We start from the raw sequence: 144179 nt of genomic DNA, 5'->3' as shown, positions 1-144179 counted from the left end.
GAAGTGGTTCCCTTTGTTTATTTGGCTTCTATTTGCCATCTCTTTGGTGTGTAATTTCCGCCCTGACACAGGAGGGCGGAGGTTATCTCTTATTTAGGTTCACTAGTTCAGTTCAGTCCTGCTACGGGGAGGGCGGGGCGCTGCAGACAGATACCGCTCTGTGTGGATAGCACTCACCGTGTTCCGGCCACACTGGGTTTGCCCCGCTCACGGGTGTCAGTGCTTTCCCTGTCTACACTGCTCAGGCTCCCGGCTGCTCTATATGGAGCAGGCCCTGCGTTGAGTGCGGTTCCAGTTTTCGGGTACTCCACAAAAGCGCGGATTCGGTTGTGCCTGCGTTTTGTGCCTTCCCCGGCCTGAGCGGTTCAGGCAGCCAGAGGCTTGGGCGCGCTTTTTCCCTCCGCCGGCCCCAGCGCGCGCCGCCAGTCGGGTCTCAGGAAGTCTTTAGATAGGAACCGGGGGCCTGTTTGCAGTGTGGGAGGGGGTGGCTTCTCAGGGGCTGAGTTTGCCCTTTTCCCCTCCCCTCTGCCTCCTACCTCCAGCGGGGATGGGCCGGCTCTTCTCTGGAGTTTCTCAGTCCCTTTGTTTTGTGAACCGCTGGCAGTGTGTTTGGGCCGGTTAATTTTGACCCTTGCTATCCCACAGTTTAAAAAAGCTCCCTCCGATTGCTCTCAGGGTCTTCGGGCCAGTCCTTACCCTAAGCAATGCCGCCCGCTCCTCTCTGTTCCGCCCCCGCTTGTTGCTGGCGGGTACGGGCGTCTGGGGTACTTTTCTGCTGGGAGTTGCTTTTAGGCACGTAATCTGTGGGCCTTGTTTAATTTTTCCTCCCAGTTAGATTGCCGAAAACTTCCCCCAGTCCCGCCAGTGCGAGGGTTTCCTGGTGATTGGAAACTTCCTCTATTAAGACTCCCTTCCCGGGACGGGTCTCCGTCCGTAGCTCTTTTGACTCCCTTTTTATCTTTTATATTTTGTCCTACCTCCCTTCGAAGACAATGGGCTGCTTTTCTGGGTGCCTGATGTCCTCTGCTAGCGATCAGAAGTTGTTTTGTGAAATTTGCTCAGTGTTCAAATGTTCTTTCGATGAATTTGTAGGGGGAGAAAGTGGTCTCCCGGTCCTATTCCTCCGCCATCTTGGCTCCTCCCTCCTGTTTTCTCCCATTCTGAGGGTTGTCTTTTCATTTTGTTTATAGTTTCCTTTGCTGTGCAAAAGCTTTTAAGTTTTACTAAATTGTATTTGTTATTTTTTCTTTTATTTCCATTACTCTAGGAGGTGGGTCCAAGAGAATCTTGCTATGACTTTTGGCATAGAATATTCTGCCTATGTTTTCATTAAAGAGTTTTGTAATTTCTGGCCTTACACTTAAGTCTTTAGTCCATTTTGAGTTTGTTTTTGTATATGGTTTTCCAAAGCTTTGTGTGCCCTGATGACAATGAGTCTTTTTTTTTTTTTTTGGACAATGAGTCTTATCAGGTGAGAGGTAGCAGTGGGCACTAGTTAGATGTGGGGCTCAGCAGCCACCTAGAATCTGTTTGCATCTTAGTCTTATGACTGCTTATCCCTGCCTTCAATGTTCCTCATTTCCCTGATGTTTAAAGTTGGGGAACAGTAGCTGCTCCTCTTAGATTGTGATGAGGGTTTAATGAGAAACTACAGGTTTAGCACTTACAACAGTGTGGGGGACTGAGGGAATCAGCAATAATAATCAACAATTCTTAGAATTATCATGCCTAAATTGGCCATTGGTGATTCTATTCCCATTTTTATGATTACATCGGCCTAATATCATGTCTGACTTTTTGTGACCCCATGGACTGTAGCCCACTAGGCTCTTCTGTCCATGGGATTCTCCAGGCAAGAATACTGAAATGGGTTGCCATGACCTGCTTGAAGGCATCTTCCCGACCCAGGGATCGAGCCCCTGTCTCTGAGCTCTCCTGCACTGGCAGATGGGTTCTTTTACCTTATCACCACCCAGGAAGCCCACATTAGCATTTCTCCAAAGAAAACAATTGTATAAAATGATAAGTAGGCCATCACCTGATTACTGTGTTATAAGATGAACACTTACATTTATATAGCAAAATGTCTCAAAAACAAACATATACTCAAATGTTAAGAATTCTTCTCCATAAATAATATGGTTTTAAGAGGTTTTAATGACTTTTTCCTAAATGCATTTTCACTTTGTTTTACAAATAAAGTGTCTTGGATAAATGTTCTTAAGTGAATAATGCAAAGAAATAAAGGAGAACAATAGGATGGGAAACACTAGAGATATTTTCAAGAAAATTAAAATATCAAGGGAACATTTTATGCAAGAATGGGCACAATGAAAGATGGAAACAGCAAGGACCTAACAAAAGCAAAAGAGATTAAGAAGTGGCTAAAACACATAAGAACTATACAAAAAAGATAGTAGTGACCCAGAAAGCCACGATGGTGTGGCTACTCACCTAGAGCCAGATATCCTGCAGTGTGAAGTCAATTGGGCCTTAGGAAACATGATTATGAAAAGCCAGTGGAAGTGATGGAATTCCAGCTGAGCTATTTAAATCCTAAAAGATGATGCTGTTAAAGTGTTGCACTCAACATGTCAGCAAATTTGGAAAACTCAGCATTGGCCACGGAACTAGAAGTCAGTTTTCATTCCAATCCCAAAGAAGGCCAAGACCAAAGAATGCTCAAACTACCATACAATTGAGATCATTTCACATGCCAGCAAGGTCATGCTCAAAAACCATCAAGTTAGGGTTCATCAGTATGTGAACTGAGAACTTCCAGATGCACAGATGGATTTAGAAAAGGCAGAGGAACCAGACATCAATTGCCAGCCTCCACTGGGTCATAGAAAAAGCAAGGGCATTCCAGAAAAACACCTGTACTAAGTCACTTCAGCTGTGTCTGACGCTTTGCGACACTATGGACCATAGCCTGCCAGGCTCCTCTGTCCAAGGGATTCTCCAGGCAAGAATACTGGAGTGGATTGCCATGCCCTCCTCCAGGGGATCTTCCCAACCCAGGGATTGAACCTGTGTCTCTTATGTCTCCTGCACTGGCAGGTGGGTTCTTTACCACTAACGCTACCTGTTAGCATATGAAGTGAACACAGCTGTACCATAGTTTGTACATTCTTCGGCATTGCGTGTCTTTGGGATTGGAATGAAAACCGACCTTTTCCAGTCCTGTGGTCACTGCTGCACATTCCAAATTTGCTGGCCTATTAAGTGCATCAATTTAACAGCATTCATGTTTTAGGATTTGAAATAGCTCAGCTGGAATTCCATCACCTCCACTAGCTTTGTTCATAGTAATGCTTCCTAAGACCCACTTGACTTCACACTCCAGGATGTCTGGCTCTAGGTTAGTGATCACACCATTGTGGTTATCTGGGTCATTAAGATCTTTTTGTATAGTTCTTCTGTGTATTTTTGCCACCTCTTCTTAATATCTTCTGCTTCTGTTAGGTCCATACCATTTCTGTCCTTTATTGTGCCCATCTTTGCATGAAATGTTCCTTTGGTATCTCCAATTTTCTTAAAGAGATCTCTAGTCTTTCCCACTCTATTGTTTTCCTTTATTTCTTTGCACTGTCACTTAAGAAGGCTTTCTTATCTCTCCTTGCTATTCTTTGAGACTCTGCATTCAGATGGGTATATTTTTCTTTTGCCTTTTGCTTCTCTTTTTTCCTCAGCTATTTGTAATGCTTTCTCAGACAATCATTTTGCCCTTTGACATTTCGTCTTCTTGGGGATGGTTTTGATCACTATCTCCTGTACAATGTTATGAACCTCCATCCACAGTTCTTCAGGCACTCTATCAGATCTAATCCTTGAATCTATTTGTCACTTTCACTGTATAACCATAAGGGATTTGATTTAGGTCATACCTGAATGGCCTAGTGGTTTTCCCTACTTTCTTCAATTTAATCCTGAATTTAACATTAAGCAGCTCCTGATCTGAGCCACAGTCAGCTCCCAGTCTTGTTTTTTCTGAGTGCATAGAAATTCTCTACTTTCAGGTGCAAAGAATATAATCAATCTGATTTTGGTATTGACCATCTAGTGATATCCATGTGTAGAGTCATCTCTTGTGTTGTTGGAAGAGGGTGTTTGCTATGACCAGTGCTTTCTCTTGGCAAAACTCTATTGGGCTTTGCCCAGCTTCATTTTGTACTCCAAGGCCAAAATTGCTTGATAATTCCAGGTTATCTCTTGACTTCCTCCTTTTGCATTCCAATGCCCTATGAAGAAATGGACATCTTTTTCTGGTGTTTGTTCTAGACATTCTCTGGGAATGCTTCAATACCATGCGGACTCACTTCATATAATTTGCAATTACTTACTCCAGACTTAACAAGCAAGATTTAATGATTATTTTGTAATACTGTTTTTTTTAACATTTTCAATATTATAATTTGAAAATAATATGGCTCATTACATTTAAAAAAATTGCTACCTTGAAAAGAGTGAAATATGAGTACTGAAAGAAATTAGGATTCTGACACATTCTGGAGGCTTCAGGACGTAATGGGGAAAACTTTAGTGAAATCTGGGTTACATGACTAAGCACATATTTAAAAGGAGTTTTCCCCTTTTGTCTAGCTTCTCCTAACTTCTAATTATGCTTGTTTTTGTTGTTCAGTCACTATAACAGGTAGACCCTTTGCAACCCCATGGACTTCAGCATACCAGGCCTTCCCTGTCCTTCACCATCTCAAGGAGTTTGCTTAAATTCATGTCCATTGAGTCGGTGATGTCATCCAATCATCTCATCCTCTGCCACCAAATTCTTTTGCCTTCTATCTTTTCCAGCATCAGGATCTTTCCCAGTGATTCAGCTCTTCACAGCAAGTAGCCAAAGTATTGGAGTTTCAGCTTCAGCATCAGTGCTTCCAATAAATATTCAGGGTTGAATTCCCTTCAGATTGACTGGTTTGATTTCCTTGCTCTCCAGGGTTCTCTCAGGAGTCTTCTCTAGCACCACAAATCGAAATCATCTATTCTTTGGGACTATTCAGTTCAGTTGCTCAGTCATGTCTGACTCTTTGTGACCCCATGAACTGCAGCACGCCAGGCCTCCCTGTCCATCACCAACTCCTGGAGTCCACCCAAACCCATGTCCATTGAGTTGGTGATGCCATCCAACCATCTTATCCTCTGTCGTCCCCTTCTCCTCCTGCCCTCAATCTTTCCCAGCATCAGGGTCTTTTCAAATGAGTCAGCTCTTTGCATCAGGTGGCCAAAGTATTGGAGTTTCAGCTTCAACATCAGTCCTACCAATGAACACCCAGGACTGATCTCCTTTAGGATGGACTGGTTGGATCTCCTTGCAGTCCAAGGGACTCTCAAGAGTCTTCTCCAACACCACAGTTCAAAAGCATCAATTCTTTGGTGCTCAGTTTTCATTTGTAGTCCAACTCTCACATCCATACATGACCACTGGAAAAACCATAGCCTTGACTAGACAGACCTTTGTTGACAAAGTAATGTCTCTGCTTTTCAATATGCTATCTAGGTTGGTCATAACTTTCCTTCCAAGGAGTAAGTGTCTTTTAATTTCATGGCTGCAATCACCATCTGCAGTGATTTTGGAGCCCAGAAAAATAAAGTCAGCCACTGTTTCCACTGTTTCCCCATCTATTTGCCATGAAGTGATGGGACCGGATGCCATGATCTTAGTTTTCTGAATGTTGACCTTTAAGCCAATGTTTTCACTCTCCTCTTTCACTTTCATCACCAGGCTTTTTAGTTCTTCTTTACTTTCTGCCATAAGGATGGTATCATCTGCATATCTGAGGTCATTGATATTTCTCTCAGTAATCTTGATTCCAGCTGGTGCTTCCTCAAGCACAGGATTTCTCATGATGTACTCTGCATATAAATTAAATAAGCAGGGTGACAATATGCAGCCTTGATCTAGGTCATACCTGAATTGTCTAGTGGTTTTCCCTACTTTCTTCAATTTAAGTCTGAATATTTGGGACTATCTTCAGACTTAAATGGAAGAAAGTAGGGAAAACCATTAGGCAATTCAGGTATGACCTAAATCAAGTCCCTATGATTATACAATGGAAGTGACAAATAGATTCAAGGGATTAGATATGGTAGACAGAGTACCTGAAAAACTACAGACAGAGGTTAGTAACACTGTACAGAAGGCAGTGATCTAAACAATCCCCAAGGAAAAGAAATGCAAAAGGGCAAAATGGTTGTCTGAGGAGGACTTACAAATAGCTGAGAAAAGAAGAGAAGCAAAAGAGAAAATGAAACATATACCCATCTGAATGCAGAGTTTCAAAGAATAGAAAGGAGAGATAAGCAGACGTTCTTATGTGGACAGTACAAAGAAATAGAGGATAAAAATAGAATGGGCAAGACTAGAGATATCTTCAAGAAAACTAGAGATACCAAGAGAACATTCCATGCAATGATGGGCACAATTAAGGACAGAAACGGTTTGGACCTAACAGAAGCAGAAGGTATTAAGAAGTGCAAGAATACACAAAAGAACTGCACAAAAAAGGCCTTAATGACAGAGATAACCTCGATGGTGTGATCACTCACCTAGAGCCAGATGTCCTGGAATGCGAAGTCAAGTGAGCCTTAGGCAGCGTTACTAAGAACATAGCTCATGGAGGTGATGGAATTCCAGCTAGGATATTTCAAATCGTAAAGGATGCTGCTGTTGCAGTACTGCACTCAATATGTCAGCAAACTTGGAAAACTCAGAAGTGGCCACAGGACAGGAAAAGTTGTTTCCTTCCAATCCCAAAGAAAGGCAATGCCAAAGAATGTTCAAACTACCACACAGTTGTACTCATTTCACATGCTAGCAAGGTAATGCTCAAAATCTTTCAAACTGGGCTTCAAGTATGTGAACTGAAATTTCCAGAGGTCCAAGATGGATTTAGAAAAGGCAGAGGAATGAACCAGACATCAAATTGCCACCATTCTTTGGATCATAGACAAAGCAAGAGAGTTCCAGAAAAACATCTACCTCTGCTTCATTGACTACACTAACGCTTTTAATTGTGTTCAGTTCAGTTCAGTCACTCAGCTATGTCCGAGCCCCATGGACTGCAGCACGCCAGGCTTCCATGTTTTTCCCCAATCCCCAGAGCTTGCTCAAACTCATGTCCATCAAGCCCGTGATGCCATCCAACCATCTTATCCTCTATCGTCCCCTTCTCCTCCCACCTTCAATCTTTCCCAGCATCAGGGTCTTTTCCAATGAGTCAGTTCCTTTGCAATCAGGTGGCCAAAGTATTGGAGCTTCAGCTTCATCATCAGTCCTTCCAATGAATATTCAGGACTGATTTCTTTTAGGATTGACTGGTTTGACCTCCTTGCAGTCCAAGGAACTCTCAAGAGTCTTCTCCAACACCATAATTCAAAAGCATCAATTCTTCAGCACTCTGCTTCTTTATGGTCCAAGTCTCACATCCATATATGACTACTGGAAAAACCATAGCTTTGACTAGATGGACTTTGTCAGTGAAGTAATATCTCTGCTTCTTAATATGCTGTCTAGGTTTGTCACAGCTTTCTTCCAAGAAGCAAGTGTCTTTTAATTTCATGGCTGTAGTCACCATCTGCAGTGATTTTGGAGCCCAAGAAAATAGTCTGTCACTGTTTCCATTGTTTACCCATCTATTTGCTATGAAGTGATGGGACCAGATGCAAGATCTTCATTCTTTGAGTGTTGAGTTTTAAGCCAGCTTTCTCACTCTCCTCTTTCACTTTCTTCAATAGGATCTTTAGTTCTTCTTTGCTTTCTGCCACAAAGGTAGTGTCATCTGCATATCTGAGGTTATTGATATTTCTCCCAGCAATCACTATTCCAGCTCTTCATCCAGCCCAGCATTTCTCATGATGTACTCTGCATATAAGTTAAATAAGCAGGGTGACAATATACAGCCTTGATGTACTCCTTTCCCAATTTGGAACCAGTCTGTTCCATGTCCAGTTCTAACTGTTGCTTCTTGACCTGCACACAGATTTCTCAGGAGGCAGGTCAGGTGGTCTGGTATTCCCATCTCTTTAAGAATTTTCCACAGTTTGTTGTGATCCACACAGTCAAAGGCTTTGGCATAGTCAATAAAGCAAAAGTAGATGATTTTCTGGAATTCTCTTGCTTTTTCTATGATCCAATGGATGTCAGCAATTTGATCTCTGGTTCTCTGCCTTTCCTAAATCCACCTTACTGGATTGCATATAAATGATTCCAGTCCAGTATGAATGGAATCATTTATATGAAATGTTCAAAAAGACTATGTATATAGCTGTACCCAGGGAATTTCCCCTTTACCCAGACTTCTGGAAAGTTTCTATCTGGTGCACTTGGGCTCCAGTGCATGCCTGTTTAGTTGTGTCCCACTCTTTGTGACCCCATGGACTGTAGCCCGCCAGACTCCTCTGTCCGTGGAATTTTCCAGGCAAGAATACTGAAGTGGGTTGCCATTTCCTCCTCCAGGGCATCTTCCTGACCCAGGGATCAAACCCGTGTCTCCTGCCGCTTGCTTGGCACACAGATTCTTTACCACTGTGCCGCCTGTGAAGCCCCCAAAGGTCCCTATATCCTTCCTTCAGGCTACAATTAATGCTTCTGTCACAAGTGGCAGTAGTACACTGCCATTTTCAAATCTCTCTACAAAGATATTTATTTAGAAAGAGTGACAAACAAAACACAATACCCTTTCTTAAAATCCAGCCTATGAATGTAAGCACAGAATGATTCCAATACTTTCTGAAAAAAACCCTGACAATGTAAAAGACTGTGAAAACATATTCTGAGCCTACACGTGATGAAATACCAGGTGGCAGAAATGCACGTAGACAGTGGTGGGTGAAAGGCAGTGCTGGTCCAGGGACATAACTGAGAGGTTGGGGAATGAGATCAGCCTCTGGGCAGCTGTGTCCACTATCCTGGCCAGAAGATGATAGGGGGTGGGAGAAAGACTTGGTAGCAAGTACAGGGGTGGGATAACACAGGGTGAATGTTCTGCTCCCTGCGACAGACCTGCTGTGGTCCACATTGTGCATCATGTGACTCTGATAAGGGATGAATCAATGAACGTGAAGCACACTTGGGGTCAACAGCAAGCAGAAATGATTTAATATACATATCAATATGCTAAACAGAATTGCTATCGTTGTAAACAAACCATTTCACCACATCTTTTTACTCTGAGAATTGTACTGCTTTCCGTTAAAAAAAAGAAAAAAAAAAAGAACAAACAAGGAGACGGTTATGATGCCACATGGGGGCCAAATCCAGTATGGAAGCTCTGAGAGTGCCAGGAGAGAGGGTGCTGAACACGTAGGAGGGAGAGATGGAGTTTGGGAGCTTGGAGTTTGGGAACAGCCAGGGTTTTCTGGATTTTCACATAACTGGAGCAGTCCTCTCTATCCATCACTTTTCTGTGATGTTAAAAAATTTCATTTCCTGAAATATGTAAACCTGAGATTGGAAGTCCACCTCCGGTCAGAACTGAGGGTAAAGATCCAACTGTGAGTGAGTATTTTATGTAGAAGAACCAGAGGGGACAGGGACAGAAACACACACACACACACACACACACACACACACACACACATTCCGTTCAGTTTGAAAAATCAACTTCATTTCCCAATGAAATTGAATACAAGGAATACTTTCAGAAAATAATGAATAGCACACAGTAATTTTTGTCACTTTGTTCACAAGTATTTTCTGCTTTCAAAGTTTTACCCACATACTGGTTTTCCTGAGTAGAGCATTTCAAACACTACATATGAGTATATTTATAAATTGAAATTATCCTACCTCTTTCACCAGTCCTACTCCTACCCCCCAACCCAAAGGGGGCTGTTGTCATAGGATGGTACCTCCTCTCCAGGGACCTGGAGGTGAAAGCACACATGCACACTCTCATGGCCTTTTCCAAGAGATTTCCTATCTTTTCTTTTCCACTTAATATTAATTCATAGGATTAAAAATATAATTTCATGATATTAGTTCTTGTGATTTTGGCATGTTTTAACATGTTCATTGTTTCTCTACATTTTAATCTGAATCTCAGTTGAAATTACTTGCCAGTCTCCTTGATAGTAAGGATGTTGGACAAATCAAAGACACTAACCCAATATCTGAGGTAGAGTTTGCAAATATTCCCCCCAAATTCTTCACAAATTTCTCTGGGCTTTAAAATTCCCTGGAACATACCGGGTATAGGAAGGGAAACCACTTTTGCCAATGCCCTTCACTTTCAACCCAAGATAATATAAATGTCTGTCCTTCCAGATTGGGCATTCCTCTATATTTCTCTTTGCCAGGAAGCACGTCAAGAAAGCCACTCCCACAAGAGAGGAGAGACGAGACAGATACTCCAGTAATTCTTCCAAGCACACTTTACTTGGTGGGGATTCTTGAGAGGCTTCCTGTACAGCATTTTGTCCAATCAGATGTCCCTTGTTCGCATGGCCTCATTTGCATACACTGTATATAAATGGAAAACAGTAGCACCAAGACCGCTTTTCTATTTCAATCCAAGGGCCTTGAAATGTGTTTCCTTGGTGTCTGAATGTTTCCCTAATTCTATTTTTCCCCAGAGGGGTGTCTGGAAAGCCACTTTGAAAACAGACTGATGAATGGAGGGAGATGGCATAGTAGACATCAGCAAGCACAGATAGCTCCCTGGGCTTTTGTGACTCTGTTCCTGTATGGCATTTCATCCAATCAGATGCTGCCTCTACACAGGGCCTCATTTGCATACAATGTATAAAATGAAAAATACATTTGCCACCGCCTTTCTCTGTCAATCTAAATGTCTGTCCTTCCCGGCTGAGCTTCCCCCCTCTCTCTTTCATTGGCCAGGAGCCTGGCAAGGAAGTCACTTCCAATACACACGAGGAATAACAGAAAGAGATAGCCCAGTAACAACTGCAAGCACCTATGACTCCCTGGAACGTTTTGACCAGTGTTTCTTCCATTGCATTTCATAAAATCAGATGTCGCTTTTGTGCAAGGCCTTATTTGCATAGAAAATATATAAATAGACACTATGGCTCCCCATCCACTTAATCTTCATTTCCTGATAGTGTAAATGTTTGTTCCTGTAACTGAGAACTCCTCTAAGTGTCTCTTTGCCTAGAATGGCAGCAAGAAAGCCACTTGGAAAACAGAGCATGGAAAAAGAGAGGATGGAGATAGCGCAGTACATATTGCAAGCACAAACGGCTCTCTGGGGTTTTGTGACACAGTTTCAGGTATTGCATTTCAGCCAATTGGATCCTGGGTCTGTACAAGGCCTCATTTGCATACAGGGTATAGGAAGGGAAAACACTTCTGCCAATGCCATTCACTTTCACTCCAAGGTAATGTAAATGTCTGTCCTTCCTGAGTGGGCATTCCTCTCTCTCTCTCTCTTTCCCAGGAAGGGCGTCAAGAAAGCACCTTCCACACCAGAGAAGGACAGAGACAGATACTCCAGTAATTCTTCTAGGCACACTTTACTTCCTGGGGATTCTCGACAGGGCCTCCTGTAGAGCATTTCATCCAATCAGCTGTTGCCTGTTCTCATGGCCTCATTTGCATACAGTATATAAAAATGGAACACATTAGCACCACCACCGCCGCTTTTGGCTTTCAATCCTAGACCCCGTAAGTATGTGTCCTCGGTGGTTGAACATTTTCCTAATTCTCTCATTGCTCAGAAGCACACCTGAAAAGCCACTTTGAAAACAGATTGTGATGAACAGAGACATAACATAGTAGATACTGCAAGCACAGATAACTCCCTAGGGTTCGGTGATTTAGGTTACTGGATGGCATTTCATCCTATCAGATGCTGCCCCTACCCAGGGCCTCATTTGCATATAGCGAATATACTAACATGGACTGGAATGGGTGAACTTAACTCAGATGGGTTACCATTATATCTACTACTATGGGCAAGAATCCCTTAGAAGAAATGGAGAAGCCATCATAGTCAACAAAAGAGTCTGAAATGCAGTGCTTGGATGCAATCTCAAAAATGACAGAATGATTTCTGTTCATTTCCAAGGCAAACCATTCAATATCACAGTAATCCAAGTCTATGCCCCAACCAGTAATGCTGAAGAAGCTGAAGTTGAATGGTTCTATGAAGACCTACAAGACCTTCTAGAACTAACACCCCAAAAAGATGTCCTTTTCATTACAGGGGACTGGAATGCAAAAGTAGGAAGTCAAGAAACACCTGGAGTAACAGGCAAATTTGGCCTTGGAATACAGAATGAAGCAGGGCAAAGGCTAATAGAGTTTTGCCAAGAGAACGCACTGGTCATAGCAAACACCCTCTTCCAACAACACAAGAGAAGACTCTACACATGGACATCACCAGATGGTCAATACCAAAATCAGATTGATTATATTCTTTGCAGCCAAAGGATGGAGAAGCTCTATATAGTCAGCAAAAACAAGACTGGAAGCTGACTGTGGCTCAGATCATGAACTCCTTATTGCCAAATTCAGATTTAAATTGAAGAAAGCAGGGAAAACCACTAGGCCATTCAGGTATGACCTAAATCAAATCCCTTATGATTATACAGTGGAAGTGAGAAATAGATTTAAGGGACTAGATCTGATAGACAGAGTGCCTGATGAACTATGGATGGAGGTTCGTGACATTGTACAGGAGACAGGAATCAAGACCATCTCCAAGAAAAAGAAATGCAAAAAAGCAAAATGGTTGTCTGAGGAGGCCTTACAAATAGCTGTGAAAAGAAGGGAAGTGAAAAGCAAAGGAGAAAAGGAAAGATATATCCATTTGAAATGCAGAGTTCCAAAGAATAGCAAGGAGAGATAAGAAAGCCTTCCAATGCAAAGAAATAGAGGAAAGCAACAGAATGGGAAAGACTAGAGATCTCTTCAAGAAAATTAGAGATACCAAGGGAACATTTCATGCAAAGATGGGCTAAATAAAGGACAGAAATGGTAGGGACCTGATAGAAGCAGAAGATATTAAGAAGAGGTTGCAAGAATACACAGAAGAACTGTACAAAAAAGATCTTCATAACCCAGATAATCACAGTGGTGTGATCGCTCACCTAGAGCCAGACATCCTGGAATGTGAAGTCAAGTGGGCCTTAGAAAGCATCAGTATGAACAAAGCTAGTGGAGGTGATGGAATTCCAGTTGAGCTATTTCAAATCCTGAAAGATGATGCTGTGAAAGTGCTGCACTCAATATGCCAGCAAATTTGGAAAACTCAGCAGTGGCCATAGGACTGGAAAGGTCAGTTTTCATTCCAATCCCAAAGAAAGGCAATGTCAAAGAATGCTCAAAATACCACACAATTGCACTCATCTCACACAGTAGTAAAGTAATGCTTAAAATTCTCCAAGCCAGGCTTCAGCAATACATGAACTGTGAACTTCCAGATGTTCAAGCTGGTTTTAGAAAAGGCAGAGGAACCAGAGTTCAAATTGCCAACATCCAATGGATCATCAAAAAAGCAAGAGAGTTCCAGAAAAACATCTATTTCTGCTTTATTGACTATGCCAAAGTTTTCGACTGTGTGAATCACAATAAACTGTGGAAAACTCTAAAGGAGATGGGAATACCAGACCACCTGACCTGCCTCCTGAGAAATCTGTATGCAGGTCAGGAAGCAACAGTTAAAACTGGACATGGAACAACAGACTGGTTCCAGAGAGGAAAAGGAGTATGTCAAGGCTGTACCTTGACACCCTACTTATTTAACTTATATGCAGAGTACATCATGAGAAGTGCTGGGCTGGAGGAAGCACAAGCTGGAATCAAGTTTACCGGGAGAAATATCAATAACCTTAGATATGCAGATGAAACCACCATTATGGCAGAAAGTGAAGAACAACTAAAGAGCCTCTTGAGGAGAGTGAAAGAGGAGAGTGAAAAAATTGGCTTAAAGCTCAACATTCAGAAAACTAAGATCATGGCATCTGGTCTCATCACTTCACCGCAAATAGATGGGGAAACTGTGGAAACTGGGGAAACTGACTTTGTTTTTCTGGGCTCCAAAATCACTGTGGATGGTGACTGCAGCCATGAAATTAAAAGACGCTTACTCCTTGGAAGGAAAGTTATGACCAACCTAGATAGCATATTAAAAAAGCAGAGACATTACTTTGCCAACAAAGGTCTATCTAGTCAAGGCTATGGTTTTTCCAGTGGTCATGTATGGATGTGAGAGTTGGACTGTGAAGAAAGCTTAGTGCTGAAGAGTTGATGCTTTTAAACTGTGGTGTTGGAGAAGACTCTTGAGAGTCCCTTGGACTGCAAGGAGATCCAACCAGTCCATCCTGAAGGAGATAAGTCCTGGGTGTTCATTGGAAGGACTGATGCTGAAGCTGAAACTCCAGTACTTTGGCCACCTCATGCGAAGAGTTGACTCATTGGAAAAGACCCTGATGCTGGGAGGGATTGGGGGCAGGAGGAGAAGGGGACAACAGAGGATGAGATGGCTGGATGACATCACCGACTCGATGGGCATGAGTTTGAGTAAACTCCGGGAGTTGGTGATGGACAGGGAGGCCTGGCATGCTGCGATTCATGGGGTTGCAAAGAGTCGGACAAGACTGAGTGACTGAACTGAACTGAATATACTGGGAACACAATATCACCGCTGCTGCTTTTGTCTTCCAACCCAAGACACTGTAAATGTGCTTCCTTGGTGGCTGAACTTTTCACTAGTATGATCATGACCTGGAAGGGCATCTGGAGAGCCACATGGAAGATAGATTGTGATAGCATAGCATAGAATAGGAAGACAGATAGAGATAGCACAGCAGATATGGCAGGCACAGATAACTCCCTAGGGTTTTGTGACTCAGTTTCCTGTATGGCATTTTATCCAATCAGATGCTGCCTCTTCTCAAGGGCTCATTGGCATACAGCCTATACAGTGGAAAACACTTGCCACTGCCTTTCTATTTCAATGTTAGACACATTAAATGTCTGTCTTTCCCTGCTGAGCATTCCTCTTTATCACTGACCAGGAACCTGGCAAGGAAATCACTTCCGATACAGACAAGGAATAACAGATAGAGATAGCCCAGCAACAATTACAAGCACAGAGAACTCCCTGGAACATTCTGTCAAGTTTTTTTTCCATTGCATTTCATAAATTCAGATGTCCTTTGTGTGCATGGCCTCATTTGCATACAGGATTTAGAAATAGACACTCCCGAACCCCATTGCCTTACTCTTTCCTTCCACATACTCTAAAGGTCTGTCTGCATAACTGAGAACTCCTCTAAGTATATCTTTGCCCAGAAGGGTGGCAAGAAAGCCACTTGGAAAACAGAGCAAGATAACGGGATCCAGATATCCCAGTATGTATTGCAAGCACAGATAACTCCCTCCTGTTTTGTGACATAGTTTCCCGGATTGCATTTATCCAATCAGATGCTGCGTCTACAGCCATCCTCATTTGCATACAGAGTATAGGAATGGAAAACACTTTTGCCAGTGCCATTTACTTTCAATCCAAGATAATGTAAATATCTATCTTTCCTGAGTGGGCATTCCTCACTATCTATCTTTCCCAGGAATTCAGATGTGTTAAGGCTTGGACACTCTTGTTGAGCAATATTGTTCAACACAATACAGTGATATAAGCAGATTGAAAAACTTAAATGAGGTCTTACCTTTTGTACAGAGCAAATGAATGCCTCTGTACATGTATGAATACACAAATTCCCATAAGAGAAAGCATTGGGGAACATATTGTCCAGATGAAAACATTAGTAGGGATTATCTTTGAGTGCTATATTTAGGGTATTTTATATAAAAGGTTCATTTCCTTTTATATGTTCCATTTTTTTAACCTATAAACACGTGTTACTCTTGTAAATACAGAAAATAATAAAATCAATGAGAAACACAAGCAATCTCTGCTCTGCCTACAAGAGAGCCATAAATTTAGAACAGGAGGATCCCTGAGATACAGGAAGGGAGAATAAGATGTTGGGGAGCTCATTCCACAGTATAACAGGACACAATTCCCCAAATTGCAAACCATACTACTTACTATCAATATTTTAAATTCCTACCGATTTAACTGGGGCAAAAGTATTGTGCCTCAGTTTGATTAGTTTTACTGTACCCTGATGAACAGTGAGGCTGAGCATCTTATCAGGTGAGAAGCAGTAGTGTACACTGGTTACATGTGGGGCTCAGAGACCACACAGAATCTGTGTACATCTTAGTCTTGTGACCGTCTACCCTGCCCTCACTGTGCCTCACTTCCCTGATGGTTGAAGTCCAGCAACAGGGGCTTCCCTGGTGGTCCAGTGGTTAAGACTCCATACTTTGCAGGTTTGATCCCTGCTCTGGGAACTAAAAATCCTGCATGGCCCATGGTACAGCCAGAAAAAAAGAAAACAAAAACATAAAGTTGGGCAACAGTAGCTCCTCTTCATAGGTGAGGAGGAAAAGACAGTTTAGGTTGAACATGCACAACAGTGTTAGGTAGTAAAGAGGTCAGGAATAAATATGAATGATTCTTATCATTATTATCACACTGAAGTAGATCATTAGAAATTACAGGATCATTTTTATTATTCTGTGAGCTTATACTGATTGGCTTGAATTGACCTACGGTGTTTATCATAAAAAAGTAGCTTGTAAAACCATAAGAAGGATTTTTACATCATTGCTATTCTTAAAAATGCATAATTATACTGGCATAGTACAATTTCTGGAAAAAATATGGAGTCAAATGTGGACACTTCTTTCTTATCCATAGAAATAGACCTTTAAGACTTTTAATGACTTTTCTCCCTTCATGTATTATCTACCCAGTTTTATTTACAACAAAACTGTGTGGTTTTCAAGTGCAAAATATAATAAGAATAAATAGCCCTAGCCCTTCCCTGGTGGCTCAGACGGTAAAGCATCTGTCTACAATGCGGGAGACCTGGGTTCAATCCCTGGGTCGGGAAGATTCCCTGGAGAAGGAAATGGCAACCCACTCCAGTACTCTTGCCTAGAAAATCCCATGGACAGAGGAGCCTGGTGTCCATGGGGTCGCAAAGAGTCAGACATGACTGAGCGACTTCACTTTCTTTCTTTCCCATAGGAAAGTGGGTCAGCGTCAAAATGGGGAATCCCTAAACCACAGGAATTAGGTAACAGGTGGTCTCAGAACTAATTTTTGAATCTACCACATGACATTCCCAGTTGGGCAATGTCAAGAATATTAAACATGCGTAGAGGAGTGGCAGTCATGTCTTTCAAATAAACCTGGCAGTCAGATGACATCTCCACTTCCCAGGATTTCAGTGAAGGTCATGAGATGAAAGTAGTTTCACAAGATGCTTACTTCTGTACTCTCCCAATTAAAGCCCCTTGAGGTATGAGCAAGCCATAGTTTTAACCACCAGTTAGCCAAGGAGTGAATTCCATGGGAAAGGAAAAGGCAAGGGTCTGCATGAGATTGCCCAGCCCCACAGCAACAGGGGAGAATGCTTAAGCAGCAGGATTTGGGCGAAAGTTTAGTCACAGGATCAATCAGACAAAGTCCCCGGGCACAATCAACATGTGAGGATGAAATAAACCTTAAAGTACCTTCCTGGGACTTCCCTGGTGGTCCAGTGGTTAAGAATCCACCTTCCAATGCAAAGGATGCAGGTTTGATCCCTGGTCAGGGAACTAAGATCCCACATGCCGTGGGGGCAATGAAGCCCGCGTGCTGCAAGTAGAGAGAAGCCACAATGAAGAGCCCGTGTGCCACAATAAAGATCCTACATGCCACATCTAAGACCCAACACAGCCAAATAAATAAATAAATACTAAAAAGAAAACTGCAACCTCATCACTAGAAAAAAGGAAAAGAGAAGAAAAGGAAAGGAAAATAAAATAAAGTACCTTCCTTGTGCAACTAAAAATAACATAAGAAAAGGAAAATATACATATGCCCAGCACTTCAAAAAAAATTCAAAATGGGATACATGCCCAAACCAACTGAGGGATCTGAGTGTTACTCTGAACACAGGAGGACTACCTGCGATCATGTCATCTTTCACCAAGATGACCCACGCTAGGTTCTGGCTGCATGGGCCTAGCTGAGCAACAGTGTGAATGAAAGATAGAAAACTAGGCCTGGACAAAGAGAAGAAGTTTCATATTCAGGAGGCACTGAGACACTGTTTAGAGCTAGCTAGACACCCAGCAACTCTAAGACTTTGAAAATGGCAGACTAAAAATAGTATTTGCTGATTCCCTTAGTGCCTCCTACAGCACAGAAACTGAGAAAATTGGTGTGTCCATTTTAGAAGCTATAGAAGCTCTGAAAGAGAATACACATGGCATAACATTCATAACATATACACTTCCTTCCTGCTCCTTCAAATCCAAATGATCTCTATGAGCTCTTATTATTTAAGTCATCTCTTTTCTTGGGGGGAGAACACATGGAGAAACTATTCATATATTTGTTGAAGTTTCACAGTGCTGCAAAACAGATATCTTCTGTTGGTTTGTTCATTATTCCTCACAACAGATCTGTGAGGTAGATAACAATATGCTATTTCCTAGATGTCCCAATCTACAGTCACACACATCTACTTAGAGGCATCTCTCTTCATTTTCCATAGGTTACTTTTTTCCAATTAAAGGAAAACTTTTATAATAGAAACAAAAAATTTCCTTTGAAGAAGATTATAAAATTAACTGTTGTATGATCCCAATGCCCTTTAAAGTATTCATAGTGTGTATGTGAGTGCATCAGTGATAGCTGCTCAGTCGTGTCTGACTCTTTGCGACCCCATGGACTGTAGCCTGCCAGGCTTCTCTGTCCATGGAATTCTTCAGGCAAGAATACTGGAGTGGGTTGCCATTTCCTTCTCCATCACATGTGTGTAAAGAGAATGAAAGGACATATAGTTTTCATTTCTTGCTTACTCCTAAATCTACATCACATTTCTTTATTAAATGTGAGTTAGGGACTTCCCTAGTGGTCCAGTGGTTAAGAATCCACCTTGCAATGTGGGGAGAAATAAATATATGTATTGTAATTGATTATATTTTTTAAATGGAAAGCAAAAACTCAAATTCATAAAAATGATGACAAGAAGAGTAACTCAGGTTGGAAGGGGATATATATTCTCATTAAAAATATAACACATAATTACTGACTCCATGTACTGAAAAGGACAAGAAACAATGACCAACCCAGTAGCAAAGAGCAATTCCACTTGCTCAGGTTGAACTAGACACTTTTCACACTAAAAGGAACTGGGCTTCTTTGGAGAAAAGGCTGATTCCAGGACTAAGTGAGGATTGTAGCAGATGAGTCTGAACCAAACTCTCATATCAGAACACATGTCAAGGAGACAACAGCCACCCTAAAAACTCAGAAACCAACTGAAATGGTCTCACAGTCCAAAAATAGAACAATTTGAACATAAAAAATGTTAATATCTGCAATGGATTAAAACATCAAGTATATAAACATCTAGAGCATATGATGACACTCTAAAAGAAAAAAAAACAGCAACCTCAATTTTCACCTTTGGAGGATCCCACAGAAACAACTCACTATCTTGAAAAGCTTCAACTTCAGCATCAGTCCTTTCAATGAATATTCAGTGTTGATTTCCTTTAGGATTGACTGGTTTTATCTCTTTGCTATCCAAGGGACTGGAGAAGGCAATGGCACCTACTCCAGTACTCTTGCTTGGGAAATCCCATAGACAGAGAAACCTGGTAGGCTGCAGTCCATGGGGTCATGAAGAGTCTGACACGACTGAGTGACTTCACTTTCACTTTTCACTTTCATGCATTGGAAAAGGAAATGGCAACCCACTCCAGTGTTCTTGCCTGGAGAATCCCAGGGACAGAGGAGCCTGGTGGGCTGCCATCTATGGGGTCGCACAGAGTCGGACATGACTGAAGCGAACTTAGCAGCAGCAGCAGCAGCAGCAGCAGCAGCAGCAGCAGCAGCAGCAGCAGCAGCAGTCCTGACCTATACAACTGATGTTAGTGTACTATTAATTTAATGTGTGTCAAAGGTGACACTGGCAAGAGGTGTCTGAGAGCTGGTGTGTCTCTGTTAATGTAATTACTCAAAAATACGCCAGTTCTCCCTTCCCACCTGCAACCACAGAATGCTTTCCCACATGGGTTCACAATTAAGCTCCTTTGGATGTTTTTCTTCTTCTTTTTGGTCATGCCACCACGTGGCTTGTAAGATCTTAGTTCCTTGACCGGGGATTGAATGTAGGCCCTTAACAGTGAAAGTGTGGAGTCCTAACCTCTAGACACCAGGGAATTCCCTCCTTTGCACTTCATCTACAACATCAGCTCCTCATGACTCACCAGCAGACTACCTCCAGACTCCAACTAAAACTCTTTCCTGAGTCTCCAGTTTGCCAGCTTTCCCCATCAGACTCCACAAAGCCTCCACAGATTAATGAGTCACTTTCTTAAAATAAATCTCTCTATATAAACATCCCATTGATTCTCTTTGAGAACTCTGACTGATACAAATATTAAAAATCAAGTATCTTTTCCATCCTAGAGTAACCTGTGCTTTCAACCAGAAAGATTTCCCAGCAATAGTCAGCTACTGACAAGTTTTGAGAAAATATAGTACCTGGAAATTACAGTAAAAAATACTCCCATGACAATAGCATCAAAAAGTATGACCTACATAGAGATAACTTATATTGTATATCTGTGTCCACAAATGTGCAAGGCCTAAACTCTGAACACTGTAAAACACTTCTGGGAAAAAACTAAAGCAGGTCTAAAAAATGAAGGGACATACCCTCCTGGGTCAGAAGACTCAGTACTGTTAAAATGTCTATTCTTCCCAAACTGACCTATAGATTCCTTGAAATCCCCCCTCCCCCAAATCCAAGTGTTCATTTTAAAAAAGAAACTGACAAGATTATTCTAAAAAGTCACTTAAAACGCAAAGGGTTTAGTCTACAAAAAGCTACTTTGAAAAGAAGAAAAAAGTTGGAGGGTAAGCACTATCTTATTTCAAACCTCATAAATCTATAGTAATCAAGGCACTGTGGTATTAGGATGAAAGTAGAAATGTATATCAAAAGAACAAAATTAAAATTCCAGAAATAGACCCACACATATATGGGCATCTGATTCTCCACAAAGTTACAAAGTCAGTTCGGCAGAAAAAGGAGTCATTTCAACGAATGGTACTGGAATAAGTGGATAGCCATATGCATAAACATGAAGTGTGGATCCATGGGGCTTCCCAGGTGGCACTAGTGGCAAAGAATCCGCCTGCCAATTGCAGGAGATGCAAGAGACCCAGCTTCGACCCCTGGGTCAGGAAGATTCCCTGAAGGAGGAAATGGCACCCCACTCCAGTATTCTTGCCTGGGAAATCCCATGGACAGAGGAGCCTGGCAGGCTACAGTCCATGGGGGTTGCAAAGAGTCAGACACGACTGAGCATCTGAGTGCAAACTTTGATTCATATAATGCACCACATACAAAAGTTAACTCAAAAAGAATCACTGACGTAAACATGCAAAACCAACACCATAAATGAACAAATTGATGCATTGAATTTCCACAAAATTGAAACTCATGTTTTTCTGAGAACACTGTTGAGAGAACAACAAGCCATTGAATGAATGAGAGAAAATATTTGTAATTCGCAGATCTGCTATCCAGAATTAAAAATCTCTCAAAGGTCAGTAGAAAACAGACACTTCAATAAATAAGTGGACAAAAGATATGAACAGATACTTCACCTAAGATATACACCTGTCAAACAAGCACATGAAAAGATGCTCATCATCGTCAGTCATTAGGAAAATATAAGTTAAAACTATGAGAAATCACTACACCCCTCTGAGAAAGTTCAAAATTAAAAAGAATGACCATACAAAATATTGGCAAGGTTGTGCAGGATGAAACCCTCATATCTCATACACTGCTGGTGGAAATGAAAAATGCTCAGACTAGTTAGGAAAAAAGTTTACCAGTTTCTTAGATAGTTAATTTTACAACTACCAATTTTATCAACCATTCTGCTTGTAAGTATTTACATAGAAAGAGAAAATATATGTCCCAGGAAAGAATTATATATAAATGTTCATAGAAGGTTTATTTCCAAGAGCCCCAAATTGGAAACAACCCAAATATCCACTAACAGGTAAATGAACAGAACAAACTGTGGTATATCTAAATAATGGGATAGTTCCACATAACAGGAAAAGAAAGCTAATCTATAGCGACAAAAGTCAGTGGATACCTATGAATGAGGTAGGCTGAAGTAGAGAGGCAGAAGAGAATTTGGTGGGCTGATTACCTAAGAGCACAAGGAAGCTTTTTGAGATAACAGATATGTTCATTATCTTGACTGTAGTATTAAATTCACAGGTGCATACATATATCAAAACTTAGAGCATATACTTTAAATATGCACAGTATATTATATGTTGACCATACCTCAATAAAATATTTGAAAATAATTCTCTGATGCAATTAATCAGGTGAAAAATTCTTACAATTATGTTCTTGTAGTAGTAACAGATCCACATTATATCTTATCAAATTGGTCATGCTCCATATAACCAAAGTCATCACATGCAATAAAATACACCCAAATATTTAGGGTAAGTTGATGTTCATTTCTTTCTGAAGTACAGAAATAAAAATATTACATCCCAGGGAAATCATAATGATATTTAACAGGAATTGGTTATTTCAGGGAATGTGGTGAGCATCATTACATTAGGACAGACTCGAAAGTAAAAATGCTTGTTTTTAAATAATAAATTCTATGGCTGACATTTTAAACTAACACTTGGAAATTATCTGTTTTTTTTTTTTTAAACATGTCATTAGAAAAGGGAAGAAACTATTTGTAGCAGGGAACAATCTACATTACAATGACAAATTGTTAGGAAGATCTAACTACCGCGTATTTCCATACCCATCTGAGAGATACAGAGGAATCACTGATTATTATTTATAAGGTACATTTACTTATTTAAGTCTATTTATTACAAATGAATGTTAAAGACCAACTGCCTTCCAAATCGGACAATCCATTGCTTTTCAGCACATAAAAAAAGGAAAAAAAGTCTTCTTTCAGGTGGGCCTCAGTTCAGTTCAGTCACTCAGTCGTGTCCAACTTTTTGCGACCCCATGAATCGCAGCACGCCAGGCCTCCCTGTTCATCACCAACTCCTGGAGTTTACTCAAACTCATGCCCATCGAGTCAGTGATGTCATCCAGCCATCTCATCCTTTTTCGTCCCCTTCTCCTCCTGCCCCCAATCCCTCCCAGCATCAGGGTCTTTTCCAATGAGTCAACCCTTCACATGAGGTGGCCAAAGTACTGGAGTTTCAGCTTCAGCTTCAGTCCTTCCAAAGAACACCCAGGACTTATCCCCTTCAGGACGGACTGGTTGGATCTCCTTGCAGTCCAAGGGACTCTCAAGAGTTTTCTCCATCCATTCGTCTGCTGATGGGCATCTAGGTTGCTTCCATGTCCTGGCTATTATAAACAGTGCTGCGATGAACATTGGGGTGCACGTGTCTCTTTCAGATCTGGTTTCCTCGGTGTTGGGTGCATGAGACAAGTGCTCGGGCCTGGTGCACTGGGAAGACTCAGAGGGATCGGGTGGAGAGGGAGGTGGGAGGGGGGACCGGGATGGGGAATACATGTAAATCCATGGCTAATTCATTTCAATGTATGACAAAAACCACTGCAATGATGTAAAGTAATTAGCCTCCAACTAATAAAAATAAATGGAAAAAAAAAGAGAGTCTTCTCCAACACCACAGTTCAAAAGCATAAATTTTTCAGTGCTCAACTTTCTTCACAGTCCAACTCTCACATCCATACATGACCACTGGAAAAAACCATAGCCTTGACCAGACGGACCTTTGTTGGCAAAGTAATGTCTCTGCTTTTTAATATGCTATCTAGGTTGGTCATAACTTTCCTTCCAAGGAGTAAGCATCTTTTAATTTCATGGCTGCAGTCACCATCTGCAGTGATTTTGGAGCCCCCAAAAATAAAGTCAGCCACTGTTTCCACTGTCTCCCCATCTATTTCCCATGAGGTGATGGGACCAGATGCCATGATCTTAGTTTTCTGAATGTTGAGCTTTAAGCCAACTTTTTCACTCTCCTCTTTCACTTTCAAGAGGCTTTTTAGTTCCTCTTCACTTTCTGCCATAACGGTGGTGTCATCTGCATATCTGAGGTTATTGATATTTCTCCCATCAGTCTTGATTCCAGCTTGTGCTTCTTCCAGCCCAGCATTTCTCATGATGTACTCTGCATATAAGTTAAATAAGTAGGGTGACAAGGTACAGCCTTGACATACTCCTTTTCCTATTTGGAACCAGTCTGTTGTTCCATGTCCAGTTCTAACTATTGCTTCCTGACCTGCATACAGGTTTCTCAAGAGGCAGGTCAGGTGGTCTGTATTCCCATCTCTTTCAGAATTTTCCACAGTTTATTGTGATGATCCATACAGTCAAAGGCTTTGGCGTAGTCAATAAAGCAGAAATAGATGTTTTTCTGGAACTCTCTTGCTTTTTCAATGATCCAGTGGATATTGGCAATTTGATCTGTGGTTCCTCTGCCTTTTCTAAAACCAGCTTGAACATCTGAAGTTCTCGGTTCACGTATTGCTGAAGCCTGACTTGGAGAATTTTGAGCATTACTTTACTAGCATGTGAGATGAGTGCAATTGTGCAGTAGTTTGAGCATTCTTTGGGATTGTCTTTCTTAGGGATTGGAATGAAAATGGACCTTTTCCAGTCCTGTGGCCACTGCTGAGTTTTCCAAATTTGCTGGCATATTGAGTGCAGCACTTTCACAGCATCATCTTTCAGGATTTGAAATAGCTCAACTGGAATTCCATCACCTCCCCTAGCTTTGTTCATAGTGATGCTTTCTAAGGCCCACTTGACTTCACATTCCACGATGTCTGGCTCTAGGTGATTGATCACAGCATTGTGATTATCTGGGTCATGAAGATCTTTTTTGTACAGCTCTCCTGTGTATTCTTGCCACCTCTTCTTAATATCTTCTGCTTCTATTAGGTCCCTACCATTTCTGTCCTTTATTTAGCCCATCTTTGCATGAAACGTTCCCTTGGTATCTCTAATTTTCTTGAAGAGATCTCTAGTCTTTCCCATTCTGTTGTTTTCCTCTATTTCTTTGCATTGATCGCTGAGGAAGGCTTTCTTATCTCTCCTGGCTATTCTTTGGAATCTACATTCAAATGGGAATATCTTTCCTTTTCTCCTTTGCTTTTCGCTTCTCTTCTTTTCACAGCTATTTGTAAGGCCTCCTCAGACAACCATTTTGCCTTTTTGCATTTCTTTTCCATGGGGATGGTCTTGATCCCTGTCTCCTGTACAATGTCATGAACCTCCATCCATAGTTCATCAGGCTCTCTATCAGATCTAGTCCCTTAAATCTATTTCTCACTTCCACTGTATATTCATAAGGGATTTGATTTAGGTCATACCTGAATGGTCTAGTGGTTATCCCTACTCTCTTCAGTTTAAGTCTGAATTTGGCAATAAGGAGTTCATGATCTGAGCCACAGTCAGCTCCAGGTCTTATTTTTGCTGACTGTATAGAGCTTCTCCATCTTTGGCTGCAAAGAATATAATCAATCTGATTTCGGTGTTGGCCATCTGGTGATGTCCATGTGTAGAGTCTTCTCTTGTGTTGTTGGAAGGGTTACTAAAAAGCATGTAGCAGCTGATGGAATGAAATCTCACCTGCCAAACTCTCCCATGATGAGATCAAAAGTACTACTTTTAGGCTAGTTTGTGAACCTTACAGAGATATCCCACAACGTACTTTTGTCAGATCTATGAACTCACTTGAGTCAGGCGTCATATCCAACTTAAGATTTGAAGTGTTGCAGTCTCCTGAGGACTGCTGCCCTTGAACCTGGAGCAGAAGTTCCATCAGTCAACAGGACACGGATCCTCAGAACCTGTCTCCTTCAGACACCTGATCAGAAAGGCCACAGGCATGAAGGCTGCACAGGGAGAGACACATCCAGCAATCACCATGGTTTACCAGTGTAACTGTGTGCCCCGCACTGTGCTAGGCACTGGGTAGTGACAGTGACATTGAAACAACTGGGTAGTGATCATATCAACCAGATGTTACAATGAGCTTCCCATCATGGACTTTTTCTTCTCCTTTTCTCATCTATCCCTTAACAACAAAGTGGAAAAGGAATAAGAAGTGGCCTGAATTCATAGATTTCATGATCCCACAAGAACCACATGGCCATCAGCTTACTCATGTATTATCACTGAATGTTCTTAGCGATCCTTTGGGGAAAGCATTCTTATCCCCATTTTACAGAGGGGAAAGCTGAGGCTCAGAAAGAGTTGCTACCTGTCTCACCTCCTGCATTCCTGTCTTTAGGAGAAAAGTGGCTCCAGGACACCCCTGGAGCAGGACACCGCACTCAATGGGGCCGGGCGGGACCCCCAAAGCTTTACCTATGAGACAGCTGGGGCACCGAGCCCCAAAGTGGGAGAGCGGTGACTTGGACGTGGATCCTTTTGTCTCCCCACACCCCAGGGCAGTCCAGTGCCCATCACAGGAACTCTCCCAACTCAGTTCCAAACAACTGAAGGTGAAATCTGCTCTCCTCACCAGGCGCTTCTGTCTCCATTAAAAAGTCATCAATGTTGCCTTGTTGAAGTCACGTTTCTGTAGTAACTGCCAGGCGCAGGCAGATCCTCCACCACCTTAAATACCAATACCTTCCCATGCTCCTGCACCCCTTGTCTTTAGCTTAGAGTAAAACATCTCAGCTCTTCAGGCTGAAACTGAGAAAACATACTCATTAGAGCCACTAGACTGGGACCTTGGCAAACTAGCAAAAATCTGTCCAGTATGGTGGGACAAATTATGTGCTTGTGGTCAGGAATTGCATTTGCTTTATTTATTTATTTATTTATTTATTTATTTATTTATTTATTTTTCATTTGCTTTAAAGAGACAGAAGGGGGCTTCCCTGGTGGCTCAGAGGGCAAAGAATCTGCCTGCAATGTAGGAGAGGGGGTGAGGGGTGGGGTTTGATCCCTGTGTCAGGAAGATCCCCAGGAGAAGGAAATCCACTCCAATATTCTAACCTGGGAAACCCCATGGAGAGAGGAGCCTGGCAGGCTACAGACAATGGGGTCACAAGAGTGGGACATGAGTTTGCGACTAAATCACCACCAGGTCTGTATTATCAGAACATGAAGACCCAGAAAAACATCCTACTGTTCTGGGGGAAGAGTTAACCCTCCCTCTGAGGGTGAATGTGTAATATCACAGTCCATGCCAAACAGTTAGCCATCTGCAAAGAAATTAATTCTCTGGTCACATGACTGAATGATCTAGAAACATACAGAAAAATGTCAGTGAAAATCTCAGAGTGATTTCAGGGAGGCAAAGCTAAAATATTTAATAGGCAGTAACCTAAGTCATTTGAACCATACATTGGTTTTTCTTGGGGAATTCTTATCCTCCATTCCTGATATTTTCTTCCATGTGGAGGAACAGGCACGACCAAACCCATGTGGCCTCTCTATATACTCACTCCTCTTATCTACAGAATCACTTCCCTGATTAGTGAGGTTGGATGAACATATAGGTTGCCTAGCCCAGGGCCTCTTGCTTCCCAGTTCTTGAAGCAAGCTGCCCTTTTGGAGCACGTTTGCTCTGCTCTCAGGAGTGGGTCTACAAGCAGATCCATAGCTCTTCTCTTTTCTGTCTCACTGGTTCCCAAACTATTCCTATGGTTGTGCTCCAAAATGGTTGTGTTTTTAAGAGGCCCTGAAAATACACTCTTTCATATCTTGACTCTAAACCAGCTAAGAAATATGAAAAATAAAGAGAAAAATACATCAACTTTGTTCCTTATAAATGTGATATTGTAGAATGTGCCTTAGATTTCACGCAAGGCAAGTGGGTTTCCTATTCACGAACCCCGGCACTGCACAGACTTGTCCATCCTGCACTGATGTATCAGGACAGTCAGAAAGGACCAGGACTGCAATGCATATCTCTCTGCATTCTAGTGAAAGCATCCTATGTGCACCCAAGAAAAGTGGCTTCCTTGCAAGTCTATTCTTGTAGTAGTAGAAATTGTCTTAGGACACCTTCTTCAAGAAAATCTCAAAATGGGTAAATACTCCTTGTTCTATGTACTCACCATGACATCTTCTGAGGATATGGCTTTCTATGTGTCTCAGGGAGCAGTTTGTATCAATTCTCTCTTCTTCCTTTCACAGGCATGACTAAATGGAGCCTCGTGTGCAAGGGGATTCAAATAAATTTCTAAATTCCAAGGTTACAATGAAATCATATGTCATTAAATTTTCTCTTGGAAATCCCTTTTAAGAAGGAATTGAGGAAATGTTCAAAAATTATACCTGCACATAAGCCCACACAGAGATTATAGCCAGGCAACTGTAGATAAAACATGAATAAAAATAATAGCATATTTCATATAAGGATATATATGCATGTAATAAAAGTATAAAGATGTGTATTAAGAATCAAAAATCCAGGGTATGGTCCAGTGGTCAAAATTTCACCTACTGATGCACAGGTTATAGGTTTGATCCCTTGTGGCAGGGCTAAGATCCCACATGCCTTGTGGCCAAAAAACCAAAACATAAAACAGAAGCAATACTGTAACAAATTCAATAAAGACTTTTAAAATGGTTTAAATAAAAATAAAAATTTAAAAAATGTGTGTTGTTCGCCAGTCAGGATGGCTGCTATCCAAAAGTCTACAAGCAATAAATGCTGGAGAGGGTGTGGAGCAAAGGGAACCCTCCTACACTGTTGGTGGGAATGCAAACTAGTACAGCCGCTATGGAAAACAGTGTGGAGATTTCTTAAAAAACTGTAAATAGAACTGCCATATGACCCAGCAATACCACTTCTAGGCATACACACCAAGGAAACCAGATCTGAAAGAGACACGTGCACCTCAATGTTCATCGCAGCACTGTTTATAATTGCCAGGACATGGAAGCAACCTAGATGCCCATCAGCAGATGAATGGATGAGGAAGTTGTGGTACATATACACCATGGAATATTACTCAGCCATTAAAAAGAATTCATTTGAATCAGTTCTAATGAGATGGGTGAAACTGGAGCCCATTATTCAGAGCGAAGTAAGCCAGAAAGATAAAGACCATTACAGTATACTAACACATATATACGGAATTTAGAAAGATGGTAACGATAACCCTATATGCAAAAAAAGAAAAAGAGACTCAGATGTATAGAACAGACTTGTGGACTCTATGGGAGAACGCGGGGGTGGGATGTTTCAAGAGAACAGCATCGAAACATGTATATCTAGGGTGAAACAGATCACCAGCCCAGGTTGGATGCATGAGACAAGTGCTCAGGCCTGGTGCACTGGGAAGACCCAGAGGGATGGGGTGGAGAGGGAGGTGGGAGGGGGGACCGGGATGGGGCAATACATGTAAATCCATGGCTAATTCAATGTATGACAAAAACCACTGCAATGCTGTAAAGTAATTAGCCTCCAACTAATAAAAATAAATGGGAAAAAAAATGTGTGTTGTTATGTATAAGAGTTGGGATTAATCTTAGGTAAGGTAGTTGAGTGGCAAAAGACAAAATAGCATGGTTGTTATTGTTAAAGGTTTAAAATTCAGAAGGAAGATATGAAATATTAACACTTATATACCCAATCACACAGCAAAACTATTCACAGAGCCAAAACCACAGTATATGGCAAGGGATATAGGAAGAAATACACTAATAATAGATATTTCTAATATACTTCCCTTAATCCAAAATATTCAAGTAGAGAAATATTTACTCATTGCAGAAAAGACTTAAACAACAGTCTCAAGAGTAGATCTGATAGATGAACATACTGAACTGTGAAGGGTCTTAAACAACACACTTTTTTAGGTGAACATGGAACATTCATGAAAATTGACTCTATTTGAGGCTGGTAGACAAATCTTTGGCCCAGATGGAAATACAGATTAAAAATGGCAGAATTTGATGAGGATAATGTTAACAAAAACACAACATATCAGAATTTAATTAAAGCAGCAATGAGCAACACTAGTGCATGCTCAGTTGCCTAGTCGTGTCTGACTGTTTGCAACCTCACAGTCTATAGCCCGCCAGGCTCCTTTGTCCATGGGATTTCCCAGGCAAGGATACTGGAGTGGGTTGTCATTTCCTCCTCCAGGGGATCTTCCTGACTCAGGGATCAAACCTGTGTCTCCTGCTTGGCAGGTGGATTCTTTACCCTTGAGCCACCAGGGAAGCCCTACAAAGAACCAGGCTTCCTTGGAAAAAATGTCTGATTCCAGGTTTGTGTAGGGATTGTACCAGATGAATCTGGACCAAACTCTCATATAAGAAAACAATTAAGGCACAAAAGTCAACCAGAAGTAGCTCACACAGGTTAAAGACAGAACAATTAGAATGTCAAGTAAAATAATGACTACAATATATTAAAACACATCAGATATAGAAAAATCTAGAGCTCGTAATACCATTCTAATGGGAAAAAAAGTCCACAGAAACCAACTTACTGCTCACCTTTGGAGGAGCCTAAGGAAACAACCTGCTGTTCTGAAGAGTGAAAAAATTGTAAAAGAATTAAACATTCATCCTATCCTTCCATGCAACCTAATAGTTGATTAGGAAATTCCTTTTATAAAGGAATTCCAACTAACAAATGCATACAAAATTTTGCAACCTTAAATGAAATGCAGATTTGGCACTGATATTTGGGGGCCACAAACTTTAGGTGAAAAACACATGGGAAATGTTACAATGGCAGTAGCAGGCTGACAACACATGAAATCAGTAATCAACCTTAGTGTCACACCTGGAGAGACAACTAGACACAATGAGCCTCCTGGAAGAAGCCTATGGAGTAAACACCACCATATCTGAGGTATGCTTGCCAAAAATATGAATTGGATATAGCCTCTGAATCTAATCACCAATCTAAAGGGGGAGGGGACAGAACAACAAACAAAACAGTAGGGATAGAGTCAGCAGACTGATAGTTTAGCGGGTGAAGAACCCAACTGTAATGCAGGAGGCACAGGAGACACGGGTTTGATCCCTGGGTTGGCAAGATCCCCTGGAGGAGGAAATGGCAACCACTTCCAGTATTTTTGCCTGGAAAATTCCACGGACAGAGGAGGCTGGTGGGCTACAGTCCATGGGGTCGCAAAGAGTCAGACATGACTGAGCACAGCAGACTCTAGAATGCAAACTCCACAGAACAAAAGACATAGCTTCTTATGCAAATAAATTGGAGGATGTGATAGTTAATTTCATGTGTCAACCTGATGGGGCCACAGAGTGCATACACATTTGGTTAAACATTATTCTGTGCATCTATGGGGGTTTTTCTGGATGAGATTAACATTTGAACGGGTGCATGAAGTAAAGCATATTGGCAGCTTGTTCCTGCACTCAGACTAAATGAAAAATGGGCTCTTCTGGGGTCTTGAGCCTGTTGGCTTTTGGACTGGAACTTACACCATCGGCTCTCTTGGGCCCAGGGCTTACTTGCTGACCATAGATCGTGGGACTTCTTGGCTTCTATAATGACCTGAGACAATTCCTGAAGTCAGTCTACTCCCCCCTCTATAATAGGCTATTGGTTCTGTTTCTGACTAATACAGATTTTGGTACCAACAGTGGTTTTAAAGGAAGAGAAATTTAAGGTTGAGTTTTCTGAACTGGCCTGGGGACAGGGGGTTTCTGGAATTGGCTCTTGAGTCTGATCAGATTTAAAGGTGCTATGGACTATATTTCCAGTAGTAAAGAGAGCCCTGATAGTCCATGCTGTGATCTGGGAATGGATATAACCTAAATGTCACCACTGCAGACACTTAAAAAAAGAAAGGATATGGATGACTATGTATATGATACTTTCAAACATTTTTGTCAAGCTAACAAATATGAGATTGGTTGATTGCTCCTAATGTTACTAGACAAAATGGAGAAAGAAAATGATGAGCTCAGAAATTGGAATTCCCAGCTCAAGTACCACATAAATAATCTGTAAGCTTTCATTAGTGCCCTAATAGGGACCCTTATTTCCTGTAATCACAAGGTGAGACTGTTTAAAAACAAATGCAAAACCTCATCCTCCACAAAGACAAGCCACTGATTGGAAGAAAATATTCATAAATCATATATCTGATAAAGGACTTCTATACTAAAGAAAGAATCAAAAGTCAATAGGAAGAAAACAAACACACTCATAGATAAACTGACAAAAGATTTCAAGAGCTACTTCATCAAAGAAGACAAAGAAATGGCAAAGAAGCACACGAAACTATGCTTATCATTATCATCACTGTGGAAATATAATTGAAAACTGCAATTAGCTACCAATACAGCTGACGGAATGTTCACAAAGAAAAAGAACTACCAAATCAAGTTTTGGCACTACTGTGGGGCATGGAACTCTCACACACTAATGGTGGTGATGAAAATGGTGTCACCATCTTGGAAAACAGTTTGTTCATATCCTACAATGTTAATCTTACATCTACCATATGATCCAGCTGTTGCACTGCTAAGGATGTATTCTAGAGGAAGAAAGCATATGTCCATGCCAAGACTTACACACCAATGTTCATAGCAGCTTTATTTAGAAGACACCCACTTGGAAATACCTCAAATGTCCCTCAAGCTAAGTCACTTCAGTCGTGTCCGACTCTTGTGAGACCCCATAGACTGCAGCCCATCAGGCTCCTCCATCCCTCGGATTCTCCAGGCAAGAATACTGAAGTGGGTTACCATTTCCTTCAAGAGGTGAATGAATAAAGCAAATTATGGCATACACATATACTGGGTGGGTGGCTCAGACGGTAGAGAATCTGCCTGCAAAGCAGGAGACCCGGGTTTGAATCTCTGGGTCAGGAAGATCACCTGAAGAAGGAAATGGCAACCCACTCCAGTATTCTTGCATTGAAAATCTCATGGAGGAAGGAGCCTGGTGGGCTGCAGTCCAGGGTATTGCAAAGAGTAAGACACAACTGAGTGAATAACCCTTTCATATACTGGATTACTACTCAGCAATAAAAAAAAGAGCTTTTGACACATGCAACAAAATAGATAAATCAAAAAATAAATAGGTGTCCAATTCTAGTCTGACATGTAAGGAGCTTCAAGTTCAGCACTCCATCCTAATAAGTACAAAGCCAAACTAGAAAAAAAAAAAAAAAACTCTTCTCAGATCAGAAAGCTCACCAGTCAAATTTATGTCTCTAAAATTAAAGACACAGGTGAATACAGAGAATACAACTTACCAAAGCAAAACCCATCAGCAGAATCTTCCGTGGGAACCAGTATCAGTGTAGGAAAACCAAAAAATATAAGTGTTGGGGTCTCCCGAGGACTGCTACCCTTGAACCTGGAGTAGAAGCTCCATCAGACATCAGGAATGATCCTCAGAAGCTGTCTCCTTCAGACACCTGATATGAGCAAGGCCACCGGCATGAGGGCGGTGCAGGGAGACACATCCAGCACAGGATATAATGGGCTTCTGCCAAGGCCCTTTTCTTCTTCTTTTTTCATTTGTCCCCAAAGAACAAAGTGGAAAAGGAATAAGAAGTGGCCTGAATTCATGCAGACATTCATGATCCCACAATAACCACAAGACCATGGGTTTATTCATGTGTTATCATTGAATGTTCACAGAGATATTGTAGGTAACGCATTCTTACCCCCATTTTACAGAGGGGAAAGTTGAGGTGCAGAGAGAGTTGCCGCCTGTCTCACCTCCTGTGACCCTGCCTTTAGGAGGAAAGTGGCTCCAGGACACTGCACTCACTGGGGCAAGGTGGGACCCCGATGCTTTACCACCGAGACAGCAGGGCACCGAACCCCAAAGCAGGAAAGAGGTGACTTGGGTGTCCATCCATTTGTCTCCCCACACCCCAGGGTGAGCCAGTGCCCACTGCAGGAACTTACTCTCCCAACTCAGTTCCAAACACCTGAAGGTGAAACCTGCTTTCCTCACCAGGCAGCCTCTGTCTGTATTAAAATGTCACGGTCGCCGCAATGACGTCAGGTTTCTATGGCAACCGCGGTGTGCAGCCCTGTTCTCTATACCTGGAATGTCTCCTATGTTGTAACCATCATTTGCAGTCTTGACAAGCTGCATCCTCGCAGTCATCCAACACCACAGGTTCTGTCATCTGCAGGAAGAGCTCTGCACTGGGGCATAAAAATCCGTGAATACCCAATGCGTGTTTGACACATCCTGCATCCATCCATCTATTCATCCAGTTAACAGGTATTAAGACCAAAGTTTGGTTAAGTTTTAGGCTTCTCTAGAATGGCAACAGGGAATTAAAGTGTAAGAAAGCAGGTGTGGAAAATTCAGTTGTTACCTCTAAGAAGACATGGCTTTAAGATACCAGGCTTCCCAGGTGGCACTAGTGATGAAGAACCCGCCTGCCAAAGTAGGAGACATCAGAGACATGAGTTCGACCCCCGAGTCTGGATGATCCCCTGGAGGAGGGCATGGAAATCCAGTATTCTTGCCTGGAGAATCCCTTGGACAGAGGAGCCTGGTGGGCTACAGTCCATAGTGTCGCAAAGAGCAACCTGAAGCGAATAATTGAGGGCCAATGCACATTAAGATTTCAACCAGCTCAAGTTTCTGTTTGATGATTCTAAAACATGCTTTAAGCCCTAGCTCCCTCTCCACATTTCTAGTTACTGTCCTCTTTCCATAGATTCTCTCTCGCAGCGAAGTTCTACCAAGAATTCTGCACACAATTCACATCTTCCTACACCTCCCTTCCCTCATCTAAAGGGGCTGTGTTCCTCTGTGCTTTCACTGAAATTACATTTGCCAACTCAACAACCACTTGTTTGTCACACTTATACAATAGATCCAGAATGTTGAAAGGATTTTTCAAATACAGGCAAATAAGGTTATTTTCTCAAGAGAAGAGGCTTGCAGGACTTCCCTGGTGGTCCAGTGGCTAAGACTCTGCTCCCAATGCAGGGGGCCAGGGTTCAATCCCTGATCAGGGAACTAGATCCCACATGCTGCAACTAAAAGAGATCCCACATACAGCAAGTAAGACCCCATGTAGCGAAATAAATTTTTTTTTTATAAAAAGAGAGAGAGAAGAGAATTTCCCTTCTGTAGTTCAGAATTCAATTACTTGAGTACAGATGGGGCATCACATTACAGGACGGTCAGTTATCCAAAAGCTCAAGCTGTAAAATACACTCGACGGAGTAAGAGTTAGATAACATGAAGGCTGTGCTTTCAACAACTGGCTTTCAAATGAAGCACATTTTTTCTCAGACATATCTCATAATTTTGCTTCAATGAAATTGATTTTGCAAATATGTTAAGTGCAAGTTAGCAATAATTTTTATAGTCACTTCAATAACCTGTGTTTCATCCATTTATTTCTTTCTCAAGAACTTAGCAAGTAGGGAACAAAATTGCCTGAAATTATATTGTTATTCCAAACTCTTCCATGAAAATATATTGTTTGAAAGAATTGTGCGATATACCATATTTGGACAATATATTGGTAGGGATAGGGACCTCTTTTGCAGTTTCCTGTTAAGTCAAAATTCTTTTACTGGATTGTAGAAATTATGATGTTTGACTTTCTTTTGGGATGTATCCATTAAATAAGAAAAAGAAAACCCAACCTACAAAAAGTATACATGAATCCACATTGATATCAACAAATGTCTGAATTAATAAAGAAATAATGTTGATAATAAATGTCTTTATCAAATAATTCCAAATAATATATGTAAATACCATTGCCTCCATGAAGTGTGCCTGCATGTGTGCTCAGTCATATCCGATTCTTTGCAACCCCATGGACTATAGCCTGCCAGGCTCCTCTGTTCATGGAATTCTCCAAGCAAGAATACTGGAGTGGGTTGCCTTTTCCTCCTCCAGGGGATCTTCCTGAGCCCAGGGATCGAACCCTCATCTCCTGTATTACAGGTGGATTCTTTACTGCTGAGCCACTGGGGAAGCCTGATTGCCTCCATGAAGTAAACCATAATTCTGGCTTCTACCTCTGAGGGCAGAGAGGACTTAGTGACTGACTTCTGAGGGATAGGGAAGGCAAATGGAAAAAGTTACTGTACATCGGAGAAACTGGACAAACAGCACGTTAACCCAGTGAAGCAAGTCATCATATCCAGTGACTCAGTGATGTCATGTGGGTACCATGTCCTCTCAGATATGAGGTGATAAGAGAGGCACTTCAACTCTGTGGTATTTTTCCTTAGAACTGATAACCACAAATAATCTAACAAACTGCCTAATCACAAGGAAACTAAAAAACAGCCTGTATTCAAGACTGTCAGGGTCATGAAAACAGTGTAACAGTTCCTCAAATGGTTACACAGAGAGTTACCATATGATCCATCAATTGCACTCCTAGGTACAAAACCAAGAGAAATGAAGACATATATTTACATAAAAACTTGCACACAAATGTATATAGCATTGCTATTCACAAGAGCCAAAAGTGGAAACAACCCAAATGTCCACCAACTAAAGAATGTGTAAATAAAATATTGTATACTATTTGACGATAAAAAGGAATGAAGATAGATGTCATAACATAGATGAACGTTGAAAACAGTACGCCAAGTGAAAGAAGCCAAATATGCAAAAAACCACATAGCATATGATTCTATCTACATGCAATGTCCAGGAAGATGTCATCAATATAGCTGTATCCAAGGAACCCCCCCCCCCCTTTATACCCAGACTTCCAAAAAGCTCTTTGTTGTGGCTATGCCACAGGCCCTCCCTCCCATCTTTCTGTCTTGAAATGTTCAGGCATCTGACACCAGGTGGCACTAACAAATCGCCACTTTCAATTTTCTTACAAATGAGTTTATTCAAACAACTATCAAAAATTAAAGTTCAGCCTCTGAATATATGTACAGAATGAAACTAATTCTGTTAGAAAACACTGATAGGTGAAAAAGAAGGCTGTAAAAGATATACGCTGAGGCCTGCACAAGATGAAACACCAAGTGGCAGCAGCAGTTGGTGGTCAGGCAAAGGGCAGGAAAGAGGTGACTGATGGAGTATGGGACCTTGGATCCTGGTGTGGGCAGCCTGAGCGGTAATGTTCAGTGTCCCAGCAGGGGATGACAGAGTGTGTGAGAGAAAGAATGGGCAGCATGTGCAGCCTGGAGGGTAATGGGGGTTAACACGTGTTCTCTGGTAGGGACCCTTTGTAGAGTCCACACGATACATTAGCAAACATTAAAAAGAGAAGAGATAAATCAGTGCATGTGATGCAAATTTGGAGTAGTCAACAGCAGATAGAACTGCTTCAACACAAATAAAAATTTCCCAAATAGAATTGCTATCATCATAATCAGTTTCTTAGTTTACTCTTTCCAAATATACTCCTTTTCATTAAAAAATAAAAAAGAACAAAAATAGAGATGGATATGATGCCACCTGGCATGTTATCTTCCTCATCCAGAGGGGTAGGTGAGTGAGTACCGAGGGACCACAACAGGAGGGGTGTATGACCATTTCTCCAGCCCTGGAAGCCCATCTTCTGAAAGGGAGGCCACTCTGCGTCCTCAGGGAGGGTGAGGGATGGGACCTCATCCCATCCTGACACTTACCTGCAGAGGTGACCCAGGCTCTGTCACCATGATCTTGGGCATCTGTGACTGTGACTCATGGTGCCTTTGTCACAAAGCTGCCCTGAGGGGTGAACGAGAAAACCTGCCCAGAGTTTATGGCACGTGGTGGGACTTCAGTTCCATTTAAATAAATGTTGGGGAACAGCAGCCCCAGCAAGGTGGTAGGAGTGGGAAATTCACATTTATTTTTTTTTTTTTTTTATTTGTTGGAGGCTAATTATTTACAACATTGCAGTGGTTTTTGTCATACATTGAAATGAATTAGCCATGGATTTACATGTATTCCCCATCCCGGTCCCCCCTCCCACCTCCCTCTCCACCCCATCCCTCTGGGTCTTCCCAGTGCACCAGGCCTGAGCACTTGTCCCATGCATCCAACCTGGGCTGGTGATCTGTTTCACCCTAGATATACATGTTTTGATGCTGTTCTCTTGAAACATCCCGCCCTCGCCTTCTCCCACAGAGTCCACAAGTCTGTTCTATACATCTGAGTCTCTTTTTTCTTTTTTTTGCATATAAGGTTATCGTTACCATCTTTCTAGATTCCATATATATGTGTTAGTATACTGTAATGGTCTTTATCTTTCTGGCTTACTTCGCTCTGTATAATGGGTTCCAGTTTCACCCATCTCATTAGAACTGATTCAAATGAATTCTTTTTGATGGCTGAGTAATATTCCATGGTGTATATGTACCACAGCTTCCTCATCCATTCGTCTGCTGATGGGCATCTAGGTTGCTTCCATGACCTGGCTATTATAAACAGTGCTGCGATGAACATTGGGGTGCACGTGTCTCTTTCAGATCTGGTTTCCTCAGTGTGTATGCCTAGAAGTGGTATTGCTGGGTCATATGGCAGATCTATTTCCAGCTTTTTAAGGAATCTCCACACTGTTTTCCATAGTGGCTGTACTAATTTGCATTCCCACCAACAGTGTAAGAGGGTTCCCTTTTCTCCACACCCTCTCCAGCATTTATTGCTTGTAGACTTTTGGATAGCAGCCATCCTGACTGGTGTATAATGGTACCTCATTGTGGTTTTGATTTGCATTTCTCTGATAATGAGTGATGTTGAGCATCTTTTCATGTGTTTTTTTGCCATCCGTATGTCTTCCTTGGAGAAATGTCTGTTTAGTTCTTTGGCCCATTTTTTGATTGGGTCATTTATTTTTCTGGAGTTGAGCTGGAGGAGTTGCTTGTATATATTTGAGATTAATCCTTTGTCTGTTGCTTCATTTGCTATTATTTTCTCCCATTCTGAGGGCTGTCTTTTCACCTTGCTTATAGTATCCTTTGTTGTGCAAAAGCTTTTAAGTTTCATTAGGTCCCATTTGTTTATTTTTGCTTTTGTTTCTAAAATTCTGGGGTGTGGGTCATAGAGGATCCTGCTGTGATTTATGTCAGAGAGTGTTTTGCCTATGTTCTCCTCCAGGAGTTTTATAGTTTCTGGTCTTACATTTAGATCTTTAATCCATTTTGAGTTTATTTTTGTGTATGGTGTTAGAAAGTGTTCTAGTCTCATTCTTTTACAGGTGGTTGACCAGTTTTCCCAGCACCACTTGTTAAAGAGGTTGTCTTTTTTCCATTGTATATCCTTGCCTCCTTTGTCGAAGATAAGGTGACCATAGGTTCGCGGATTTATCTCTGGGCTTTCTATTCTGTTCCATTGATCTATATTTCTGTCTTTGTGCCAGTACCATACTGTCTTGATGACTGTGGCTTTGTAGTATAGTCCGAAGTCAGGCAGGTTGATTCCTCCAGTTCCATTCTTCTTTCTCAGGGTTACTTTGGCTATTCGAGGTTTTTTGTATTTCCATACAAACTGTGAAATTATTTGTTCTAGTTCTGTAAAAAATACCTTTGGTAGTTTGATAGGGATTGCATTGAATTTATAGATTGCTTTGGGTAGAATAGCCATTTTGACAATATTGATTCTTCCAATCCATGAACACGGTATATTTCTCCATCTGTTTGTGTCCTCTTTGATTTCTTTCATCAGTGTTTTATAGTTTTCTATGTATAGGTCTTTTGTTTCTTTAGGTAGATATATTCCCAAGTATTTCCCAGGACCAGATGGCTTCACAGCTGAATTCTACCAAAAATTCAGGCAAGAGCTAACACCTATCTTACTCAAACTCTTCCAGAAAATTGCAGAAGAAGGTAAACTTCCAAACTCATTCTATGAGGCCACCATCACCCTAATTCCAAAACCAGACAAAGATGCCACCAAAAAAGAGAACTACAGGCCAATATCACTGATGAACATAGATGCAAAAATCCTTAACAAGAATTCTAGCAAACAGAATCCAACAACATATTAAAAAAATCATACACCATGACCAAGTGGGCTTTATCCCAGGAATGCAAGGATTCTTTAATATCCACAAATCAATCAATGTAATACACCACATTAACAAATTGAAAGATAAAAACCATATGATTATCTCAATAGATGCAGAAAAAGCCTTTGACAAAATTCAACATCCATTTATGATTAAAACTCTCCAGAAAGCAGGAATAGAAGGAACATACCTCAACATAATAAAAGCTATATACGACAAACCCACAGCAAGCATCACCCTCAATGGTGAAAAATTGAAAGCATTTCCCCTGAAATCAGGAACAAGACAAGGGTGCCCACTCTCACCACTACTATTCAACATAGTTTTGGAAGTGCTGGCCACAGCAATCAGGGCAGAAGAAGAAGTAAAAGGAATCCAGATAGGAAAAGAAGAAGTGAAACTCTCGCTGTTTGCAGATGACATGATCCTCTACATAGAAAACCCTAAAGACTCCACCAGAAAATTACTAGAGCTAATCAACGAATACAGTAAAGTTGCAGGATATAAAATTAACACACAGAAATCTCTTGCATTCCTATACACTAACAATGAGAAAACAGAAAGAGAAATTAAGGAATCGATACCATTCACCATTGCAACCAAAAGAATAAAATACTTGGGAAATTCACATTTAGAATCAAACCCCATTCCCGCCAGAGATGCTCAGAGGGCTCAAACAAACCTTGTGTGCACCAGGACCCAGGGACCCCACAGAGACTGAGACAGAACTGTGTTTGAGCATCTCCTGTGGAGGTACAGGTCAGCAGTGGACTGTCACAGGGACAGGGGCTCTGGGTGCAGCAGACTTGGGTATGGCATAAGCCCTCTTGGAGGAGGTCACCATTAACCCCACCATAGAGCTGCCAGAACTTACACAGGACTGGGAAATAGACTCTTGGAGGGCACAAACAGACCTTGTGTGCACCAGGACCCAGGAGAAAGGAGCAGTGACCCCACAAGAGACTGACCCAGACTTGCCCATGGAGTGTCCAGGAGTCTCCAGCAGAGGCGTGGGTCAGTGGTGGCCTGCTGCAGGGTTGGGGGCACTGAGTGTAGCAGTACATGCATGGGATCTTTTGAAGGAGGTTGCCATTCATTACCTCCACCATAGTTTGGCCCCAGGTAAATAGCAGGGAGGGAACACAGCTCCACCCATCAACAGAAAATTGGATTAAAGATTTACTGAGCATGGCCCCGCCCATCAGAACAAGACCCAGTTTCCCCCTCAGTCAGTCTCTCCCATCAGGAAGCTTCCATAAGCCTCTTATCCTTCTCCATCAGAGGGCAGACAGACTGAAAACCACAATCACAGAAAACTAACCAATCTGATCACATGGACCACAGCCTTGTCTAACTCAGTGAAACTATGAGCCATGCCGTGTAGGGCCACCCAAGATGGATGGGTCATGGTGGAGAGTTCTGACAAAACGTGGTCCACTGGAGAAGGGAACAGCAAACCACTTCAGTATTCTTGCCTTGAGAACCCCATGAACAGTATGAAAAGGCAAAAAGATAGGACACTGAAAGATGAACTCCCCAGGTCGGTAGGTGCCCAATATGCTACTGGAGATCAGTGGAGAAATAACTCCAGAAAGAATGAAGAGATGGAGCCAAAGCAAAAACACCACCCAGTTGTGGATGTGACTGGTGATGGAAGTAAAGTCCTACACTATAAAGAACAACATTGCATAGGAACCTGGAATGTCAGGTCCATGAATCGAGGCAAATTAGAAGTGGCCAAATAGGAGGAGATGGCAAGAGTGAACATCAACATTTTAGGAATCAGTGAACTAAAATGGACTGGAATGGGTGAATTTAACTCAGATGACCATTATATCTACTACTGTGGGCAAGAATCCCTTAGAAGAAATGGAGTAGCCATCATAGTCAACAAGAGAGTCCAAAATGCAGTACTTGGATGCAATCTCAAAAACAACAGAATGATCTCTGTTCTTCTTCCAAGGCAAACTACTCAATATCCAAGTAATCCAAGTCTATGCCCTGACCAGTAATGCTGAAGAAGCTGAAGTTGAACGGTTCTATATAGACCTACAAGACCTTCTACAATTAACACCCAAAAAAGATGTCCTTCTCACTATAGGGGACTGGAATGCAAAAGTAAGAAGTCAAGACACACCTGGAGTAACAGGCAAATTTGGCCTTGAAGTAAAGAATGAATAGGGTTTTGCCAAGAGAACGCACTGGTCATAGCAAACACCCTCCTCCTGTTACAGAAACCAGTACTCGAGAAACCAAGCACCACACTTGGAGAGTTGGAGAACTCAGGTTTATTATGCCAGTGGGCCCAGAGGAGTTAACACTCCAAGCTCTGAGCCCTGAACAAAGGGATTACAGAGTTTTTATAGACAGACTATAGTGGGCAACACTAGCTGTTAATAGGCTGGTTTAAACTAAGGGGTTTTGCACACACAGGAACAGCAGTCAAGATGGGGAGGGGGATGCCTGACCTGGACAGGCATGATTAAGCAGGTTTGCAGGGGCTGGGCAATTGCAAAGAGCAGGACAAGGGTGAGTGAGATAAACTCCAGTTCCTAGTATTGCAAGTCCCCACTTTCTGAGACTACATGACCTACATGATCCAGACTTTGCAAGGAGCAAGCTGAGTTACAGAGGCAGAAGGAGGTTATGTAAAATTTTAACTTTTCCTCTTCATTCCCCCCTCTTGATGCTTCTATCACTCATTGTAGAAAGCATCATCTCATGTTTTGGTAGGACATTCAGAGCTCCCCATCATTTAGGGGGCTATATTGAGCTATTACCATTTGTAACTTTATGGATTCAATCCGAGAGGTTATGAACTGGGTAATTGCATTGAGAATACAAGGGCCAAACAAGAGCACCGCAAAGAGCATGAAGAGAGGACCTGTTAAAGGGAGAAGCCACGATGCCCAGCTCCAGATATTGTTCCAATTACCCCAGGAATTAGCTAGTTTCTCTCTCCTTTTTATGATTTGTTCCCTTAGCTGTTGGGCCATGTCCCTGACTATTTCTGATTGGTTTACATAAAAGCAGCATTCTTCATTCAAGAAGAGGCAGAGTCCTCCCTTTTCAGCTGTCAGTAGGTCTAGCCCTCTCCTATTCTGTAAAACCACCTCAGCCAGGGAGTCTAGTTGGTCCTGTAAGGCCACTAAAGATTTGGCCACTCTCTCAATGTCATCTGTGAAGTCTTTGGATAGTGTATGGTAAAAGGTGGTTGATGAAGCAATTTCTCCTATTCCCATACCTATTCCATCTGTGATTCCCCAACCAACTAGTAGGGGTATAAACTGGATGGCTCTTTTTGACCATGTATGTGCTGCCAGAGGTATGGTGAGAGTCTGGTTGTTAGGGACAATATTCATCTGGGGAACGAGGAAAGCTAAGGTGCAGATACCCATCTAACTGACAGGTAGACATAAGTAAGCATCTGTCCCACAAAGAAAAGGCCTTGATGGGGGTGGCACCATCTGTTACAGCAAGGGACACCAAAAGGCTGCAAAGCAGCCTGCACATAACAGATAACTGAACACTAGCAAAAGGTTTTCTCCCCATCTTTGGGTTGTCACAGCTATAGCAACTGAGCCTATCATGAAGGGGGGTCAGCTATACTGTGGAGCAGTTTAGTTAGTAGGGAGAATCGATCATAAGAGACATCTAATAAGAATGAGGCTTCCCACTATAGTGAGATAACAGACAGCTAACCGCAGCTTCTGACCCAAATCCCAGTCCTGGGGTGTGACTGAAGCTAGTCCTGTAGCGAAGAGCACAGCAATAATACCAATCAGGGATAGAGGCCAGGGTTGACAATGAAAATCCATTGATATTTTGATAGTGGGATCCTCAAGCTTCCACCGTGCATTGACCAGCCAGCTGCTGGAGTGTGGCTGGAGCAAGGCTGAAGAATCCTCAAGCTTCTGCCATGCATTGACTAGTCAGCTTCTGGAGTGACTAGAGCAGGGCTCAGTGTCCTTCATGGGTGAGGGTCATTGATTTTGCAACTGAACCTTGAGGGAGGTTTTGGGGGTCCCAAACTGTTTTCCAGGTGTCCTCATCACAGGAAGCTGCTGCCTTCTTGACTCTGGTGTGGTGGATCCAAGGGATGACACCTATAACTTTAACAGCAGTAGGGGTTGCCAGGACGACCGTGTGAGGGCCTGTCCAAACTGGCTGAAGTGGTTCCTTTTTCCAATCTTTAACCCATACCTCATCTCCTGGCTGATAGGGATGAACCCAATTGCCCAAAGGAATGGGTGTCCTTTCTCAGGTTTCTTGGTGATATGGCAGAAGACTTTTCTAGTCAGCTAGTTGTTGGTGGCCTCCCTTAAGCTTTTTTTTTTTTTTTAAATACTGGGGGTGGTCTCCCGTATAAGATCTCAAAGGGAGAATAGCCTGAGGACCTCAGGGTGCATTTACAGAGGGAGATGAGAGTCCACAGAATGATAAGGCAGCTTGTTCTAGCATTGTCTGGGTGTTGGCCAGGGGATATTCTTGTCGTACTACTACTTGGAGAAACAAACTTAACAAGAAAGTTAAAGATATATGGCCCAAAGATTAATAGAAGTAGGAAAGCTGCTGAGGGGCTAGCCAGGAGAACCAGGTCCAGACATTGGTTCATGACATTAGTGTTTCTCTAGGTATGAGAAGATGCAAGAATTTGGACTCATAAAAATCTTTACCTGAAAACATCTGACTATCTGAAGGCCTGTTTTTCCAGGGTTTTCCCAGAGCACAGAGTGCCTTATTTTTTGTCTCCACCCTGAACTCCTTTCAAGGGGGTGTTGAAGGTCAGCATCTTGTAGTGGTCATGATTTAATCTTTGTAGAGGCAGCTGGCAAGGGCCAACTTCCAGTCAGCAGGGCCCCTTCATAGCCACATATTTGACCATGTTTTGGGGGCATTTCATGGTCATTGTGTCCTGCGGTGCTGGGAAGGCTCATTCCCAGGTCTAACAAAGATTCCATTGACAGGCCACTCAGTGTGTTGTCACTAGACCAGGCCTTGTAAGTAGCAAAAGTCTCTGGACCATACCTGTCTTACTAGCCTCTTGGTCCAGGAAAATATTTCCTCTTGTTGCTTCTTCCCATATCTAGAGTTACATTATTACAATTATTGATCTCATATGGAACTGCATATCAGCATTTTATCACAGGCTCAGTCACACATTTGGTAACATAAGAAATAATCTTCTGAAGCAAGCTACATAGAAAATAATATAGCTAGCAGTTATTAGTAAGGTCACAAGCAAGAATTTAAGTCAAGAACTTTCATTGGGTATAGCCCAGTATACCCCAGGTCATCTGACTCAGTTAAATGATTATAGCCAAGTGTTAATCTCCTGGTTGTACATCATGGAGCATCTGACCTTTATCCAAAGACTGGTTACTGAGATAAGCTTTATAAATCTTAAATAATGTTTATTTACTTTACCAAAGTAACAAAAAGATTTTAAAAACAAATATAAATCACTTAAAGGCAAAGAAATTCATAATCTGTTATCAAAAGCTGCATTCTAAGAAAACTTTGTTCTCTAAACAGAGAGAAGACCAAATTCCAGTCTGGTACCAGCTTACTGTTTGTTTGTTTTTTCTTGCCTGTGTTGTTTTTATTTATTTATTTATTTTGTTTTTCTCCCTTTTTTTCATATATTTTTATTAGTTGGAGGCTAATTACTTTACATTATTGCAGTGGTTTTTGCCATACATTGACATGAATCAGCCATGGATTTACATGTATTCCCCATCCCGATCCCCTCTCCCACCTCTCTCTCCACCCGATCCCTCTGTGTCTTTCCAGTGCACCAGCCCGAGCACTTGTCTCATGCATCCAACCTGGGCTGGTGATCTGTTTCACCCTTGATAATATACATGTTTTGATGCTGTTCTCTTGAAACATCCCACCCTCGCCTTCTCCCACAGAGTCCAAAATTTTGTACATCTGTGTCTCTTTTTATGTTTTGCATATAGGGTTATCGTTACTATCATTCTAAATTCCAAATATATGCGTTAGTATACTGTATTGGTCTTTATCTTTCTTTATCTCTATCTTTATCTTACTTTATCTTACTTCACTCTGTATAATGGGCTCCAGTTTCATCCATCTCATTAGAACTGATTCAAATGAATTCTTTTTAATGGATGAGTAATATTCCATGGTGTATATGTACCACAGCTTCCTTATCCATGCGTCTGCTGATGGGCATCTAGGTTGCTTCCATGTCCTGGCAATTATAAACAGTGCTGTGATGAACATTGTGGTACATGTGTCTCTTTCAGATCTGGTTTCCTCAGTGTGTATGCCCAGAAGTGGGATTGCTGGGTCATATGGCAGTTCTATTTCCAGTTTTTTTTTTTTTTTTTTTTTTTAAGAAATCTCCACACTGTTCTCCATAGCAGCTGTACTAGTTTGCATTCCCACCAACAATGTAAGAGGGTTCCCTTTTCTCCACAACCTCTCCAGCATTTATTGCCTGTAGAATTTTGGATAACAGCCATTCTGACAGTTGTGCAATGGTACCTCATTATGGTTTTGATTTTCATTTCTATGATAATGAGTGATGTTGAGCATCTTTTCATGGGTTTGTTAGCCATCTGTATGTCTTCTTTGGAGAAATGTCTGTTTAGCTCTTTGGCCCATTTTTTGATTGGGTCATTTATTTTTCTGGAATTGAGTTGCAGGAGTTGCTTGTATATTTTTGAGATTAATCCTTTGTTGCTTCGTTTGTTATTATTTTCTCCCAATCTGATGGCTGTCTTTTCACCTTGCTTATAGTTTCCTTTGTTGTGCAAAAGCTTTTAAGTTTAATTAGGTCCCATTTGTTTATTTTTGCTTTTATTTCCAATATTCTGGGAGGAAAATAAGGAAATAATACCATTCACCATTGCAACAAAAAGAATAAAATACTTAGGAGTATATCTACCTAAAGAAACAAAAGACCTATACATAGAAAACTATAAAACACTGATGAAAGAAATCAAAGAGGACACAAACAGATGGAGAAATATACCATGTTCATGGATTGGAAGAATCAATATTGTGAAAATGACTATACTACCCAAAGCAATCTATAGATTCAATGCAATCCCTATCAAGCTACCAACGGTATTTTTCACAGAACTAGAACAAATAATTTCACAATTTGTATGGAAATACAAAAAACCTCGAATAGCCAAAGTAATCTTGAGAAAGAAGAATGGAACTGGAGGAATCAACCTGCCTGACTTCAGACTATACTACAAAGCCACACTCATCAAGACAGTATGGTACTGGCACAAAGACAGAAATATAGATCAATGGAACAGAATAGAAAGCCCAGAGATAAATCCATGAACCTATGGACACCTTATCTTTGACAAAGGAGGCAAGAATATACAATGGAAAAAAGACAACCTCTTTAACAAGTGGTGCTGGGAAAACTGGTCAACCACTTGTAAAAGAATGAAACTAGAACACTTTCTAACACCATATACAAAACTAAATTCAAAATGGATTAAAGATCTAAATATAAGACCAGAAACCATAAAACTAGAGGAGAACATAGGCAAAACACTCTCTGACATAAATCACAGCAGAATCCTCTATGACCCAGCTTACTGTTAATAACAAAATTTGTTTATCTGCTTAATCTTAGAAAGTCTTTTCCATAAATCTTGAAGAACTAGCAGTATTCTTCTAAAGGCATGAGAGTAAAACCATAGAAGGCATGTTTAAAATCTGATTCTATTGCAATTGACAAAGAAACCTGGTCATAACACTTTAATATGATAACTAGAATTATAATTGACCATATTTTATCAGGGCATATCAGATCTGCATGAATTTCACATAATTTTAGGATATCTATGTTAGTAACATCAACCATACAGTATAACCTGAAAAGATTTTTCACTCCCTTTAACAGTACTTCCCATGTAATTTAACATGTCCAGTGAACCCAGGTAGCTTAATAGCTCTTTGGGATGTCTCAGGGGCCCTCTGAAGCATCCCAAAGTTAGCTAGAAGTCAAGTTATTTAGGAAGTTTTGTCAATAAATATCAAAAGGGTTTATAACACTCAGTCAGGTAGGATCATATAAGTTACTGTGAAATAATAGTTATTTACTTAGCCAAAGTTAACAAAAGATTTCAAAGGTAAATATAGAACAGATCAATTAAGAGGTAAAGAAACTTAAATCTATTATTAAAAGCAGTTCAACATCTGAAGAAAGTATGTCCTCTTAACAGAGAGAAAGGCCAAATTAAGTTTTTGCACCAGCTTACTTTAAACTCATTTAGGTAAACTTAATTAAATTTATTTTAAACTTAGTCAGTCCTAACCATGCACAAAACTTTTTTTCAGGGTCCACTTTCCACAAACCTTTTAATCACTTTCTGTAACAGCCACCTGTAAGTCAGACCTACTTTCTTTTCCCTTTATAAAATGTAATTTTATTTTTTATATCTTCTTTATTAAAAACATACATCCTACTTTCTTATTAGATTAGCAAACAAACATTAATACTAGATATTTAATATTGAATATTTCCCAGTTCACATGAATCTGAAATTTATTTAGGTTAATTTTTCTTGTATTTAGAATTGTTTGATTTGTAAGCGCTTACTTTTCTTTAGGCCAATTAAATTAGAACTCATTTACAACTTCAACAATATTATCAGAAAAAAAGACATACACTGAGACATACATAAATCCAGACAGACAGACAGAGATCTTATAGTTTTCTGTTTGAGATTTAAAATATCTCTTTGACCCCTTTTTTTTTTTTGCTTGAAGTTCTAATTTGCCCAAGGCTGAGGTCTCAGGCAAAGCTGGCTGTGTATTTCAAGGACATGGAAAGGGTTAACTTCAAGCTTTTCCCTAGGCAGGTCTTTTTAACAAGCTAGTTGTTTTTAATTGCATATGCAAAAAGAATTGGTTTTGCAGTTTCCAAAAAGAAAAATTTCTCTCACTCCGTTCAATCAGCAATCATGCACTCACAATCATTCAGAGGATATCACAATGCCTCCCTTCTCCCAAGTCCCCAGGTCTCCTTAACTGATGTTCCTTTCCTGGCAGCCCAAGGAGGTGATCAATCTCCGCTTCTACCCATTGGGGTAGGTTCCTGCCTGAGGACCAGCTCCGGGACCTTAACTTATCTTGTGGCCATTCCTGGTGAGTTGGTCCATTCTTACAATGAGTCCAGTTGGGGCTTGGCTGTTCAGAGTCAGAATACCAGTCCAAAAGAGAACCCGGAATACTTCAGGTGGTGTGCCTCCTTGTTTGACTCGGGTTTCCTTCACTCCAGCCTGGTTGAGCCGCCGGACTGGCTCAACTGGCCGGTGTGGTTGGAATCTCACTGGGGCCTCCAGAAATGTTGCAGAAACCAGTACTCGAGAAACCAAGCACCACACTCAGAGAGTTGGAGAACTCAGGTTTATTACACCAGCGGGCCCAGAGGAGTTAACACTCCAAGCTCTGAGACCCTGAACAAAGGGATTACAGAGTTTTTATAGACAGACTGTAGTGGGCAACACTAGCTGTTAATAGGCTGGTTTAAACTAAGGGGTTTTGCGCATGCAGGAACAGCAGTCAAGATGGGGAGGGGGATGCCTGGCCTGGACAGGCATGATTAAGCAGGTTTGCAGGGGCTGGGCAATTGCAAAGAGCAGGACAAAGGTGAGTGAGATAAACTCCAGTTCCTAGTACTGCAAGTCCCCACTTTCTGAGACTGCATGACCTAAGTGATCTAGATTTGCAAGGGGCAAGCTGAGTTACAGAGGCAGAAAGAAAAGGAGATTATGTAAAATTTTAACTTTTCCTGTTCATTTCAACAACACAAGAGAAGACTCTACACATGGACATCACCAGATGGTCAATACTGAAATCAGATTGATTATATTCTTTGTAGCCAAAGATGGAGAAGCTCTATACAGTCAGCAAAAACAAGACCAGGAGCTGATTGTGGCTCAGATCATGAACTCCTTATTGCCAAATTCAGACTTAAATTGAAGAAAGTAGGGAAAACCACTAGACCATTCAGGTATGACCTAAATCAAATCCCTTACAATTATACAGTGGAAGTGACAAATAGATTCAAGGGATTAGATCTGATAGACAGAGTGCCTGAAGAACTATGGATGGAGGTTCATGACATTGTACAGGAGGCAGTGATCAAGACCATCCCCAAGAAAAAGAAATGCAAAAAAGAAAAATGGCTGTCTGAGGAGGCCTTACAAATAGCTGTGAAAAGAAGAGAAGCAAAAAGCAAAGGAGAAAAGGAAAGATATACCCATTTGAATGCAGAGTTCCAAAGAATAGCAAGAAGAGATAAGAAAGCCTTCCTCAGTGATCAATGCAAAGAAATAGAGGAAAACAATAGAATGGGAAAGACTAGAGATCTCTTCAAGAAAATTGGAGATACCAAGGGAATATTTCATGCAAAGATGGGCACAATAAAGGACAGAAATGTGGTATGGACCTAACCCAGAAGCAGAAGATATTAAGAAGAGGTGGCAAGAATACACAGAAGAACTATACAAAAAAAAGATCTTCATGACCCAGATAATCACGATGGTGTGATCACTCACCTAGAGCCAGACATCCTGGAATGCAAAGTCAAGTGGGCCTTAGGAAGCATCACTACGAACAAAGCTAGTGGAGATGATGGAATTCCAGTTGAGCTATTTCAAATCCTAAAAGATGATGCTGTGAAAGTGTTGCACTCAATATGCCAGAAAATTTGGAAAACTCAGCAGTGGCCACAGGACTGGAAGAGGTCAGTTTTCATTCCAATCCCAAAGAAAAGCAATGCCAAAGAATGTTCAAACTACCACACAATTGCACTCATGTTACATGCTACTAAAGTAATGCTCAAAATTCTCCAACCCAGGCTTCAGCAGTATGTGAACCGTGAACTTCCAGATGTCCAAGCTGGTTTTTGAAAAGGCAGAGGAAAGAAAGTGAAAGTGAAAGGAAAGAAAGTGAAAGTGCTCAGTCTTGTCCGACTCTTTGTGACCACATGGACTATACAGTCCATGGAATTCTCTAGGCCAGAATACTGGAGTGGGTAGCCTTTCCCTTCTCCAGGGGATCTTCCCAACCCAGGGATAGAACCCAGGTCTCCCGCATTGCAGGCGGATTCTTTACCAGCTGAGCCACAAGGGAAGCCCAAGAATACTGGAGTGGGTAGCCTATCCCTTCTCCAGCAGATCTTCCTGACCCAGGAATCAAACCAGGGTCTCCTGCATTGCAGGCAGATTCTTTACCAACTGAGCTATGAGGGAAGCCCAGAGGAACCAGAGATAAAACTGCCAACATCTGTTGGATTATCAATAAACCAAGAAAGTTGTAGAAAAACACTTATTTCTGCTTTATTGACTATGCCAAAGCCTTTGACTGTGTGGATCACCATAAACTGTGGAAAATTCTTAAAGAGATGAGAATAGCAGACCACCTGACCTGCCTCTTGAGAAATCCGTATGCAGGTCAGGAAGCAACAGTTAGAATTGGACATGGAACAACAGACTGATTCCAAATCGGGAAAGGAGTACATCAAGGCTGTATATTGTCACCCTGCTTATTTAACTTATATGCAAAGTACATCATGAGAAACGCTGGGCTGGATGAAGCACAAGCTGGAATCAAGATTGCCGGGAGAAATATCAATAACCTCAGATATGCAGATGACACCACCGTTATGGCAGAAAGCAAAGAGGAACTAAAGAGCCTCTTGATGAAAGTGAAAGAAGAGAGTGAAAAAGTTGGCTTAAAGCTCAACATTCAGAAAACGAAGATCATGGCATCCGGTCCCATCATTTCATGGCAAATAGATGGGGAAATAGTGACAGACTTTATTTTTGGGGGCTCCAAAATCACTGCAGATGGTGACTACAGCCATGAAATTAAAAGACACTTACTCCTTGGAAGAAAAGTTATGACCAACCTAGACAGCATATTAAAAAGCAGAGACATTACTTTGCCAAAAAAAGGTCCATCTAGTCAAGGCTATGGTTTTTCCAGTAGTCATGTATGGATGTGAGAGTTGGACTATAAAGAAAGCTGAGCACTGAAGAATTGATGCTTTTGAACTGTGGTGTTGGAGAAGACTCTTGAGAGTCCCTTGGACAGCAAGGAGATCCAACCAGTCCATCCTAAAGGAAATCAGTCCTGAATATTCATTGGAAGGACTGATGTTGAAGCTGAAACTCCAATACTTTGGCCACCTGATGTGAAGAACTGACTCATTTGAAAGGACCCTGATGCTGGGAAAGGTTGAAGGTGGGAGGAGAAGGGGATGACAGAAGATGAGATGGTTGGATGGCATCACCGACTCAATGGACATGAGTTTGAGTAAACTCCGGGAGTTGGTGATGGACAGGGAGGCCTGGCGTGCTGCAGTCCATGGGGTCACAAAGAGTCGGATATGACTGAGCGACTGAACTGAACTGAACTGAACTGAACTGAAGTCCTAAGGAAGGCACGGTGAAAAGTCATTTCTCACTGTTTCTCCTACAGAGATTACATGCATCTAGGGGAAGGGAGCAAACAACTCTCTGACATGAGCTGACTTGAAGGTTTGAGATAGCAGGTTCTCTTTATTCTTTGGTTTTACAGAATCTCCTAAGAGCTGCTCACAACATACCTGTTTGTTGATCCTAATCCAGTCCACACCCTGGAAAGACAGCCTTGCTTTTGGCTCATCTGGTGAGCTCAGTGAGAGATGGCACCAGGGTAGTGGGTTGTGGTGCTTGCCTAACTTTTGCTCCAGGACTGCTCCTTATGTTAATACATTAATAAGAAAATTTGGGACTCACCCTATAGTCACCAGTGCAGGGGCTCTCAGATCATACATTTTCCAGCCATATCACACCAAGATTTCTGCCATGTGTTTCCTCCTGAGAGGCAAAATTCCACAAATTACTACCATTTCTTGACAGACAATTATCCATTCTTCCATTCACTGATACCTTAATATATATTGAGCTTTAGGGCCCATACTATTCCATTGGAAGTGTCTTATTAACTCCACAGTGCAAATAAGAGTGTAGAAAGGACAAATTCAAGGGTTATTTCTGAGATGAGCATCACATTAACTTTTAAAGTTGGTGAAGTTTCAAGGATTTGAAGACTTTAAAAAAAAATCTCTCTTTGTTCTCTCATCAAAAGTTTCAGGAAGCGTTTTCTGCATTCCCTGCTAACATTCGTCACTTCCCAATGTCTCCTTATCTCACTGCACTGTAGTTTCTGTCCCTGTGATTGCAATGAATGTGCACTCACCGAGGTCACAAGCTACCTTTTTGGTCACTAAGTCCAATACTTTCTACAAATATATTAATATACAAATACTATTACTTTTTAATGACCATCTAAAATATGTACACTTGCATAGACTGCTCCTAACAAATCTTTGACATTTTCCCAGGTTCTGGAGCATGAGAAACTGGGTACAGACCCAAAATGCTCTGTTCCTGAACTGTGCAGTTCTAAGCTAAGTCCTTATGTCTCTGTCCCTTATCATTTCATCTATGAAATGTGGGTTAACACCCACATGCTACTGTTGTAGTAGTGTTCATACTACTGTTGTAAGCACAATGAGTCAATACATAAAAAGCACTTGGTTAAATGCATTTTAGTCATTTTTATTTATTTCTTCACAGGCTATGAGCATTTCTACCATCCCTGTGATATAAACTGATTTTTAATCACTGACTTTGGAGGTATGCTGATAGAAGGTGAGTGGGTCACAAAACTCAATGTATGATGAGAACTTATCTTTTGTACATAAATATGTAAACACAGACACACATGCACAAATGTATAAATAACAGCAAGATAAAATTTTTAGAGTATGATAAATGTATGCAAATAACTGATTCACTTCTCTTTACATCTGAAACTAACACAAAACTGTAAATCAACTATACTCCAATGACAAGTTTTTTTTTCTTTTAAAAAAAGGACATAATACAAATGAAAATCTTAGCAGGGCTTTTCTTTTGGTGATATGTTTCAGGATATTTTCTTTCCTTTTTTAGTAATTAATTTTTTACTCTACTAAACACACCACAGTACACACTGTTTCAATTATTTAAAATAATAAAATTCTGAGAAATTGAAGCATTCTTAGCCTTACAGGAAATCTACAAGAAAGCAACTCAACTTTAGAAAAGGAACACCCAGATACATAGGACGGGAGATGAGATATTGGGGGAGTCCCTACTGGTAAGACAGGTCACAGGCCCCCAAATTCTACACTACATTAATTGTTATCAATATTTAAATCTCTGCTTAGGTAATTAGGAGAAAAACATGGTACTTTACTGTGTTTCATTTTGCTTTACCTTGATTGAAAAAGTAGGGTCTTACCATCTGAAAGGCAGTAGAATACACTGCTTAGATGAAAGGCTCAGGAACTACAAACCTGTATTCAAATCAAAGCCCCACCACTTGCTACCCCTGTTCTCACTGTGCTTCAGTTCCCTCATGCTCAAAGCCTCCTCATAGGTTATAGTGAGGATGAAACTAGTAAGTATACTTTTAGCACTTATACCACTGTTGGGCACTGAGGAAGTCAGCAATACATATTTATCATTTTTATCATCCTTATCATACCTAAATTGACCATTATTATTTCTACAGTCATTGTGTGGGCTTTCTGTTCCCTCCAAATAAAGCCCCTTAAATTGGAAGCATGGTCACCAGTTTGCCAACCAGTTAGCCAAGTGCAGCTTTCCTCTTAGGAGAAAAAGTGAAGAGTGATTCATAAATCAAACATGGTGTCTCTTCAGGCGCTTCCCAGGGGACTAGTTCCAGACAGGGAATCAGTCTACTCTGGATGTCTGGGGGCCACTGAGAACAAATGAGAGCTCTGCAGCCTATTGTGCAACCAGACAACCTGCAGGACCACAGACATCAGAGAGAGAAAGAGATTAAAAACTCCAAAGAAGAAAAGAAGTCCAGCAAATCTCTCAAATTGGGAAATTACCTGAACAAAGCTGGAGAACATGCATCCTCAAAAAAGTGTTTTAAGGCCCCCAGAACTTCCAGCCAGGTTGGGCTGGAGATGATCTTACCCTGTATAAAACCAGTCCATGAAGGTTGGGAGCAGGGGACCTCCCTGGTGGTCCAGTGGTTAAGAATCCACCTTGCAATGCAAAGAACATGGGTTTGATCCCTGGTCAGGAAACTAAGATCCTACATGCCACGGAGCAACTAAGCTTAGTGACACAACAAAGATCCAGGATGCTCAATTAAGACCTGACAGAGCCAAATTAAAAAAAAAAAAAAAAAGGCTTTTAAAAAAGACTAAGAGAGAAGACTGTTTTTTCAAATCCCAGAAAAGAACTAATAAAGGCATGCAGAGAAACCTGGCCCAGAAACCTGTTCAAAGGAACAAAATAAATCTAGAGAAATGAATCACAAATAAATGATAAAAAATTATGTGACAGAGAATTCAAAATTATCATTAAAGACAATGAAACAAAATCAGGAAAGTGATCATGAACAAAATGAATATATCAACAGGGATAGAAGTTATTAAAAAAGAACCAAACAAATTGTGTAGCTGAAGAATACAATAATTGGATTGAAAATTTCATTATAGGAGGTGATGGAATTCCAATTGAGCTTTTTCAAATCTTAAAAGGTGATGCTATGAAAGTGCTGCACTCAATATGACAGCAAATTAGGACAACTCAGCAGTGGCCATAGGACTGGAAAAGGTCAGTTTTCATTCCAATCCTCAAAGAAGGGCAATGCCAAAGAATGTTCAAACTACCACACAATTGCACTCATTTTACATGCTAGCAAGGTAATGCTCAAAATCCTTCAAGCTAGGCTTCAACAGTACGTGAACTGAGAACTTCCAAATGTACAAGCTGGATTTAGAAAAGGCAGAGGAACCAGAGATCAAATGGCCAAGATCTGTTGAATCATAGAAAAAGCATTCCAGAAAAACATCTGCTTCCTTGACTAGGCTAAAGCCTTCTACTGTGTGGATAACAGCAAACTGTGGAAAATTCTGCAAGAAATGGGAGTATCAGACCACCTGACCTGCCTCCTGAGAAACCTGTATGTGGGTCAAGAAGCAATTGTTAGACCCAAACCTGGAACAATGGACTAGTTCAAAATTGGGGAAGGAGCATATCAAGGCTGTATATTGTCACCCTGCTTATTTAACTTATATGCAGAGTACATCATGAGAAATGCTAGGCTGGATGAAGCACAAGCTGGAATCAAGATTGCCAGGAGAAATATCAATAGCCTCAGATATGCAGATGACACCACCCTTATGGCAGAAAGTGAAGAGGAACTAAAGAGCCTCTTGATGAAGGTGAAAGAGGAGAGTGAAAAAGCAGGCTTAAAACTCAACATTCAAAAAATGAAGATCATGGCATCTGGTCCCATCACTTCATGGCAAATAGACTGGGAAACAATGGAAATGGTGGCAGATTTTATTTTCTTGCGGTCCAAAATCACTGCAGATAGAAACTACAGCCATGAAATTAAAATAATACACTTGCTCCTTGGAAGAAAAGCTACGACAAACCTACACAGTGTATTATTAAAAAGCAGAGACATTGCTGACAAAGGTCCATATAGTCAAAGCTATGGTCTTTCCAGTAGTCATGTACGGATGTGAGGGTTGGACCATAAAGAAAGCTGGTCATGTACAGATGTGAGAGTTGAACCGTAAAGAAAGTTAAGCACTGAAGAATTGGTGATTTTGAACTGTGGTGTTGGAGAAGACTCTTGAGAATCCCTTGGACTGCAAGAAGATCAAACCAGTTAATCCTAAAGAAAATCAACCCTGAATATTCACTGAAAGGACTGATGCTGAAGCTAAAGCTCCAATACTTTGGTCACCTGATGCAAAGAGCCGACTCATTGGAAAAGACCCTGATGCTGGGAAAGATTGAAGTCTGGAGGAGAAGGAGATAACAGAGGATGAAGTGACTGGATGGTATCACTCACTCAATGGACATGAGTTTGAGCGAAGCTCCGGGAGATGGTGAAAGACAGGGAATCCTGGCATGCTGTAATCCGTGGGGTCACAGAGAGTCTACGCAACTTAGTGACTGAACAACAACAACAGAATATTTGATCAAGCAGAAGAATCAGCAAACTTGCAGATAGGTCATTTGAAAGCATGGAGTCAGAGGAACAAAAAGAAAAAAAAAATGAAGAAAAGTGAAGAAAGCTTAAGAGATTCATAGTACACCAGAAAGAAGATCAGTATATACATTATAGGACTCCAGGAAGGAGGAGAGGGAGAGAAGAGGGCAGAGAGTTGATTTGAGGAAATAATGGCCATGAATTTCACAAAATGGACATCCAAATTCAAGAAGCTCAAATAATTTCAACTAGTTCAGTTCAGTTCAGTCTCTCAGTTGTGTCTGACTCTTTGTGACCCCATGGACTGCAGCACGCCAGGCCTCCCTGTCCATCACCAACTCCTGGAGTTTTGCTCAAACTCATGTCCATTGAGTCGGTGATACCATCCAACCATCTCATCCTCTCTCATCCCCTTCTCCTCCTACCTTCAGCAGGATGCCTTTCCCAGCATCAAAGTCTTTTCCAATGAGTCAGTTCTTTGCATCAGGTGGCCAAAGTATTGGAGTTTCTTCAGCATCAGTCCTTCCAATGAATATTCAGGACTGATTTCCTTTAGGATGGACTGGTTTGATCTCCTTGCTGTCCAAGGGACTCTCAAGAGTCTTCTCTAACACCACAGTTCAAAAGCATCAGTTCTTCGGCACTCAGCTTTCTTTATAGTCCAACTCTCACATCCATACATGACTACTGGAAAAACCATAGCTTTGACTTCAACTAGGATGAACACAAACAAGCATTATAACAAACTGTCAAAAGTTGAGACAATGAGAAAATCTGGATACCAGCAAGAAAAAGTGGATCACCACGAATCAAGAGAGGTCCCATAAAATTATAGTGGATTTCTCAGAAGACTAGAAGGGAGTCAGATGAGATATTCAGTATTGAGAGAAAAAAATCCCAAACAAGAATACTTTATCTGACAAACCTTTGCTTCTAAAATGAAGGAGAAATAGAGACCATTTCAGATAAACAAAACATGAGGGAGTTCATCACAATTAGACCTATCTTGTAAAAAATGCTAGAGAGTTCTTCAAGTTGAAACCAAAGGATGTGAGATGGTATCATATATACTTAGTAGAAACAGCATTTCAAATTTTGAATTTTGATCTTTCCCCAAGCTAATGATATGTGATATGATACTCTCTTGTAATGCTGGACAGTGGCATTGAGCCACAGCTCCCAGTCAGTCACAAGACTATGAGGGTAAACAACCAGTGCTCTTCCAACCAATCTGTACCCATACAACCATTTTGCTTTTCACCTCAGTCCAGCATTCAATAAATTACATGAGATATTCAAACTCTTTATTATAAAATAGGCTTTGTGTTTGATTATTTTGTACAACTGTAGGCTAATATAAGTGCTCTGAGCATGTTTAAGGTAGGTTAGATTTGGTATGTTTGCTGTATTAAATGCATTTTCAACTTACAATGGGTTTCTCACGATGAAATATCTATGATCAATCAAGTAGCAATGAATGATTCTAGCCCCCAGACTGAACTATCTAAGCACATATCCCACTAAAGGAGACCAGGCTCCTTTGGAGAAATGGCTGATTCTAGTTCCAAAGAAGGAATTCTACTACATGTGTCTAGACCACACTCTCATACCAGAAAGCACATCAAAAGGACTCAGAAGCCAGCTTGAAGGACCTCCCACTGGTCAAAGATAGAACAACTTGACACCAAGTAAAATAATGACTACAATGGACAAATATATAAATGCCTGGGAGTCATGAAAACATTCTAAAAGAAAAGCAGAACACAAAACCAACTTACTGCTGATCTCGGGGAATAGGCTCATTCTTTCAAAAAGTGGAAATACTGCAAAAGAATTAAATACATTAATCCTGCCCTTCCTGTGCAAACTATATCTCAGAGTAACCTAACTGTTGATGAGGGGAAGTTTGTTTTATAGAAGAATTCTGGCTAGTAAATGCCTATGAAATCACAGAACTTGAACATCACTTTTTACACACGTTAATTACAAGCAGATCTATCTAGGCAACTATGTTGCTGCTAAGTCGCTTCAGTTATGTCCGACTCTGTGCAACCCCATAGACGGCAGCCTACCAGGCTCCCCATCCCTGGGATTCTCCAGGCAAGAATATTGGAGTGGGTTGCCATTTTCTTCTCGAATGCATGAAAGTGAAAAGTGAAAGTGAATTTGCTCAGTTGTGTCTGACTCTTAGCGACCCTATGGACTGCAGTCCACCAGGCTTCTCCATCCATGGGATTTTCCAGGCAAGAGTACTGGAGTGGGGTGCAGCTGCCTTCTCCAAGGCAACTATGTTGGGAGGCTACAAAAAACATGAGGTAAGAAGCAGATGGGATACTTTCTAATGGATAGATCAGGTTGATAACCTGAATCAGATCACCTGAATCCAATGATCAATTTAGTGTCAGAAGAGACAGCCAGACAGAATGAGCCTCCTGGTGTAAGATTAAAAGATGTACAACATTAAATCTGAAGCATTCTTACCAAAAAAATGTGAACTGGATCAAGCCTCTAAATCTAATCACCACTTTTACAGTAATAGAGGAGGAAGGCAGAGGAATACAAACAACAAAACAATAAGGATATATTCAACAGAATGAGGAATATAAACTCCACAGGACAAAATATGCAATTTCTTAAGCAAATGGGTAGAAGGTTAAAAAAAAAAAGGAGGCTTTTTTTAATATACATGAGAATTACGACTTCAGAGAAATCACAATTAAAACCACAGTAAGATATTATAGCATGCTTACCTGAACAACAAAAATGAGAAACATGGAAACTACCAAGTGTTGCTAATGATAGGGAATATAGACTGAAAAGAACCCTTTGAAAACTATTTGGCAATTCCTACTGAGCTCAGTCCTATGATGCAGAAATGCCTCTCTTAGGTCCGTGCCCAAGAGAAAGAAAATAAACATCTACCCAAAAGCTATGCACAAGATCATTCATAGCAACATTATTTACAGTAAGTAAAAAACTGGGAAATACACAAGCCTCCATTATAAATACATATATTGTGAAATATCCACACAATATAATACTGTACACCAATGAGAATGAATGATCTACCACTACAGACAACAGTAACATAAATCACATACACATTATGTTCACTTAAAGGAGCCAGACACAAAAGAGTATATGCCATAAGATTTCAGGAAATTTTCTTCTAATCTCCCAACTGAGTTTGGGGAAGAAGAAGTACCTTTTAATTGAAGGCACTTAGTGTTGTTCTATGTTACCTGCAGGTTAACCTCAAAGAAGCATGTATCCTCTGAGGCAAGAAGTGATTTACTACATGTAGGAACACAGGCTAGTGCCATGTCTGATGGACAGAAAACTGGGTGGTAGACAGAAGTCACCCAAGGGGAAGACCTAACCCACTAACCCTATGTGACATTCAGTAGGTCACCACACTTCCTCTGGTCTCACCTATCAAGTGAATCAGACTATCCCTGATGCCCAACCAGAAGACCTCAGACATAGAGCAATAAGATCACCATTCGGACAGCACTCTGAAATCATAAAAAGAATAGAATTCACCATGGAAGTCCACATAACTATTTTAACAGCCAAATTGTCTAGTGCATAGTAACTGTAATAATTATTACCTTTTTGTTTTTATAATTAATTTTTCATTTTTCTTAAATAAATGCCCTCTATAAATGGAAAACAGCTATTGAAACATAGTCTTCATCCAAACAGATACGGTCTTAGCCTAACATCATTCACTATGGGCTGTTACATCTCAACACGTCTTTTTCTTCTTCATAAGTGTACCAGTTAAAACTGTGATGGCTCAGACGGTAAAGAATATGCCTGCAGTGCAGGAGACCCGGTTTTGATCCCTGGGTTGGGAAGATTCCCCAGAGAAGGGAATGGCAACCCACTCTAGTATTCATGCCTGGAGAATTCCATGGACAGAGGAGCCTGGCAGGCTACAGCCCACGGGGTTGCAAAGAGTCGGACACGACAGAAGCGACTAACACTTTCACTTTTAGGAGTGTGGGCTCTGGAGACAGACCAGGGCCAAATGCAAGATCTGTCACTTATAAAACATGTGAGTGTAAATACTATCACTTCACCTTACAGTCACTGGATTGGCTCCTGTCTGGCTTTTTGACCTCATCTACCACTCCACACTTTGTCTGCCAGGTTCCAATCACTCAAGCTCGTCATCTCCTCCTGGAATAACTGGTGCTCACACAGTGAAAGGCTGCTGACAAAAAGGTCTTCTTGGGCCTGGCATCTGCTTGTCTTTCAGGGCTCAGCTCAAATATTACTTTCTAAGAAAGAGCTTCACTGACAACCCCATGGACAGTAACCTCTGACCCAAAGTTTTCTACTCCATTTATGTGTTTATTTCCTTCAAAGCACTCATCCCCATGTGAAATTGCCCCACTTACAGACTTGCCTGCTTATTGCCAGTTTTCCCAAACTAGAATGAAAGATTCAGGGACCCTGTCTATCTTGTTTCTCTGGGTTGTGTCCCCCTGTGCCTAGTTCAATGCCCTGCATATAAATCAATAAAAAAAAAGTTTGAAGGAATTGTTATCTTATCTGAAACACAGGAGCAGACACAGATATTAAAAACTGAAACGGGAGTTTGGGATTAGCAGAGGCAAACTATTACATATAGGATGGATAAGCAACAAGGTTCTACTATACAGCACGGGGAACTGTATTCAATATCCTGTGACAAACCATAATGGAAAAGAATATGAAAAAGAATATGTGTGTATATATACACATAACTGAGCCACTCTGCTAGACAGAAGAAATTTAACACAACACTGTAAATCAACTATACTTTAATACACATTTTTAAGCTACCAAAAAAACACCTGCATGACAAAAGAAACTGAAAATACACATCAAAAGATTCAAAGTTTTAAGAACACCTTGTTGCAAACCAACAGCAGTGTTTTTCACTAAGGTAAGTCAGAACCAACTGTTTGACACTTCCTACCACCTCCCCTCAAACCTAGACTGAGCCAAGAAGTTGGCAATTTCAACAAGCACCTCTGACAATTTTGATAAAGTGGTCCACAGACCACATCTGAAAAGATCCTGACCTAAACATGTGACAGTTGTATAGCACTACTTTAATGTTTACCATGCAGAGTTCTAATATGTCTGGGGTTTGTCTGTTAATGAAGTACACTGGCCCTTCCCTCCCACCTACAACTACTGATTGCTTTACCACATGATCACAATTAAACTCCACAATAATTCTGGGTGGTTGGGAGCATTATCCTGTTGTATAGGCAAGGCATGGGAAAGGGTAGTGACTTACCTAAAGTGTCCCAATGATGGGGTCCAATCTCTTCACTCTTGCTACAGGAACATGTCTAGCAGACTCAACTGGTTCTTCTCTCAGTTCAGTTCAGTTCAGTCGCTCAGTCATGTCCAACTCTTTGCGACCTCATGGACTGCAGCATGCCAGGCCTCCCTGTCCATCACCAACTCCCGGAGTTTACTCAAACTCACGTCCATTGAGTCGGTGATGCCATCCAACCATCTCATCCTCTGTCATCCCTTTCTCCTCCTGCCTTCAATCTTTCCCAGCATCAGGGTCTTTTCAAATGAGTCAGTTCTTCGCATCAGGTGGCCAAAGTGTTGGAGTTTCAGCTTCAGCATCTGTCCTTCCAATGAATATTCAGGACTGATTTCCTTTAGGATGGACTGGTTGAATCTCCTTGCTGTCCAAAGGACTCTCAAGAGTCTTCTCCAACACCGCAGTTCAAAAGCATCAATTCTTTGGTGCTCAGCTTTCTTTATAGTCCAACTCTCACATCCATACATGACTACTGGAAAAACCATAGCTTTGACTAGATGGACCTTTGTTGGCAAAGTAATGTCTCTGCTTTTTAATATGCTGTCTAGGTTGGTCATAGCTTTTTTTCCAAGGAGCAAGTGTCTTTTAATTTCATGGCTGTAGTCACCGTCTGCAGTGATTTTGGAGCCCAAAAAATAAAGTCTGTCACTGTTTCCACTGTTTTCCCATCTATTTGCCATGAAGTGACAAACTGATTCTAAAATTCGTATTGAAATGTAAAGGACCTAGACTATGAAAAACAACTTTGAAAAAGAATAAAGCCAGAGGATCAAAACTACCGGACTTCAAGAATCATTACACATCTTCAGTAATCAAGACAGTGTGGTACTTACTGCCATCAAGGAAGACAAGGATATCAATGGAATAGAATAAGGAGTCCATTTCTGGACTCAGACAGCTGATTTTTGACAGCTATAATGGCAATTCAGTGAAGAAAAGATAGTCTTTTCAACAAACGGGGCTGGGACAAATGAATATCCACATGCACAAATATAAATTTTGATATGTGTAATGCACCATATACAAAAGTCAACTCAAAATTGAGCACAGACCCAAATATAAAACATAAAACTTCTAGAAGAAAGCACAGGAGAAAATCCTTGTGACCTTAGGTCAGGTAAGATTCCATAGATGCAAAACCAAAACTACAATCCATAAGTGAACGGATAAATAAATTGGAATCCCCCAAACTTCAACATTTCTTCTATCCCAAAGACTCTGTTGAGAGAATTAAAAGGCAAGCCACTCAATGGGAGGAAATATTTGCAAATCATGTATCTGATAAAAGTCTTGCACCCAGAATATAGAAAATTTCACAAAGGTAAATAGGAAAACAGACACTCTAACAAATAAATGGACAAAATATTTGAATAGACACTCCATCAGAATAGATATACAAATGTCAAATAAGTGCATGAAAAGATGCTAATCATCTTTTGTCAAACATTCAGAGTCATTAGGGAAATATAAATGAAAACTATGTGATACCACTATACCTCTCTGAGAAAGGCCAAAATTTAAAAGACTGACCATACAAAGTTTTGGCAAGGTTGTGGAAGACGGAACTCTCGTACATAGCTGTTGGCAGTGAAAAATGGTGCAGCCACTTTGGAAAAGTTTAGTGTTTTCTTATAACATTAATTTCACATCCATCACATTATCCAGCCATTTATCCTAGAGGAAGACAGTCTATGTCTATACAAAGACTAATATACAAATGTTAGTAGCAGCTTTATTTACCAGAGTCCCAAATTGGAAACCACCTAAATACCCATTAACAGATCAATGGATAAAACAAATTGTGGTATAGTCATATAATGGAATATTAGTCAACATTAAAAAGAAAGAAGTATTTGTATGTGTAACAGGAGGATAAATCCAGAAATAATTAGGTCGAAGGAAAGAAGACAAAAACTATACATTGTATGATTCCATTCATAAAGGAAAAGAAAACTAATCTATTGTGACAGAAGATCACTAGTTATCTGGGAAAGGGGTAGGGTGATGTAGAGAGAGAGGTAGGTAGATTACAAAGGAGCACTAGGATGCTTTTTAAGTTGATGGATATGTTCATTATCTGGACTATAGTATTGGATTCACAGGTGCATACATATATCAAAACATCAAAGCATATACTTTAAATATGTACATTATATTGTATGTTAACCATACCTCAATAAAGTATTTGGAATATATTTATATATTTAAAATTCTCTGATACAATTAATCAGTTGAAAGATTCCCACAATTATGCTCTTATAGTATTAACAGGTCCACATTATGTTTTATCAGATTGGTCCACACAACATATAGCCAAAATAGAAATAATCATTTGCAATGAAATGTATCCAAATATTTAGGGAAAGCTGACTTCTATCTGAAATACAGAAATAAAAATATTATATTCTAGGAAAATAATCATAATGGTATTTAAGAGTAACTGGTTCTTTCGGAGAATGAGGCTGAGTATCATTATAAGAGAGTAAACTCTAGGATGATTATTTTTAAATATTAAGTTCCAATAATTGACATTTTAGACTAACACTTGGACTTCCCTGGTGGTCCAGTGGTTAAGACTGCACTTCCACTGCAGGGGGCATGGGTTCGATTATTGGTTGGAAAACTAAAATTCCCACATGCCATGAGGTGTAGCCAAACAATAAATAAATACACTAACACTTGCAAATTTTCTGCCTCTTTAAAAAATTTCAATATAGAATGGAACAAAAAACATGGTCAGCAGAGAACAATCTATATTACAATCTCAAATTGCTAGTAGAGCTAAAAACTGTATATTTCCACATTCATCTGACAGATACATGGGAAATGATGATTATTATTTGTACAGTGAAAACAATTTGGTATATTTATTGCAAATGCTTGTTTAAGACTAAGTAAGTTCCTATATCAACTGGACAATTCATTGCTTTTCAACCAAAAAGAAAAAAAAAAAGTCTTCTCTCAGATGGGCCTCAGGACTACTACTATGCATGTAGCTAGCACCTGATGGAATGATATTCCACTTGCTAAATCTCTTTCCCATGATGAGATCAAAGTAGCTTCTCTACTTTTAGGCTAGAAGCTTACAGTAGCTATTTCACAACATGTTTTTATCAGATCTATGAACTCAAACTTGAGTCAGGCCTCATATCCAACTGAAGATGTGAAGTGTTGGGGTCTGCTGAGGACCGTGCCCTTGAATGGAGTAGAAGTAGAAACTCCATCAGCCATCAGGACACTGATCCTCAGAAGCGGTCTTCTTCACACACCTGATATGAGAAAGGCCACCGGCATGAGGGCTGCACAGGGAAAGACACATCCAGCAATCAACATGGTTTACCGGTGTAACTGTGTGCCCCGCACCGTGCTAGGCACTGTGTTAGTGACAATGACATTGAAACAATTGGGTAGTGATCATAACAACCAGATGTTACAATGAGCTTCATACCACGGACTTTTTCATCTCCTTTCCTCATCTATCCCTTAACAACAAAGTGGAAAAGGAGTAAGAGGTGGCCTGAATTCATACAGACGTTCATGATCCCGCAAAAACCACAGGGCCATTGGCTTACTCATGTGTTTTCACTGAATGTTCTCAGAGATTCTGTGGGGGAAAGATTCTTATCCTCGTGTTACAGAGGGGAAAGCTGCGGCCAAAGAGAATCGCTACCTGTCTGATCTCCCGCGCCCCTGCCTTTAGGAGGAAACTGGCTCCAGAACACCCTTGAAGCAGGACACCGCACTCACTGGGGCCAGGTGGGACCCCAGTGCTTTACCTACGAGACAGTGGGGCACCGAGACCCAAAGCAGGAAACCGGCGACTTGAGTGTGGATCCCTTTGTTCCCCCATACCCCAGGGCGGTCCAGCGCCCACCGCAGGAACTCACTTTCCCAACTCAGTTTCAAACACCTGAAGGCAATACCTGCTCTCCTCCCTGCCACCGGGCTCTTTTGTCTCCATTAAAAAGTCGTCCAAGGTCGCCTTGTTGACGTCACGTTTCTATAGTAACCGCCAGGTGGTAAGTGTGTGCCCGGGCACTATGTGTGTTTAGTCACTCAGTCATGCCCAACTCTTTGCGACCCCATGGACTGTAGCCCACCAGGCTCCTCTGTTCATGGGCTTCCCCGGGCAAGAAATTGGAGTGGGTAGCCATGCCCTTCTCCAGGGGATCTTCCTGACCCAGGGATCGAACCCAGGTCTCCCGCACTGCAGGCAGATTCTTTACTGTCTGAGCTACCACTATGTCCTTTTTCATCAGAACGAAACACCTCCCGTCTTCAGACCAGCCATCTTAGATGACCCTTCCTATAGGCCATGTCTGGGGAAATGAGCAATCAGATTCACGATAAAGACAGGATGGTAATAGATGGTGTTGGAGCAATGAAGGGGCGATGGGCACTGGAATACACTGTTGATGCCAAATGAGCATATCCACTTTCTGATGCCCATGTTATTACAGCAGAATGATTTGAATGGCCTTGGATACAGAAGTCCTATTCCTACCAACAAGAGAATTTAGGGTGAGGGAGGGTTTAGGAAAGGATTCCCAAGGTGATATTTTTTGTTTAATTAATTTATTTTAATCAGAGTCTAATTATTTTACAGTATTGTAGTGATTTTGCCATACATTGACATGAATCAGCCATGGGTGTACATGTGTCCCCCATCCTGAACCCCCCTCCCACCTCCCTCCCCATCCCATCCCTCAGGGTTGTCCCAGTGCACTGGCTTTGAGTGCCCTGTTTCATGCATCAAACTTGGACTGGTGATCTATTTCACATATGGTAATATACATGTTTCAATGCTGGTGATTCTGACCTGCATCCAGGTTAAAGGGCCCTAATTGAGAAGGCACAGATTAAGAAACTACATGAGTTCTGCGATCTGTGGGGGACAGACATCTAATATTTATGAAGCTTAAAAAAAATACATGGCCAAGGGATAGGTTTTTCACCTTGTTGGCTGAAGTTATTCCTCACCACAACCTTGCTAGTGAGGTATTAGGATCCTCTCCATGGATGTTAGTGCCTCCAAGCATGCATTCCTAACCATAGAGACAGATGGCAAAGAAGATAAAAGTCCAGGCTTCCCACTCAATTTTTATTAACATGGGGAGGGACAGGGATGGGAGTGGAAGGGAAGTGCTGCCTCGTTACTACTGCTTGGTTAAAGTAGAATTTCACTCCCCACCAGGCTTCCACTGATACCACCCTGGAAGGTAGGGAAAGACACTTCCTTACTGCTCTCTATGTGGCCTCCCTCGACACTGTGTAGGGCAGTAAGGTGGGTGCTCATTTCCACCAGGTGGGGATGACAGTCCCTCTTTCCCATGGGGTCTTCTCTGATACCATCCCAAAGAGTGGGGGAGGGGTACTTGGTTACAATCAAGTAAGCGTGGAATCCACATTTCCCACTCAGTCTTTGCTGCCATGGTGAGGGCACAGCTGTGTTTTACTCTGTGATGTTAGGGCAATTGTTGTCTAAAAGCTTTCTTTCTTTTCTGGTTCCATGTCAAGCTATTCTTGCCTTTCCTGTTGGCATTTTTGAGTCACTTGCCCTTCCAGCACCCCATCTCGGACATATGAGACAGAAATAAAACCAAAGGAATTCAATGCATGCCATACCTTAGGTCCCCAAGTCCCAAGATACTCTCTTCTTTCTTTCCACCTTTCAGAGTTCTATATTTGTTTTATATGTAATATCCAAAGATTTTAGCTGCACCTTGCAGAAGAAATAGAAGTGTAGGGATTTCCCTGGTGGTCCAGTGGTTAAGAATCAGCCTTCCAATGCAGGGGACGCAGGTTCGATCCCTGATTGGGGAACCAAGATCCCACATGCCACAGGGCAACTGAGTCTGCACTGCAACTAGAGAAGCCCATACATGCTACAACTAGAGAAAGATCCAGACACAATGAGGATCTAGCACAGCCAAAAAAAAAAAAAAAAAAGTAAATTAAAAAAAATATACAGGAAGAAGTGTACCTACTCCTTCTGGTCTCCAAAACAGAAGTTCTTTCCATCTACCTTTTTTTATTAAATAATAATTTATTTATTTTAATTGGAGGCTAATTACTTTACAATATTGTGGTGGTTTTTGCCATACATTGACATGAATCCGCCACAGGTATATATGTGTCCCCCATCCGAATCCCCTTCCCACCTCCCTCCCCATCCCATCCCTCTGGGTTGTCCCAGTGCACTGGCTTTGAGTGCCCTGTTTCATGCATCAAACTTGGACTGGTGATCTATTTCACATATGGTAATACACATGTTTCAGTGCTATTCTCTCAAATCATCCCACCCTTGCCTTTTGTTTCTCTGTAGGTCTTTTGTTTCTTTAGGTAGATTTATTCCTAAGTATTTTATTCTTTTCATCACAGTGGTGAATGGGATTGTTTCCTTAATTTCTCTTTCTGTTTTCTCATTGTTAGTGTATAGGAATGCAAGGGATTTCTGTGTATTAATTTTATATCTTGCAACTTTACTATATTCATAATGTAAGTAAACAATACATCCATATAGACCCTTATGTACATTGACTTTTTCACTTAACATTATATTCTGGAGATCCTTCCATGGCTTATGTGGAAATTTTCATCATTCTTTACACCTTACTTAGTGTACACTTTTGTGTGGTTATTTGGTACTTTATTCATCCATCACATAACTGATGAAATTTAAGTTGTTGCCATTGTTTTGCTGTTCAAATAGTGCCAGAGTGAATATCCATATCTATATTTTTATTATATCTAAAATCTTTTTCTATCACTGCCAATATATCATCAGGCTACTCCTATATAAGACCTGTGAGTCAAAGGGTAAAGGCATATAAAATTCCCCACCATATTATAAAATGCCCCACCGTAATGATTGCATTAGTTTCCTATGACTACTAAAATAAATTACTACAAACTTAGTGTCCTTAAACAACAGAAATATTTCATAGTTCTGGAGGCTAGGAGTCCAAAAATAGTTTCAGTGGGCCAAAATCAGGGTGTTGGCAGACTTAACTTCTTTCTGAGACTATAAGGGAGCCTCCTTGCTTCTTTCAGCTTCTGTTGGCTACCAGCATTCCTTAGCGTGTGGCTCCATCACTCCAGCATCTGCATCCTTGGCCACACTGCCTTCTCCTCTTTTCTCTCTGTCAACTGTCCCTCTGCTCCTCTCTTATAAGGACACTTGGGTCTGCCTTTAGGACCCATGTGAAAAATCTAATCTCCCCATTTTGAGATCCTTAATTTAAGTACCTCTACAAACACCCTTTTCCATATAAGGCAATATTTAGAGGATCCAGGGGTTAGAACCTGCTATCTTTGCAGAGACCATTAAGCCTACTACAGTGAGCGCACCATTTTGCATCCCTGTGAGCAGGGTGAAAAGGACATGGTTTTCCACGTCCTCACCCACTGTATTGATAAACATCTGGATCACTGCTAGTCTAAGAGTAAAAAAACTAGTATTTTAGTGTAGTGTTAATTGCATCTCTCTTAATTAAAACAAGCCAGAGACATTTTTCATACATTTAAAGACAATCTATTTTTTTCTGTTAACTTTGATAGGGTTTTTTCATGTTTTTATATTGATAAGTGTTTATATTGGAGGGATATTAATGCTTTGTTAAAGATATTAGCTGCAAATGTTTTTCCCAGTGTCTTTAATTGGCTAGTGTATTTTTGCCATGCAGAGTTGTCATTGTTCTTCTTATGTCCTCAAATATGTCAACTTTCTTCTTTAATGCTCCTGGATATTGATTTATACTTAGGAAAATTTCCTCTGCTTCCAGATCATAGAATCTCCCTGTTTTCTTCCAATACTTGTATGGACATTTCTTTTATTTTTCTTCTAATACTTGTATGCACATTTATTTTATATTTCATTCAGAACCATTTTGGAATGTATCCTGCTATAAGATATAGAAATGGATCCCTTTTTATCTTTTTAACCTTATGGTTATCTAGTTATCTCAAAACCACTTCTTAATCCTCCATCATATCTCCACTGATTTGTCATGCTGCTTTTGTTATGGTCTAAATTTCTAATTATAATTGGGGCTATATCACTATTTTCTATTGTTTCATTAATTTTTCAATTTATGGACCAGTAAAATAGAAATTAAAATAATACCTTCTATTCACATTGACCTTTCTCTTTAACATAGACGGAGTCTGCTCTTTCTGTCTGGAGGCCATCAATATCCTCAAACCATAGCAATCTGCCCGCACTCCCCACTCAGGCTTCCAGAAGGCTCTGCCAGGTCTGTGTGAGACACGGCCCCTCCCTCCCACCTTCCTCTGCTCCACTGCGGGTTTTCAAGCTGCAGTTCAGGCTTCTGTCACGAGGTGGCACCAACGTATCGCCATCCTCAAACTCGACAAACAAGGTCAAGGAGAAGCAAAAAAAAAAAAAAAAAGGTAATACCCTCTCTTAGAAGGCAGCCTGTGAATGTGTAAAATGGTTCTTTTATCTGAAAAAAACGGATAGTTGTAAAAGACTGTAGAAACATATACTCCGGGGCCTGCATAACGTGAAACACTGTTGGCTGCACCTTGGCAGTGGGTGGTGGGTGGGCAAAAAGGAGCACAGGGCAAGGGGGAAAGTGACTTGAGAGACCAATGGGGCATAGGAGCAGGGTCTAAAAAGCTGTGTCCAGTGTTGTGGACAAAGGATGACAGGTGGTGGGAGAAAGTCTGAGAAGCCTGTACAGAGGTGGGGTAATGGAGGGTGAATACCCTGTTCTCTGGGAGGGGCCCCTCTACAGTGTGGACCAGTCAACCTACACTGTTGAGGGAAGTTATGGCTGAACAAAAATAATGCAGACTTGTGGTCAACAGCATTTGGAACTGCTTTGAATACATATGAATTTTCCAAGAAGAGTTGATATCAAAGAAAACAAACCATTTAAGACATTTTTTACTCTTTGCAAAGTAGTTTCACAGTGTGTGGAGGGGGCTGTGTGATGGAGCTGGGGAAGCATCATTGCACAGCTTCCAGGGAACTGAGAGGGGACAGGCAGGCCATCCCCAACCCTTTTCCCTGTGTTTCATGTACTTTCCTCTCCTCTCACTTTCCTCTCTATTCCATGCGCTGTTTTATCTCCTTACTCTTCCTTAAAGTGGGACATCACAGAAGGATGTGGACACTGAGCCACAGAAACAGGATTCAGTAAACAAGAACCAGCTGTGATGTTGAATCTGCTAGATGGGTTCCTAGAGCAAGAGTGAAGAGATTGGGCCCCATCATCGGGACACTCTAGGTAAGTCACCACCCTTCTCTCCATTGTCTCCTATAAAACAGGATAACAGTACCCAATGCTTCTGACCACCCAGGAGTATTGTGGAGTTTAGGTATGTGCCCATGTGGGAAAAAAGTCTGTGTCTGTATGTGGGAGGGAAGGACCAATGCATTTTTGAGTAATTACATTAACGGAGATCCCAGAAATCATAGAACTCTGCATGGTAGGCATTAAATTAATGCTACACAATGTCAACAGTTTGGTCAAAATTTTCCCACGTGTGGTCCATGGTAAGATCCCTGGAGTTAGTTCATTCTAGTTTGGGAAAACTGGCAATAAGTAGGTAAATGAATAAGCAGGGCAATTTCACATGGGGATGAGTGTTTTGAAGAAAATAAACACATAAATAGAGCAGAAAACACTGGGTCAAGGATTACTATAGATGGGGTTGTCAGTGAAGTGTTCTCTTTCTGTACCATTAGCTTGATGCCTACCGTGTAGTGAAATTCCCATGCTAGATTGAACAGGAGTGGTGAAAACAGGCATCCTTGTCTTGTTCCCAATGGGTTGTTACTTTGAGATTTAATTAATAGGTGAAATCCCTTTGAACAGTGCTAGGCACAGTAACAGCTCAATAAATGCTAGACTTTGTATAAATATGAGCAACTTGATATTTTCATAGTTTTGATGGTTTTACAGTTTTCATGTGTCTTTAATAAAGTCTAATAATCTTGTAGCTGAATCCTATTCATCACCTGAAGCATACTTTCTTGTTTTGGGGGTTTTATACAGATAAAAAATGGACATATAATATTAGTTTCAGGTGTACAACATAGTGATTCAATATAAGAACTCAATTGAAGAGCTTCACTGACAACCCTATTCAATGGTGAAAAGAAGTCTTTTCAACAAATGGTGCAGGGGAAGGTGGACATCCATATGCATAAAAAGGAAGTTACACCCTTACTTTATACCATATTTTAAAATGAATTTGAAATGTATCTAAGACCTAAACATAAGAGTTAAAACTATCAAACTCTAAGAAAACACTGGAGGAAGCTTCATGACACTAGACTTGGCAGTGATTCTTGGATACAACAGCAAAAGTGTAAGGAAACAAAAGAAAACATAAATAAATTGGACTTCATCAAAATTTAAAACTTTTCTGAATCAAAGCACACTGTCAGGAGAGTGAAATGACAATATACAGAATGGGAGAAGATATTTGTAAATCAAATATCTGATAACAGATTAATATCTAGGATATATAGAAGTTTTATAACTCAGGAACAACAACAACAAAAAAAAACTAACAACACAATGCAAAAATGGAGAAAGGACTTGAATACACATTTCTCCAAAAAAGATACACAAATGGACAATAAGCACATGAAAAGATGCTTAACACTAGTCACTGCTGCTGCTGCTGCTAAGTCGCTTCAGTCGTGTCCGACTCTGTGTGACCCCATAGACAGCAGCCCGCCAGGCTCCTCTGTCCCTGGGATTCTCCAGGCAAAAACACTGGAGTGGGTTGCCATTTCCTTCTCCAAACTAGTCTCTAGGGAAATGCAAATCAAAACCACAATAAGATAACCACTTCACATCTAATGGTATGGATATTATTTTTTTTTAATGGAAACTAACAAGTGTTGGCAAGGTTATACAGAAACTAAGACATTTGTACACTGTTGGTGGGAATGTAAGAAAGCAGTATGCTGGGTTCTCAAGTAAGTAAACACAGAATTACTATATTATCTAACAATTCCACTTCTAGGCATATTCCCAAAAGAACTGAAAGCAGGGACTCAAACAGATACTTGTACACCAAAGTTCATAGCAGCATTATTCACAATAGCCAAAAGGTGGAAGCAACCCAAGTGTCCATCAATAACATCAATGGATTTTTTAAATCTGATATACACATACAATGGAATATTATTCAGCCTTAAAAAGGAATAAAATTCTGATACATGCTACAACATGGATGAACCTTGAAAACATTATGCTATGGGAAATAATCCTGACCCAAAAGGACAAGTTCAACTTATATGAGGTATCTCGAATAGGTAAACTCAGAGACAGAAAGTATAAGAGAGGTTACCAAGGACTGGGGGAAGAAGAGAATGGGGAGTTATTGTTTAATCAGTACAGAGTTTCTATTCGAGAGGATAAGAAAGCTCTAGAAATACATAGTGGTAATGCTTACACAACATTGTGAATGTAAGTAAGGCTACTGAACTGTACACTTGAAATTGGTTAAAACTGAATTCTATCATGTATATTTTACCACAGTTATTTGTAAAACAGTGTCATTTCAAGGGAAAGAAGGAGGCAAAGGGATGAGAGAAAGAGATGTTACCACAGATGCAAGGATAGAAGTGAGAAAAAGTTTGGAAAATGCTATTCTGCTGGCTTTGAAGATGGAGGCCACAAGCCTCAATACATGAGCCAGAAGGGGCCACAAGCCTAGGAATGCAGTCAGCCACTTGAAGCTGGAATAGGCAAGGAAACTTGTCCTCCTCTAAACCCTCCAGAAGGGATGCAGCCCAGGTGATATCTTAATTTTAGCCCAGTAATACCCATTTTGGACTTCTGTCCTCCAAAACTATGAGGATAGATTTGTTGTCACTGTTGTGGCAGCACCGCTTGTGGGATCTGAGTTCCCCAACCAGGGATTGAACCAATGCCCTAGGCAGTGAAAGCACAGAGTACCAACCACTGGACTGCCAGGAAATTCCCTAGATTTTTCTTGTTTTAAATCACTAAACAAAAAGTGAGTTGTGGCCAAATAATGGGGTTTTATTCATTTTGAAATTCCCTTGCCTGTTCTTTTATGAGCTTTCCTTTGATGTAAACAACTAACTTAATCTCTGGCTTTTCATTTTTAACAGAAACTATTTTCATTCTTGTATGAGGCATCATTTCCTGTCTTATTCCATTCGTGCTGCTATAAGAAAAATACCAAAAACCACAAGGCTTATAAACAACAGAAATATGTTTCTTGTAGTTCTGGAAGCTGGAAGTCTGAGATCATGCTGCAAACATGGTCAGGAAAAGGCCTTCCTCCAGGTCACAGGTTTCGCACTGTATCTCCACATGGTGGAAGAAGCTCTCTGAAGTCTCTTATAACAGCATTAAGCCCATTCATTAGAGCTCTGCCCTCATGACCTAATCGGCCCAGGACACCCCCCCCCCATCACCTTATGGGTTAGGATTTCAACATATGAATTCTGAGGGGGCACAGACACTCAAACTATGGCACTTCCTGTATCAACAAGTTTTAACTCTGTTAACTAATACTTTTATATCATTAAAATCTGCATAGGCTCTTGTTACATGTACATTTTACCACAAAGACTTTTTCTAAAACATGAACTGACAAGGATTAGCCTCATTGCTAGAACTGAGCTTAATTTTGTATGTCTGCTGCTTATCTTGTTTTTCTGGTTATAAAGACCATTTTCATTCAGCTCTAAACACACTTAGCATTGTTCTGATGGGACACAATGATTTCTTCTCCATGTGTCTAGAATTACCTTTGCTTTTTGTTGGGTGCACACACACACACACACACACACACACACACACACACACACACAGATACTTAATGCTCCTTAGAGTATGGATAATCAATGCACACAATTAAAGAGAAAGTTTGATGAAATATCAAGAAGGGAATAAGAACCAATTCCATTTTACTGGGCATTGAACTGGGATGTACTTTTCATCATGCCAAGCTAACATGGTGGGATTTATCTGTCCAACATGTGTGCTTGAAAGTGAAAAAAAAACCAACAACAACAACCCAGTGCTCAAATTTTTTGAAGAAAAAAAAAGAACACCACCCTGTGACTTTAATTGGTCACCATCCTTTTTGTAATTTGCTCCAAGGAAGGCTAGGTATGCTCACTGGCAGCTCTAGATTCATGTCCATGCCCATCCATGATTAAAAGCAAGCAAGCAAACAAACAAGAGACAAGTGCCACACAAATCTGAACATCCCAGAAAGTCTTCTACTGACTCAGTCCGGATGACTTTCCCACACTTGGAGTCAAAGGCTGGAGCTCAGGGCTGCAATTCCTGATTGCCTGGGCCAGTGGACAGGCAGTTGGGAGGGGGCTGACATCTCTGCATATTCCTGTTAGTCAAATGACACATAAAGACAAGTAATGAAAGATTCTAGAGTGGAAAATAAAAGAATAGGATGATGCTAAATGAAATAAAATAGACTTTTAAAAAAATGAAGCCATATTGACAGAAACAATTATATAAATATTGAATTAATAATGAAATAAATGAGAGGAGACATATTCTAAATATTATACAGTATAATATTATATTCTAAATAGTACATGTAGATACCCTATCTCTATAAAGTGAACGTGAAATCTGCCTCCCACCTCTGAGGGCAGGGTGGACTTGGTGACCTAAGGAATAGAGTAGGTGAATGGAAAACAGCTACTGTATGCTGCAGAAACTCAACAAACACCACCTTAACCCGGTGATGAAGGTTAACAATTCTAGTGATTCAGCGATATCATGCAGGTACCATGTCCTCCCAGATATGCTGTGATGAGAAGGGCGCTTCAACTCTGTGGTATTCTTTCTCAAAACCCACAACCACAGACTATGCCTGTATTCTTCAAGATAGTCAAGGTCATGGAAACAGTCTGTCAATTCCTCAAACAGTTAATCAGTTACCATATGACCCAGCGATTGCATTTCTAGGTACAGTCAAGAGAAATGACATCATTTGTCTACATAAAAACTTGTACATGAATGTATGTAGCATCATTATTCATAATAGCCAAAAGCAGAAACAACTCAAATGTCTACCAATTAATGAATAGATAAATCAAATGTAGTGTATTATTCAGCAACAAAAAGAAATGAAGTACTGAAGTGAAATGAAGAACTGAAGTGAAATGAAGAAAAGAATTTCAAAAAATAAATGAAGAAATGAAGTACCTGCTACAAAATGGATGAACCTTGAAAAACAGTATGTCAAGTGAAAGAAACCACATATCAGAAAAACAAGTGGAGCTTGTTATAAAGAATAACTCTATTCTTTAGAAGTGAGAATAGTGTGACATTTCATCATATGAAATGTCCAGAATAGATGAGTCTTTGGAGAGAACACAGGGTTGGGATGGTTATGGGCTTTAATGGAATTCAAACACAATGGGACTTTTTGTTTTCCCTTTTTCACTTGAAGGGTAATTGCTTTACAATGTTCAATTGGTTTCTGTCATACAACAGTGTGCATCAGCCATAAATATACATATGTCTTCTCTCTCTTGAATCTCTCTCCCACTCCCCACCCCATCCCACCCTCTAGGTTGTCACAGAGAACCGGGTTGGGCTTCATGTGTTATACAACAAATCCCCACTAGCTATCTATTTTACATATGGAAATGTATATATTTCAGTGCTACTTTCTCATTTCATCCTACCCTCTCATGCCCCATGTCCACAAGTCTGTTCTCTATGTCTTCATCTCTATTCCTGCCCTGCAAATAGGTTCATCAGTACCATTTTTCTAGATTCCATATACATGCATTAATATATTTTGCTTTTCTCTTTCTTACTTCACTCTGTATAACAGGTTCTAGGTTCATCCACCTCACTAGAGCTGACTCAAATTCATTCCTTTTTATGGCTGAGTAATATTCCATTGTATATATGTACCACAACTTCTTTATCCATTCATCTGTTGATGGACATCTAGGTTGCTTCCATGTCCTGGCTATTGTAAATAGTGCTGCAGTGAACACTGGGGTACATGTGTCTTTTTGAATTATGGTTTTCTCAGGGTATATGCCTAGTAGTGGGATTTGCTGGGTCATATGGTAGTTTTATTCCTAGTTTTTTAAGGAATCTCCATACTGTTCTCCAATATAGGACTTTTTTGGGGGTGATGGAACATCTAAAGCTCAACTATGATAATGATTGTACAACTCTACACAGTTTACTAAAAATCATCAAACTGTACTGTTTGTGGAAGGTGTGTGGACTTTGTACTCTGTAAATTATATTCCAAAAAAAAAGTTGTTAAAAGTATAATACTGGGACTTCCCTATGGTCCAGTGGTTAAGAATCCACCTGCCAATGCAGGGGATGTGGTTCAATCCCTGGTCTGGGAAGATCCCATATGTCAAGGAACAACTAAGCCCTTATGCCACAACCACTGAACACATGCTCTAGAGCCTGTGCTCTGCAACAAGAGAAGCCACCTCAATGAGAAGCCCACACACTGCAACAAAGAGTAGCCCTTGCTCACCACAACTAGAGAAAGCCCATGCACAGCAATGAAGACCCAGTGCAGCCAAAAAATAAAATTAAATTCAGCCAAAAAATAAAATTAAATTAAAAAAAATTTTAATGGTATTGGTGTGGTCTTGTTTTACCACAGTAACAAAAAACCTTTTCTATACAAAGGTCTAGATGCACATGTTTTACATAAGTCACATGTTTTATATAAATTTTAATTTACATAAATGTGTGCCTGTATCCCAGGCCTGCTGACTCTGTGTCCTCTGTTCCTCTAAGCAATGCTTTTCTCCCACAGATATTACTTTAGGTCACCCTTGTGTGTGAAGTTTAATTTACATATAGTCACCTCTGTATCTTCCCACTGTGGTGGTGACTTGAAAGTGGGTTTATGATAGGATCCAGGGCTGGCCTCTATGACATGGTGCCAGCCTTACTACTTCTTTCACGTCACTATGGCCTTTCTCATGTGATTCCACTCTGGGGAGATTACACTGGAACTATCTTTCCGGGTATCAGTATGGCAGGACTTCTCAAAGGCACATAGAGCTGCACACCCTTTGCACCAACAATTTCTTTTTCAGAAGTGAACATTCAGGATGTAGTTAAGGATGGTGATTAGGGCTTGTTATAAAGACGGTCATTCTGGTAATTCCCTGGCTTCACTTCTGGGTCTGAGTATAGAAAGGGAGACCAAATAGGAAGCAACGCCATGAAGGCACAGAAGGAATCAAAAGGAAATGTGGCTGCCCGTGCACGTGCACACACACAAACACACACACACAGACACACTCACATACCAAACAGGTTCTGTTATCATAATACTAGAATTGTCCCAAGACGCTTTTCTAGACTCAAAGAAAACACAGTCAGCTCACTGTGCACATATTTATGAGGAATGTGTCCTTTAGCAGTATACAGACACTGAAAAGATGTCATCCCCAGTGTTAGTAGGGAATATCAGAAACACTCTATGTAACACAAGGTTGTGAGAATTATGTCACATCCATAATGATAAAAGAAATTCTCATATATTGAGGTATAGGGAAGTCATTCTCGCGTATACATGAGTTAATCTGAATTTTGCGCTAACTACAGCCTTTGTGTCCTTTCAAACATACATTGTACATCTGCTTTAATTATTAAATAAAAAGATACACTGACCAGAAGTAATGGATGTCCCTGTTAAAAATAAAGATTCAGAACAGACTTTTGGACTCTGTGGGAGAAGGCGAGGGTGGGATGTTTCGAGAGAACAGCATCGAAACATATATTATCTATGGTGAAACAGATGACCAGCCCAGGTTGGATGCATGAGACAAGTGCTCGGGCCTGGTGCACTGGGAAGACCCAGAGGGACCGGGTAGAGAGGGAGGTGGGAGGGGGGATTGGGATGGGGAACACATGTAAATCCATGGCTGATTCATGCCAATGTATGACAAAACCTACTACAATATTGTAAGTAATTAGCCTACAACTAATAAAAATAAATGAAAAAAAAATATTTATAAAAAAAAAAGATTCAAAGCCTTCCTTCCTGGGATGCTAATGCTGGTACTCCTTTGATGCTAAGACTCCCTTCCCAGCTGCCAAGGCCATACTGACTGCTGAGCATCTGCTGATCTGTTTGCTGTTGTTGTTGTTATTTTTTGAAATCTTGAAGGAATGTATCCCTCAGTTATTTAAAGTTCTTTGTTCTGACAAAATATGAATCTGTGCCAAAAACTATGCTTCTGTCCTCTGCGATACAGCCCTTAGTTTGACTCAAAAAACAAACAAACAAACAAAATTCTTTTCCGTTTCCATTATAGGCGTTTATTGCCTATCTTCACCGACATTATGATGGAATTCTAGACAAGCAGCAAAAACAAGTGATGATCAAAACAATGAGAGATGGTTTATTGCCTACACAAAAAGCAATGATTCACGTGATCTCTAGTGTGTGGAGAAACAAGCACTTTCTTACAATGATGCTAGGAATATTTCCAGTGTTATGTAAATATAAAATATTACATTTTTCATGGTTTGTAAATGACATTTTCAAAAAATTATAAAATATTTCAAAGATACAGGTGTATATATATATAAGCAAGGGTGTTAAGTATACTATTGTTTGTCACAGGAAGTATGGTCAGGGCACTAAATTTCCCCTACTTGGGTACTAGTGAAATAGTTTAGAGCATCATATGATGCAATAATCAATACTTAAAAATGAAATTTTATAAAAATATTAAAAATATATCATAGAAATAAATTTATGTGAAAAGATGGCCATAAAAGTGCAAAAGAAATTAGCAAGACTCATTAAGAAACAAAGGGAGAAGAACCAAATTAACAAAATTAGAAATGAAAATGGAGAGATCACAACAGACAACACTGAAATACAAAGGATCATAAGAGACTACTACCAGCAGCTATATGCCAATAAAATGGACAACTTGGAAGAAATGGACAAGTTCTTAGAGAAGTATAACTTTCCAAAACTGAACCAGGAAGAAATAGAAGATCGTAACAAACCCATCACAAGCAAGGAAATCGAAACAGTAATCAGAAATCTTCCAGCAAACAAAAGCCCAGGACCAGATGGCTTCACAGCGGAATTCTACCAAAAATTTAGAGAAGAGCTAACACCTATCTTAGTCAAACTCTTCCAGAAAATTGCAGAAGAAGGTAAACTTCCAAACTCATTCTATGAGGCCACCATCACCCTCATTCCAAAACCAGACAAAGATGCCACAAAAAAAGAAAACTACAGGCCAATATCACTGATGAACATAGATGCAAAAATCCCTTAACAAAATCCTAGCAAACAGAATCCAACAACATATTAAAAAAATTTTACATCATTACCAAGTGGGCTTTATCCCAGGAATGCAAGGATTCTTTAATATCTGCAAATCAATCAATGTAATACACCACATTAACAAATTGAAAGATAAAAAGGATATGATTATCTCAATAGATGCAGAAAAAGCCTTTGACAAAATTCAACATCCATTTATGATTAAAACTCTCCAGAAAGCAGGAATAAAGGAATACCTCAACATAATAAAAGCTATATATGACAAACCCACAGCAAGCATCACCCTCAATGGTGAAAAATTGAAAGCATTTCCCCTGAAATCAGGAACAAGACAAGGGTGCCCACTCTCACCACGACTATTCAACATAGTTTTGGAAGTTTTGGCCACAGCAATCACGGCAGAAAAAGAAGTAAAAGGAATCCAGATAGGAAAAGAAGAAGTGAAACTCTCTCTGTTTGCAGATGACATGATCCTCTACATAGAAAACCCTAAAGACTCTACCAGAAAATTACTAGAGCTAATCAATGAATACAGTAAAGTTGCAGGATATAAAATTAACACAGAGAAATCTCTTGCATTCCTATACACTAACAATGAGAAAACAGAAAGAGAAATTAAGGAAACAATATCTTTCAACATTGCAACAAAAAGAATAAAATACTTAGGAGTATATCTACATAAAGAAACAAAACACCTATACATAGAAAACTATAAAACACTGATGAAAGAAATCAAAGAGGACACAAACAGATGGAGAAATATACCATGTTCATGGATTGGAAGAATCAATATTGTCAAAATGGCTATACTACCCAAAGCAATCTATAGATTCAATGCAATCCCTATCAAAGTACCAAAGGTATTTTTCACAGAACTAGAACAAATAATTTCACAATTTGTATGGAAATACAAAAAATGTCAAATAGCCAAAGTAATCCTGAGAAAGAAGAATGGAACTGGAGGAATCAATCTGCCTGACTTCAGACTATACTACAAAGCCACAGTCATCAAGACAGTATGGTACTGGCACAAAGACAGAAATATAGATCAATGGAACAGAATAGAAAGCCCAGAGATAAATCCACGAACCTATGGTCACCTTATCTTCGACAAAGGAGGCAAGGATATACAATGGAAAAAAGACAACCTCTTTAACAAGTGGTGCTGGGAAAACTGGTCAACCACCTGTAAAAGAATGAAATTAGAACACTTCCTAACACCATACACAAAAATAAACTCAAAATGGATTAAAGATCTAAATGTAAGACCAGAAACTATAAAACTCCTAGAGGAGAACATAAGCAAAACACTCTCCGACATAAATCACAGCAGGATCCTCTATGACCCACATCCCAGAATTTTAGAAATAAAAGTAAAAATAAACAAATGGGACCTAATCAAAGTTACAAGCTTTTGCACAGCAAAGGAAACTACAAGCAAGGTGAAAAGAGAGCCCTCAGATTGGGAGAAAATAATCGCAAACGAAGCAACAGACAAAGGATTACTCTAAAAAATATACAAGCAACTCCTCCAGCTCAACTCCAGAAAAATAAATGACCCAATCCAAAAATGGGCCAAAGAACTCAACAGACATTTCTCCAAGGAAGACATACAGATGGCTAACAAACACATGAAAAGATGCTCAACATCACTCATTATCAGAGAAATGCAAATCAAAACCACAATGAGGTACCATTACACGCCAGTCAGGATGGCTGCTATCCAAAAGTCTACAAGCAATAAATGCTGGAGAGGGTGTGGAGAAAAGGGAACCCTCTTACACTGTTGGTGGGAATGCAAATTAGTACAGCCACTATGGAAAACAGTGTGGAGATTTCTTAAAAAGCTGGAAATAGAACTGCCATATGACCCAGCAATCCCACTTCTGGGCATACACACCAAGGAAACCAGATCTGAAAGAGACACGTGCACCCCAACGTTCATCGCAGCACTGTTTATAATAGCCAGGACATGGAAGCAACCTAGATGCCCATCAGCAGACGAATGGATGAGGAAGCTGTGGTACATATACACCATGGAATATTACTCAGCCATTAAAAAGAATTCATTTGAATCAGTTCTAATGAGATGGATGAAACTGGAGCCCATTATACAGAGCGAAGTAAGCCAGAAAGATAAAGACCATTACAGTATACTAACACATATATATGGAATTTAGAAAGATGGTAACGATTGAACCCTATATGCAAAACAGAAAAAGAGACTCAGATGTATAGAACAGACTTGTGGACTCTGGGAGAAGGCGAGGGTGGGATGTTTCAAGAGAACAGCATTGAAACATGTATATTATCTAGGGTGAAACAGATCACCAGCCCAGGTTGGGTGCATGAGACAAGTGCTCGGGCCTGGTGCACTGGGAAGACCCAGAGGGAGAGGTGGAGAGGGAGGTGGGAGGGGGGACCGGGATGGGGAATACATGTAAATCCATGGCTAATTCATTTCAATGTATGACAAAAACTACTGTAATGTTGTAAAGTAATTAGCCTCCAACTAATAAAAATAAATGGAAAAAAAAAAGAAAAAAGTGCAAAAGAAGATTACAAAGGTTATATGTGGACTTCTTCAATTTTGGCTAATAAGATCACTAGCTATTTATCCAGAGGTTTCCAAGAGTAATATGTGCAATTTTATTTTTTTAAACCAAGAGTAATATATTTAAATAATCTTTTACTTCCACTCCCATGAAACTTTTTCTTCACCATAGTAGGCTGTACTTTCCGCCTGGATATCTGGGACTGCCCCCTTTCCACCAAGACTTCCAGAAAGCTCTGTGCTGCTTGCCTGGGTCACAGCCCCTCACTCTCATCTTTCTGCTTCACGGTATTCAAGTTGCAGTTCTCGAGGTTTCTGTCACGCAGTGGCAACAATGTACCGCCATCATCAAAATTCCTGACAAAAAAGGGTCACCTTGGACCAAAGCAAATCAAAAACAAAAACCCCAAATTCTTTCAGAACATAGCTGTTGAACCTATGCACAAAATTATTTTAATTCTGTCTGAAAAAAAATGGTAAGTGTAAAGGGTTAGTCGCTCAGCCATGTTCGACTCTTTGCGAGCCCATGGACTGTGGCCCGCCAGGCTCCTCTGTGCATGGAATTAATTCTCTAGGCAAAGACTGTAAAAACATATACTTTACGACTCTGATGAGAACTGCTCATGATGAAACACCAGGTGGCAGTAGCGCCTCGGCAGTGGGGCAGTGGCACAGTGGGTGGGCCAAAGGGTAGGGGGGAGACAATGGAGCATCTGAGAGGGATCTCAACAGCTGTGTCCAGGGTCCTGGGCAGAGGAATACAGGGCTGACACGGGATGTGAGATGGACTGGGCTGTCTCTACAGGGGTGGGGTAATGGGAGAATGGATGCCCTGCCCTCTGAGAGGGACCCCTCTACAGTGGGGATCTGCCAACTGACAAGTGAGAAATCAATATTGAACACGATGTAGAATCACCAGTGAATCGGACGGCTCTTGAGAGATGTGAATTTTCCAAACAGAATTCATATCTTTGTAAACAAACTATTTGATGACATTTATTCCCTTTTGGTACATGTACTCCCTTTCCTTAAAAAGGAAAAAGAAAGTGGAGGTGGCTGTTTTCAGGTAGCGGGATCTAGGATGCTAGCTAGCTCTGAGAGTTCCAGGCCCAGAGGGACAGATTGGAGGTGCAGATATTGGTCTAATGGTTTCTGCTAGAGTTTTATGGAATTTTTTAACCTACTGACAGCCATCTACCTGATTCCATCATTTTCTAGGAAATCTAAAGCTGAGATTGGAAGTCCAGCTTTGCTTTGAACTGAAGATAAAGCTGCAGCTGTGAGAGTGTCAGTACTCAGGGTGATAGAACTGGAGGAAACCTCAAAACACACATGTGTGCAGAGACATTTTCAATTCTATTTTTTCCTACTTCATTTTCCATGTAACCGAATAAAATAAAAGCTTTTCCAAAGTAGTAATGAATGCATGTGTACATTACTTTCCCAAATCTGTTTGCAAGTATATTCAGCTTTCAAATTTTTATTAAAAGACTCTCCCTGAATACACAGTATTTCAAGCAATGTATGAAAGTACATCTATATGTACCACAGCTTCCTCAGCCATTCGTCTGCTGATGGGCATCTGGGTTGCTTCCATGTCCTGGCTATTATAAACAGTGCTGCGATGAACATTGGGGTGCACGTGTCTCTTTCAGATCTGGTTTCCTTGGTGTGTATGCCCAGGAGTGGGATTGCTGGGTCATATGGCAGTTCTATTTCCAGCTTTTTAAGAAATCTCCACACTGTTTTCCATAGTGGCTGTACTAATTTGCATTCCCACCAACAGTGTAAGAGACTCAGATGTATAGAACAGACTTGTGGACTCTGGGAGAAGGCGAGGGTGGGATGTTTCAAGAGAACAGCATTGAAACATGTATATTATCTAGGGTGAAACAGATCACCAGCCCAGGTTGGGTGCATGAGACAAGTGCTCGGGCCTGGTGGACTGGGAAGACCCAGAGGGATCGGGTGGAGAGGGAGGTGGGAGGGGGGACTGGGATGGGGAATACATGTAAATCCATGGCTAATTCATTTCAATGTATGACAAAAACTACTGTAATAATGTAAAGTAATTAGCCTCCAACTAATAAAAATAAATGGAAAAAAAAAAAGAAAGTACATTTATAAAATGAAATTCTCCTGTATGTCTTAGTAGTATGACCCTACCCCCTGACCCAAAAGAGTCTATAATCATTGAATGATGCCTTCTGGCCCGGCCAGATGTGTGCCTATGTTGAAGGCACCTGACACCCTGAACACACACAGAATCTCTTCCAAAATAAGACATTACTCATCTTCTGCATCTTGTTTTTTCCACTCAGTATGAATTCTCAAGATTTATATCTGCATCTTGCCTGTGGCTTGGGCGTATTTTGACATGTTTATTGTTCATTTGTAATTTTATATGAATTCACTGTTTAAATTATGGGCCAATCTCTTCGCTTGTTATTAAGTGTGTATCACAAACCAGGGATACTAACCCAGTAGCTGAGTGGTAGTTTGCAAATGCTGTCTCTCTTGTTTTCAAACAATTCTTCAGATATTCTCCACATAGAATATGGAGACTATTCTATATAATAGAATCTCAATAATATTACAACTTCAAAATCATGCAGCTGACAACTCTGAAAGTACAGTGAACAACACTCTGAGTGCAAATAAGTCAGCCTTAGACTTTAAATCATGCAGAGCCCAGGAAGATTAAAGATGAAAAGTGAAAAACTGTAGAATAATTCCAGAGTTAACTGTTGATCCTAAGAAAATGAAGTTGTTGCCCTGATTTATCTAAATTCCCTTAAAGTGAGTATCTGATTTTAATTTCATACACACACACACGCACTTTGTGTGCTCAGTCACTCAGTCATGTCTGACTCTTTGTGACCCCATGGACTGTATAGCCTGCCAGGCTCCTCTGTCCATGGATTCTCCAGGCAAGAATACTGGAGTGGGTTACCATTTCCTTCTCCATCATATGTGTATAAAGAGGATGAAAGGACAATTAGATAGTTTTCATCTCCTGCTGACTCCAGCAGCTACATCACATTTCTTTATTAAATGTGAGTTAGGGACTTCCCTGGTGGTCCAGTGGTTAAAAATCTACCTTGCAATGTGAGAGAAATAAATATGTGTATTGTAATTGATTATACTTTTTTTTGGCATTTGAGTGTTTTTATTTTTTATTATTTTTTTATATCTAAAGAATAACTTTTTATTTTTTATTTTTTTATTATTTATTTATTTTACTTTACAACATTGTATTGGTTTTGCCATACATTGACTTGAATCTGCCATGGGTGTACATGTGTTCCTCATCCTGAACCCCCCTCCCAACTCCCTCCCCATCCCATCCCTCTGGGTCATCCCAGTGCACCAGCCCCAAGCATCCTGTATCATGCATCGAACCTGATTACACTTTTTAAAATGGAAAGTTAAAACCCAAATTCATAAAAATGATTACCTATAAGATGACAGAGCAGCAGCTCAGGATGGAAGATGATATATATTCTCATTAAAAAATATAATACATAATTACTGACTCTAGGTACTGAAAAGGACAAGAAACAATGACCAACCCAGTGGTAAAGAGCAACTCTACTTGCTCAGATTGAATTAGACACATTTCACACTAAAAGGAACTGGCCTTCTTTGGAGAAAAGGCTGATTTTAGGATTAAGTGGGGATTGCAGCAGATGAGTCTGAACAAAACTCTAATATCAGAACACATGTTAGAGAGACAACAGACTCATAAGCCAGCCAAAAGGCTCTCACAGTCCAAAAATAGAACAGTTTGAACATCAAAAATGTTAATGCCTGCAATGTATTTAAACATCAAGTACATAAACATCTAGAGCATATGATGACACTTTAAAAGAAAAAAAAAAGCAACTCAATTTTCACTTTTGGAGGATCCCACAGAAACAACTCACTTATCTTGAAAATCAGAATTAGTGCAAAAGATTTAAGTGTTAATTCTTCTCTTCTGTGTCAACCAGACCTCAGTGTAACCTTATAGTTGTTGAGGGAAAGTTTGTCTTAGAAGAATTCCAGCTAATAAATGCAAAAGGAATTATAGAATTAAAACATTACCATTTACAACCATTAATGAAATATAGATCTAGGCCATAATCTCTAAGAGGCTAAGAAAACATGAGTTAAAAGGCAGATGGGAAATGTCATATGGATGGATCAGACTGACAAGACCCCCCTTCCCCTCTGTGATCCGTCTCAAGGACACAGGAGGAAAGACAATCAGAAATGAAGAGACTCCTGAAACAGGGCTATAGGAAGTACACCACCACATCTCAGGTACTCTTTCCACAAATCTGAATCTGAGCAAGCCTCTATATGTACAGTTATTATTAATTTAAAGGAAATAGGATGAGCCAGAAGAATAGAACCACAGCACAACAGAGACATAATCAGCGTAATCCAGAATGCAGACTCCCCAGGAAAAAGATCCAGCTTGATAAGTAAATAAATAGAGATTTAAAAAAGGACATTTGGATGAAAAGGGATCAAGATTTCAGAGAAATTAAGCTTAAAACCACATTGAGCTACTACCATGTATCTATAAGAATAACAAAAAGGAGAAAGATGGAAAATATCAAATTGTCTACTTCATAGTAACTGTGATGAGTATTATGTTCTAATTTTTACAATTGTCATCTTCACATTTTTGTTAAATAAATACAGTCTGAATATGCAAAAATGTCTACCAAAGCATAGTTTTCACCTAACATCACCTAACAGGGGCTGACATAGTTCAACAAATGTCTCTTTCTTCTTCCTAAGTATAACGGCTAGGAGTGTAGGTTCTGGAGAAAGACGAGGCCCAAACCGTCATTCCACCACTTATAAAAATGGTATGAACTTCAGAGAACAAGATGGCAGAGGAGTAGGTGGATGTGGAGTACATCTCTCTCCATGGATACATCAGGAATACACCTTCAGACACAGAAGTGCATGCAGAACACCAGCTGAGAGTGGACAGGAGTACCTGACCAGTGAAAAGGAATATACAGAACCACAAAAAACTTGGTAGGAAGAAGGAACTAGGGGAAAAACAGGAGTGTTAGTAGGACTGGACCTGCCCTCGGCAGGTGGGGGAACTGAAGCAGGGGTCCATCCCCACATCAGGGCAATTGTCTGAGTCAGAGGAGAAACATTTAAGGCTGAGAGTGAAACAGCTGATCTGTGGCAGCCTAAATGGAATGAGAATCAGACAGTCCTTGCCGCAGCCATACATACCCCGGACAGGGACGCAGGTCCCCTGGAAGGCGCAGCAGCTGGGAGCTGGAGTTTAGGGATTGTGGAGCAATCCCAGGGCGAGGGCTGCTGTTGACTGTGGAGAGACGGATTGAGGGGATGTGAGGGAGGAGATCGTGGTGGGAAATGCCTGTGGAGGAAAGCCAGGCAGCCATGGAAGCAAGGCAATACTGCTGAGTCACACAGGTGATGGAGCCCATCACCATAGCCTCTCTCGCCCCACACGCCAGCATCCAGCATCGGCAGCTGAACAATAGAGAGGCTGGCCCATCAAACGCCTGACACACTGAACTACAGAGTAGGACCCCACCCAGGGTGCCCCTTTAAGTGCCTGACACCAATCTACAGAGTAGGACCCCAGCCAGGGGGCCCCTCTATGTGCCTGACATGTGGAACAACAGAGAAGGACCCCAGGCAAGGGAGCCCTCTAAGTGCCTGAATGGGTGGAGCTACAGAAAGACTGGCCAAAGAGGCCTTCTGGTCGCCAGCTACAAGAGGCTCGAAAAAGACTCTGACAGGGCCATAACTCCTGTGGCGGAGGCAGTCCATGTCCCTGCACACTTGGTGCTGCCAGGGTCCCCGCAAGCCAAGCAGCTGTGCCACCTTCATGCTCAACTCTCACTGGGGCAGAGCTGCCACAGGCAAAAAAAGTCTTGCGTCTATGCGCACAGGGTCTCTCTGGTCATGTCTGACTATTTGCAACCTTGTAGACTGTGGCCTGCAGAAGGCAATGACACCCCACTCCAGTACTCTTGCCTGGAAAATCCCCTTCCAGGCTGCAGTCCATGGAGTCGCTGAGGGTCTGACACGACTAAGCTACTTCACTTTCCCTTTTTGCTTTCATGCATTGGAGAAGGAAATGGCAACCCACTCCAGTGTTCTTGCCTGAAGAATCCCGGGGACGGGAGAGCCTGGTGGGCTGCCATCTATGGGGTCGCACAGAGTTGGACAGGACTGAAGTGACTTAGCCACAGCAGCAGCAGCAGACTGTGGCCTGCCAGGCTTCTCTGTCAGAGAGGGGGTTCTCCAGGCAAGAATACTGGAGTGTATTGGCCAATACTGGTTGCCATACTATATTTCCTGCTGCCTAGCCGCCAACCCCCCTGAGTACCTGGTGCTGCCAGAACCCCTGCGACCCAAGCAGCTGCACCACCCCCACACCTGGCCCTCACAGGGGCAAACCCAAGCCCTCCAGGGTAGCCTCAGGAGCAAACCCCAGTGGACAATCCACATGCAGAGGTGGAAATAAAACCACAATTGAAAGCCAGGGGCAGTGTGGCTAAGGAAGAAGACCCAAAACCTTCCCATCAGCTGTACAAGCTGCAGATTAAATCCACATGATCAACTAGGCAGACTCTGTGTCTATGGAATATATAAAAGAGGTCATTGAGAGCTCCCACAAAAGAAAACGCACTAGTTCTGATAGCTGTGGACATTGGAGGCAAGAACACACAGGAGTAGGACCAGATTAGAATCTGAGCTGCCCCCACAGCAGGTCCAGAGATCAGCACAGTGTTGGAGGGCATCCTAGGGAGGTGAGGTGGACTGTGACTCCCAGCGAGGGAAAGGACTCTGACAGCAGTGACTCAAGAAAAACATTTATTATTCTTATGTTTTGACTTGTTCTGTAGATTCTTTTGGATTTTTTTTTATTTCCCCTCCCCCCACCTATTCCCCCCTCTGTTGTGCTGGTCAATTTTATTGGCATTAAGAAATCCAATTAAGCTTTTGAGCTTTTTTTTTTCCTCAGTCACATTTTTTATTGTTGTTTTATTATTTTTTTCTACATTTATTCCTTTGTTTGCTTTTCCTACTGTTCTTTTCCCCTTGCAGTTAATCTTTAACATATATAAATCTTTATCTACCTCTATTTAACTTTGCATATCTATTCTTTCTTTCTTTTCTTTCTCTCCTTTCCTCTCAACATATTTGTTAGTTTTATTTTCATTGCTTTATTTACCAATTGGCACCTTGCTTTAGTTTTGTTTTCCAGTTTGTGCTTTAGTTAGTTTTGTTCTGGTAGATATAATTTTTGGTTTCCTTTGTTCACCAGGTCAATCTATTGTACTTTATTTTTGTTGGACTGTTTTGATTTTGCTTATGGGTGTATATGTATATTCAGTCACACTTTCTATTGTTATAAACCTCTGCCTCTACATTGGGCTTTTGCAGTTCTGTGGAGTTTTTCTTTTTTCTTTCTTTCTTTGGCTGTTTTTCCTGTCTCTTTTTCATATTAATTTTTTAAACCTATTATATTTTTTCTACATTTATTCCTTTGTTTCCTTTCCTACTGCTCTTTTCCCCTTGCAATTAATTTTTAATGTATATAAATCTTCTTCATCTACTTCTATTTAACTTTGCATATCTATTCTTTCTTATCATTCTTTCCTTTCCTCATAACATATCTATTATTTTGTTTTCTTCTTTTTTTTTTTTCCATTTACTTCTACTAGTAGGAGGCTAATTACTTTACAATATTGTAGTGGTTTTTGCCATACATTGACATGAATCAGCCATGGATTTACATGGTTCCCCATCCCGATCCCGCCTCCCGCCTCCCTCCCCATCCCATCCCTCTGGGTCTTCCCAGTGCACCAGCCCCAAGCACTTGTCTCATGCATCCAACCTGGGCTGGCGATCTGTTTCACCCTTGATAATATACATGTTTCTATGCTATTCTCTCAGAACATCCCACCCTCGCCTTCTCCCACAGAGTCCAAAAGTCTGTTCTGTACATCTGTGTCTCTTTTTCTGTTTTGCAAATAGGGTTATCATTATCATCTTTCTCAATTCCATATATATGCGTTAGTATACTGTATTGGTGTTTATCTTTCTGGCTTACTTCACTCTGTATAATGGGCTCCAGTTTCATCCATCTCATTAGAACTGATTCAAATGAATTCTTTTTAATGGCTGAGTAATATTCCATGGTGTATATGTACCATAGGTTCCTTATCCATTCGTCTGCTGATGGGCATCTAGGTTGCTTCCATGTCCTAGCTATTATAAACAGTGCTGCAATGAACATTGGGGTGCACGTGTCTCTTTCAATTCTGGTTTCCTCGGTGTGTATGCCCAGAAGTGGGATTGCTGGGTCATATGGCAGTTCTAATTCCAGTTTTTTAAGTAATCTCCACAATGTTCTCCATAGCGGCTGTACTAGTTTGCATTCCCACCAACAGTGTAAGAGGAATCCCTTTTCTCCACACCCTCTCCAGCATTTATTGCTTGCAGACATGGATAGCAGCCATCCTGACTGGCATGTAATGGTACCTCATTGTGGTTTTGATTTGCATTTCTCTGATAATGAGTGATGTTGAGCATCTTTTCATGGGTTTGTTAGCCATCTGCATGTCTTCTTTGGAGGGATGTCTGTTTAGATCTTTGGTTCATTTTTTGATTGGGTCATTTATTTTTCTGGAATTGAGCTTCAGGAGTTGCTTGCATATTTTTGAGATTAATCATTTATCTGTTGCTTCATTAGCTATTATTTTCTCCCATTGTGAAGGCTATCTTTTCACCTTGCTTATAGTTGCCTTTGCTGCACAAAAGCTTTTAAGTTTAATTATGTCCCATTTGTTCATTTTTGCTTTTATTTCCAATATTCTGGGAGGTGGGTCATAGAGGATCCTGCTGTGATTTATGTCAGAGAGTGTTTTGCCTATGTTCTCCTCTAGGAGTTTTATAGTTTCTGATCTTACATTTAGATCTTTAATCCATTTTGAGTTTATTTTTGTATATGGTGTTAGAAAGTGTTCTAGCTTCATCCTTTTACAAGGGGTTGGCCAGTTTTCCCAGCACCACTTGTTAAAGAGGTTGTCTTTTTTTCCATTGTATATTCTTGCCTCCTTTATCAAAGATAAGGTGTCCATAGGTATGTAGATTTATCTCTGGGCTTTCTATTCTGTTCCATTGATCTATATTTCTGTCTTTGTGCCAGTACCATACTGTCTTGATGACTGTGGCTTTGTAGTAGAGCCTGAAGTCAGGCAGGTTGATTCCTCCAGTTCCATTCTTCTTTCTCAAGATTGCTTTGGCTATTCAAGGTTTTTTGTATTTCCATACAAACTGTGAAATTATTTGTTCTAGTTCTGTGAAAAATACCGTTGGTAGCTTGATAGGGATTGCACTGAATCTATAGATTGCTTTGGGTAGTATAGTCATTTTCACAATATTGATTCTTCCAATCCATGAACACGGTATATTTCTCCATCTATTTGTGTCCTCTTTGATTTCTTTCATCAGTGTTTTATAGTTTTCTATATATAGGTCTTTCATTTCTTTAGGTAGATATACTCCTAAGTATTTTATTCTTTTTGTTGCAATGGTGAATGGTATTGTTTCCTTAATTTGTCTTTCTGTTTTCTTATTGTTAGTGTATAGGAATGCAAGGGATTTCTGTGTGTTAATTTTATATCCTGCAACTTTACTACATTCGTTGATTAGTTCTAGTAATTTTCTGGTAAGAGTCTTTAGGGTTTTCTATGTAGAGGATCATGTCGTCTGCAAACAGTGAGAGTTTTACTTCTTCTTTTCCAATTTGGATTCCTTTTATTTCCTTTTCTTCTCTGATTGTTGTGGCCAACACTTCCAAAACTATGTTGAATAGTAGTGGTGAGAGTGGGAACCCTTGTCTTGTTTCTGACTTTAGGGGAAATGCTTTCAATTTTTCACCATTGAGGGTGATGCTTGCTGTGGGTTTGTCATATATAGCTGTTATTATGTTGAGGTATGTTCCTTCTATTCCTGCTTTCTGAAGAGTTTTTATCATAAATATATGTTGAATTTTGTCAAAGGCTTTTCCTGCATCTATTGAGATAATCATATGGTTTTTATCTTTCAATTTGTTAATGTGGTGTATTACATTGATTGATTTGCAGATATTAAAAAATCCTTGCATTCCTGGGATAAAGCCCATTTGGTCATGATGTATGATCTTTTAAATATGTTGTTGGATTCTGTTTGCTTGAATTTTGTTAAGGATTTTTGCATCTATATTCATAAGTGATAATGGCCTGCAGTTTTCTTTTTTTGTGGCATCTTTGTCTGGTTTTGGAATGAGGGTGATGGTGGCCTCATAGAATGAGTTTGGAAGTTTGCCTTCTGCAATTTTCTGGAAGAGTTTGAGTAGGATAGGTGTTAGCTCTTCTCTAAATTTTTGGTAGAATTCAGCTGTGAAGCCATCTGGTCCTGGGCTTTTGTTTGCTGGAAGATTTCTGATTACAGTTTCAATTTCTGTGCTTGTGATGGGTCTGTTAAGATTTTCTATTTCTTCCTGGTTCAGTTTTGGAAAGTTATACTTTTCTAAGAATTTGTCCATTTCTTCCAAGTTGTTCATTTTATTGGCATATAGCTGCTGATAGTAGTCTCTTATGATCCTTTGTATTTCAGTGTTGTCTGTTGTGATCTCTCCATTTTCATTTCTAATTTTGTTGATTTGGTTCTTCTCCCTTTGTTTCTTGATGAGTCTGGCTAACGGTTTATCAATTTTATTTACCTTTTCAGAAAACCAGCTTTTAGCTTTGTTGATTTTTGCTATGGTCCCTTTTTTTTCTTTTGCATTTATTTCTGCCCTAATTTTTAAGATTTCTTTCCTTCTACTAACCCTGGGGTTCTTCATTTCTTCTTTCTCTAATTGGTTTAAGTGTAGAGTTAGGTTATTTATTTGAATTATTTCTTGTTTCTTGAGGTAAGACTGTATGGCTATGAACCTTCCCCGTAGCACTGCTTTTACAGTGTCCCATAGGTTTGGAGTTTTTGTGTCTTCATTTTCATTCGTTTCTATGCATATTTTGATTTCTTTTTTTTTTTAAAATTTCTTCTATGATTTGTTGCTTATTCAGAAGTGTGTTATTTAGCCTCCATATGTTGGCATTTTAATAGTTTATTTTTTCCTGTAATTGAGATCTAATCTTACTGCACTGTGGTCAGAAAAGATGACTGGAATGACTTCAATTTTTTTGAATTTACCAAGGCTAGATTTATGGCCCAGGATGTGATCTATTCTGGAGAAGGTTCCATGTGCACTTGAGAAAAAGAAATGACCTATAGATATCAATTAGGTCTAGCTGGACCATTGTGTCATTTAAAGTTTATGTTTCCTTGTCAATTTTCTGTTTAGTTGATCTATCCATAGTTGTGAGTGGGGTATTAAAGTCTCCCACTATTATTGTGTTATTGTTAATTTCCCCTTTCATACTTGTTAGCATTTGTCTTACATATTGCAGTGCTCCTATGTTGGGTGCATATATATTTATAATTGTTATATCTTCTTCTTGGATTGATCCTTTGATCATAATGTAGTGTCCTTCTTTGTCTCTTTGCACAGCCTTTATTTTAAAGTCTATTTTATCTAATATGAGTATTGCAACTCCTGCTTTCTTTTGGTCTCCGTTTGTGTGGAATATTTTTTTCCAGCCCTTCACTTTTAGTCTGTATGTGTCCCTTGTTTTGAGGTGGATCTCTTGTAGACAGCATATATAGGTGTCTCGCTTTTGTATCCATTCAGCCAGTCTTTGTCTTTTGGTTGGTGCATTCTACCCATTTACATTTAAGGTAATTGTTGATAAGAATGGTCCTGTTGCCATTAGCTTTGTTGTTTTGGGTTCCCGTTCATACAACCTTTCTGTGTTTCCTGTCTAAAGAAGCTCCTTTAGCATTTGTTGAAGAGCTGGTTTGGTGGTGCTGAATTCTCTCAGCTTTTGCTTGTCTGTAAAGCTTTTGAATTCTCCTTCATATCTGAATGAGATCCTTGCTGGGTACAGTAATCTGGATTGTAGTTATTCTCTTTCATTACTTTAAGTATGTCCTGCCATTCCCTTCTGGCCTGAAGAGTTTCTATTGAAAGATCAGCTGTTGTACTTATGGGAATCCCCTTGTGTGTTATTTTGTTTCTCCCTTGCTGCTTTTAATATTTGTTCTTTGTGTTTGATCTTTGTTAATTTGATTAATATGTGTCTTGGGGTGTTTCACCTTGGGTTTATCCTGTTTGGGACTCTCTGGGTTTCTTGGACTTGTGTCACTATTTCCTTCCCCATTTTAGGGAAGTTTTCAGCTATTATCTCCTCGAGTATCTTCTCATGGCCTTTCTTTTTGTCTTCTTCTTCTGGGACTCCTATGATTCGAATGTTGGGGCGTTTCACATTGTCCCAGAGGTCCCTGAGGTTGTCCTCATTTCTTTTGATTCTTTTTTCTTTTTTCCTCTCTGCTTCATTTATTTCCACCATTTTATCTTCTACCTCACTTATCCTATCTTCTGCCTCCGTTATTCTACTGTTGGTTCCCTCTAGAGAATTTTTTATCTCATATACTGCATTATTCATTTTTAATTGACTCTTTTTTATTTCTTCTAGGTCCTTGTTAAACATTTCTTGCATCTTCTCAGTCCTTGTCTCCAGGCTATTTATCTGTAACTCCATTTTGTTTTCAAGATTTTGGATCATTTTTATTATCATTATTCTAAATTCTTTTTCAGGTAGATTCCCTATCTCCTCCTCTTTTGTTTGGCTTGGTGGGCATTTTTCATGTTCCTTTACCTGCTGGGTATTTCTCTGCCTTTTCATCTTATTTAGATTGCTGGATTTGGGGTGGCCTTTCTGTATTCTGGTAGTCTGTGGTTCCTTTTTATTGTGGAGGTTTCTCCCAGTGGGTGGGGCTGGACGATTAGCTTGTCGAGGTTTGCTGGTTAGGGAAGCTTGCATCAGTGTTCTGGTGGGTGGAGCTGGATTTCTTCTCTCTGGAGTGCAATGGAGTGTCCAGTAGTGAGTTTTGAGATGAGTCTATGGGTTTGGTGTGACTTTGGGCAGCCTGTATATTGACACTCAGGGCTATGTTCCTGCGTTGCTAGAGAATTTGCGTGGTATGTCTTGCTCTGGAACTTATTGGCTCTTCGGTGGTGGTTGGTTTCAGTGTAGGTATGGAGGCTTTTGGATGATCTCTTATTAATTAATGTTCCCTGTAGTCAGGAGTTCTCTGGTGTTCTCAGGTTTTGGGCTTAAGCCTCTTGCCTCTGGATTTCAGTCTTATTCTTCCAGTAACCTCAAGACTTCTCCATCCATACAGCACTGATAATAAAACTTCTAGGTTAATGGTGAAAGGATTCTCCACAGTGAGGGACACCCAGAGAGGTTCACAGAGTTACATGAAGAAGAGGAGAGGGAGGAAGGAGATAGAGGTGAGCAGGAGGAGAAAAGGGGGGATTCAAGAGGAGAGAGACAGATCTAGGCAGTACTCTGTTCCCTAAGTGTTCTCCGCAGCCCAGAACCACCCACAGAGATTCACAGAACTGGATTGAGAAGAGAACAGGGAGGGAGGAAATAGAGGTGATCTGGGGGAGAAAAAGGAGAGTCAAAAGGGGGAGAGAGTGATCAAACCAGTAATCACACTCCTGAGTTAAAATGGGTACTGAAGTTTGGATTCTTATTGTCCAAAATTGATATCAAATACTGGAAAACAAAGATTAAAAATATAGAGTAGACATTAGACTCTTAAAAATACAATATTAGAAAAAACAAAAACAAAAAATTTAGGAAAAATATATGAAGTTTGCTTTAAAAATAGGGTCCGTCATTTATTTATTTATTTTTTTGCCAGGTTATAGTGGGTTATGAAAATGAAAACTAAGGAGTAATAGAGGAGTAACAGTGGACTTAAAAGAAAAGAAAGAGAAAAAAGGTTTTTTTTAAATTAAAAATATAATAATAGTAAAAATATATCTAGGAATTTCTCTGGACCTGTTGCGGGCAGTGTGGGTTCGATTCAGTTTCAGATAGCTCCTTGTTCCACGTTACACCTCTCAATATCTATAGGCCCCTTCTAGTGTAATCAGTGTTAACTACAGGGATTTTAATCTATTGCACCTGTCACTTCTCCCATCCAAGTACTAACCAGGCCCGACCCTGCTTAGCTTCTGAGATCAGACAAGATCGGGCGCGTTCAGGGTGGTATGGCCATAGACGCACCTGTCACTTCTCAAGTGGTTCCCTTTGTTTATTCGGCTTGTTTGCAGGTCTCTTCAGTATCTAATTTCTGCCCTGACACAAAGTGGTGGAGGTGGTCTCTTGTTTAGGTTCGCTTGTTCAGTCGTGCTGTGGGGAGGGAGGGGCACTGCAGACAAACATCACTGGCGTGTGTGGGGAGTGCTCGCAGTGTTCTGGCCACACTGGGTTTGCCCCTGCTCACAGCATGTGTGCTTTCCCCATCTACACTGCTCAGGCTCCAGGCTGCTCTACAGGGAGCGGGCCCTGAGTTGCGTGCACTTCCCAGGCCTAAGCCGCTCAGGTTCAGGTTCTCGGGTACTCCACAAAGGCGCAGACTCAGTTGGGCCTGCATTTTGTGCCTTCCCCGTCCGAGCAGCTCAGGCAACCAGGAGCTTGATGAGCACACTCTCCCCAGGTGCAGTGCGCCTTATTCCCTCCACGGTCCCAGCCTCAGTTTCTGGGCGCACCAGGTCCAGTGCATCTTGTGTCTCTTCTGGGGAGCTGATCTCTGGCTGCGACCCTCCTGGCAGATGTCAACCATCCAGAATCTCAGGAAGTCTTTGGTTAGAAACTGGAAACCTGTTTGCAGTTTGGTAGGGGATGCCATCTCTGGGGCCGAGTTTGCCCCTTCCCCTCTCTCCTGTCTCCTGCCTCTGGTGGGGGATGGGCCAGTCCGCAGCTGGCTAGCTCTTCTCTGGTATTCACTCAGTCCTTTGTTCTGGGAACGGGTGGGTAGTGCCTTAGGGCTTTTCCCAGGTTAATTCTCTCTCTCTCTTGTTATCCCACAGTTTAAGTTGCTGTCTCATGTTAGCTCCCTCCGATTGCCCTCAGGGCATTCAGGCCCGGTCCTTACCCTAAGCAATGCCACCCGCTCCTCTCCGTTCCGCCCCCACTTGCTGGTGGCGGATGCAAGCGTCTGGGGTACTTTTCTGCTGGGAGTTGCTTTTAGGCATGTAATCTGTGGGTTTTATTTATTTTTCCTCCCAGTTAGGTTGCCCTCTGAGATTTCGAAAACTTCCCCCAGACCCGCCAGTGAGAGAGTTTCCTGGTGTTTGGAAACTTCCTCTTTAAGACTCCCTTCCCAAGATGGATCTCCTTCCCTAACTCTATTGTCTCTTTTATTATCATTTCTATTTTGTCCTACCTCCTTTTGAAGGCGATGGGCTGCTTTTCTGGGTGCCTGATGTCCTCTGCTAGCGATCAGAAGTTGTTTTGTGGAGTTTGCTCAGCGTTCAAATGATCTTTCAATGAATTTGTGGGGGAGAAAGTGGTCTCTCCATCCTATTCCTCCACCATCTTAGCTCTTCCTCTGTTATTTTGTTTTCATTGCTTTATTGCCCACTTGGCTCCTTGCTTTAGTTTTATTTTCCAGTTTCTCCTTTTTGTTCTTAATTGTTAAATACAATTTCTCATTTCCTTTGTTCGCCAAGTCAATCTATTGCTACTTTATTTTTGTTGAACTGTTTTGACTTTGTTTATGTGTATATTCCATTATTTTAATTATTACTTGCCTGATTTTGACGCTAGTAAAGTAATGTTCAAAATTCTCCAAGACAGGATTCAACAGTACATGAACCATGAACTTCCAGATGTCCAAGCTGGTTTAGAAAAAGCAGAGGAACCAGAGATCAAATTGCCAATGTGCATTGGGTTATCAGAAAAGCAAGAGAGTTCCAGAAAACATCTATTTCTGCTTTATTGACTATGCCAAAGCCTTTGACTGTGTGGATCACCACAAACTGTGGAAAATTCTTAAAGAGATGGGAATACCAGACCACCTGACCTGCCTCCTTGAGAAATCTGTATGCAGGTCAGGAAGCAACAGTTAGAATGGATATGGAACAACAGACTAGTCCAAATAGGGAAAGGAGTATGTCAAGGCTGTATATTGTCACTATCTTCATTTAACTTATATGCAGAGTACATCATGAGAAATGCTGGACTGTATGAAAAAAAAGCTGGAATCAGGATTGCTGGGAGAAATATCAATAACCTCAGATATGCAGATGACACCACCCTTATGGCAGAAAGCAAAGAACTAAAGAGCCTCTTGATGAAAGTGAAAGAGGAGAGTGAAAAAGCTGGCTTAAAGCTCAACATTCAGAAAACTAAGATCATGGCATCTGGTCCCATCACTTCATGGCAAATAGATGGGGAAACAGTGACAGACTTTATTTTTTTGGGCTCCAAAATCACTGCAGATGGTGACTGCAGCCATGAAATTAAAAGACACTTACTCCTTGGAAGAAAAGTTATGACCAAACTAGACAGCATATTAAAAAGCAGAGACATTACTTTGACAACAAAGGTCCATCTAGTCAAAGCTATGGTTTTCCAGTAGTCATGTATGGATGTGAGAGTTGGACTATAAAGAAAGCTGAGTGCCGAAGAATTGATGCTTTTGAACTGTAGTGTTGGAGAAGACTCTTGAGAGTCCCTTGGACAGCAAGGAGATCCAACCAGTCCATCCTAAAGGAAATCAGTCCTGAATATTCATTGGAAGGACTGATGTTGAAGCTGAAACTCCAATACTTTGGCCACCTGATACGAAGAACTGACTCATTGGAAAAGACCCTGATGCTGGGAAAGATTGAAGGCAGGAGGAGAAGGGGACAACAGAGGATGAGATGGTTAGATGGCATCACTGACTCAATGGACATGAGTTTGAGTAAACTCTGGGAGTTGGTGATGGACAGGGAGGCCTGGCGAGCTGCAGTCCATGGGGTCACAGAGAATCACACATGACTGAGTGAATGAACTGAACTGCCTGATTGTGTAACTGCCATTTTTCTGGGGTTCATCTTTGGACTCTCGTTTTTGGATATTTGTTTTAATCTCACTTAATGTCATAACAAACCACTTGTGGAATCTTCATTCCTGACCAGAGATCAAGCCCTGAGCCTTTGGAGTGGGAGCACTGACTCCAAGACCCTAGACTACCAGAGAACTAACCCTAGGGAGTATCAAATAGTGAGAACTCACACAAAGGAAACCACTTGAATACAAGACCCAGCATCACCCAACCACCAGTAGCACCCTGTGCAGGACACCTCATCTAAACAACAAACAAAACAAAAATACAAACCCAGTCATCAGCAGACAGGATTACCACCTCACTCAGCCTTGCCCATCAGAGGAAAAAACAAACAAACAAACAAACAAACAAAAACTCAGCACAAATCTCACCCTATAGGAAGCTCACACAAACCACTGGACCAACCTTAGGAGGGCAGAAACCAAAAGGAAGAAAGAATTCAATCTTCTTCAAGGAAAGAATTCAACTTTCCTTGAAGGTCCTGGGAAAAGGGGACCTCAAACACAATAAGTTAAAAAAAAATAAAAAATGAAAAGGCAGAGAAATACTGCACAAATGAACAAAGTAGAAACACAGAAGTCGAAATAAATGAAGAGGAAATAGGCAAACTACCTGAAAAATAATTCAGAATAGTGATAGTAAAGATGATCAAAAACCTTGAAAACAAAATTGAGAAAATGCAAGAATCAATTAACAAAGATGTAGAAGAATTAAAGAATAAACATACAGAGACAAACAAAACAATTACTGAAATTAAAAATGCTCTAGAAGGAATCAATAGCAGACTATCTGAAGCAAAATGACGAATCAGTGAGCTGGAAGATAAAATGTTCTAGATAACTTCTGAAGAGCAAAATAAAAAGAATGAAAAGAACTGAGGACAGTCTCAGAGACCTCTGGGATAATATCAAACACACCAACATTCGAATTATAGGGGTCCCAGAAGAAGAAGAGAAAAAGAAAGAGTATGAGAAAATTTTTGAAGAGATTATACTTGAAAATTTCCCCAACATGGAAAAGGAAATAGTCAATCAAGTCCAAGAGGCACAAAGAGTCCCATACAGGATAAACCCAAGGAGAAACATGCCAAGACACATACTAATCAAACTAACAAAGACTAAACACAAAGAAAGAATATTAAAAGCAGCAAGGGAAAAGCAACAAGTAACATACAAGGGAAACCCCATATGCTTAACAGCTGATCTTTCAGCAGAAACTCTGCAGGCCAGAAGGGAATGGCAGGATATATTTAAAGTACTGAAAGGGAAAATCTACAACCAAGATTACTGTACCTGGCAAGGATCTCATTCAAAATTGATGGAGAAATAAAAAGCTTTTCAGACAAGCAAAAGTTAAGAGAATTCAGTACCACCAAACCAGCTTTACAACAAATGTTAAAGGGACTTACATAGTCAAGAAATACAAGAGAAGAAAAAAGATCTACAAAATCAACCCCAAACAATTAAGAAAATGGCAATAGGAAACATATATATCAATAATTACTTTAAATGTAAATGAATTAAATGCTCCAACCAAAAGACACAGACTGGCTGAATGGATACAAAAACAAGACCCATATATATGCTGTCTACAAGAAACCCACTTCAGACCTAAAGACACATATAGACTGAAAGTGAGAGGATGGAAAAATATATTCCATGCAAATGGGAAGCAAAAGAAAGCTGGAGTAGCAATCCTCATATCAGACAAAATAGACAAAATAGACCTTAAAATAAAAAGATTACAAGAGATAAGGAAGGACACTACATAATGATCAAGGGATCAATCCAAGAGGAAGACATAACAATTGTAAACATCTATGCACCCAACATAGGAGCACCTCAATACAGAAGACAAACACTAACAGACATCAAAGGAGAAATTGACAGTAACACAATAATAGTAGGAGACTTTAACACCCCACTCACACCAATGGACAGATCATCAAAACAGAAAATTAATAAGGAAACACAAGTCTTAAATGATACATTAGATGAGATGGATCTCATTGATATCTTCAGGACATTCCATCCAAATGCAGAAGAATACACCTTCTTCTCAAGTGAACATGGAACATTCTCCAGGATAGACCACATCTTGGGTCACAAATCAAACCTCAGTAAATTTAAGAAAATTGAAATTGTATCAAGCATCTTCTCCGACCACAATGCTATGAGACTAGATATCAATTACAAGAAAAAAACTATAAGAAACACAAACACATGGAGATTAAACAACACATTTCTAAATAACCAACAGGTTACTGAAGAAATCAAAAGGGAAATAAAAAAAATTCTAGAAACAAATGACAATGAAAACACAACAACTCAAAACCTATGGGATGCAGCAAAAGCAGTTCTAAGAGGGAAGTTTATAGCAATACAATCCTACCTCAAGAAACAAGAAAAACATCAAATAGACAACCTAACTTTACACCTAAAACAACTGGAAAAAGAAGAACAAAAAAAAAAATTAGTAGAAGGAAAGAAATCATAAAGATCTGAGCAGAAATAAATGAAAAAGAAATGAAAGAAACAATAGTAAAGATTAATAAAACTAAAAGCTGGTTCTTTGAGAAGATAAACAAATCTTTAGCCAGACTCATCAAGAAAAAAAAGAGAGGAGAATCAAATCAACAAAATTAGAAACGAAAAAGGAGAGGTTATAACAGACAATGCAGAAATACAAAGGATTATAAGAGACTATCATGAACAATTATATGGCAATAAAATAGGTAACCTGGAAGAAATGGAAAATTCTTAGAAAAGTTCAATCTTCCAAGACTGAAGCAGGAAGAAATAGAAATTATGAACAAGCCAATTACAAGCACTGAAATTGAAGCTGTGATCAAAAGTCTCTCCAAAACAAAAACCCAGGACCAGATGGCTTCACAGGAGAATTCTATCAAACATTTAGAGAAGAGCTAATGCCTATCCTTCTAAAACTCTTTCAAAAAGTTGCAGAGGAAGGAACACTTCCAAAGACTCATTCTATGAGGCCACCATCACCCTGATACCAAAACCAGACAAAGACAACACAAAAAAGAAAACTACAGGCCAATATCACTGATGAACACAGATGCAAAAATCCTCAACAAAATTTTAGCAAACAGAATTCAGCAATACATCAAAAAGCTCATACACCATGATCAAGTTGGGTTTATTCCAGGGATGCAAGGATTCTTCAATATATGCAAATCAACCAATGTGATACACCATATTAACAAATTGAAAGATAAAAACCATATGACAATCTCAATAGATGCAGAAAAAGCCTTTGACAAAATTCAGCACCCATTTATGATTAAAACTCTTCAAAAATGGGCATAGAAGGAACCTACCTCAACATAGTAAAGGCCATATATAATAAGCCTACAGCAAACATTATTCTCAATGGTGAAAACTGAAAGCATTCCCCCTAAGATCAGGAACAAGACAAGGGTGTCCACTTTCACCACTGTTATTCAACATAGTTCTGGAAGTCCTAGCTACAGAAATCAGAGAAGAAAAAGAAATTAAAGGAATCCAGATTGGAAAAGAAGAAGAAAAGCTCTCGCTGTTTGCAGATGACATGATACAGTACACAGAAAACCATAAAGATAGTATCAGAAAATGACTAAATCTAATCAGTGAATTAGACTTCCCTGGTGGCTCAGACAGTAAAGTGTCTGCCTACAATGTGGGAGACCTGGGTTCAATCCCTGGGTCAGGAAGATCCTCTGGAGAAGGAAATGGCAACCCACTCCAGTACTCTTGCCTGGAAAATCCCGTGGACAGAGGAGCCTGGTAGGCTACAATCCATGGGGTTGCAAAGAGTAGGACACGCCTGAGGAACTAAACTAAAACTAAACTAATCAGTGAATTTAGCAAAGCTGCAGGATACAAAATCAATACACAGAAATCACTTGCATTTCTATATACTAACAATGAAAAATCAGAAAGAGAAATTAAGGAATCAATCCCATTCACCATTGCAACAAAAAGAACTTAAATATCTAGGAATAAACTTACCTAAGAAGACAAAAGAACTGTACACAGAAAATTATAAGACACTAATGAAAGAAATCAAAGATGACATAAACAGATGGAGAGATATTCCATGTTCCTGGGTAGGAAGAATCAATATTGTGAAAATGACTACACTACCAAATGCAATCTACAGATTCAATGTGATCCCTATCAAATTACCAATGGTGTTTTTCACAGAACTAGAACAAAAAATTTCACAAAACATGGAAACACAAAAGACCCCGAATAGCCAAAGCAGTCTTGAGAAAGAAGAATGGAGCTGGAGGAATCAACCTTCCTGACTTCAGATTATACTACAAAGCTACAGTCATCAAGACAGTATGGTACTGGCACAAAAACAGAAATATAGACCAATGGAACAAGATAGAAAGCCCAGAAATAAACCCATGCACCTATGGGTACCTTATTTTTGACAAAGGAGGCAAGAATATACAATGGGGCAAAGATAGCCTCTTCAAATAATGGTGCTGTGAAAACTGGACAGTTACATGTAAAAGAAGGAAATGAGAACACCTCCTAACACCATACACAAAGATAAACTCAAAATGGATCAAAGACCTACATGTAAGACCAAAAACTATAAAACTCTTAGAGGAAAACATAGGCAGAACATTGGATGACATAAATCAAAGCAAGATCCTCTATGACCACCTCCTAGAGTAGTGGAAATAAAAACAAAACTAAGCAAGCAGGACCTGATTAAACATAAAAGCTTTTGCACAGCAAAGGAAACTACAAGCAAGGTGAAAAGACAACCCTCAGAATGGGAGAAAATAATAGCAAATGAAACAACTGACAAAGGATTAATTTCCAAAATATACAAGCAGCTCATGCAACTCAATACCAGAAAAACAAACAACCCAATCAAAAAGTGGGAAAAAGACCTAAACAGACATTTCTCCAAAGAAGACATACAGATGGCTAACAAACATGAAAAGATGCTCAACATTGCTCATTATTAGAGAAACGCAAATCAAAACTACAATGAGATATCACCTCACACCAGTCAGAATGGCCATCATCAAAAAGTCTACAAACAATAAATGCTGGAGAGGGTGTGGAGAAAAGGGAACTCTCTTGCACTGTTGGTGGGAATGTAAATTGATACAGCCACTATGGAAGATAGTATGGAGATTCCTTAAAAAACTAGGAATAAAACCACCATATGACCCAGCAATCCCACTCCTAGGCATATACCCTGAGGAAACTACAATTAAAAGAGACACATGTATCCCATTGTTCATGGCAGCACTATTTACAATAGCTAGAATGAGGAAGCAACCTACATGTCTATCAACAGATGAATGGATAAAGAAGTTGTGGTACATATACACAGTGGAATATTACTCAGCCATAAAAAAGAACACATTTGACTCAGTTCTAATGAGGTGGATGAACCTAGAACCTATTATACAGAGTGAAGTGAGTCAGAAAGAGATAAATATCATATTCTAATGCATATATACAGAATCTAGAAAAATGGTACTGAAGAATTTATTTATAGGGCAACAGTGGAGAAACATAGAGAATAGACTTATGGACATGGGGAGAGGGGAGGAGAGGGTGAGATGTATGGAAAGAGTAACATGGAAACTTACATTACCGTATGTAAAATAGACAGCCAACAGAATTTGCTGTATGGCTCAGGAAACTCAAACAGGGGCTCTGTATCAACCTAGAGGGGTGGGATGGGGAGGGAGATGAGAGGGTGGTTCAAAAGGGAGTAGACACATGTAAACCTATGGCTGATTCATGTTGAGGTTTGATAGAAAACAGCAAAATTCTGTAAAAGCAATTACCCTTCAATAATAAATAATGTTTAAAACAGTATGAATTTAAACACTTTTACTTCACCTCATAGCCACTGAACTGCCTCATCTGAAAAACAGCAATTATAAAGAACTGACATAGAAGAAAGAAGTTCAAGGCAAAAAATATTGCCTTGTGTTTTGGTTTCTACAAGGATAAACAGTGAGGAATTAGATAATTTTAAAAATTCTACTGCAGAGACCTTGGGATAGCTGGCTCTCTCTGAACTGTGAGAGAATGAAAGAACCTCTCTGGGCCTCAGTATCCTCCTCTAAGGAGAACAACTGTCCTTACATCATGAATTACTGTTTTGATAGTAAATTGAATTAATACATGCAAATACTTGGAATAGTATGAGGCACACAATATCAGCTCCATAAATGGTAGAATTTTCATAAGGACATGCAAACTTTGATAAAGTTTCCATTTGTCTTTAATAAAGCTTGTTATTTGGACTCAACTCGAATATTACATCCTAAGAAAGAGCTTCACTGACAACTCTGTCTACAACAATCCGTCCTTGTAATTTTCTACTAATGGATTTTATTTTGTTGCAAGCATTTATTCCCATACAAAATAGCCCAGCTTATTGATTTGTTTCCCTGCTTATTGCCAGTTTCTCAAACTAGAGTAAAAGTTCTAGGCATATTGCCCTTTCTTATTCACTGTGTTGCATCCCCAGGATCTACTTCAGTGAGTATGATGGGTTGAAATGTCACCCCAAAAAGATATGTTGAAGTCTTAACTCCTAGTGTCTCCTAAAATAACCTCACTTGAAACTATGGCTGTTGTAGATGTAGTTAGTTAAGATGAAGTCATACTGCAGTAGTGTGGTCCCTGAAACAGTGTGACTGGTGTCCTTATAAGACAGCCACATAAAGACAGAAGAACAGGGATAACATCATGTGATGATGCAAGCAGAGGTTAGAGTTCTACAGCGCCAAGCCAAGAAATGCAAAGACTGCCACCAGAAGCTAGGAAGAAGCTCAGACAGATTCCCCAACTGGTTTCAGAGGGCTCATGGCCCTCTTAACACATTGATTTCAGGCTTCTCGCCTCCAGAACTGTGAGATGATACATTTCTATTGTTTAAGCCACCCAGCTTGTGGTATTTTGTCATGGCAGCCTTGGGAAACTACTTCAGTCCATCCCATATAAAATGCTGAATAAGTATTACTGAAAAGAATGAATTATTCCCTCTTTACCTTGTTGTTGTTCAGTCACTCAGTCATGTCCAACTCTTTGTGACCCCATGGACTGCAGCACACCAGGCTTCCCTGTCTTTCACTATCTCCCAGAGTTTGCTCAAACTCATGTCCATTGAGTCGATGACATCCAACATTCTTCATCCTCTGTCGCCTCCTTCTCCTCCTGCCTCAGTCTTTCCCAGCATCAGGGTCTTTTCCAATGAGTCGGTTCTTTGCATCAGGTGGCCAGAGTATTGGAGCTTCAACTTCAGCATCAGTCTTTCCAATGAATATTCAGGGTTGATTTCCTTTAGGATTGACTGGTTTGATCTCTTTGCTGTCCAAGGGACTCTCAAGAGTCTTCTCCAGCACCACAGTTAGAAAGCATCAATTCTTCAGCACTCAGCTGTCTCACATCCGTACATGACTATCGGAAAAACCATAGCTTTGAATATATGAACTTCCGTCGGACTTTTCTACCTACCGGGATCAAATGCAGATATTTAAATTTGAGTTGTATAACGGAGAAGTTGACACAAAAATTATACATTAAAGGAATAAGGGAGAAGTTGACACAAAAATTATACATTAAAGGATTCAAAATTTTAACACCACTTTTGTGCAAAGCCACAGCAGTGCTTTTCAAACTTGGATGATATCACAACCAACAGGAGAAATTATTCAACACATACACACCTTCCCAATCCACCTCCCTATTTTAGATACAGCAGACCCAAGGTGAGCCCAGAAATTGGCTGTTTCAACAGGCACCCTGGACAGTTTTGATGAAGTTGTCTATGGACCACCCTTGGAAAAATCCTGGCCTACACATCTGACATTAGTGTACTATTAATTTAAAGTCTGCCATACAGAGGTCTCTGATAGCTGGTGTGTCTCTGTTAATGTAATTACTGAAAAATACACTGGTCCTCCCTTCCCATCTGCAGCCACAGATTGCATTTCCACATGGGTTCACAATTAAGCTCCTTTGGATTTTCTTCTTCTTCTTTTTGGCCATGCCACCATGTGGCTTGTGAGATCTTAGTTCCCTGACCAGGGATTGAACCCAGGCCCTCAGCAGTGAAAGTGTGGAGTCCTAACCCCTGGATTGCCAGGGAATTCCTTCCTCTGGACTTTATCTCCATCATCAGCTTCTCATGACTCACCAGCAGACTACCTCCAGATTCAACTAAAAGTCTTTCCTGAGTCTCCAGCTTGCCAGCTTCCCCCACCAGACTGCACAAACTAATAAGTCACTTCCTTAAAATAAATCTCTCTATATATACATCCCATTGGTTCTCTTTGAGAACTCTGACTAATATAGGTATTAAAACTCAAGTATCTTTTCCATCCTAGAGTAACCTGTGCTTTAAACCACAAAGATTTCCCAGCAATAGTCAGCTACTGACACATTCAGTGAAAATATAATTACCTGGAAAGTGTAATATGACAATGACATGACATGACATATGATAATGACATGACATGACAATATCATCAAAAAGTATGAACTACATAGAGATAATCTATAGTGTACATCTGCATCCACAAATGTGCAAGGCCTAAACTCTGAACACTGTAAAACACTGCTGAGAAAAATTAAAGCAGGCCTAAATAAATGAAGGGATATATCATCCTCCATGGTCAGAGGACTCAGTATTGTGATGTCTATTCTTCCCAAACTGAGATTCCTTGCAATCCTAATAAAAACCCAAGTGTTCTTTTTTTTTTTTTTAAAGAAATTGATTTATTCTAAAAAGTCATTGAAATGCAAAGGGCTTAGTCTACAAAAAGCAACTTTGAAAAGAAGGAAAATGTTGGAGGATAAGCACTTTCTTATTTCAAAACTCATAAATCTATAGTAATCAAGGCACTGTGGTAGTGGGATGAAGGTAGGAATGTATATCAAAGGAAAAAAATTAAAATTCCAGAAATAGACCCACACATATACGGGCAACTGATTTTCAACAAAGCCACAAAGGCAATTCAGTGGAAAAAGGAGTCTATTCAACAAATGGAACTGGACAATTGGATAGCCATATGCACAAATATAGACTGTGATCGATGGGGCTTCCCAGGTGGCACTAGTGGTGAAGAATCCACCTGCCAATGCAGGAAATGCAAGAGATGCAGGTTTGATCCCTGGGTTGGGAAGATCCCCTGAAGGAGGAAATGGCATCCCACTCCAGTATTCTTGCCTAGGAAATCCCATGGGCAGAAAAGCCTGGCAAGCTATGGTTCATCAGGGTCGCAGGACACGACTGAGCATCTGAATGTGAAGTTTGATTCATATAATGCACTACATACACAAGTTAACTCAAAAAGAATCCCTGACATGAACATAAAAGCTAAAACTATTCTAAAACTCTAGAAAAATACAGTAGAAAATTCTTGTGACCTTAGGTTTGGTAAAGGTTTCTTAGATATGACATCAAAAGCAAATTCAAAACCATAAATGAACAAACTGATGCACTGAATTTCCACAAAATTCAAACTTACGTTCTTCTAAGAACACTGTTGAGAGAATAAAAAGACAAGCCATTGAATGAATGAGAGAAAATATTTGTAATTTGCAGATCTGCCATCCAGAATCAAAAATCTCACAAAGGTCGGTAGAAAACAGACACTTCAATAAATAAGTGGACAAAAGATTTGAACAGATAGTTTACCTAAGATAAACACCTGTCAAACAAGCACATGAAAAGATGCTCATCATCATTAGTCATTAGGAAAATATAAAAGAAAACTATGAGAAATCACTACACCCCTCTGAGAAAGTCAAAAATTAAAAAGAATGACCATACCAAATATTGGCAAGGTTGTGGAGGATGGAACCCTCATATCTCATACACTGCTGGTGGCAATGAAAAATGCTCTGACTACTTAGGAAAAAAGTCTAGCAGTTTCTTAGATAGTTAATTTTACAACTACCAATTTTACCAACCATTGTGCTTGTAAGTACTTACATAGAAAGAGAAAATATATGTCCCAGGAAAGAATTATATACAAATGTTCATAGAAGGTTTATTTCCAAGAGCCTCAAATTGGAAATAACCCAAATATTCATTAACAGGTGAATGGACAACAAATTGTCATATATCCAAATAATGGGATATTTCGACATTACAGAAAAGGGAAACTAATCTATAGTGACAAAAGTCACTGGATGCCTGTGAATGAGGTAGGTTGAAGTAGAGAGAGAGGCAAAGGAGAGCTTGATGGGCATATTACCAAGGAGCATAAGGAAGCCTATTGAAATGATAGATATATTCATTATCTTGACTGTAGTATTAGATTCACAGGTGCATACATGTATCAAAACTTAGAGCATATATTTTAAATATCCACAGTATTATTGTATGTTGACCATACCTCAGTAAAATATTTGAAATATATTGATATATTCATAATTCTCTGATGCAATTAATCAGGTGAAAACTCCCTACAGTTGTGCTCTTGTGGTATTAACACATTTTATCAAATATATCTTATATATATTTATATGATTTATATAATATATTTATATATATATATATATCTTATCAAATGGGGCATGCTCCATATAACCAAAATAATCATATGCAATAAAATATACCCAAATATTTAGGGTAAGTTGATGTTCATTTCTTTCTGAAGTATAGAAATAAAAATATTACATCCCAGGGAAATCATAATGATATTTAACAGAATTGGTTCTTTCAGGCAATGTGGCTGAGTATCATTTTGTTAGGACAAACTCTAAAGCAAAACTGCTTGCTTTTAAATAATAAATTCTACGGCTGACATTTTAAACCAGCACTTGGAAATTGTCTGTATTTCTAAAAACACACATGTCATTATAAAAGGGACTAAAACCTATTTGCAACAGGGAACAATCTACATTACAATGTCAAATTGTTAGGAAGATCTAACAACTGCATATTTGCATACCCATCTGAGAGACACAAGGGAATCACTGATTATCATTATTTGTAAGGTATGTTTACTTATTTAATTTAACTATATTTATTACAAATGAATGTTAAAGATAAACTGCCTCCCCAATTGGACAACCATTGCTTTTCATCACAAAGGAAAAAAGTCTTCTCTCAGATGGGCCTCAAGAGTTACTAAAAAGCATGTAGCAGCTGATGGAATGAAATCCCACCTGCCAAACTCATTCCCATGATGAGATCAAAGTAGCTACTTTTAGGCTAGTTTGTGAAACTTACAGAGATATCCCACAACGTGCTTTTGTCAGATCTATGAACTCACTTGAGTCAGGCGTCATATCCAACTGAAGATGTGAAGTGTTGGGGTCTCCTGAGGACTGCTGCCCTTGAACATGGAGTAGAAGCTCCATCAGTCAACAGGACACTGATCCTCAGAACCTGTCTCCTTCAGACACCTGATGAGAAAGGCCACTGGCATGAGGGTTGCACAGGGAGAGACACATCCAGCAATCACCACGGTTTATCAGAGTAACTGTGCCCCACACCATGCTAGTCACTGGGTAGTTACAATGCCACTGAAACAACAGGGTAGTGATCGTAACAACCAGATATTAACAATGAGCTTCCCACCATGGCCTTTTTCTTCTCCTTTTCTCATCTATCCCTTATCAACAAGGTGAAAAAGTAATAAGAAGTGGCCTGAATTCATACAGAAGTTCATGATCCCGCAACAACCACAGGGCCATTGGCTTACTCCTGTGTTAGCACTGAACGTTCTCAGCGATCCTGTGGAGGGAAAGCATTCTTACCCCGACTTTACAGAGGGGAAAGTTGAGGCTCAGAGAGAGTCGCTACCTGTCTCACCTCCCGCGCTCCTGCATTAGGAGGAAAATACCTCCAGGACGCCCCTGGCGCGGGACACCGCACTCACTGGGGCCGGGCGGGACCCCAGTGCTTTACCTACGAGACAGCGGGGCACCGCCGAGACCCAAAGCGGGAAAGCGGCCACTTGAGTGTGGATCCCTTTGTCTCCCCACACCCCAGGGCGGTCCAGCGCCCACCGCAGGAACTCACTCTCCCAACTCAGTTCCAAACACCTAAGGCCGACACCTGCTCTCCTCTCCAGGCGCTTTTGTCCCCATTAAAATGTCGTCAAGGTCGCCTCGTTGACGTCATGTTTCTATAGCAACCGCAGGGAGCAGGCAGATCCTCCACCATCTTAAGTACCAACACCTTCACCCTCCTGCACCCCCTTGTCTTTAGCTTAAAGTAAAACACCTCAGCTCTTCATGCTGCAACTGAGAAAACATACTCATTAGAGCCACTAGACTGGGACCCCGGCACTAGCAAAAATCTTCTGTCGAGTATGGTGGGACAAATTCTGTGCTTGTGGTCAGGAATTGCATTTGCCTTAAAGAGACAGTAGGGGGCTTCCCTGGTGGCTCAGCGGTAAAAGAATCTGCCTGCAATGTAGGGGAGGGGTGGAGGGTTTTGATCCCTAGGTCGGGAAGATCCCCTGGAGAAGGAAACCCACTCCAGTATTCTAACCTGAGAAATCCTATGGAAAGAGGAGCCTGGCAGGCTACAGTCCATGGGGTCGCAAGAGTCGGACACAACTTAGCAACTAAACCACCACCGGGGACATATTATTAGAACATGGAGACCCAGAAAAATATCCTAAGGTTCTGGGGAGATGAGTTAGCCCTCCCTCTGAGGGTGAACTTAACGTATACGATCACAGTCCACACTAAGCAGTTAGCCATCTGCAAAGAAATAAACTGTCTCTTACATGACTGAATGATGTAGATACATACAGAAAAATGTCAATGAAGAAATCTCAGAGTGATTTCAGGGAGGCAAACCTAGGACATTTAATAGGCAGAAAACTAAGTCATTTAAACCATACATTGGTTTTTCCTGGGGAATTTTTATCCTCCATTCCTGATATTTTATCTCCTACGTGGAGGAACAGACATGACCAAACCCATGAGGCCTCTCTATATACACTCACTCCTCTACCTAGAGAATCATTTCCGTGATTAGTGAGGTTGGATGAACAAACAAGTTGCACAGCAGAGGCCCTCTCCCATCAAACTCTTGAAGCAAGCTGCCCTTATAGAGCACATGTTTGCTCTGCCCTCAGGAGTGGGTCTGTGAACAGATCCACAGCTCTTCTCCTCTTTTCTGTCTCACTGACTCCCAAACCATTCCTACGGTTTTGCTCCAATTTGGTTGAATTTTTAAGAGGCCCTGGAAATACATTCTTCCACATCTTGACTCCAAACCAATTAAGAAATATGAAAATTAAGGAGAAAAATACATCAACTTTGTTCCTTATAAAGCTGATACTGTAGAATGTGCCTAAGATTTCACACAAGGCAAGTGGGCTTCATATTCATGAACCCCAGAACTGCACAGATTTATCCACCCTGCAGTGATGTATCTGGACAGTCAGAAAGAACCAGGACTGCAATGCATATCTCTCTGCGTTCTAGAGAAGGCATCCTATGTGCACTCAAGAAGAGTGGCTTCCTTGCAAGTCTATCCTTGTAGCAGGAGAAAGCATTTCAGGACACCTTCTTTGAGAAACTCTTCTCAAAATGGGTAAACTCTGCTTGTTCTGACTGTGTACTCACAAAGCCATCTTCTGAGGATATGGCCTTCTATGCATCTCAGGGAGCAGTTTGCAGCAATACCCTCATCTTCCCTTCACAAACATGGCTGCAGCAAAGCCTTGTCTGGGCAACAGGATTGGAAAACATTTTTGAAATTCCAAGAGTAAGATGAAAATCATACATCATAAAAATGTATCCTGGGAATCCAAAAAGGAATTGAGGAAATGCTCAAAAACTATCCCCACATATAAACCCACACACAGACTATAGCCAAAATTATGAAATCCTACCAAACCTTCAAAGATCAGCAAATCCCTGTCTTATCCAATGGTTACAAACTATAGAAAAAGAGAAATCACCATATGGCTCAGATATCCATTTCTGTTTGACAAACACCACCAAAACAATAGCCATATTTTCATCTCTCAGGATACTGTGGGTTGACTGGGTTCAGCTGGGTGGTTTTCTGCCCCATGTGGAGTCTCACCTGTGGCTGTTGTCAGCTGGAGGCTCCACTAGGCTAGAACATCCAAGAAAGCTCATTCACATGGATGAGCACTGGTACTGGCTTCTGCTGGGGAATCAGCTGGGGCTGGTGATAGACGCGTCTTGGTTGTCCTCCAGATCACTTCATGTGTAGGGTTACTGGATTTATATTTAAACCATTTAAATTTGAATTTAAAATAAACAACAAATATTCCTAGTGTAAATTCGTTGCAAGAAAATGTTTCTTTGTTCATCTGAAGTTCAAGTACAACTGGGCATCCTGTGTGTTTATTTGCTAAATCTGGCAACCCTAGCAAAGGAGCATGTGAACCTATAAGTCTAAGAACAGACCTTCTGAGGTGACTCTTCACTGAGATCTGCCTGGGAAAAATGAAGAGATCACATTTGGAAGTAAAGGAAAAAGCTGTTAATAACTGATGCTGGTAGAATGAAGGGTAAATGGATATTGCCATACACTATTGGCCTTGGAGTACAGAATGAAGCAGGGCAAAGGTTAATAGAGTTTTCCCAAGAGAACGTACTGGTCATAGCAATGACCTTCTTTCAACCAACACAAGAGAAGTCTCCACACGTGGACATCACCAGATGGTCAATACCGAAATCAGATTGATTATATTCTTTGCAGCTGAAGATGGGGAAGCTCTAAACAAAGCTTCAGCAAAAACAAGACTGGCAGCTGACTGTGGCTCAGATCATGAACTCCTTATTGCCAAATTCAGACTTAAACTGAAGAAAGCAGGGAAAACCCATTCAGGTATGATGTAAATCAAATCCCTTAGGATTATACAGTGGAAGTGACAAATAGATTCAAGGGATTAGATCTGATAGACAGAGTGCCTGAAGAACTATGGACAGAGGTTCGTGACATTGTACAGGAGACAGGGATCAAGACCATCCCCAAGGAAAAAGAAATGCAAAAAAGCAAAACAGCTGTCTGAGGAGGCCTTACTAATAGCTGTGAAAAGACGAGAAGCAAACGGCAAAGGAGAAAAAGAAAGATATACCCATTTGAATGTAGAGTTCCAAAGAATAGCAAGGAGAGATAAGAAAGCCTTCTTCAGTGATCAGTGCAAAGAAATAGAGGAAAACAATAGAATGGGAAAGACTAGAGATCTCTTCAAGAAAATCAGAGATACCAAGGGAACATTTCATGCAAAGATGGGCACAATAAAGGACAGAAATGGTATGGACCTAACAGAAGCAGAAGATATTGAGAAGAGGTGGCAAAAATACACAGAAGAACTATGCAAAAAAGATCTTCACAACCCAGATAATCACTATGGTATGATCACCCACCTAGAGCCAGCCATCCTGGAATGAGAACTTGAGTGGGTCTTAGGAAGCATCACTATGAACAAAGCTAGTGGAGGTGATGGAATTCCAGTTGAGCTATTTCAAATCCCTAAAAGATGATGCTGTGAAAGTGCTGTACTCAATATGCCAGCAAATTGGGAAAACTCAGCAGTGGCCACAGGACTGGAAAAGGTCAGTTTTCATTCCAATCCCAAAGAAAGGCAATACCAAAGAATGCTCAAACTACCACACAATTGTACTCATCTCACACCTTAGTAATGTTCAAAATTCTCCAAGCCAGGCTTCAACAGTACATGAACCATGAACTTCCAGATTCTCATTCTCAACAGGTGACACCATGCCCAAGGGATTGAAGATTGGTTCTTGAGGATCAGGTTTGATAGATATTACAATGATCTGGGGGGGGGGGGGGGAATTCCTTGGCAGTCCAGTGGTTAGGACTCTGCACCCTTGCTGCTGAGGGCCTGGGTTCCACACCTGGTCAGGGAACTAAAATCCCACAAGCTGTGTGGTGCAGACCAAAAAACAAAATAACCCACAATAGTCTGTGAACCTCCAAAAGACCACAGCCACAGTACACAAACAGATCAACTACATCTGGAATATTAAAAATTTCACATTCTTCTGGTGAGTGGGATTAGAGGTGATTAGGCAAAAAAAAAAATTCTGAAAAGGCTCCTGACAATGAAAGAAGATTGACAAACACTGCATATACACAATGACCTCTTATGTAGGTGATAGGCCATCGGGAGTTAAGGACAGGTCATTTAAAATTCCCCATAGGGGCTAATTCATTTCAGTGTATGACAAAAACCACTGCAATGATGTAAACTAATTAGCCTCCAACTAATAAAAATAAATGGAAAAAAATTAAATAAAAAATAATGCCCCTCCCCCCAAAAAAATAAATAAAAATAAAATTCCCCATAGGTACTCATTCAACAACACTCTTGTTGCTGTTGGTGTTGATGATGGTAATGATGATTGATGATGATGAAAGCGATGGAATCCTGCCCCTGGGGTCAAGAGAATAGAGTGCTGGGATTATGTGAATTAGCAACAGATGTCTCCCCTATGAAAGATGATATGGAGGTTAAAGAAAATTAATATTTACAAGATTAATGTAGACAAGTGGTACTCTAAATTGCATTTCCTTTAAACTTAACACTTATTCAGTTACCTGTTTAATCCTATACTTCAGATAAGGGTAAGAAGTTAGGAGAGGTGAAGTAAGCCAGGGAAACTGCTTTGAATGCCTGCACAGTACTTAAACTTGAAATAACCCTAAAACTTTTCCCATTATATTCTGAAGCTACCAGGGCTCTAAATGCCCTTTTTTCTCTTGACACTGGCATTCAGTGCTGCCCAAGGTATTGCTCCATTTGTTAATAATGATCTATATTACTTTTGCATTGAAGTATAATTGATTTAAAATGTTAGTTTCTAGTATAGAACAAAGTGATTCAGTTATACATATATGTATGTATATATATTCTTTTTCATTATGGTTTATTACAGGATACTGAATATGGTTCCCTGTGTTATACAGTAGGACTGTGTTGTTTATCTATTTTATATACTAGTTAGTTTGTATCTGCTAATCCCAAACTCCTAATTTATCCCTCCCTCCCCTTTCTCCTTTGGTAACTGTAAGTGCATCTTCTGTGTCTATGAGTGTGTTTCTGTTCTGTAAATAAGGTCCCTTATATATTTTAAATTCCACATATAGGTGATATCCTATGACATTTGCCTTTCTTTTTCTGACTTACTTTACTCAGTATGATAATCTCTTGGTCCATCCATGTTGCTGCAAATGGCATTATTTTATCTTTTTTTATGGCCAAGCAGCACTCTATTATAAATATAAATATATGTATATATATATATATATATATATATATATATATAGGATGTTTAGGTTGCTTCCATGTCTTGGCTACTGTAAAATGTGCTGCTATGAATATTGGGATGCATGTATCTTTTCAAATTAGAGTTTTTTTTTCAGATATATGCCCAGATAGTGGAATTGCTGAATCACATGGCAACTCTATTTTTAGTTTTCTAAGGAACTTCCAGTATGTCAGCAAATTTGGAAAACTCAGCAGTGACCACAGGACTGGAAAAGGTCAGTTTTCATTCCAATCCCAAAGAAAGACAATGCCAAAGAATGTTCAAACTACCACACAATTGCACTTATTTCACATGCTAGCAAGGTAATGCTCAAAATCCTTCAAGCTAGGCTTCAGCAGTATGTGAACCAAGAACTTCCAGATGTACAAGCTGGATTTAGAAAAGGCAGAGGAACCAGAGATCAAATTGGCAATATCTGTTGGATCATAGAAAAAGCAAGAGAATTTAAAAAAATCTGCTTCATTGACTAAAGCCTTTGACAGTGTGGATCACAACAAAATGTGGAAAATTCTTAGATATTGGAGTACCAGACCACCTTACCCATCTCCTGAGAAACCTGTACACAGGGCAAGAAACAATAGAACCAGACATGGAACAATGGACTGGTTCCAAATTGGGAAAGGAGTACAAAAAGGCTGTATATTGTCACCCTGCTTATTTAACTTCTATGCAGAATACATCATGTGAAATGCCAGGCTGGATGAAGCACAAGCTGGAATCAAGATTGCTGTGAGAAATATCAACAACCTCAGATATGCAGATGATACCACTCTAATGGCAGAAAGTGATAAGGAACTAAACAGCCTCTTGATGAAGGTGAAAGAAGAGAGTGAAAAAACTGGCTTAAAACTCAACATTCAAAAAATGAAGATCATGGCATCCAGTCCCATTACTTCATGGCAAATAGATGGGGAAACAATGGAAACAGTGACAGACTTTATTTTCTTGGGCTCCAAAATCACTGTGAACAGTGACTGCAGCCATGAAATTAAAAGACGTTTGCTCCTTGGAAGAAAAGCTATGACCAACCCAGACATCATATTAACTAGCAGAGACATCACTTTGTTGACAAAGGTCTATGTATTCAAAGCTATGGTTTTTTTCACTAGTCATGTACAGATGTAAAAGTTGGACCATAAAGAAAGCTGAGTACTGAAGAATTGATGCTTTTGAATTGTGATGCTGGAGAAGACTCTTGAGAGTCCCTTGGACAGCAAGGAAATCAAACCAGTCAATCCTAAAGGAAATCAACCCTGGATATTCATTGGAAGGACTGATGCTGAAGCTGAAACTCCAATACTTTGGCCACCTGATGAAAAGAGCCAACTCATTGGAAAAGACCCTGATGCTGGGAAAGATTGAGGGCAGGAGGAGAAGGGGGCGACAGAGGATGAGATGGTTGGATGGCATCACTGACTCAATGGACATGAGTTTGAGCAAACTCTGGGAGACAGTGAAGGACAGGGAAGCCTGGCATGCTGCAGTTCATGGGGTTGCAAAGAGTCAGACATGACTTAGTGACTGAACAACAACTACAAGGAATATTACTTTCCCTCTTGGCTGCACCAATTTACATTCCCACCCACAGTGTAGGAGGGTTCCCTTTTCTCCACACCCTCTTCAGCATTTATTATTTGTAGACTTTTTAATGATGGCCATTCTGAACAGTGTGAGGTGAATACCTCATTGTAGTTTTGATCTGCATTTCTCTAATAATTAGTGACTTTAAGCATCTTTTCATATGCAACTGGCCATTTGTATGAATAATGACCTATATATTACTTTTAAATTATACTATAATTACATATTTGAAAACACTATGAGTGGCAATTTTTTATTCCCACAGCCTCCTCCCCCAATTTGGGATTCACAGAGATCTAGGGAGAAAGTGAATATGAAGACGCCACTGAGTGGGTTTCTAAAAGCATGGTAAGTAGTGGAAAAACCACAGCAAAATATAACACTGACAGAGTTTTCAATAAAGTAGCTATAGTAGAAATCTATGTACATTTCAATGTATATATAATACATAAGGCAAATATACCACAAAGGGGATGGTAACAGGAAACTATTAAGGTGAGGTTTGTACATATCAAGTGGTAACATACTGATTCTGAATAGACTGTGAAAAGTTAAGTAGGTAGATTATAATCTACAGAGCAACCACAAAAAATGTTATACAAAGACAGATATTCACAATCAGAGTAAAAAACATTAAAATGAAGTACTCCAAGGCATTCAGATAAGCCAGAGGAAAGCAAGAAAGGGGAAACAGGGTAAAGAAAAACAGAGAGGACCAACAAAACATGAAAAATAGTGGTAGATCTAAATCAAAACATACCACCAATAATTAATTGTCAATGGCTTAAATACATAATTAAGTGAACCAAATTGTCAGAATGGATTTAAAAAACAATAAAGAGAAACACAAATAATGCTCCAACTACATGTTGGCTACAAGAACTCACTTCAAATATAGTGACATAGGTAGTGTAAGAGTAAAATGATGAATAAAAACACACCATGTAAACACTGATCAGAAGAAAGCAGGAGAATCTATTGATTATATTATCAGACAATCGTCAACTTGAAAACAAAGATAGTTACCAGGGATAAAGAGGGGCAGTCAATTCACCAGGAAGATACAATGACTATAAATATGTATTATACCTAATAACAGTCTTAAAATACATGAAGCAAAACTGAAGGAACTGAAAGGGAAATAGACAAATCCACAATTATAATTGTGATCTTCAATATTCCTCTCTCACTAATAGATAGAATCAGTAGGCAAAAAAATCAGCAAAGTTACAGATGAACTGAACACCACCATCAACCAACTAGATTTAATTGACATTTATAGAGTGGTCCACCCAAAAATAGCAGAATGCACATTCTTTTCAAATGCACACAGAACATTCAGCAAGATAGACTATATCCTGAATCAAGAACCAAATCTTAATAATTAAAAAAAACTGAAACCAAACAGATTGTGTTATCAGACAATAATGGAATAAAACTCTAGAAATCAAGAATAGAAAGGTAACATGAAAATCTCCAAGAACTGGGAAACTGAACAACACGTATTTAATTCATGGGTCAAAGAGGAAGTAAGTCTCAAGGGAAAAGAAAAATTCATAGAACAGAAATCAACTATACTTCAATTAAAAATACATAGAACAGTATTAAAGTGAAAATAAAAGCAAAAACCTAGAGCTATCAAAATTGGGGAGTCAGAAAACACATAGGTCATTTTCAGGTTGACTACAAAAAGACACAGGAGATATTTTTGGCATAATGGAACTCTTGTATATCTTGATTGTGTTGTGGGTATACAATTGTATGTAATTTTCAAGGCTTACTGAACTGGACACTAAAAGAAGTGAATTTTATTTTCTCTAAATTATACCTTAATGAAAACAATTTAAAAGCATGCATCTGCATGAGACAAGTGCTCGGGCCTGGTGCACTGAGAAGACCCAGAGGGATCGGGTAGAGAGGGAGGTGGGAGGGGGGATCGGGATGGGGAATACATGTAAATCCATGGCTGATTCATGTCAATGAATGACATGACAAAACCCACTACAATATTGTAAAGTAATTAGCTTCCAACTAATAAAAATAAATGAAAAAAAAAAAAGCATGCATCTTGTTAAGTGAAGACCATAAGTAGCAGACCAGTATTATTCTGTCATTCCAATTTCATATCTAACAAATAAAACAGTTGATGAGTAGACCATTGTATCTATTTATGTACGTGTATTTCAATATACATAGAAAATTGTATGCCAAGTACCAATCAAACAGTAGCAGTGGTTGCCTTTGGGGAGTGGAATGCAAAGGATTTCACTTTGTCCAGCTGTGAGGCATTTTAAACCACATGTAAATTATTTATATTTATAATCCATCATGAAACAGTATATATGGAAGATATTATGATAAACAGAGTACTGAGGAAAATAAAAATAATATTCAATATACACTTAAAACACATTTGTCTAACTCTTTGATCCACTGAAATTAATGTAGGAATGATAATTAGCTCCATATGGTTTATAATCTAAAAAGGCAAAAAATAAAGTCAAGTTCAGTGACTACAGTTAAAAATTTAAATAAATGTGATCTATGTTCCTTCAGAATTATAGTTCATTTCAACCCTGAATATTCATTGGAAGGACTGATGCTGAAGCTGAAGCTCCAATACTTTGGCCACCTGATGTGAACAGCCAACTCATTGGAAAAGACCCTGATGCTGGGAAAGATTGAGGGCAGAAGGAGAAGAGGGTGACAGAGGATGAGATGGTTGGATGGCATCATGGACTCAATGGACACAAGTTTGAGCAAACTCCAGGAGATGGTGAAGGACAGGGAAGCCTGGTGTGCTGCAGTCCATGGAGTTGCAAAGAGTCAGACATGACTTAGCGACTGAACAACAACAAAAGGGAAGATGTTCTATCCTTGGTGAATAATAATAGTATCTTTTAAGAACATCAAATGATCAGGAACTGTGACTGGGTATGATTGTAATAGAGAAAATGTTATGGGGGAATATGGGCATCTTGTTCATGAACAGTTTCTAGGTAGGTTCTCACTGGATTTTGTGATATCCTGCTCTTAATGGCAGTGTCATTTTTTAATGGTTGTGCCTCGCCCCCCGCCTTCTTTTCTTAGTTAGAACCTACTAGGCCCAAGATGATAGACTTCCAGTTGACCCCAAGCTTCATTATACATTCATTGTAACACATTAGCATGCTAAAGGACATGATTTTCTAGCAAGAGCTTGAAAATCCATCCAATTGCTCTTTTCTTACCTCTGACAGAGCTAGCTTTGCTCCACCCTTTGGCAGTGTGGAGGGAAGAGGGCCCAACCCCCTCCCCAAGGGGACATGGGGCCTACTTCGAGAGGAAAGGCCCCTTGAGGAGCTGAGCCCAGGAAGGCACCCAGTCATGTCAAACACACTCCCGCTGCTTGCTTCTTCATGGGCAGTACCGCTATCAGCTAGGAATGTCTTTGCAAGGATCGCAAAGGGAAGGGGAGATACACGGCCCTGCCTCTGGAACTTCGGTCCTCTGAGCAGATCTGGAGGTCTTGCATTGTATAAGTGAACCTGTTCCTTCCAAGTAGAGGCTTGCGAACACAGGCTGGGTGGCTGCCTCTTCTTCCCAGAAGGAGGCTTGCTTTCCCCGCATCCTGCGAACTCTCAGTCCCAGCCTCCCGGAAAATCGCTTCTTGGAGTTCCTTTCTTAGGGGCAGTTATCCCTGAGCTTGGGGCCATAGGGAGTAGCCCCACACTCACAGGGAAAGGCAGAGCCACCTCCACACATCTCTTGCTCTGTAGGAGAGCTCTAGTGAGCCTAGGCCTGTCAGGAGAATTTTTGGTTTTTACGAGAACACACCCTGTGTGTGAATCTGCATACCCGACCTAGGGGCCACAGGGCGCCTGTTTCGCTGGAGTGGGCCCTGAAGCGGTGCAGCCTACCAAGAGCTTGAAAATCCATCCAACTGCTCTTTTCTTACCTCTGACGGAGGAGCCTGGTGGGCTGCAGTCCATGGGGTCGCTAAGAGTCGGACACCACTGAGCGACTTCACTTTCATGCACTGGAAAAGGAAATGGCAACCCACTCCAGTGTTCTTGCCTGGAGAATCCCAGAGACGGGGGAGCCTGGTGGGCTGCCGTCTGTGGGGTCGCACAGAGTCGGACACGACTGAAGCGACGCAGCAGCAGCAGCCGCCGCAGTGGAACCCACCTCCTGCCTCTGCAGAGCCAGGCCGCTGGAGTGCTCCTTCGGCGGCCTTTCAGTTCTGGCGATTCGATAAACAGAGAGCCCCCCAATCCTGATGGAGCTCGTCCCTCCTCTCTCCGGGCCAGGCAGTCGCGCCCTTTTTCTTTACCTGTGCTTGGTCGGTGGACAGCGAATGCTCCGGCGTGGACAGGTGTGGATGCCGCCTTCCGGTAGCCGTGGCCCTGCAGGGGAAAAGGATGACGCCTCCTCTACCGCTAAGCAACTCGGAGCCGCCAGACGGAGCCTCTTCGCCCAGCTTTGGGTAGCTGAGTCGAGGCAGCTCGGTTCCCAAGTCAGAAGCGGTCGCCCCCGCCCACTCGCTGGGCACTCCCAGCAGCCGCCGCTTCTTTTAACCTCTGCGGGTTGAGACAAAAGAGCATGATGAGTCGGGCAGCCAGGCCAATCAGCGGGGCGAGGGGGCGGCCTCCCCGCGCAGCCTCCTGCTCAGGGCCATTGCTAGCAAAAAGGAGTAGCTGGCTGGCGGGGTCTGCAGCATACAGGCGCGGGAGCCAGTGAGGTGTCAAGTGCAGCTCGGACTCTTGGACCCTGTCGATTGGCATTTTACCGTGAGTTTGCTGCTTGCCCTTCACTTTCTTTCTCTTTCACCTCTTCCACCTCTGCTGTCCTCCACGCTTTGAGACCGGATGCCTTCAACAGGAGGTGGGACAGACATCAAGCGAACAGTAAAAGTTCCTCACCTTTGTACAGAGGGAAGGGGGAAAAAGCATTTACCGAGCGCTTTCTACTTGCAAATGGGCTTGCACGGACAACTTATTTATTCTTCTCAACAGCCTTACGAAGGAGGTAGCAGTATGCCCATTTAACAGAGAGGGGACTTAAGCACCCAGTCACTATGCTTAGGAAGTGCAGAGCTAAGAGCTCACACTCAAGTCTACAAGTCCGATTTCAGAGGCTTCCCCCGACTCCTCTCTACTCTCAGATTGAGAGTTGGTTGAGAAAAGCCAAAGCCAAAGTGGAAGTGACAAGGCCCATTTGGAACTATATAGTATTAGTGAGCAATGACTATTATCTCCATTTTACAGATGAGGAAACAGGCCCAAGGTTAGGCAGCTTGCCCCACATCACACAGCAAATAAATATCAGCATCCGGTTTTACTCTGTTGTTTTCCAAATACCAACTCTTTGCCCATCTGAGCTGCCTAGAGGGCATTTTTTTTTTTTACATGAGTGGTCTTAAACCAGCTCAGCTGCAGTCTTAGTGTGCTGGTAGTGCTGAGGGAGGGCATGGAGAGGCAATGCAAAGAGGGATAGGGAAAGAGGTAGGAAACTTGTATGGTACCCATTGTACAGAAGAAGAAAACTGAGGCATTTTTCTTTCTGTTTTACACTACAACAGGCTGCTTGCTTTTGCTTTCAGTAAAACATTATTTTTACAGCTTATGACCTGAAAGGAGACAAGACTCAGAGAGGTAAAATGATTTGCCTGAAATTAAAAGGTGAAGCCAAAACTTGTATCATATCTCTCTGACACCAGGATCCATCTATTAACCAAAGTATGGGTATGAAGCTGGCTGCCTCAGAATCATTTTGAAAAGCTTGTTAGAAATACAGATTCCTAAGCTCTGCCTCTGGAGGATTCAGATTTACTAAGAACTAGGGCTGGGGAGGGTGATTTATATTTTTAACTAGTGCTGTAGTTAATTCTGAGGTGTAGAGTGGTTTGTGAACCACTGCTGGAGACACTACATTATGCTTATGGCAATAAGTAAATGAAGATGTGGCCAATGTACCTCTTCATACAGTAGCTGTCATGAAATGTAACTTGAGAGCAGAGGTTCCTACATAGGGTCCTTCCTGAAATTGTTTGTGAAGAGTAGAATTTGAACTATGTATATTCTTCTGAGTCCATAGCTTTATAGATGTTCAAATGAGTCTGTGGCCCAGAAATGGTTAAGAACCACTTCCCTACAATCTTTCTTCCTAACATTTTCTCTTTCAACTTGTACTTGAGGAAGAAGTATGAGAAACAAAACATAATTTGATCTAACTCCCTAAATACAGCTCTCTGCCGCTGATATAGCTCTTTCATTTCCTGGCTTGAGGACACGTTGCTAGGTTGCCCTTCTGTGAGCTCTTGAGGGGACCTCTCCTTTGCTGGATTTGAAATCACTGGCCACAGAGAAGGAGCAACTCCATGGAAACAGCATGCAGGGCTGTCCAGAGTGAATGGGCCGTGAAGCAGAGAAATCTGCACCATTTTCCATGACTTCTGGTTCTTGAAGAGCAGATCTCACTTCCCTTATGCAGATTGTGGTTAGGAGGCCCCCTTGCAGGCTTTTTCTTGACTCCTGATGCCTGGAAGCAAGTGAATAATCTGATGCCTTGTGATTGCTGTTGGGTTGTGTTCAACCTGCCAAGGAACTTTACCTGTTCCTTTCTGCCTTCTCATTGACTACCTCAATACATAGAGTTCCTTGGAGTAAACAATGCAAATTTGGAGCTTAAGCACTTTCCATCTGAGGACTGTGGACTTTTTCATGAGTGGAACAGTAGCAAAGGGATGGAGGGTGGAGGATGTAGGAAGTAGAGTGAAGCCTCACCTCACAAAATCAGGGGTGATGCTGGCACAGCTCTTGGATTTCCTTCAGACTCTTGCTCTGCTCCCCAATATCATGACAACTGACCCCGGGTCTCTTGCAGACTCTTATTCTGTGTTTAAATAGGCTTCACTGCCAAAGTAGGTGATCTACAGTTGGACTTGGTGGGGGTGGAATCAAGTAGGACAAAGAATAGATCTGTAGCTCTGACAAAAAATAGTGGAAAGAGAAAGACTGTATGCTGGTGCCTGGATTGGGCCCTTAGAACAAAGTGAAGGTCTCTTTGTGCAAGGCTGGGAGGAGGATTTGCTGAACTGGCTCCAGTTACATAAAGGTATCCCTGATCTCTGGCATCAGTGTGTGGGAATATTTCCCAATTCATGGCTCTAATGAGACCGCATTTTCCAACTGTAACAAAGAAACCTTAAAAGACTGAAAGTTATGAAGGTAATGCTCTTAGTTGAAACAATAATAGCTGCCCTTGGCTGCCTGCCTTCTTGGTGCCAGGGAATTTCCATTTGTTATCTTATTTAAGCTTCTCAGCAATGCTGAGACAGGCAATGTTATCCCACTTTGCAAATAGGAAAACTGAGTTTCACGGAGGTTAACACACCTTGTAAGTGGAGGCACTGGGATTCCAGTCTGGGCCTGTGTCAGACTCCAAAGCCCATGACAACTCTTCTCTGTTGTCTTCCAAACAAACAATTTACACAAAAAAATCCTTTCATTTTATTTTTTAAATCATTTTTAATTGCTATAGAGTTTATTTACCATCTTGTGTTAATTTCTGCTGTACAGCAAAATGATTGTTATATATATATATATATATATATATATATATATATATGCATATATATGTATAAGTATTAGAGTTTCATTTTCAGTATCAGTCCTTCCAGTGAATATTCAGGACTGATTTCCTTTTATGGACCACAGCCTTGTCTAACTCAATGAAACTATGAGCCATGCCATGTAGGGCCACCCAAGACAGACAGGTCATGGTGGAGAGTTCTGACAAAATGTGGTCCACTGGAGAAGGGAATGGCAAACCACTTCAGTATTCTTGCCTTGAGAACCCCATGAACACTTCATAGATAGGTTCATTTCCAACAAACAATTTAAAATGCACACTGCAGATGACCCAGTTTATTAGACTGATTTCAGACTTTAGAGCAATGTTGTTGTAATCTTACCTATATTCCTGGGATCTCATTTTTTAAATACAACTACTAATATAATGTATGGACCAACTTGTATTCTGGGTACCATACTAAGTATTTTGTATACTTCATCTCATGCAACCTTCATGACAATCATTTTACAGGTAAGGGTACTGAGGTTCAGAGAGTGGAAGAGATTTGGCCAAGGTCATAAAGCTAGGAAGTGGAGCAGTAAAATTCAAACCCAGGGCTATCTGATTCTAAAGCCTGTATCTTTATGCTATAATGCATTGTAGTGGGGCAAACAAATAAGGCCCTCATTATAAATTGACTTGTCTCTGTCAGCCACAGATCTCTCTTCTTCCCACAGCCTGCATCCAGAACTGGGTACCACTCATGCTTTTAGGCATCTGTGCTTTAGGCCGCTTCCTCAGCCTAGAACTCCTGCCGTCACTCCTTCATCTAACTAGAGCCCACTCATGGGTCAAGAATCAAGTCAGATGCCCCCACTCAGAGAAATTTTAGGCTGCTCCCTATGCTCAGTCAGTCAGCTCAGTCGCTCAGTTGTGTCCAACTCTTTGTGACTCCATGGTCTGCAGCATGTCCAGGCTTCCCTGTCCATCACCAACTCCCAGAGCTTGCTCAAACTCATGTCCATCAAGTTGGTGATGCCATCCAACCATCTCATCCTCTGTTGTCCCCTTCTCCTGCCCTCAATCTTTCCCAGCATCAGGGTCTTTTCCAGTGAGTCAGTTCTTCACATCAGGTGGCCAAAGTATTGGAGCTTCAGCTTCAGCATCAGTCCTTCTGATGAATATTCAGGACTGATTTCCTTTAGGATGGACTGGTTGATCTCCTTGCAGTCCAAGGGACTCTCAAGAGTCTTCTCCAACACCACAGTTCAAAAGCATCAACTCTTTGGTGCTCAGCTTTCTTTATGGTTCAACTCTCACATCTATACATGACTACTGGAAAAACCATAGCTTTGACTATATGGACCTTTGTCAGCAAAGTGATGTCTCTGCTTTTTAATATGCTATCTAGGTTTGTCATAGCTTTTCTTCCAAGGAGAAAGCATCTTTTAATTTCATGGCTGCAGTCACCATCTGCAGTGATTTTGGAGCCCAAGAAAATAAAGTCTCTCACTGTTTCCCCATCTATTTGCCATGAAGTGATGGGACCAGATGCCATGATCTTCATTTTTTGAATGTTGAGTTTTAAGTCAGCTTTTTCGCTCTTCTCTTTCATTTACATCAAGAGGCTTCCCTGATAGCTCAGTTGATAAAGAATCTGCCTGCAATGCAGGAGACCCTGGTTTGATTCCTGGGTCGGGAAGATCCTCTGGAGAAGAGATAGGCTACCCACTCCAGTATTCTTGGGCTTCCCTTGTGGCTCAGCTGGTAAAGAATATGCCTGCAATGAGGAAGACCTGGGTTCGATCCCTGGGTTGGGAAGACGCCCTGGATATCTCCCTATGCTAGGTGAAATATATTGCTCTTATGTCCTGCTCTGTCCTTGATTAGCGTAAGCTTTCTTTTGCCTTCCAGTATAGTTTAACTCATGGTTGACTTGTCTCCCCCACTAGATTCTCAAGCCCTCCAGGGCTGGTACCAAGTCCTGTTCACCCCTGCTTCACAGTGACTTACCCACAGTGATTGACATGTGTTTGTGAGCAGACCAAAGGACTGACAGAGGGATGCCTGGAATAAATGGACACATATAGGGCTGGATTCTGGCATGATCATGTAGGCTGTGCATCTGGGCTAGACTAGCCAGGGAAGTCTGGAATCCTTTCCACTCACTTTACAAGGTTGTAAACATAGGAGATGCATCATAGGGCACAGGGGGTAACTGCTCTAGGTTGACTCCAGGCTTGTTCTGAGGCCCCTACTTTGGAATTCTTGTGTAAGGGGCCAGGCCGTCCGGGATTGCTTTTATAACACCTTTGCATTCACAGAAGAAAGGTTTTCCTTGCCTCCCATGTGAACACAGGATTTTTCCCACCATACCATTTTAAATGGTTCTGAGTGTGCTGCAGGAGCATGTGCAGCATCCGCATAGGTGTGAGGTGGGGAAACATCTTTAAAAAAAAAATACAGTTGACTGATGCCACCATGCCATGGATGGTCAACCACTTTATCTTTTTATTTTGTTAATCTTTACAACAACCCTTATAGGGAGGTCTATTGTCCCTCGTCTGTAGCCAAAGAAACTGAGACTGAGTGAAGTGTCTTGCCTAAGGTCATACAACTAAGCAAATGGTGAAGGCAGAATTCAGACTCATGACTGTCTGCCTCCAAAGCCTGGCATTTTAACAGGAAAACACATGGGAGAAAAATTGACTCCCTCTCCCCCATAAAACAGGATGAGTTAGATTTATAAAATTATAAAATTATGACAGATATTTCAGGTAAGGTGTCTCTGAATTATTGTTCACTTTTAATCCCTGAAAAAGATTGACCAAAACAGAAGGAACCAGGGGTGGAAAAGCATGATTCCTCTATCAAATTCTGGCCTGAATTCCTCTTCATCAACCCCCTGCCACATGCACAGTATGAGGATGCCTAGAGAGCACCCCCCCCCCACCCTACCCCCTGGCGTCTGCTCATTTCATAACTGAGATGCTTGAGGCTCCAAGATGTCAATATATTTCTAAAGGTCACACAAGAAGTTGAAAAGAGAACTGGCACTGAGAATTCTGGTCTGCCAAATTCTAGCCCAGTTTTCTTTCAGCTAAATTGGCCTGCCTTACAGTCAATCAACACATGTTTGCAGGTTACTCAGGAAAATGTGGGGAGGAAGTGGAACATTACTGAATTCTGAGATAGAAGAGGGGACAAACGTTTCCCTCACCACCTGTCCTTATGCAGGTGCAGATAAAATTTGGAGAGAAATCCTTGGTAGGACAGCTGGGTAATTTTGGGCTCCTCTGTGGCTTCGGGGGCCTGACTGGAGCTCCCCTCCAAGGAAAGGGGTCAGCTTTGGCTCCTGGGATATGGAGGGGGCTGTCATGGGCCCAGGAGTGCCCTGGAAGGATGCAAGGAGTGGGCCTCTTGAGCCTGTGCTCCTGGCCATTTCTTAACTAAAGGGTCCAAAGCAGAAGAGCCTTCCCATCCTTCTGGCCATGAGGGTTAAGGAGTTGAGGCTTAAGGGCCTCCAAACTGCTGAGGGTAAGGGAGGGCTAGTGGCAGAGCACAGGTGGCTGAGCTACCTCCTCCCCCTAGACAGATTGTGGCTTGAGGGGGGTGGGGTTGTAAGGTCAGATAGTGGACTGTGGATGGAGCAGGAGCGAGAAGCCAGGGAGAAGCTTATGGGGGTCATTCTGGAAGGAGAAGCACTTCAAGGCAAGTTCTTGAGTGCAGCAGCCCAGGGAAGGCTGTGGGCTTCTTTCAGGGCCTGGCTTCTAGCCCACCCCCAGGTCCTCAGCCTGGTGACCCCTTTGTCCCTATCGGATGGGCTAGCATAACTAGAGCCCCAATAGCCCTCTCTTCTGGGGACTACACAGTCCAGGGTTCTGTGTGAAACCTCTGGGTCTGCAGTTCCTACCAGGGTTCCTGTCCATCTAGATATGAGTCTGATGCCCAGTCATGGTACCCTGTGCCCCTGTCCCCCTCTCCCCCACCACACCACTTCCTGTTCCTCTCCACACACCATCCCCAAGCCACACACCCTGTCCTCTCACCCCTAGTTCCTTCCTGACAACTCCCTCAGGTTCTCAGATCTGTACTGACCATTCATTTCTTCTTGATCCCAAAATTCTTTCATAGGCCCTGGCTCCCCAGTTACCTTTCATACTACTCCATCTACCCCCAGACTACTCCCAGGTAGGAGCAATAGCTTGGAATCTTTGCACAGCCTCTTCCCTCTAGTATAGTGGCTCTGAACCAGGGCAATTTTATCTTCTTCCCTCACCCCAAGGACATAAGGTAATATCTTTAGATATTTTTGTTTGTTATAGCTGTGCTGTGCTGTGCTTAGTCACTCAGTCATGTCTGACTCTTTGCGACCCCATGGACTGTAGCCCGCCAGGCTCCTCTGTCCATGGGGATTCTCCAGGCAAGAATACTGGAGTGGGTTGCCATGCCCTCCTCTTGCTATAACTGGGTAGGTCACAACTTGTGCCACAGGATACCACTAAACATCATACGATGCACAGGGTGGGCACCTGTGATGAAGAATTATCTGGCCCCAAATGTCAATAGCCTGTACATTGAGAACACCTGCACTGTTATACAGCAACAGGTCTACAAGGTTAAGCTCAGAAACTGTCATGTACGGAGACTTTTCTTGCTAAACTTCCAGGAATAGTTACTCTTTCTGTCCCTCAATTGGGAGAGGGGAGCGGGGTGTTGCCATGAGACAGCTAGCACATCATCAAGAATCTGTAAAAAAAGAGGCAAGGAGCTTCCCTGCTCCCTAAATTTACTACCATCTTTTAGAGAAAGTCCTGGACTACACCCTACAGGCCTTTCTTCCTGATAAGATAGTGCCACTTTTTGGAAAGGGAAGAGCAACTTATTATTTTAGCAGTTTATCAAATGCAAGATTTCATATGGTGAATGCAGTAAGGATGGGGAGCCCTCCTTCACTAATTTTATTTTCTTCATTCTTCAACTTTCTTTGAATATGAGAATATTTGCTGGGTCAGAAAAACACTGTAGGGGTGACTTTGTTCAGCAAAACTAACTGCCTTTGTTTTAATTTAAGGTGGAGGAATTCTTTCTTAAGAGTGTACATATTTCTCAGAAACTGGCCCAGAGAATTACTTGTTTCTTTAGAACTGAGTTTCTTGAGCCTCTGATTCTAACTAAGCAATGAAGATGCTTGCTAAAAGATTTCATTGGTCAGTCTAACCTCTTTTTTTCCACTCTTGCCAGTTTCTTCCATCTGCACCCAGGTATCTTCAGCATGGGGGAACAAAACCACTCTCCCGGGAAGGACCTTCAGCCCTGGACACGAAAAGAGGCTCCAGGAAAGAGAAGCTGGCACTCCCATGCCTACGCCCTTGGTGCCATTTCCAACTTTGTGTCTACTTTTCTGACCTTTCCTATCTATAAGGTTATGTTCCGGCAACAGATCCATGCTGTGGCGGTGTCAGAGGCTGTGAGGCAGCTTTGGCATGAAGGCCCTCAATACTTCTACCGGGGAATCTACCCGCCTCTTCTCTCCAAGACATTGCAAGGGACTCTGCTGTTTGGGACTTACGATAGCATGCTATTTTGTCTCTCCCCTGTTGGGCCACACTCCCTGGGGCACCGCTGGGCTGCAGGGCTCATGTCTGGTGTGGTGGAGGCTGTGGCACTCAGCCCCTTTGAGAGGGTGCAAAATGTGCTCCAAGATGGTCGCAAGCAAGTTCGCTTTCCCAGCACCTTCAGCATTCTCAAGGAATTTCACTCTTATGGGCTTTGGGGCCGGCTGTCACAGGGTTACTATCGTGGTTTCTGGCCTGTCCTTCTCAGGAACAGCCTGGGGAGTGCTCTGTATTTCTCCTTCAAGGATCCCATCCAGAATAGCTTGGCAGAGCAGGGCCTGCCCCACTGGGTTCCTGCCTTGGTGTCTGGGAGTGTCAATGGAACAATCACCTGCCTAGTTCTGTATCCTCTGATTGTGCTGGTTGCCAATATGCAGTCCCACATTGGCTGGCAGAGCATGCCAAGCTTGTGGGCCTCTGTCCAGGATGTGTGGGACACTCGGGGCCGAAAGGTATTTCTGATCTACCGGGGAGGTTCCTTGGTCATCCTAAGGTCCAGTGTAACCTGGGGCCTCACTACTGCTATCCATGACTTCCTGCAGAGGAGGTATCATTCCAGGAAAGAGCTGAAAGACTGACTGGCTGCAGGCAGTGTAGTGTGGCCATGGCAACTTGTCATTCTAAGCCTTCCTGGGGTGGCTTAAATAGCTTACTTCTTTGGTTTGGTCACCTAATACAAGTATTCTTTAAAATCTCAACTGTCAGTGCACTCAAGAAGGTCCCAACTACCAGCCTGTTGTGTAAAGACAAAACCCAATAGGGTTCCTTAGTTAGAAAAAGAAATTCACCCGAGTTTATCCGCAGCTCCAACAGGCTCAGACCCAGGAGGGCTTTAAGTAACATGTCACCTGCATGAAATGTCATTCCTTTAAGGAATTTACTGACGCTAAGAGGAAACTCTAAAAGATGACCTTAATCAGGCACTGTGAGTTCTGGGACCCCTCCAGTTGTCTTCTGGGCCAAACTGAGTGGAGGACCAGGAATTCCAACTTCAGAGAACTAAGCTTGACTCTTGGGATGGGGATTCCAGAGACTTTTTCAGATGGCTACATTTTCATGACACTGTTCACTACCCCTGCCACCACTCTCACTTTTCAAAGTTGTGGGTGCTAGTTTCAGGGTAGTGGTTGTGGCTGGAAATCCTGAATTAGACTTGGCTCAACTGATCAGGTGCCATAAGAACTGGTGGGAATGGGAAGTGTGGACCCGGTATGGATGGAAAGAATAGACTTTGAGGGAAGAGGTTTAGTTACATGCAGAATAGAAAATTCTACTATTGATTGATTGGTGTTACATGCTGGGACATTTCTGATAGCAAGGCAATAACATTGCATAGTAACCACTTGAGTTTCCCTAAGAAATCTGGAACTGAAATGACTGTATCTCTTCATAGATAATTGCATACTTTCTTGCCATGGATAAATATAATTACTGTGACATAAGTTAAAGATCTGAAATTGTAGCCTGTCATTTAAAGCCATTCAAAATATGGCCCCCATAAAATTTGTAGCATATTATCACACCATTCCCACTTACATAGATCCCATACTCTAGCCAAACTGGAGTATTGTTCCCGCCTCAAACATGCCACTAACTTTCCCATAGCCATGCTTTGGCCCACTCTATCTTCTCCACCTGTAATACCTGTTCTTTACATGCCAGTCTGCCAAAATCCTTCCAGTTCTTCAAAGCCCAGCTCAGATGCCACCTTCTCTAAGGAGCCTCTTCTGGTTGCCCCTACTGAATGTGATTGCCTCTAAGTAAATGTGACATTAATTTCTTGTGATGTCTCTTTCCAATTACACTTCATATGTGGTACTGATTCCATTATGTCACTGAGCCCATGTGGTCCTCTGTTCTTGATGTTCTTCAATATCTCCTACTAGACTGTAAAACTTCTTGAAAGCAGGGATTCTTGTATATGTTTTTAAATCTCCCATTGTGCCTAGGTGCTCAATAATGTTGGCTAAATTATTGAATTGATTATCAAGCTGTGATATGGTCTTTATCCTCAGGGTGCTGTCCCTTGTACATGAAGATAATGTTATTGATTCATTTTCATGAAGACATCTGCCTTTAGGGTGTGATTTTTGTTTTATTAGTGGATTTAGTTTTGTGCTAATGATAATGATTCTGATGATGATGATGATGATAATAATAATACCAACAATAATTAAAAGTGACTTTCAACTGGGACATTTTATGAGTTTGTATTATTGGTGGCATGTTTGTTATTGGCAACACTTTGGATCTGAAATTCACAGAGACATTGCCTAATAGTCTGATATTTATTTTTAGCTCTGGAATTTTGAGGATTTCCAAGATGACATACATTGCAGTTTTTCCCTTATAGATGATATCATGTAATGATCTCCACATGCACCTCCTTCCTTACCAAACCAAAATTGTCACTTATAATGATCTGACTATAGATCCTGGCTCTGGGGATTCCTCACTGAATATCAGAGAAGTTAAAGACATGGCTATAAGCATTATGAGATCAGAAAGCATTTGCCAGCAAGATCAACAAAAAAATGGCTCGTCCAGAATCGCTGCAGATGCGTTCCCATGTCTGAACTCTCTGCAGACCTGGATGTGGTGGGTCAGTACTCTGCTTGTAGATTCAGTGACGGGGAGCACAGAGTCTGTACCAGGGAAGGAAAAGTAGAAGAGCAGTTAGTTGTACTTAAAGGCTAGCTCTCAGAATACAAAAAATCATTACTTAGATAATGACTTCAGTTTATAAGCTGAACAGAAGGGGATAAACTATGGCACTCTCCCACTTTTTTATTCAAGATAAAATATGGTACTCCCCCACATTTATTTCTAAGCACACTGTCCATTTTCACTTGTGTCACTATGTAAGTTCATGTCTGTTCCTTCATTTTAACTTATTTAGAAATAAGTTCAAACTTCTAGAAAAGCTGCCAACATAAACAGAGTTCAAAGAACACTCATATACCCTTGACCCCAAATCACCTACTATTAACATTTTACACCATTTGCTTTATTACTTGAGCACTCGTTCTCTCCACACACATGATATTTCTTGCTGAACTGAGTTACAATTTTTAATATTTCTAGATTCAATATTTGTAGATTCAAATTCTTTTAAAAAGACAGTGCTTTATCTCTATGACACTGGCACAGTTATTATTGAATATTAGAAAATGAAAGATTCAATATTTGTATATTCAATTTCTTTTAAAAAGACTGAGGGCTTTATCTCTATGACACCAGCACAGTTATTATTGAATATTAGAAAATGAAAGCTCACAGCATATTTTAAAGCTACATTAGTGAAATTATTTAAATTTACTATATTTGTCTTTTTAAAATTTTTACATTTTCATTATGCATGCTAATACTTGAAGTTATGCAATTATAAACATTAATTTACAACTAAAGCATGTTATAATTGAAATAATTTATTTTTACGAACTGCTTCATATAAAATTTTAAAATTACATAGGCTGGGCTTCCCTGGTGGCTCGGTGGTAAAGAATCTGCCTGCCAATGCAGGAGACACAGGTTCAATCCCTGGTCCTGGAAGATCCCACATGCCACGGAGCAACTAAGTCTGGGTGCCACAACTATTAAGCCAGTGCTCTGGAGCCTGGAAGCCACAACTACCGAGCCCATGCACCCTAGAGCCCGTGCTCTGCAACAAGAGAAGCCACTGCAGTGAGAAGCCCGTGCACTGCAACTAGAGAGTAGCCCCCACTCTCCGGAACTAGAGAAAAGCCCTTGCAGCAATGAAGACTCAGCACATCCAATAAATAAACAAATAAAATTATATTAAAAAACACATAGGCTGATCAACTTTTCCCGTTTAAATCTTCTGAGTAAAATTTGAGAGTGTAATAATTTTCTGGTAGTTTTAAATATCAATATTTAATTTTGTGGTGTTAATATTGTTTTCTGACATTTAAAAATTGTTTTTGGATTTAAGATCAATAAAATAAGGAGACAATAAATACCTATGTCCATTTAAAACTTATAAAATGTAGAATTTAACACTAAAGCTACTTGGTATAAAAAGGTGAAAAAAAAGAATAAAAATCCCTGTATGAGCTCTGCCTATTTTGGTCTAAATATAAACTACAGCAGCTTCCTAAAGCTCAAAGTGAAATAATAAGTAACTAATGTATTGCAACTATTATCACAATTATGTGTTTTATTAAGACAATTTTGCTTTTAACATTTATTTTTAAACATTAATAGCATTATAATTTATGTGTTTGGGATAACCACGTATAGTGTAGTAAAGTTAATAAAATAATGTTATGCAGGAGACAAACAGCATGATAATTCAGGAAAAAAGTGAAAAATTTTCCTAAAGAATAAGGTGAAAATACTGTAGTTCCCTGTTCTGTTCCCTTTCCAACTTCTCTTTGTCTTTCTTTTCCTCAAATCTTCAATGCTTCCTCTTTCACTCTCAGTCCCAATTCATGACCTTACTTTCTCTCTCATTAGGAAAAGTGGAGCATTCAGAATAGAATTATCAGTTAGAAGAACATTTATAAAGTTACTGTGCATGTAATGACCACCCAAGACAAGACATTCAACATCTCGATAACCCCCACCACTATTCCTCCTGCACTCCAAGCCCCTCCACTCATCCTAGAGATAACTCCTATGCTGACAAATATATCATTTCTGTACTTTTTTTTTATAGATTTATCTTCCTGTTACTGAGAGGAGAACCCCTTCTAGGGCCCAGGAGTGAGCTCTTGTCTAACAATCGAAACAGAGTTGTCCGAGGAGACACATGTACTGACAAAGCAAAAGACTTTGTTGGCAAGGGGCGCCCAAGTGGACAGCTGCAGGGAAAGGGAACCTGGGAGAACTGCTCTACCACGTGACTCAAAATCTCAGGTTTTATGATAATGGAGTTAATTTCCTGGTTGTCTCTGGCTAACCATCTTGCCCGTGCCTATATTTGGTCTGACTCAAGGTCTTTCCTGGTGGCATGTGCATCTCTCAGCCAAGATGGATTCCAGCAAGAAGGTTTCTGGGAGGTTGGCAGGACATATTATGTGCTAGTGTCTCCTCTCTCCTTTTGGCCCCTCCTGAATTCTTCCAGCTGGTGGTAGCTTGCCAGTTCTGTGCTCCTTATCAGGACCTCCTGATGTGAGATAACTCATGCAAGTGGTTGTTATCCTGCCTGGCCAGGGCAGGCAGTTTTGGTCAGTGGTTCCCTAACATTCCATATAAGCGTTCCTAAACAATGCAGTTTTATTTTACAGATATTTGAACTTTATGTACTTGGGATTGTGACTAGCTTCCCAGGTGGCACAGTGGTAAAGAATCCGCCTGCCAATGCAGGAGACTCAGAGACATGGGTTTGATCCCTGGGTTGGGAAGATCCCCTGGAGAGGAAAATGGCAACTCACTCCAGTATTCTTGCCTGGAGAATCCCATGGACAAATGGCCACAGTCAGGCCAGCTACAATCTATGGGGTTGCAGATTCGGACAAGACTAAGCATACATGCACACCTTTCATATTATTTGTGAGATTCATCCACATTGCTGCAAGTAGTTCTACTTATTTCATTTTTCTAAAGTAAATTTACTTTCAGTTCAGTTCAGTTGCTCAGGCGTGTCCTACTCTTTGTGACCCCATGGACTGCAGCACACCAGGCCTCTCCATCCATCACCAACTCCCGGAGTTTACCCAAACCCATGTCCATTGAGTCAGTGATGCCATCCAGCCATCTCATCCTCTGTCATCCCCTTCTCCTCCTGCCCTCAATCTTTCCTAGCATCAGGGTCTTTTCAAATGAGTCAGCTCTTTGTATCAGGTGGCCAAAGTATTGGAGTTTCAGCTTCAACATCAGTCCTTCCAATGAACACTCAGGACTGATCTCCTTTAGGATGGACTGGTTGGATCTCCTTGCAGTCCAAGGGACTCTCAGGAGTCTTCTCCAACACCACAGTTCAAAAGCATCAATTCTTCAGCACTCAGCTTTCTTTACAGTCCAACTCTCACATCCATACATGACTACTGGAAAAACCATAGCCTTGACTACGGTGGACCTTTGTTGGCAAAGTAATGCCTCTGCTTTTTAATATGCTGTCTAGGTTGGTCATAGCTTTCCTTCCAAGGAGTAAGCATCTTTTAATTTCATGGCTGCAGTCACCATCTGCAGTGATTTTGGAGCACCCCCCCCCCCCAAAAAAAAAGTCAGCCACTGTTTACACTTTAAAAAGATGCTTTTAAAGAGAATTTTTAACTTCACAGCAAATTTGAGAGGAAGGTAAGGAGAGTTCCTGTATACATCCTGCTGCTCCGTGTACATAGCCTCCTCAATTATCAGCATAGCACCAGACTGGTTTTGTTATAATTTGCTACAATTGATGAATCTATATTGATACATCATTGTCACCCAAAGTCCATAGTTTACCTTAGGGTTTATGCCTAGGACTATACATTCTATGGGTTTGGACAAATGCATAAAGACATGTATCCACCATTATGAGTTTCATCAGAGTAGTTTCATTGCCACCCCTCCAATCCTCTGTGCCCTGCCTATTCAGCTCCACTCCACCCCAGTTCTGGCAATCACTGTCTTTTCACTATCTCCATAGTTTTACCTTTTCCAGAATGTCATATAGTTGGAATCATACAGTATGTAGCTTTTTCACATAGCCTTCTTTCACTTGATAATGTGCATTTAAATTTGTGCCATGTCTTTTTGGGGCTCATTTCATTTTAGCACTGAATAATAATTCCAACGTCAGGATTTATCACAGTTTATTTATCTATTCATCTACTGAATGGCATCTGGATTTCTTCCAAGTTTTGTCAGTTGTGAATAAAGTTGTTACAAACATCCATGTGCAGATTTTTGTGTGGACATGTTTTAAACTCCTTTGGACAAATATCAAAGAGCACAATTGCTGAATTGTATAGTGAGCATACAGTTTTTATATAGTAAGCATACAGTTTAATTTGGTAAGAAACTGTCAAACTGCCTTACAATATGGCTGTATCCTTTTGCATTGCCACCAGTAATAAATGAGCATTCCTACTGCTCCATATCTTTGCCAGCATTTGATTGTCATTGTTATGAATTTTGGGCATTCTAGTATGTGTATAGTGGTATCTCACTGTTGTTTGGTTATTTCACTTTTATTTTTGTATGTACCATTGTGTGAATATACCACAATCTATCCCTGAAAATTTTCTGCTTGCTTCCAGTTTTTGACTGTTACAAAGCTGGGCTACCATGAATATTCTTGGGGTGTACATAAATACAAATGTTTCTAGGATATTTACTAAGAGTAGAATGCTGGTTTATAAGGTATGGGCACTTTCAATGTTACTATATGATGCCTAACTTCTCCTGATTACCGTGTGCTATGCTTAGTCACTCAGTCATGTCCGACTCTTTGTGACCCCATGGACTATAGCCCACCAGGCTCCTCTGTCCATGGGGATTCTCCAGGCAAGAATACTGGAGTGGGTTGCCATGCCCTCCTCCAGGGGATCTTCCCAACCCAGGGATCAAACTCAGGTCTCCCTCATTGTAGGCAGATTCCTTACCAGCTGAGTTACCCTTCCTGATTACTAAGTTTCCCTAATTATGTGTACCAGTTAACACTTACTAGCAGTTCCCATGTGCTCCACCTGCTGACAACATTTGTTATTATCAGGCTTTAAAATTTTTGCCAATCTGGTGGTGGTAAAATGGCCTCTCACAATTTGATTTTCCTGACTACTATGGTTGAGTATTTTTTCATGTGCTTATTGGATATTAGGATTTATTATTTTTATAATAATAATGAAGCATTTATTCAACACATCTGCCAATTTTTTTCTATTGGGTAGTGTGCCTCTTAAAAATTAATTTATAGGCTTTATTTATATATTCTAACTTTATTTCTTCATCTTTTATATGGGTTGCAGATATTTTTCCCCACTTGGTCTCTTATTTTTGGTCATTTTCTTGATGGTTCTTTCACAAACGTAAGTCCTAAATTACAACATAGTCAAAGTTATCAATCTTTGTTTCTTTATCCATAATGCTTTTCATGTGTTTTCAAAGAAATCTTTCCCTACCCTGACGTCATGAAGATATTCTCCTATATTAACATTTATAATTTCTATAGTTTTGCCTTATACACTTAGATCTTTAATATACTTCAAAATAATTTTTAAATGGAGTGTGAGAATAGACATCCAATTTCATTTTTCCTCTTACAAATACTCAATTGCCCCACATCATTTGTTGAAAAAATCTCTTTTCCCCACTTATTCACAATGCTGACTCTGTCAAATATCAAGTGTTAATTTATTCATGGGAATATCTGTGGCCTTTCTGTTCTGTTCCATTTATCTGTTTGTCTAATCTTGTGCCAATATGGCATTGCCATAATTGCTGTAGTTTTGTAATAAGTCTTGCTATCTGATAGGGAAAGTCTTCCCCCCTCATTTTTTTTTTCTTAATGAGTTTGACTGTTCTCATCAATATCTACAAAAACATGGATTACATGTATTTCCCATCCTGATCCCCCCTCCCATCTCCCTCTCCACCTGATTCCTCTGGGTCTTCCCAGTGCACCAGGCCCGAGCACTTGTATCATGCATCCAGCCTGGGCTGGTGATCTGTTTCACCCTAGATAATATACATGTTTCGATGCCATTCTCTCGAAACATCCTACCCTCACCTTCTCCCACAGAGTTCAAAATTCTGTTCTGTACGTCTGTGTCTCTTTTTCTGTTTTGCATATAGGGTTATCGTTACCATCTTTCTAAATTCCATATATATGTGTTAGTATACTGTCAATGTATGACAAAAACCACTACAATATTGTAAAGTAATTAGTCTCCAACTAATAAAAATAAATGGAAAAAAATTAAAAAAAATAAAAAGCAGAGACATTACTTTGTCAACAAAAAAAATAATAAAAAAATCTACAAAAACAGATACTGAAATTTTATTTTGTACAAAAATTATTGGTGAGATCTTAATTGGGGCAAAAGTAACTTGAGTTTTAATGTAAGCAAAAAGTAATGGTTGAGACTTTAATTTTAATGTTTTTCAAAGTTTCATATTTTTCAGAGTGTACAACATATCTTTTGTCGAATTTTTATTAATTGCTGAATTTTTAAAAATTGCTACAAGTAAAGAAGATTCTCAGGAATGGGATTATGTTTCTTACAAGTAATGTTCTTCTGTTTCAATTTAAGTCAGAATATACTTCTTTTGTTAATAAATCAGTTTATATGTGTTGCTTCATCATATTGACATAGTCAATGCAATATACTATATAAAGAGGATAATCATTCATCAAGTTTTCAAAAAGTAAGCAGTTCACCTTAAGGAAACTACCATGTTAATGGAGAGAAACTATAGGAATGAGCACAAAAAAACCTCAAAATGTCTATGTGTGCACTCAGCCACTCAGTTGTGTCCAACTCTGCAGCCCCATGGACTATAGCCAGCCAAGCTCCTCAGTCCATGGGATTTTCCAGGCAAGAATATTGGAGCTGGTTGTCATTTCCTTCTCCAGGGGATCTTCCCTACCCAGGAATCAAACCTACGTCCCTTGCATCTTCTGCATTGACATTCTTTACCACTAGCGCCACCAGGGAAGCCCAAGATGTCTATATCCAGCTACTTGCTTGATATTTCCACTGAGATTTCTTGTAGGCATCCCAAAGTTAAAATGTCAAAGAGTTAACTTTCCCTTACCAACCTGAACCTAGTCTTCCCACTTCTAGTGGTAGCATCATTTTTTGATACTTTCAACAGAAAGAGTCTTGAGATATAGGAATCTTGACTCTTTCACCACTGAATTTTCACTGCCCAAAAGAATGTGTTGCATATAGTATGTACTCAGTAAATATTTCTAGACTGAATAAATGGTCCCTACCCTGAAGAAATGTTTGACTAAAAATTATTCAACAATTTACACAAAGTAGTATACTAAAAAAGCTGAAGGAATTCCCTAGCATTCCAGTGGTTAGGACTCTGTGCTTTCATTGCCAAGGGCCCAGGTTCCATCCCATGTTGGGGAACTCAAATCCCACAAGTCAAGGGGCACAGACCCCCCCAAATTGAAAGATTTCTGTCCTTTTTTTTTCCATTATTAGATCCACAGCTCTTGTTCAGACCCTCTTTGTTTTATACCTGAACAACTGCTGAAACTATTTTTTAAAAGATCTCTTTACCATCTTCCAGTGTGAACAGCTTATAAATAAAATCCGAATGGTTTAACATGACATTCAAAGTTCTCCATGATCTGACACCAGTTTACTCTTTACACCATATTGAAATTCATAACATAACAATTTATAAACATTATGAAATCCCAATGGCCACCTGGTTGTGAAGAGCCAACTCACTGGAAAAGACCTTGATGCTGGGAAAGATTGAGGGCAGGAGGAGAAAGGGGCGACAGAGGATGAAATGGTTGGATGGCATCACTGACTCAACAGACATGAGTTTGAGCAAACGTCAGGAGATAGCAAAGGATTGGGAAGCCTGGAGTGCTGCTGTTCATGGGGTCACAAAGAGTTGGATGCACCTGAGCAACTGAACAACAACAACAATGAATCCCAGTGATCCAACCATACAAGACTACTGGGTATTCCTGGAGTGTGCCCTGACACTTCCCTTTATTCTTATTTTTCTCTCTTAATGGAATTTCATTTCTCCCATTTCTTCCCTCACCAAATGATTGTTGTTGTGTTTTTGTGGTTATTTAATCGCTAAGTTGCTTCTGACTCTTTTGTGGCCTCATGGACTGTAGCCCACCAGGTGCCTCTGTTCATGGGATTTCCCAGGCAAGAATACTGGATTGAGAGAATGGCACTGAAACATGTATAATACCATATGTGAAATAGATCACCAGTCCAAGTTCGATGTGTGAAACAGGGCACTCAAAGCTGGTGCACTGGGACGGCCCAGAGGGATGAGATGGGGAGGGAGCAGGGAGAGGGTTTCAGGATGGGGGACACATGGACACCCATGGCTGATTCATGTCAATGTGTGGCAAAACCCACCACAGTACTGTGAAGTAAGTAGTCAGCCTCCAATCAAAGTTAATTAATTAAAAAAAATACTGGCTTGGGTTGCCATTTCCTTCTCCAGGGGATTTGCCCAACCCAAGGATCGAACCCATCTCCAGCATTGGCAAGTGAATTCTTCACTACTGAGCCACCTGGTAAGTCCCACTAAATGATACCCATCTATTATAACACAGTTCAAACGTCATTTCCCCTATGCAGGAGTCCTGATTCTCCCAGGCTTAACCTCATTTTTACTTTCTCCTGGTACTTACTAGCCTCGATATAGCACTTATAATCAGGTTTCCCAGGTGGCTCAGTGGGAAAGAACCCATCTGCCAATAGAGGAACCGCAGGAGACATGGAATCTCTGGGTTGGGAAGACACCCTGGAGGAGGAAATGGCAACCACCACTGATATTCTTGCTGGAATATTCCTATGAACAGAGAAGCCTGGAGGCCTACAGTCCATGGGGTCACAGAGTCAGATACAACTGAGCAATTGAGCACACAAAAAACACACACAGACACAGACACACACACACACACACAGTAGCACTTATAATCAGAGAAATCATAGAATCATGATGATAGACTTGGAAGTAATCATGGTGATCATGGTTCAACCTCCTCATGCTATGAAGGGCCAGAGAGAAATCCAGGTTTTAGTTTGTCTTTGTTGTTGCTCAGTCGCTCAGTCATGTCTGACTCTTTGTGACCCCAAGCCTGCAGCACGCCAGGCTTG

At 40.7% G+C, this 144179-nt stretch overlaps 1 protein-coding gene and 1 long non-coding RNA gene across 2 annotated transcripts; one reads left to right on the top strand and one right to left on the bottom strand.

Moving 5' to 3' along the window:
* Window positions 1–73281: 73281 nt before the first annotated feature.
* On the bottom strand, window positions 73282–123259 carry LOC139034226 (uncharacterized). Its single transcript, XR_011486645.1, has 4 exons — window positions 123183–123259; window positions 111640–111772; window positions 107404–107865; window positions 73282–75814 (listed from the first exon to the last, which is right to left on the bottom strand). It is a non-coding gene; the product is annotated as an uncharacterized lncRNA (long non-coding RNA).
* Window positions 123260–123925: 666 nt separating this feature from the next.
* SLC25A53 (solute carrier family 25 member 53) lies at window positions 123926–134613 on the top strand. Its single transcript, XM_020869620.2, has 2 exons — window positions 123926–124014; window positions 132044–134613. The coding sequence occupies exon 2, from the start codon at window positions 132075–132077 to the stop codon at window positions 132993–132995; it is 921 nt and encodes a 306-aa protein (XP_020725279.1). The 5' UTR covers window positions 123926–124014; window positions 132044–132074; the 3' UTR covers window positions 132996–134613.
* Window positions 134614–144179: the final 9566 nt, after the last annotated feature.

The sequence above is a fragment of the Odocoileus virginianus genome, unplaced genomic scaffold, assembly GCF_023699985.2.
Source record: "Odocoileus virginianus isolate 20LAN1187 ecotype Illinois unplaced genomic scaffold, Ovbor_1.2 Unplaced_Contig_56, whole genome shotgun sequence".
NCBI classification, from domain to species: Eukaryota; Metazoa; Chordata; class Mammalia; order Artiodactyla; family Cervidae; genus Odocoileus; species Odocoileus virginianus.
This window is presented reverse-complemented; position numbering and strand designations above follow the sequence as displayed.

What these genes read in the sequence shown, in the direction of transcription:
- SLC25A53 (XM_020869620.2), top strand. Translation starts at nt 132,075, where the DNA reads ATGGGGGAACAAAACCACTCTCCCGGGAAGGACCTTCAGCCCTGGACA.